The sequence below is a fragment of the Saimiri boliviensis genome, chromosome 2, assembly GCF_048565385.1.
Source record: "Saimiri boliviensis isolate mSaiBol1 chromosome 2, mSaiBol1.pri, whole genome shotgun sequence".
Lineage (NCBI taxonomy): Eukaryota > Metazoa > Chordata > Mammalia > Primates > Cebidae > Saimiri > Saimiri boliviensis.
This window is the reverse complement of record NC_133450.1, coordinates 95,071,658-95,215,836: the sequence shown is the minus strand read 5'-3', so window position 1 is coordinate 95,215,836 and position 144,179 is coordinate 95,071,658. Positions and strand designations below refer to the sequence as shown.

The following is a 144,179-nucleotide window of genomic DNA, read 5'->3' as shown; positions in this document are numbered from 1 at the left end:
TGATTTTGCCAAGTGCAGAAGTAACAAAGCAAACAGGCCAGAAAGAATGGCAGCATGAAACAAGATGTCTTAAGTGACCAAAAGAGTAGTGCTATTAAAAAGTAATAGGAAAAATTCAGTGCTGCAGAAGTGTGGAGTCAGAAGCAGAGGAATTAGCAGGAATCAAATCAGCATGGCTCTTAGCAATGAGGAAGTGTTGAAGGATTTTAAGAGGAAAATTGGCAGTGCTTTGCATTTCAGTAAAACCACTGTGGAGACAGTTAGGGGTGTGGATTCCAGATAAGAGACTGGGTCAAGGAAGAGAGGCTTGTTATGAGTTCCTCAAGGAACAAGAGGCCATGAGATTTAAACTAGTTAATCCATTCCCAAATGTAATAAGTATATTTCAAAGTACTCTACAGTGCTGACTTCAAGTCAACCGTGTGCTGAGTTGTGTACCAGCCAGGCAGTGTAAGGAAAGGCTGTCCCAAGTCCCCCATCCTTTCACAGAAAGGAAAGGTGGCAACAAAGACCAGGGAGAGGCCTGACTGTGGGATGGGGCTGAATCTACCACTGAGCCTAAGTCAACCTCCAACCCCTAGCTGGTGCTCCGAGGGAGGTCATTCAGTTCTTTCCCAACTGCTCAGGCTTCTTCATCTGACAGGGACTCCGAAGCCCAGAAGAGCCCTTACCAAGGTCACACAGTGACTAGCTAGGAATAGTCCTAGTGGTTCCTGGACCCAATTCCATGCCCTAAATACCAGATGACAAAACCAGCTGCATAAAAATAGTTCAATTAAAATCTAAAATAAAATAGTCACTTACTCTTGAAAAGAAAGCTAGCATAGTATTTCAGGAAAATGTCATGAACCTGAATGAAACTGTAATTTGGGAAGTTGTAAAAATATGGTTGCACAATTCCAAGGGCCAACGCCTATCACGTGACCCTGAACCACGGGCTCTGCCCTGCTGTTCCACCTTGCCTGGCTTGTGCAAGGCCGCGTGCAGAGGGAAACCAGAGTGGGAAGTCTGCTACCCAGGATGGTCCACTTAACAGCTGATCTGCTGGGACCAGTGCCTAAGAAGTTAATTTCTAGCTTTGAGATGGTTTCTGGTAATTGTAGGTAATTTAAAATATAATTGCAATTTAGTTAAAAAAAACAACTGTGTTTGCAGTGTGTATGCTCATCACTCTAATTTAAGGTCTACAATGTTGAGTGAACTGCACTTGAGTACACGCTCATTTCGCATTTGCCTGATTTTACCACCCGTGTTTATAAAAACAGCCTCAGCAAACTTGGTCTGCATTGCAAGACAGATGTTGCAAAGCTCATATATAAAGTTTCACATCGCTGGAAGGTTAAATATTAAGCATGTAATGATTATTGAAGAGATGAAGAAAACTACAAGGCTTCAAAATGCAAAAGCCTCTCAAAAATATCCAGCTTCCTCATGTTTATAAGAAAGCCACCTTTTGTTTTTTTGTTTTGTTTTGTTTTGTTTTTTCAAAGAAAGACTATGCTTGGTCTCAGTGTGATCTGCATATAGGCTTAATGGAGGCATAATCACACCAGGCTGCTTGTGAGTAGGCCAGTGGAGATTGCCTCTGGGGTGTATGTTACAAACTGCTCTGTGCTAAGCCAGGGCATCTGCAGCTTTGCAAGGTTCACAGAAATTTCTTACTACAGTGAGACCATGTGTTTTAAATGGAGAGAAATTCTAAGATCGCTTGTGTGTAGATTTATACAGAATTTTCTAAATGATCCAAAATGTGGGTAGGACAGCTACTTAATGGTGGGCATCTCAGCAATTATTTAGATTCCAAAGCACCATCATGGACCCAATCAGCCATCATTGCTGACTTAGACAAGTGAAGCTAAATGAGAAAACAGCTGAAATAAGCACTCAGTCTAATAACCTCACATATAGTCTCCTATCTCCCACCCTGCCAAACTTAATAGAATGGAGCTTATGGCTGAAGCAGTACTGCATTGCCACCGCAATCACACTATGTTAACACCGGCATTGGAAATCACATTCTGAATTTGAGAACTCAGGGTCAGTGGTCAGAATCTGCAGCCCTGGTATCAGAAGCCTGCCTTTAAACACATGCCCAAATTAAAGCTGATCACCAAATAATACTATTAAGATAGTAGAGATTGTCTACCTACAAAGTTTTTAAATGGAACTTGGAAGTTTAATGATTGAGAAAATAAAATGTGTTCCAAGTTAGTCTGGCTTTGCTGACATTGGCTCGGCAAAAAAAAAAAAAAAAAAGCCTTTTATTTTTAATGATTTATTATATGTACTTAAAAAATTCAAATATTACTAAAGTGAATATTAAATTTTTCTCCAGCCTCAAATCTCCGTCTTCTAATCTCCTTCTCTCAAGATAGTCCCTGTTATCAGTTTTCTAAGAATCTATACATATCTAAGTAAGTCTTATATGTGCCATATATACAGTGGTGGCTCCAGAATTTCTACATAGGAGAGACTTAGGGGCTACAATCTGATTGGATGTGGGTATGCTGCATAAAGCTTCATTTGCCTGGTATTTTACATAAATAAGAATATATAAATTTGAGCACTAAATGAAGTATGGTAAGAAATTATTAAGCATTGAAAAAATAGGAATTCACAAGTCCATACCAATAATAAATAGTAAATACTAAATAAGTGAGGAAACCCTGGATTGCAGTGAAATGTAACAGCTGTCTGATGAATGTGGAAAGAGTGCCAGCACTGAAAGAGCATTACTTCACAACCATGATAGCAAAGACTGGGTCAGACAAGACTCATCAATGAATGCTACACCTACCAGGACACTTTGATGAGAACCAGGATATTTACATCATTTTAAAGTGCTACCTCACAGACTGCTTATTAGGTCCATGAGTGGGGAGTTGGGGTGGAGGGGTGGGGGGGTGATAAAAGGCCCAGTTTTATAAAGTTGACAATTTGGACAATATCTTGGCTAAGGCATTGAAATTAACATTACCAGTGAGGAACAAACGTGATACCCTGAGAAGGACACATCACCTATGCAGTTCCCTGGCCTAGAATGTGTAACTTCAGTCTAATCACAAGGTAACGTAAGATACACCAAAACTAAGTCATGTTCTATTGAAAACAGTGGTGGAGGAGGGATGGTGATGGGGAGTGTACTCACTAAAAATGTCCATGTGATAAAAGACAAAGGCTGGGACAATGTTTCAGACTAAAAGGGGCTAAAGAGACATGATAACAAATGCAATGCTAGATCTTAGACTTGGTCTGGTTGAGGAAGAGAAAAAAGTATTCTAAACAATATTATTAGATCAATGGACAGAATTAAAATACAAACAGAAAATTAGATAAAAAAGCAATTGCAGGATTAATTCTGTCGCTTCTAACACACAACCACCCCACTGCCATAGCTGCCAAGCTCTGAGTGGCCATACTCTTCAGGAGTGTTTGAACTTCTGCCCACAAGTCTCCTTCTTTGCCCAGAGAACCAGGAGGTGGGAAAGCTGGTGCAGGGTAAGTTGTTTATGCTGCTGGAATTAAGCGCTGTTTTAAGTTTTGCTTCAGGACCTGGAAGTTTAGACTAAGTCAATGATACAGGCCAAAGAGTAAAGCTCTCATAGAAACTGCAATACAAATTCCTTTCTGGTCCCCTCTGACCAGCTTATGCTAATCTCACTGAAACCTTTATCTTACTCTCATTTTTTCTGTTCATTTTAAAGCCAAACTCCATTCAAGGAAGGAATAGTACATGGCAAATGTATGCAGGTGGCTAATAATGGCTTGGTAAATAAAGGAAATGAATGAATGAACAAATAAGGTAAATTTAGGTAATGCTCTGATATCAAAGACTACTAGCATGATTTAGAAGAAACAACGAAAAGAAAATTTTTTTCTACCTTAGTTCCTATTGAGCTGTGTTTATGAAATATAGTGATTTCCCTATATTTACTTCCAAATTAAAATATCTTTCTGTTTGAACTAGTATTAAGTCTAAGACTACAAAACAGAGTAAAAAGAAGAAAAAAAAGGAACACCTGGCAACACAACATTCTTGTCAGCTGGACTTTTCATCAGATAGATGAAAATGGGAATTTAAAGCTATAATACTAGGACACTACGAGAACTGTACACTCACATGGAACCTTGAGGTAAATATGCATATGAGAGTATGGAACAGAAACTGGGAATGGTTATGAAGAAAATAAAGGATTGGGAAAAGTGGAATCCATAATTCGGCTTGGTGGAGAAAAAGGAAAGTAAGTTAACACTCATTAGACCCTTGGGATTACCCTTCTGCCTGGGATGCAGGAGGAAGCCAATGTGGATGAAGCCGATGGTGCCAGGTGAATATCCACAGTTAGGCTCTTCAGCGCAGTGATTTGGGATACTTGGAAATGTGTTCCCAAAGGCAAGAAAAAATATAAGCAGAGAAGATAATGTTTCTGAAAAAAGAACAAGCATACTAATGTCTTTGGATCTAAGGGAAATGGTCTCGAAAGAGTAACTGGCCATTCTGAGCACCCAGCAACCATTCCCATTTTTCTACCAGCACTTCGATTTTATGGTAAAGAAATAATCCTTTCTCTACTGATTGCATTATGCTGTCAGTCAGGCTGTTTATTTCAGGTGCCTGGCATGTGCAGTAGAGATCAACAGATGTATTAGTCGAATGAATGAATGAATGAATGTGCCCAGCTTTCTTTTTGCCAGGCCAGTGACACAACTTTCTGCCTGACATTTGGCTCTTAAACATAATGTGGAGACTAAAAAAAGCCAAAAGCAGATTCATTCTAGTAGAGATGTACTAATGACAAACCACCATTCACTGTTGTTTCTTAGATCTAGGACTTCTCTGCCATGGTATCTGTCCTTTCCAAGTCAGATGACTAAGCTTTCTCTTTTATCCTAAGAAGGATTATATATCCTTGCAATAAACTCTCCCTCTGCTTAAGTTATCTAAAGTTCATTTCTGCTGCTTATGAACAAAGAACCATGACAGACATACATTTCCCAGGTTGCCCCTGTGGAATATGCAAATTATTATCTCAAAATACGGGCTTAGTATAATAGTAAGATGGTTAGTGGAAGTTTATGGGTTTTTTCTTCTTTTCTTTCTATGTGCTTCTGGGTGATCTCTTCAAATACACTCAAGGACAAAAACTTGAGGAGCTGAAATAAGAAACGTTAGTTCTTTGCATTTCCCTGCAAGAATCCCTTATTATTGTGTCTAAAAGTATCTATTGTTCAATAGATATTAGAGTTAAACATATTTATTTTCAAATGCCACTTATTTTTAGATTAATTTCAAAGGGTAGATTTTCAATTTACCAATTTCCAAAGCCCCACCTCAGCTACTGCAAATTTTCCCTACTCTTATGTCCAATCAACAATAGCTTGAAGCAACTTCTACTTCTGAAGTTTCAACTAGTTATGTAAAGAACAAATCTAAACAAGCCCTCACCCTATCGCTTTAAAAAAAAAAAAACTCTGGATTTTATTTAGCAACCTAGTTTCTTTTGATAGAAAAGCCTGTAGAAAATGATTATTTCTATTTTGTTTTCAACTGGTTATTTTTTAAGTAGTTAAAAAATATCCACTGGCACTTTTTAGTTTTGCCATAATTTTAGTGCCTAGGATAGTTCTGAGCACCTAACAGATGTTTAAAAAATAGTAATTAAATTCATGAACAAAGAAACATTTTGTTATTTATTGTGAGGCTATTTTGGCTGGATCATCACTAAGAGGTGGCTAAAGGGAATCTATTGCATACCCATTTTAAAGTTACAGGGCACACTTATCACAGCAAATTGCTATTTTTGATGTTTCCACAAACTTTCCACAACATTTTTAGAGTCCTAAAATGGTTTCACATTGAAGGAAAGCCTGAACTGCTGCCTCAGATGACCTTGTGGTGGGATTTAGATTCCAAAACTCCCCCTGCCTGGGGACCCCATCCTTAGGCTCAGCATTAAGTCTAGACTTTATCTGAAGCAATATTCTTTCTTGGCTCCTTCTCTTTCCAATCCTATTTCTTTTATTATCTTATAGGATTCTCTTGAAGAGCAGCCAAGACCCTATCTCAGGCTCTGCATCTAGTGAACCCAACCTAAGACAATAATGTGCTACTAATCTGAATAGAAATCTTATATAACAATACCTATGAACTTTGTTGCCTTTGAATCTAAAATTTTACCAAAGATGTTGATAACTGCAAAGGATATACCATCCTTGTACCCAATTAACACAATGACAACTATATTGAGGGCCTTTTATGAAGATTCTACCACCTTGAATTTTACTCACAATCTTCTTCAGTAGGCATTACCACTCATTCTTCCAAAATGAAAAAAATATTAACAGTCAACATATTAGATAACCTAGCCAAAGTCAGACAACAAGTACATGACAAGTGATTTGGACTGTTTCCTGAAAGATCTCACAGGTTGATCATAAATGTCCCAAAACACTGTGAAAGAAAATGACAACGTCAAATTTCCTGTTCTTCAGTACTTGTGGAATAAAGCATAAGTAGTAAATTCAAAAATGCCTGATTTGTTTTAAGGCTTACCCATGAGATTTAAAGCAGATTTCCTTTTTAAAAAAATCTTGTCTCAGTCATATTAACACCTCTGTTAATATTACCAAAAATGAACCAACATCTCCACAGTCAAAAAGATGGAGCGATGTTGTTAAAATAGTATTTTGGTTTTGGAAGAAACTGAAAATTAGACTAAGGTGAAGAGCATATATCCCACTCTCAAACAAAAATACATATAACCGGCCGGGCGTGGTGGCTCACGCCTGTAATCCCAGCACTTTGGGAGGCCGAGGCGGGTGGCTCACGAGGTCGAGAGATCGAGACCATCCTGGTCAACATGGTGAAACCCCGTCTCTACTAAAAGTACAAAAAATTAGCTGGGCATGGTGGCTCGTGCCTGTAATCCCAGCTACTCAGGAGGCTGAGGCAGGAGAATTGCCTGAACCCAGGAGGCGGAGGTTGCGGTGAGCCGAGATCGCGCCATTGCACTCCAGCCAGGGTAACAAGAGCGACACTCTATCTCAAAAAAAAAAAAAAAAAATACATATAACCTTGTTAGGAAATGGCATGGAGTAATTGTAAACAGCTTCACAGGCTGTCAGCCTCAGACATCCACCTTTCCTTGAAGACTCTGTGTGCTTTGCCATCAGGGAGTTATCTTAACCTTTCTTTCTTTTTTAACTTGTATTTTAAGTTCCGGGGTACATGCACAGGTTTGTTATAAAGGTAAATTTGGGTCATGGGGGTTTGTTGTACAGATTACTTCATCACCCAGGTGTTGAGCCTAGTTCCCATCCATGATTTTTCCTGATCCTCTCCCTCCTCCCACCCTCCACCCTTCGACAGGCCCAGTGTCTGTCGTTCTTTGTGTCCCTGAGTTCTCCCCACTTAGCTCCCACCTATAAGTGCAGTATTTATCTTTTTGTTCCTGCATTAGTTTGCTAAGGGTAATGGCCTTATCTCAACCTTTTCTAAGCCTATTTTTATGTTCAGGCTGCCCATCTCCTAGGATAATCATCTCCTAAGTTCCATGCCCTTCAAGAAGAGCAGCACCACACTAATACAGCCCTAATAAAGCCAAGATAAACGTTGTTCAGTCAGGTCGGATTTTAAAAAGGACAGTCTGAGGGGAAAACAAAATCTCAAAGAAATTCATGTGTGAAGTTTAACAAGCCAAACACAAAAGGACAAAAATATTGTATAAGTCCACTCATATGAGGTACCTAGAATAATGAAATTCAGACAGACAGAAGGTAAAATAATGGTTATGAGGGCTAGGAGGAGGGGGAATAGGACGTTAATGTGTAATAGGTAGAGTTTCAGTTTGGGAAGATGAAAAAGTTCTGGAGATGAATAGTTGTGATGGTTGCACAACAATGTGAATGTACTTAATGCCACTGAAATGCACACTTTAAGGAGGTTAAAATGATAAATTTTATGTTGTGTATATTTTACCAGACTAATTTTTCAAAAGAAATTCAATGCTTTTCTTGCATTTGTTGAGAGAAGCTAATGAGACTCTAATCCATTATATTCCTATCCTTGTCGCGTATTTTTAAAAACTCTCTTCCCATGTTCTCGAAGCACCATACCGACTAACATAATTCTCTTCCAAACCCACCCCCAAACTTCTTAATACTCTATTCCGGTCACTACGTTATATCTTCCCCTTCTCCTCCCTTTCCTCATAAGCCAACACCGTGTAAGCACTCAAGAGATAGAATCTCTATCCAGAGGCACAGAAAAGAAAAAATATGAGTAAGCAAGGTCCTCTGTAGCAAGCAGGAGAAGGAAAAAGGCTGAAAGTAGTCACCCATAATAATTTAATTTCATTGCACTCATTTTATTCTATACTTAATCTTTATCTAGCTTCAAGTGCTTCTAATCTGAGATTTGGTGAATAAATCTGTATTTCACCTTATCTATTGACATCTATGATTTCAGTCTTCATTCAGATCATGTCTTTGCCTCTCATTTATCACGTGTTCACACATTGATTAGAGGTTTCAGCAGTGGTTCTCAACTTCTGCGGTTCATTAGAATTACCTGGGGGAGCTTTTAAAAGTTCAGGCCTCAACCCACACCAACTAAACCAGTGAGATCCAGGGAACTGTATATTTTAAACTCCCAATGTGCAGCTAGGTTTGATAATCAGTGTTTTAGGGAAGGGCATCCCAAATTTTAAAATTTACATCAATTACACTTGTGCCCTGGGGACTGTAGCTGCACCTCAGTTGCAGGTGTTTTTTTTGTGATCATTCAGCTGTTCTTGCTCTGCTTCTAGGTTGGTCTAGGTGGGAGCCCCAAATCAGTCACTTCTAAATTCAGGATTTTTTTTTTTTTTGAGACGGAGTTTCGCTCTTGTTACCCAGGCTGGAGTGCAATGGCGTGATCTTGGCTCACCACAACCTCTGCCTCCTGGGTTCAGGCAGTTCTCCTGCCTCAGCCTCCTGAGTAGCTGGTATTACAGGCACGTGCCACCATGTCCAGCTAATTTTTTGTATTTTTAGTAGAGATGGGGTTTCACCATGTTGACCAGGATAGTTTCGATCTCTTGACCTCGTGATCCACCTGCCTCAGCCTCCCAAAGTGCTGGGATTACAGGCTTGAGCCACTGCACCTGGCCTTAAATTCAGGATCTTTAACAAGTTACTCAGTTCTCTAACCCTCAGTGTCCTTACATTTAAAATGGGGATAACAATGTCAACGATTTCACTGAGCTTTTGTGAGGATTAAGTGAGATACAGTACTTGTGTACAGCAATGGTATGAGGCTTTCCATTAAACGTGTCTGTCTTTATCTCTGCCCTGGCTGCCAATGAAGAACAACTTGCTAATTCTCTCTCCACTTCAAATGTCTGCTTAGGGATTCAGCTAATTGATGGCTTCACTCTGTGCACTTTTTATCTCTGTCCGCACTACCAACTGCTGATTGCTTCTAAGTCCAGGTTTGCATTCCTAAGGAGTAAAATTTAATTGGTTTAATCAGTTGCCATCCACTATAGGCTATCCCAGTAGGACTCTGTGTTTGCACAAAGCAACCTCTGTGGTAGAGCAGGTGAATTTATGGATTGGTTTCCTTTGGTTAGGATTTGACTTATACTAGGCTACAGTATAATTTATACATAAGAAACCTTCAGAAAGAAATGGACATAAGGCAGGCAATCTAAGGCTCCTTCGGAGAGGACTGTGGAAGCACCTTGCTCAACTTGCCTAGTATGCTCAGCAAATATTTACTGAACATCTCATATGGGCAAGGCATTCATTGTATCCCCATCCTTCAAAGTCTGGGTCCATCTGCGTTTCTTGGTTCTAGATAGGAAGAGTAAAACACCCAGAGTTCCATTCCTTTTTGTACAGATGGTAAAAGAAAATACCAAGATCTTTTCTCATTGAATACTGTTTTGGTTTATAATGAATTTTGTCCTCAGAACTGCTACTCCAAAAGGAACAAAGATAACCTCTCCAATTCTCAGAATTTGGTAAGGGATAATAGCTAACGTTGAGTGCTTACGCACCCAGTACTATTCTAAGTGCTTTATGTGGAGTAACTCATTTAATCCTCGTAACAATCCTCTGATGTAGGTATTATTTTCCCCATTTGGCAAACGGGGAAAGTGGGGTTAAAACGTGGCCAAGTCATACAGCTAGTAGGTGACAGTGCCAGGTTCCAGCTCCAGTGGCCTGCTCCAGAGCCTGCACTCTGCACTGCACTGTGCAGCGTCTCCGGCCCTCTCTAGAATCTGCTCAGATTGGTGGTGGCACAGCCTTTACATCAACATACACCCACCTTGTTTTTTGCAGAGATGTCTAACAAGTGGTGACATTCTCATGTATATATCATGGAAATATATATAATACTTGGGCTTCCGGCAAGGACTTAAAAGGACATTAAAAGATAAACTTGCAATTCCTACAGTTTATGTCAAAAAGCAAATCATTCATAAACTTCAGTATTATTACTATTATTATTAGGAACCAGTAACATTTAAAATTTGCTGCCTTCTCATACATATATGTCATAGGGACTTTTTGTTGTTGCCTGTTATTATCGGAAGCTTATTCCTGTTTTGGGGAAGAACCCACTTGTAACTTCCTAACCAGATTTTTGGTTTCTCTTTCCTCTTGTCAAACTCTCTAGGCCAGACACGTGACCTAGACTTTACCCAGTCAGACATTCCTCATTCCTGCCCAGAACTTGAATACCAAGAAATAAGACGAGCAGAAGATTCATCTTGAGGACAGAAGAGAAGGCAGCAAGACCAGTCACATCAGCATTAGCTGCGGCATCACATCTGCAGACTGTTGCTGAGCATGATGTTGGCTGAGGCCTGCTGCCTAGCTTCTCTTTGTATTAGTTTCCTAGGACTGCAAAAACAAAGAACAAGCATACCTTGGAGATGCTGTAAGTTCAGTTTCAGACCACTGCAATAAAGCAAAAATCATGATATAGCAAATTGCACATATTTTTTGGTTTTCTAGTACATGTAAAAGTTACATTTACATTGTACTGTAGTCTTTTAAGGGTGCAATAGCATTATGTCTTAAAAATGTGCATACCTTAATTTAAAATACTTTATTGCTAAAAATGCTAAAAATCATCTGAGCCTTCAGAGAGCCATAAACTTTTTGCTGGTGGAGGGTCCTGCCTCAATGTTGATGGCTGCTGACTGGTCAAGGTGGTAGTTGGTGAAGGTTGGGGTGGCTGTGGCACTTTCTGAAAATAGGGCAGAAATTGAGTATGTATATTAATTAACTCTTCCTTTCATGAAACCTTTCCCTGTAGCATGAGATGCTGTTTGATAGCATTTAGTCCACACAAAAATGCTTCTAAACATGGAGTCAAACCTCTCAAACACTGCTGCTGCTTTTCAAATAAGTTGGTGTAATATTCTAAGTCCTTTGTTGTCATTTCAACAATGTTCACAGCATCTTCAGGAGTAGATTTCATTTCAAGAAACCACGTTTTTTCCCCATTCATAAGAAGCAACTCCTCATCCATTCAAATGTTATGGGATTGTAGAAAACCAGTCATGTCTTTATGCTCAACTTCTAATTCTAGTTATCTTGCTATTTGTATCACATGTGGCTTCAGGGGAGGATGTCTTGAAATCCTCAGAGTTATACATGAGGGTTGAAATCAACTTATTCCAAACTCCTATTTGTTGATATTTTGGCATCCCCCTATGAATCACGAATGTTCTTAATAACATCTAGAATGGTAAATCCTTTCCAGGTTTCCAATTTACTTTGCCCAGATCCATCAGAGGCTATGGCCTTACAAAATGCATTTCTTAAATAATAAGACTTCAAAGTCAAAATTACTCCTTGATCCATGGGCCACAGAATGGATATTGTATTAGCAGGCATGAAAACAACATTCATCTTCTTATACATCTCCATGAGAGCTCTTGGGTGACCAGGTGTATTGTCACTGAGCAGTCTCATTTTGAAAGGAATCTTTTCTCTCTGAGCAGTAGGTCTCAACAGTTGGCTTAAAATACTCAGGAAACATGCTCACGAAACCGTACACGCGTTACCATCAAAGCTTTGTTGTTTTTTTTGACAGAATAGATTTAGCATAATTCCTAAGGGCCCTAGGATTTTCAGATTCATCAGTGAATACTGGCTTCAACTTCAAGTCACCAGCTGCATTAGACCCTAACAAGAGAGTCAGACTATACTTTGAAACTTCAAAGCCAAATATTGACTCCTCTCTGTGAAAGTCCTACATGGCATCTTCCAATAGAAGGCTATCTTTTGTACATTGAAAATCTGTGGTTTAGTGTAGCCACCATCATCAATAATCTTAGCTAGATCTTCTGGATAACTTGCAGCTTTTCCATCAGTGCTTGCTGCTTCACTTTGCACTTTTACGTTACGTAGATGGCTTCTTTCATTAAACCTCCTGAACCAACCTCTGCTAGTTTCCAACTCTTCTGCAGCTTCCTTACCTCTCATATCCTTCCAGAATTCAAGAGCATTAAGGCTTTGTTCTGGATTAGACTCTGACTTAAGGGAATGTTGCGGCTGGTTTGATCTTTTATCCAGACCATAAAGCTTTCTCCTCATCACCAATGAGGCTATTTTTCTTTTTTATTCATGTGTACACCAGAGTAGCATTTTTAACTTTCTTCAAGCACTTTTTCTTTGCATTCACAACTTGGCTGTTTGGTGGAAGAAGCTTTAAGCCCATCTCAGCTTTCAACATACCTTCCTCACTAAGTTTAATCATTTATAGCTTTTGATTTCAAGTGAGAAATGTGTGGCTCTTGCAACACTTGGAGACCACTGTGAGGTTACTAATTTGCCTCATTTCAGTATTATAGGGAAATGGCTGGTCAGTGTGGTCAGTGGGACAGTCAGAAAACACACGACATTTATTATGTTTGCCTTCTTACATGGGGGTGGCTCATGACACCCCAAAACAATTACAACAATAACACTGAAGATCACTGATTACAGATCATAACAGATACAACAACAAGAAAAAGTTTGAAATATTACAAGAATTAACACAAGCTTGAAATATTGTAAGAATTAACAAAATGTGACACCGAGACATGAAGTGAGCACATGCTGTTGGAAAAAATGGTGCCAACAGACTTGCTCAGTGCAGGGTTGTCACAGACCTTCAATTTGTAAGAAATGAAATATCTGCAAAGTCCAATAAGCAAAGTCCAATAAAATGAGGTATGCCTATACCACTAACTGGGTAGCTTAAAACTACAGAAACTTATTTTCTCACAGTTCTAGAGGCTAGAAATCTGAAATGAAGATACTGACAGGGCTAGCTCCAAAGACTCTAGGAAAAATCCATTTTTGTCTCTTCTAGCTTCTGGTCCTTGCTGGCAATCTTTGGCATTCCCTGGTTTGTGACAATAAAATTCCAATCTCTGCCTTCATCTTGACAGGCCTTCCTCCCTTCCTCATCTCTGTGCATAAATCTCCATTCTTTTCTCTTACAAAGATACCAGTCATTGGATTAGGAACCATTCTAATGTACTATGACCACACTTTAACTTGATTATATCTGCAAAGACTCTATTACCAAATAAAGTTACCCTGAGGTATCAGGAATAAGGAGTCTACCATATTTGGGGGTTGGGGTGGAACACAATTCAACCCATAACACCTATATCCCTGCCAAGTTTCTTGATCTAGATCTCTATGCATCACAGTGATCTTGTGGGTCATCCAGTATTTTCCTTATAAGGTGACCTTTAGCAACACAGGTTTGAACTGCACAGGTCCAGTTATATGTGAAATTTTTTCAATAAAATTGACCCCCAGTGTGCCTGCCTCTCCTGCCTCTCCTTTCACCTCCTCTACCTCTTCTGCCTCTGAGACAGCAAGACCAACTCGTCTGCCTCCTCCCTCTCAGCCTACACAACATGAAGACGATGAGGATAAAGACCCTTATGATCACCCACTTCCACCTAATGAAGAGTAAATATATTTTCTACTTAAAATTTTCTTAATAACATTTTCTTTTATCTAGCTTCCTTTTTGTAAGAATACAGGATATAATATGCAAAATATATGTTAATCGATAATTTATGTTATTGGTAAAGTTTTCAGTCAATAGTAGGCTTTTAGTAGTTACATTTTTGAGGACTCCAAAGTTATGTGTGTGTTTTCAACTGCATGGGGGTTGGCACCCCTAACCCTGCATTGTTTAAGGGTCAACTGTACACTCTTTTTCCACTTAAAATATGTGGCATTAGTTTTGCTGCTTGCAGCTATAAATCTTGACCTGTCTCATCTCTAATTCAGTTTCCTTGACCTCCCATCTGAGAGTCATCATCAAGATTCACTAGGGATGAGGAGAACAGTGACTTTCTGCCAGCAAAGACCCATTTGCTTTAAGACCAAGGTGAAGATTCCCATCCCACTGCCTGAATCAAGCAGACTGAGGAAGTGATGTCCTAGAGGTCCATGTTGAAGGACTTGCATTAACCAGTCCAAACCTCATTACTGAAATGCCAGCAGAATCTTTTGATTTCCTAAATTATGAGTTTGTTCTCAAGCTATATCTCATTCTGAATCAGAACACAACTAATTTTTGCCTTTGGGGACTATGGATGGTGTGAGGCCTGTTTCAGTGGAAAGGACCACACTGCTTGCATCAGATCTCAGAGATGTTGCCCCAGTCTATATAATTTTCGTCAAGTCATGACAGCAGCACCAAAGGGGCCAACCATCATTTCAATTGTGATTGTTCTAAAATTTCCAAAGCCTCATCAATGCTCTTAGGAACAATAACATTATGCCAGAAAGAGCTGCAGAGGAAACAAAACATTATGGGGTTCTAACAAACATGGTAATAAAAAACAGCTGAATTTTAAAAGAGAAAAGTCTATGTCATTGACTTCAAGGAAATAAAAACACATTTAAACTTTCTGAATAAGTCATCTGCACAAATGGCCATCAGGAGATGAGTGGTAATGTTACTTTTTGATTTGCCCTGCTATGCTGCTTTTTATGCCCTGCCCTGGCCAACTTCATGGAACTGTGGTAGGGCTAGGGACCACATAAGCTTGGAACTGCCTGAAACTATCTTTGCCATCATTTGTAGAAAGACTGAGAATGAAGCCAACCCGGGAAAGAAGAATCCAAGCGATATATACAAAGTTATTATTTCATTGAGTCCCTCAACCTAGCCATACCTAAAAATACCCATTAAACTTCGAAGATTTTTGAGCCAATAAATTGTGTCTATTTGTTTAAGCTGGTTTGAGTTTCAGCTCTAGCCTGACAAATGACAACATGCTATCAAGTGCCCATATCTACTTTGACCTAATTTCTTTGGACTGCTATTGGCAAGGGACTACTGTGTTGAATGAACTACAGATTTCAACTGGGATGGTGGTTTCCGAATTTCTGTCATCTGGCACACTATTGGAAACACGTGCACACAAAAATACACACATAAGCTAATGGAGAAGCACCTTTTTAAGGCAATCTTTTGACACATGAAAATTATTGAATTATGATTACACTTAAGGGCATGGCCAATAGGAAAGTAAATCAACTAACTAAAGGAGAAAAGTCTTATTCCACCCGACTCAAGCTCTGTACATCCTTGCCTTACCACATCAAACCAACAACATGGGAATTTATCTTCCTGAGCTCCGGCACTGTCTGTTTTTTTAGCGAAGCTGTGCTGTTAACATCTTGACTCAGCATATTCGCAGACAACATATGGATAATATGGCTCCCAGCTAGACCAATTCCTTATACCTCTCATCTACCTCTCCCAACCCAGTTTTTCCAAAACCCATGGGACTAGCCTGAACTTCCTCATTCATTCACATGTTTATACAATAAGTAAATATTTTGCACTTGCTATGTGCCACGGTCAGGTGTAGGCATTATGAACTCAGCAATGAACAGAATAGAGTAAGATCTTGCCTTTGTAAACTTTATACTCTTCTGGGAGAACATAGCCAACAAAGAAATTTTATGTAGATATATGTCAGATGGTGATAAATGCTAAGGAGAAAAAATTAAATGGGGTCAAAATGAGAGGAATGCCGAGTGAGTGGCTATTTCACACATGGTGAAATTGTGAGCCTTGTAGGTTCCTGTGGGAAGACTATGCCAAGCCAAGGGAACACCATGTACAAAGGCACTGAAATAAGAATATCTAGGAATCCAGTGTAGCTAAAGAGGAGATAATGAGAGGCAGTGTGCTAGGAGATGTGGTGAGAGGTGTTAGAGGAGAAAGGGTAGAGAATACTTGGAACATTTGTAGGCCATGGTAAGGACTCTCGGCTTGATTCTGTTATTAAAAAATAAAACCAAACCATGGAGTTTTGTAAGCAAAGGAGTCACATAACCTGACTTAAAGTTTTTAAAGACTGTTCTGTCTGCTGTGTTAAGACCATAACTGGTATTAAAGACAGAAGCAAGGACACCAAGGAGATCATGAAACTAGCAGTGCAGGGTAAGAAGTTAAATTTTGGATAAATTCTGAATGTAGAGACACCAACAAAATGGGATGTAAGCAAAAGTTTTCATAAATGTCTCCAAGAGTTTTGGCCTAAGCAACGAAAGAAATGTAATTGCAAATTACTGTGATGCATAGATTTAGAAATGGGGGAGGAATCAGCAGTGTAGTTACAACATAATAGTTTTGAGATACCTATCAGATGTGCATGTAGAATAGATAATTAACTAAATGAGCCTGAAATTAAGGGGAAATTTCTGGATTGGAGACATACTTGGGAGTCATCAAAATACAGATGAAATTAAAATCATGGACTGGATGAGATCACCTTAGAAGTGGGTTCACACAAAGGAGAAGAGAAGAAGCCTAAGGACCATATTGTTCAGCAGCCTGATGTTTGCAGGTGGAGGAGAAAGGAGGCACAGCAAAAGAAAATGAGAAGGAACAGCATGTAAGGCAGAATGAGAAACAAAAGGTTCCTGGAACCCAAGTTAAGGAAAAAAGAACCACAGCAACATTTCAGGAAAGAAAGAGTAGTTAATGGGATCAAATGCTGACACAGGTCAAATAAAATCAGGACTAACAATTAACTAATGGATTTGGTGACAAGAAAGTCATTGGAGTGGATTCAAAAACAACAAAAGGGAGTCAATTGGAAATAGGTCGTACAGACAACTCTTTTGAGGAGTTTGCTATATACAGCAATAGAGAAGTAGAGCAATAGCTGGAGAGAAATGTGGGGGAAAGACAGAATTTTCATGTAAGATATGCAGAATTTCAGCATGTTTGTATGCTATTGGGGACGGTCTATTAGAGAGGGTAAATGTTGACGATGCAATGGAGAGAGGAGACAAGTACTGCAACAATATTCTTTAGTACTCAAGAGGAGTAGAGTCTAGTGCACAAGTATAGGAGTTAGCCTTAGGTAGACATATAGATAATTTATCCACTGCAACAGGAGGAAAGGCAGAGTATAAAGGTAAAGATGCATGTAGTGGATAGCTGAGGCAACAGGATTATGTATAAATCCTCTTCTGACTGCTTCTATTTTCAAAGTAAAATAGGAAGTGGATTCATCAGCCGAGAGTGAGGATGAGAGGAAAGGCTACAAGGTTTGAAGAGAGATGACAAGAGTTGCCTAGGAAGTGGGAAAAGTCTGAAATAAGACAATGTGATAGAACCCCTGGGTGGCATGAAGGGCCTGCACGGGTCAGTGGTCATCTTCCTACTGTGGATTTTGGACACTATGGTGAAGGGGATGATGTCCATAGTTATTTGGAGTACAAGATGGAAGAGGGCAGGAGTAGTCAGTTACTTTTTAAAAAAATTAATTGTTTGTATGTTTGAGAGCTCTGTCACCCAGGCTGGAGTGCAGTGCTGCCATCATGGCTCACTGCAGGTTTGAACTCTTGAGTTCAAGCGATCCTCCTACCTCAGCTTCCCAAGTATCTGGGACTACAGACATGCCACCACACTTGGCTAATTTTTTTCTTTTTCTTTTTTAATTTGTGTGTGTGTAGAGATGGGCCTTTACTGTGTTGCCCAAGCTGGTCTGGAACTTCTGGCCTCAAGCCTCCCAAAGTGTCAGGATTACAGGTGTGAGCTACCATGCCCAGCTATGAGCAGCCATTCAAAAGTAAGCTACGTCATTAAGATTTAAGACACAGAAGCAAACACAGGTCTACAGTACAAATATGAAAAGTGCGTGAAATTTTAAAGACAAAATTAGATATAATTTGAGCATACTCTTCAAAATAAAATCAGGGAATTTTACAACTTAAAATGAAAAATGACCTTAGTGATTTTCTTATCTGAATTAACTTTATAACATTTGAAAATCAAGGGCCTATAAAATTAAATGACTTGTCCAAGACCATAAACTTAGGTAGCAGTAGATACAAGTATAGACATTAGTCCTCATTCTTCATCTACTAGTCTTTACTTTCTCATTTAGTGGCAAAGGATGATGAAATTTCAGACTGGTCCTTTTTTCTTTCTCATTGCACGTCCAGGCCTTCCTTTCTCTTAACTGTTCCATCAGTTATCTTCCATAACAAAGTTCCCTTGCTATCTCTCAGTCACCCAGCCTCCTCTCAGCACCTCAGCCAAGTGGGTACTTCATTGGAGCTTCAAATCTAGGGCATTAGGCTGAGTTGAGAGCCCAGTTTCAGAAAAGTATGAGTTGGGCTTCCCCTAGGAGCAGGAAAGGGGGGTGGTCTCACCAAAATTCTACAGCTGATTTCTCTAGACCTAACAGACAGCACCATGGTGACCAGGTGCCAGAGATAAAGGCATTACATTCTCTTAGCCCTACTTTTGTTCTGGACAAAGAGAAGTGCAAGAGATTTTTCAAGCCACAAGCCATATGCGCTCTTTGGACCAACAAACATCAAGCCTTTGCATTAAGAAGAAAATGAATCTGAACCAACAAGCTTGGGTATAGCCTGCAGCTTGTGTCCCATCTGAATACCATTTGAGCACAACTGGTTAAAGTTCTTCAAATGATGGCTTTTGTTATCTATAAAATTAAGACTAAACCAGAGATCAAGGAATTTCAACTGGAAGCTATATCCTGTCTCCAGTCTCCCATCTTGGTGTAATTTAAGTGAGTTACAGGCCCCTTTAAATCCACTTATTTAAAACAGATACTCATCCAAAGAGGCACTCTATAAACATTTGGCACATCTTGATGAGCACTTCAATTGTCCTTCAAAGGCAGTGGAAACAGCCTCGAAACCAATAACGTATGCTTTCCTCCAAGAAGTCCATTAATGTTGGAACGAGGGCCTGCCTCTGGCTGAGTGTGTCCTCTCCTCTCTTTCATGTTTAGCAGTTGTCCCTTCTGGGAAACAGTAGTGCAGTTTCAGGCAATCTTTTAAAATTTATAAATTAAATAGTATAGAGGTAAAGGATATTGATGTGAACTAGGCGTTAACATATGTAACAAAGTATAGGGTCTTACATCTGTCCTATTTTCTCCTGGTTTAAACAAACAATTTAAAAAATGAGAAGAAATGTACACACCTTGATATTTCCACATGCTGAAGTAAATATTGGGAGTAGAATCCCCTAAATAAAACAAACATTTTAAAAAAAGGTTTTATTATTATTTTTTAATTTTTGTGGGTACATATGTGTATATATTTACGGGGTACAGGAGATGTTTAAATACAGGCATGCAATGTGAAATAAACACATCATGGAGAATGGAGTAGCCATCCCCTCAAGCATTTACCCTTTGAGTTATAAACAATCCAGTTATACTCTTTAAGTTATTTAAAAAGGTACAATTATTATTGACTATAGTCACCCTACTGTGCTATCAAATAAATAGGAGGACTTATTCATTCGTTTTATTTTTTTTGTACCCATTAACCATTTCCCCCTCCCCTCTTCCTTCTACTGTCTAGTCCATGAATTTCATTGTTTTGATTTTTAGATCCCACAAATAAGTGAGTACATGCAATGTTTGCCTTTCCATGCCTGGCTTCTTTCACTTAACATAATCTCCAGTTCCATCCACATTGTTGCAAATGATTGGATTTCATTCTTTTTTGTGGCTGAATGGTACTCCGTTGTGTATATATATCACATTTTCTGTATCCATTCATCTGTTGATGGACACTTAAGTTTTGCTTCCAAATTTTAGCTGTTGTAAACAGTGCTGCAACAAACATAGAAATGCAGATATCTCTTCAATATACTGATTTCCTTTCTTTGGGATATATTCCCAGAAGTGGGACTGCTGGATCATGTGGTTGCTCTATTTTTAGTTTTTTGAGGAACCTACATATAGTGGTTGTCCTAATTTACATTCCCACCAACAGTGTACAAGGGTTCCCTTTTCCTCAAAACCATGCTAGCATTTGTTATTGCCTGTCTTTGGGTACAAGCCATTTTAACTGGAGTGAGATATCTCATTGTAGTTTTAATTTGCATTTCTCTGATGCTCAGTGATGCTGAACACCTTTTTATATACCTGTTTGCCATTTTTATGTCTTCTTTTGAGAAATATCTGTTTAAATCTTTTGCCCATTTTTCAGTTGGTTTATTAGATTTTTTCCTGTGGAGTTGTTTGAGCTCTTTATATATTCTGGTTGTTAATCCCTTGTCAGATGGGTAGTTTGCAAATATTTTTCTCCCATTCTGTGGGTCAAGTCTTCACTTTGTTGATTATATTCTTTGCTGTGCAGAAGCTTTTTAACTTGATGTGATTCCCATTTGTCCATTTTTGCTTTGGTTGCCTGCATTGTGGAGTATTTATCAAGAAATCTTTGCCCAGACCAGTATCCTGGAAATTTTCTCCAATGTTTTCTTGTAGTAGCTTCGTAATTTGAGTTCTTAGATTTAAGCATTTAATCCATTTTGATTTGATTTTTGTATATGTCAAGAAATACAGGTCTAGTTTCATTCTTCTGCATATGGATATCCAGTTTTCCCAGCATCATTTATTAAAGAAACTGTCTTTCCCAGTATATGTTCTTGGCACCTTTGTCAAATATGAGTTCACTGTAGGTGCGTGTGTTTCTGTCTGGGTTCTCCATTCTGTTCCATTGGTCTATGTGCCGGTTTTTTTTTATGCCAGTACCTTGCTGTTTTGGTTACTATAGCTCTGTAGTATTAATTGAAGTCAGGTGATGTGATTCCTCCAGTTTCGTTCTTTTTGCTTAGGATAGCTTTGGCTATTTTGGGTCTTTTGTGGTTTCGTATATATTTTTAAATTGTTTTTTCTGTTCTGTGAAGAATGTCATTGGTATTCTAATAGGAATTGCATTGATTCTATATATTGCTTTGGGTAGTATGGAAATTTTAATAATATTAATTATTCTAATCCATGAACAAAGAATATTTTTCATTTTTTTAGTGTCTTCTTCAATTTTCTTCATCTGTGTTTTATAGTTTTCATTATAAAGATAGTTTGCTTCTTTGGTTAAGTTAATGCCTACGTATTTAATTTTATATGTGGCTACTATAAATGGGGTTATCTTTTTCTTTTTCACATTGTTCACTGTTGGCATATAGAAATGCTACTGGTTTTTATGTGTTGATTTAGTATCATGCAACATTACTAAATTTGTTTATCAGTTTCAATAGTTTTCTTGTGGAGTCTTTAGGCTTTTCCAAATATAAAATCACATAATTTGCAAACAAGGGTAATTTGACTTGTTTCTTTCCAGTTTGGATGAGCTTTATATCTTCCTCTTGTTCCAGTACTCTGACTAGGACTTGCTGTACTATGTTGAATAAAAATGGTGACAGTGGGCATCCTTGTCATGTTCCAGATCTTAGAGAAAAAGACTTAGAGGTTTTCCCCATTCCGATGATATTAGTTGTGGGTCTGTCATATATGGCTTTTATTATGTTAAGGTATATTCCTTTTTTCCTGTTTTTTGAGGGTTTTTATCATAAGCAATATTGATTTTTATCATATGCTTTTTCAGTATCAATTAAAATGATCATATGGTTTTTACCCTTCATTCTGTTGATATGGTATATCACATTGATTGATTTGCATATCTTGAACCATCCTTGCATCCCAGGGATAAATCCCACTGGGTCATGTTAAATGATATTTCTCATGTATTGTTTGGTCTCCTTGTATTTTGTTGAAGATTTGTGCATCAATTGTCATCAGAGATATTGGCCTGTAGTTTGCTTTTTTTGATGTGTCTTCATCTGGTTTTGGTATCAGGGTAATACTGGCCTCGTAGAATCAGTTTGGAAGAATTCTCTCCTCCTCTATTTTTCAGAATAGTTTGAGTAGAACTGGTGATAATTCTTCTTTAAATGTCTGGTCCCAGGCTTGTTTTTATTGGGACACTCTTTATTATGGCTTTGATCTTGTTACTTGTTATTGGTCTGTTCAGGTTTTGGGTTTCTCCATGGTTCAATCTTGGTAGGTTGTATGCATCTAAGAATCTTTCCATTTCTTCTAGATTTTCCAAAATATTGGCCTATAGTTGTTCATAGCAGCCACTAGTGATCCTTTAAATTTCTGCAGTATCAGTTGTAATGTCTCCTTCATTTCTAATTTTATTTATTTGGATCTTCTCTCTTTTTTCTTAGTCTGGCTAAAAGTTTGTCAATTTTGTTTATTTTTTGTTTTAAAACAACTTTTTATTTTCCTGATATTTTGTTTTGTATTTTTCCATTTCAATTTCATTTATGTATACTCTGATCTTTATTATTTATTTTCTTCTCCTAATTTTGGGTTTGATTTGCTCTTGCTTTTCTAGTTCCCTTAAGATACATCATTAGACTGTTCATTTAAAGTTTTTCCTCTTTTTTGATTTATGCACATACATCTGTAAACTTCCCCCTTAGTACTGTTTGCTGTATCCCCTAGGTTTTGGTATGTTGTGTTTCTATTATCATTGTTCCAATAAATTTTTCAATTTCTTTCTTGATTTCTTCATTGACCTACTGGTAATTCAGGAGCATATTGTTTAATTTCCATGTATTTATATAGTTTCCAAAATTCCTTGTTATTAATTTATAGTTTTATTCCATTGTCATCAGAGAAGATGCTTGCTATTATTTCAATTTTTAAAATGTTTTAAGACTTCTTTTGTGCCCTAACATATGATCAGTCCTTGAGAATGATCCATGTGCTAAGAAAAAGAATGAATATTCTGCACTCCTTGGATAAAATGTTATGTAAATATCTGTTAGATCCATTTGACCAAAAGTACAAATTAAATCTGATGTTTTTTTTTTTTAATTTTCTGTTTGGAGGATTTGTCCAATGCTGAAAGTGGGGTGTTGAAATATCCAGCTATTATTATTACATAATAACTCTAATAATATTTCCTTTAGATAGCTGGGTGCTCTAGTGTTAGGTGCATATATATTTAAAATTGTTATATCCTCTTGCTGAATTGAACCCTTTATCATTATATAGTGACCTTCTTTGTCTCTTCTTATATTTTTTGTCTTGAAATCCATTTTGTGTGATGTAAGTACACCAGTCCTGATCTCTTTTTGGTTTCCATTGGTATGGAATATCTTTTCCCATCCCTTTATTTTCAGTCATGCATGTCTTTATAGTTAAATTGTGTTTCTGGTAGGCAACAGACCAACGGGTCTTGTTTTTCATTCATTCAGCCTATCTGTGTCTTTTCATTGGAGAGTTTAATCCATTTACATTCAATATTATTATTGATAAGTAAGGACTTAACTCTTGCCATTTTGTTATTTGTTTTCTGGTTGTTTTGTGGTCTTCTCTTCCTTCCTTCTTTCTTTCATGCTTGTGAAGGTGATTTTCTCTGGTATATGATATAGTTTCTTGCTTTCTATTTTTTGTGTGTTCATTTTCTAGTGAAGGTGATTTTCTCTGGTATATGATATAGTTTCTTGCTTTATATATTTTGTGTGTTCATTTTAAGATTTTTGATTTGAGGTTACCATAAGGCTTGCAAATACCACATTGTAATCCATTATTTTAACCTGGTAACAACTTAACACTATTTGCATAAACAAGGAAAAAGAAAACTATTAAAAACACTATGCTTTACCTTGATCCCCCTGCTTTTTAACTTTTTGTTGTTTTTCTTTTTATTTTTTTATTTTCATTTTTTCAGAGACAGAGTCTCACTCTGTTGCCTAGGCTCAAGTGCAGTGGCATGATCTTGGCTCACTGTGACCTCCACCTCCTGGATTCAAGCAATTCAATTCCTGCCTCACCTTCTTGAGTAACTGAGATTACAGGCACGCACCACCATGCACAGCTAATTTTTGTATTTTTTAGTATAGACAGTGTTTCACCATGTTGGCCAGGCTGGTCTTAAACTCCTGACCTCATGATCCACCCGCCTCAGCCTCCCAAAGTGCTGGGATTACAGGTATGAGCCACTGTGCTAGGCCTGTTGTTTCTCTTTATAGCTTATTGTACTATGTCTTGAAAAATTGTAGTTATTATTTTTGATTGGTTCATCACTTAGTTTTTCTACTTAGGATAAGAGTAGGTTGCATACCATAGTTTCACTGTTATAATAGTCTGTGTTTTTCAGTGTACTTACTATTCCAGTGAGTTCTGTACCCTCAGGAAATTATTTATTGCTCATTAATGTCCTCTTCTTTCTGACTGAAGTACTCCCTTTAGTATTTCATGTAGCATAAGTCTGGTATTGATCCCTCAGTTTTTGTTTGTCTGAGAAAGTTTTTATTTCTCTTTCAAGTTTGAAAGATATTTTCACTGGATATACTATTCCAGGGTGAAAGTTTTTTTCCTTTGGCACTTTAAATATGTCTTGCCACTCTATCCTGGCCTGTAAGGTTTCCACTGAAAAGTCTGCTGCCAGACATCCTGGGGCTGCATTGTATGTTATTTGTTTCTTTTTTCTTGCTGCTTTTTGAATCTTTTCTTTATCTTTGACCTTTGGGAGCTTGACTATTAAGTTTCCTTTGAAGACTACCTTTGAAATCTCCTTAAATCTGCTTGGTGTTCTAAGTACCTTCCTGTACTTGGATATTGTTATCTTGCTCTAGATTTGGGAATTTCTTTTTTACTATCCCTTTGAATAAACTTTCTACCCTTATCTCTTTCTTTACCTCCTCTTTAAGGCCAATAACTCAAATTTTCCCTTTTGAAGCTATTTTCTAGATCCTGTAGGCATGCTTCATTGCTTCTTATTCTTTTTTTTCTTTTGTCTCCTCTAACAATGTATTTTCAAATAGCCTGTCTTCAAGTTCACTAATTCTTACTTCTGCCATTAAAGGACTCTGATGCAATCTGCAATATGCCCATTGCATTTTCAGCTCCAGAATTTATGGTTGACTCTTTCTAATTATTTCAGTCTCTTTGTTAAATTTATATTATAGAATTCTAAATTCCTTTTCTGTGTTGTCTTGAATTTCGGTTTCCTCAACTCGGTCACTTTGAATTCTCTGTCCAAAAGGTCAAATGTCTGGTGTCTTATTTAGTTCAGTTGGTAAGGCCATGTTTTCCTGCATGGTGTTGATGCTAGCAGATGTTCTTCAGTGTGTGGGCATTGAACAGTTAGGCAGTCTCTACCGTTTGGGCTTATTTGCAGCCACCTGTCTTAGGAAGGTTTTCCAAATATTTGAAAGGACTTGGGTGTTGTTATCTAAGCTGTATCTGCTTTAGGGGGCATCCCAAGCCCAGTAACACTATGGTTCTTGCAGATTCATAGAGGTACCACTTTGATGGTCTTAGACAAGATCTGGAAAAATCCTCTGGATTATGAGGCAGAGACTCTTCTTCCTTTCCTTTACTTTCTCCCAAACATACATTCTCTCTCTCTCTCTCTCTCTCTCTCTCTCTCTCTCTCTCTCTTTCTGTTCTGAGCCATGGGGGTGGTGTGACACAATCACCTCTATGGCCCTCACCACTGTGAATGCACTGGGTCAGACCTGAAGCCAGCACAGCAATGGGTCTAGCCCAAGACCTGCTGTAACCACTCTCTGGCTACTGCCTGTGTTCACTCAAAGCCCTGGGACTCTACAATCAGGAGGTGGCAAAATGAGCCCTATGTCCTTCCCTTCCAGGTAGTGAGGTCTCCCAGGCCCTGGGTGGGTCTAGAAGTGCCATCTGGAGTCAGGGACTAAAGTAGAAAATAACTTAGAAGTCTATCTGGTATTCTACTGTATTGTAGCTGAGCTGGCACTCAAACCACAAGATACAGTCCTTCCCATTCTTTCCTCCTCTTTCCAAAGGCAGAGGAGCCTCACCCCATAGGAAGTATCACCCCAGGCCAAGAGGAGTACTAACAGACTACCACTGATGTTCCCTTATAGCTCGAGGTCTCTTAAGTCAGCTTGGCATGAATGCTGCCTGGCTTGGGACTCACGCTTCAGGGAAGTGGTCTCCCTCTGTCCCTCAGGGCAGGTCCAGAAATGCCATCCAAGAGTCAAGATCTGTAATCAGGAACCCCATGAACCCACTTGGCTTTCTACCCTACTGTGGCCATGCTGGTACTTAAGGTACAAGACAAAGTCCATTTCACTTTTCCCTCTGCTTTTCTCAAGCAGAGGGGCTTTTGCCCCATAGCCACCATAGCTGGTTATGTGCTGAGTCTCACCTGAGACCAGTAAGCCTCAGAGGCTCATCCTAGACCTTCCATGTAGTACCTGGGTATCACTGCTGGTTATTCAGGGCCCAAGGGCTCTTCATTTAGCAGGCGATGAATACTGCCAGGACTGGGTCCTTTCCTTCCAGGTAGCAGTTTCTCTTCTGGCCTAGGGTGTGTCTACAAATGTCATCTGGGAGCTAGGGCCAGAAACGGGGCCTCACAATTTTGACTAGTGCCCTTTCTTGCTATGGCTGAGCTGGTCTTCTAGATGCAAGACAGAGTCTTTCCCACTCTTCCCTCTCCTCTCTTCTCCTTAAGCAGAAGGAAGGGATCTTTTTTAGAGCCATGAGCTGTGCAGCCTGGGGCTAGGAGACGGGTGATGCCAGCACTGTCTTGGTTGTCCCAGCTGGTGTCTTAGTATATTGTATGCATCCACCCCCCCACCCCCCAGTCCACTGTCTCTGGGCCTAGTTCAGCACTAGAGCTCACCTATGAGTTACAGCCCTTACAGACTAGACTGCCTTTCAAGATTACCTGGAGACATGAAGGTTCTGGGGAGGGGCGGGGGGTGGCAACAGTGATCCAGGACTGTTTTGTTTTGTTTTTTCTATCTCTTCAGAGCTTGTTTCAGCAATATGAAGTTAAAACCCGGTACTGTAAGTGCTCACCTCATTTTTGGTTCTTATAAGGCATTTTTGCTATGTAGATCATTGTTAACAGGGTGTCCTTGTATGGGGACAATTGGTGCTTTCTATTCTGCCATCTTGTTCCCTAAAACCTTTGAAATGGAGCCTACATACTCTCTAAAAGATTAGAATAATTCATCGGTGGCAAAATCATCTTAGTGAACACATTACACACCAGTACAAGAGGGCTGAGAATTAAGACAATGCATATTTTAAAGAATGGGTCATGTAACCTATTTAGAGTATAGTTTTGATTTTATATATATCTATAAAACATATCTTTTGTCAACAATTCTACACTTACAAATAAATAAAACAGCCATGGATAGACAAAGATTTAGCTACAAAGATGACCATTACTGCATTAGTCATAATAGAGTAATGAAAAAATTAGAAACATAGTAAGATATTGGTACATCCATACATGAATTACGCAGCAACTAAAAGTGATGACACAGAAGAATGACATAAGATATTCTCACCGGGCGAGGTGGCTCATGCCTGTAATCCCAGCACTTTAGGAGACGGAGGTGGGTGGATTATGAGGTCAGGAGTTCGAGACCAGCCTGACTAGCATGGTAAAATCCCATCTCTACTAGAAATACAAAAATAGCTGGGCATGGTAGTAGGTGCCTGTAATCCCAGCTACTTGGAAGGCTGAGGAAGGAGAATCATTTCAACTCAGGAGGAGGAGGTTGTAGTGAGCTGAGATCATGCCACTGCACTCCAGCCTGGGTCACAGAGCATGACTCCATCTCAAAAAAAGATATATTCTCAATATATTAAGTTTTAAAAGTAAGGCATAAAAACAGTATTCATGGCAAAACCTTATACAGTACATATATATATATATACACACACACACACAAACATACATATACACACATACATAATATGAATATATATGTCTATATTCATAGAAAAGAATGTATATATTCATAGAAAAGAGACTGGAGGGAAATTCATTAAGGTTTTAAGAGATAGGTGATAGAACTATAGAAATTTTGTCTGTGTTTTCTTATCTTTCCTATGATCATCATTGTCAAAGATTGGGTATGCTTTGCAAATAGTTTCTCAGATGAAGATTTCCATATTCTCGTTAGCAACATCCATAAAAGACTGCTCACAGAAACAACACCTACACGAAGTTAGGAAAGTAGGGTCAGGCAGAACGGGAAGTTGAGCTGCAATTGCAATAGAGACCTCAACAGATCCCATAGGGAGTTCTGAAACTGGAATGGTCCTTCAGAGGCTAGAAAGGCATGCCTTATACCCCTATATTGCCAAGCCATTAAATATGAGCTACTCCAAAGAGGGGCATGACCTCGGAGAGGTAGTTCCCTTCAGCAGAGAGCAATGCCTGGTGAAGAACTCAGTTGTGATCTATTCGCAGGTAACATTACAGCAGCCAGGTGAAATGAGTGCCTAAATCTTTAACTGGATGTGGGGAATTGGGTGGCACACCACATCTGTCACAATATACCTTATGCTACACATATCTACTCATTTTCTCTATTAAATCTGCCCCATCTTTCTTTTTCTGGGGCAACTTACAAAATGAAGGCTAATCAGACAAACAACAGCCCTAACCGCTACAACTGGCCATTGAGCTACAACAGATATTCATCACCTTCCTCCTCAGTTTAAATTCTCCTCACTCTCAGCTAGCATCTCTGCTGATTTAGGTGGTTTACTTGGTGGGGAGGAGGGAAGGAACTACATCCTCAACCCTAGTCAACCCTGAAGACCTAATTACTATGTCCTTCCAGGCCATGACTGCTGAATTTGCCCAGCTACTAACAAAAGTGGGCCTGGGAGTACCAACAGACAACTCAGAGAATCCAAATTCTTCCCTGAACATACTCCACCTAGGCCTAATGACCAGGGTCGGTTAGCCCTGCCATTGGTGATACCTTTCTTTGACTGATGGTCTCTTTGTGCTATAAATCTATAGAGACAAAGCAACAATAATTTAAATTTAATAGTATTTTTTCTGTGTCCTTGGTTAGAAGCATTCTCCTTTGGTAACCATAACCTCTAGATAACAGAACTTAGAATTATGGGGACTGAAAATACAGATTCTCCAAGAGGCAGTAAATGGATGATATGTAGAAACACCCCTCTGTTCCTGAAGCCACATATTATACTTAGGAATACAGAACCACATGGCAGACCATGATTTGGGATAAAGGCCACATCCTTGAAGATGGCACCCCATCCCTGTATGGCGTCATCTCAAAGTGGACAACTCAGCTACACTTTCAAAAAGCTGTTTCATCCCACTATCTGACCAGCAGCTTCTGGGAGATGCAATATGTGACGGGACCAGGGATAATGCCATGCACCCCCACCTCTGCCATATTTCGTTTTCTATAAATTTGATACTTGGTCTAACATGCTGTTAGGCAGGATTCCCTGTCTGTGAATCAAACTCTCGGTAAGCCCTCAGATAGTGGGACTGGTTGAGGCCTGGGTGCAGGAAAGCCATATTTATACCTAAAATAAGTGTTGATTACAATCAAGATAAATGCTGTGTAGAAGGGGTTCAATATAACCAATTTGCATCAAATGACTGGTAGTTCTCCTTGAGCCAGACCCCAAGGCTGTTTCTCTATTGGTCCTTGTAGCTGTCATGTTGGATTTTTGGTAGCAGCAAAAGCTAGATCAATCTTAGTGAGTGAGAAAACATACTCTTAGGTTAATGCACAGTCTCTATTTCTGCCACCATAGCTATTCTGTTCATGTGCTGAAATGTGGTACAAATATCTTCACATTTAGTGCACACTTGCAAAGGCCATCCATATTTTTCTTCCCTGTATCTTCTTGCCCCCAACATTCTAACCACTCTCTTTCAGACCCCTGACCATTTAGTTAAGCCATTTGCAACTGTCCATGAGGCAGTATATATTTACTCCTTTGACCACTTCTTTTACCATACAAAGAGGAAGATGGGCTGCACTGCCCAAAGCTGTGTTCACTGAAAGGATTCCTCTTATATAACCACATAAAAAAAAACAGTATATCCATAACCAAGCTTGTTTTTTTTTTTTTTCAACTAATCGTATGAGACTCTGTATGTAGCCCTAGGTGTAAGATGAGGGAGTAGAAATGGTGCAAGAGTAGTGGATTGTATGGCAGTCTAAGCTACTTGCTCATGCAGCTTTCTTGTGCCCTCTGACCCTGCTCATGCTCAATCCCAGATGTGCCACTTCTATATGTAGATTGCTGTTGGATTGTAATTTATGACTTAGTAGGTCTGATAGAACTAAAGTAAGGTAGACAGTTCAGGCCGTATGTACACTCAAAGTTCCATGTTCAGGTGCTGTGTCTCTACCAGAAACCAGAAACACACAAGGATCTGATTTCCAATTAGTACATAATTCTCCACCATAGACAGTATGGCATTGCTTCAGAACCCTAGGAGTATACATTATCATGAACCCTGGAAGTATTATTGGTATGTCTCCTCCACCACCCCTTTCAAAGCATGGCTAGGATTACACACCATAGAGGCTGACCATTTTCTTGATGATATGAAGGCTTGGGAGCCTCTTTTAAGATGGTTTAATCTCAAACAACACACTGGTAGAACTGACTGTGTTTGGCAATCTAGATGTCACAAACGTCAAGCCAAATCACAAGTTGGTGGTGGAAATAGAAACATCCTGAGTATTTTCAGAAAGCATACAACACAATCAGTAATAATTAAACAATAAAACAGCCATAGTCATTAACTGAGCATGTGCTAAGCAATCACATTGTTTCATTATTTTATTTAATCCTCACAATAATCACATGTGTGAAGTAGGTGCCATTTTTCTCATTTTTGTAAATACAAAAGGTAAAGCATGTAAGCCACCATGCCCAGCCAAATTATTTAACATGCTTTTTAAATTATTTTTAAAAGCCTATTAAATTATTTAAAAGCATATTAAATAATTTGCCTGGACATGGTGGCTTACAACTATAATCCTAGCACTTTGGGAAGGTGAAGTGGGAGAATTGCTTGAGGCCAGGAGTTCAAGGCTGCAGTGACCCACGATCATACCACAGCACTTCAGCCTGGGCTACAGAGTGAGACCCTGTCTCAAAAATTTAATTAATTAATTTAAAAATAAATATGAAATAGTTTTTCCAAGTCACACAGTAGAAGTGGCATATCAGAGATTTAAACACAAATTCGTCTGACTCTAAACGCTAGGTTCCTTCCCACTATATTGTAACTACTTCTCAAATTATGAAATTCTCCCTGTAAGATAATCTTTCAATATTCCTATTGATTCTTGGTTATCTTCCAGGGAAAACAAGAGAATTTGGAAAGTTAACGTGAGTTAGATAGAATTTTTAACCTTTCTTTGTAGCATTTCCTAATCAGAATCTATTTTAGACAAACATTTCTTCTAGCCAATGTTATTTTGTAAACAATTCCTACCATGGCAAGACAATGTAGTGGATACCTTATGAAGCAATGTCACAATTTGACTATAAAATGTGTTTTATTGTGCATATATTGTGTAATGCCAGCTGGAAATTCGTCAGAATAAGCTAACTGCTAATAACAAATAATTCTTGAATCTCAGGGGCTTCATATAGTAAAAGTTAATTTTTTCCTACTCATGCAAATGTTTATAAGGATAGTCTTTGATGGGCATCCTTTCTGAGTAGCTTACCCCCAAGTGATGATTCAGGTATCCAGTCTCCATTAATCCCGTAAGATACAATCTTCATGCAGTCCCTCCAAGGTTGCCCTGAAAGGCAAGGAGAGTATGGTCAAGGCACACAGAATACTTAACCACCTTATCCAGGAAGTGACATGCATCACTTCCATTCATAGCCCATTGGCCAGAACTTGCCACATGGCCACACCAAAATTCAAAGAAGCTGGGAAATGGAGTCCCCAGTTGGGCAGTTGCAACACAGGTACAACTACATTATAGCAGGGTCCATGTCTCAGGTGGTTACTCAGCTGTTTCAGCCACAGCTAGTGTCAGCTGATTTGGATTTGCAAAAAGTTTTTTTTTTTTTTTGAGACGGAGTTTCACTCTTGTTACCCAGGCTGGGTTGCAATGGCACGATCTCGGCTCACCGCAATTCTCCTGCCTCAGCCTCCTGAGTAGCTGGGATTATAGGCACGCACCACCATGCCCAGCTAATTTTTTGTATTTTTAGTAGAGACAGGGTTTCACCATGTTGACCAGGTTGGTCTCGATCTCTCGACCTCGTGATCCACCCGCCTCGGCCTCCCAAAGTGCTGGGATTACAGGCTTGAGCCACCGCGCCCGGCCCAAAAAGTTTTTTAAAAGCAAGATTACTCAAATAGTTTTCTTTACTAGACACTGATGCTATAACTAGTTGTAATACAAATCAATATGTTGTCCCATGCATTTTGTTGGATGAATTAACCAGACTGCAGTGGGTTGAATGGTGGCCTCCCAAAAAAGATATGTCCACCTGGAACCTCTGCATATGACCAGGGTCTTTTCAGATAAAATTGAATTAAAGATCTTAAGATGAGATCATATTAGATTAACTGGGTAGACCCTAACCTTAATGATATTTGTCATAAAAAGAAAATGGAATAGAGAAGACAAGAAGGCTATGTGCTAATGTGGAGAGAGATTGGTGTGCTGCCACCACAAGTCAAGAAATGCCTAGAGCCACTACAAGCTAGATGAGGCTCCTCCAGAGATTTCAAAGGGAGCATGAATGGCCCTGATGACAACTTGATTTTGGACTTCTGGACTCCAGAACTGTGAGAAAACACACTGGTGTTGTTTTAAGTCCCCAAGTTTGGGGCACTTTGTTACAGCAGCCACAGGAAACTAATACACAGTCTAAAGAAGTATGTTATGAACAGAACTGTGTCCCTCCAAAATTCATGTGTTGTATCCCTAATATGGTATGACTTGTATCCTTATAAGAAGAAAAATATACACCAGGGGTGCGTGTGCACAGAGAAAAGGCCACGTGAGGTCACAGCAAGACAACAGCCATCTCTAAGCCAAGGAGAAGCCTCAGGAGAAACCATACCTATTGACATCTCCATCTTGGACTTTCAGCCTCCAGAACTGTGATAAGTACATTCCTGATGTTTAAGCCACCAGACGATGGCATTTTTGTTATGATGGCCCTAGCAGACTAGTACAAGATGTGCCAGAGAGACTTTCAAAACATTTAATGAAAGAATCAGAAGGGCCAGGATGTCCACATTTGAGAGAGTACTTCTAATTTAATAAGCAAATAAATATAATCATAAGCTAAGAGCATGTGTGATGTAGGCTTCTTACCTATGAGACGTGCTTAGCATAGTACCTAGTACAGAGTAAACACTATTTCATCAATCTTAACACAAGTATTTTATTTTTTTCATTTCTGAAACAAGTTATATATTTTTCCCCCTTAAAATCTACTTTTAAATAATTATTTTTCTTAAAATTGAGGTATCTTATAATCAAGGTAAGCACTTCACATGCTGTAGTGCCTTTAATACTCCCAACACCATAAGGTTTGGGTATTGTTAGTGAAGCAGTGGCAATGGCCTGCACCAGCTCAAGAGAGCTGATTGTGCTCATCTTTCCCCAACTTTGGTTGGCAACTTGAAATCAGCCACAGTTCAAGTATTTTTATACCATGGAAATCGCCATTTATCAATGTGTCACTAGACGAGACACTATTATTACTCCCGCCTTATAAATAAGGAAACAGAGAGGCTTACTAACTTGCCTTAGTTAAGGCTAAGCAGCAGATTTCAGATTTCAACACAGGTAGATGGGATTTCCAAAGCACAGGCTCTCAATGCCATTGCTAGGCTGCCATCCACTTGAATGGTATTTAACATAAAGCCATAGCTATAGTAGTAATTCTGGAACTTCCTAAATAGCAAAATAACAGCAAGCTCTTCTTTGTTCAATTAGTTAAGTTTTGAAGATTATATTGGTCTTCTACCACCTGGCACACATGACAAAAAGTAAAGCCATTACTAGGTAAAATGGAAATAAATTTGCCAAGTTATAAGGGCACCCAGTTGTCACATCATTAAAAACAGTACTTGTAATAAGATACTATTGAGACACCTATCAATAGTGCCATAGGTTTACCAACTATCAAAACTTAGTAATCCAACAATGTAAATTCCTTGTTCTTTAAATAATAACCTTGTTTAAAGTTATACAGTACCTATAGTACATAATCAACAGTAATGCATTCTTTAAATGAGATATTTATCATTGTCTTCCTACAAAGTTTGGATTATGGTTGTTATTCAGGAATGTATAAACTATGGACTGGGGAGGGAGTTATCTCGCTTTTTTCTGGTGGTGAGGGAGACAGGATGTAATCTAACTTTACTTCTACTTCCAAAGATCAGCAAGTTTACAACTGTAAGCAAGAAAGGAATTTGGTCCCACTTAAAATGCCTGCAACTACGGATTTTAACTAAAAGTTAGGAAAAAAACTACTTCGAGGGGATATAAAACTCCCCAAAAGCCCAGAAAATAGACTGCATTTATTTTTCTTGCAGCTAACAAATATTCATAGATTCAAGAGTACTTGACAAAGGACAAAAAAAAAAAAAAAAAAAAAAAAGAATACTAGACTCTTTTACCCTATTCTCTAAAGTCGATTAGATAAAGAGTTCCCAGCCACTGACTTTCATGAACCTAAGAAAATGCTGTTGTCTCTTTAAAAACAAGAGATTGAGAAAGGAAAGGCAAAATCTGGGATCCTATGACTGTTACCTCATGGAAGCCTACAGATTCTAGCTTGTTTCTAAATCTTTGGTTATGGAACAGAAGCAAAAAAGACCTTCCTTCCTTTCTTCCTTCCTTTTTTAATAACTTAGGGAAATTGATAAGAGGGACAGTAGGAAAAAAAAAATGCTTGTCACCACACAATGGACCATGAATAATGCTAAAAACAGGACAGAGAGGTTAAGGTCCTCAGCACTTCTTACTAATTACCCATCTTTTTTCCACTCTACATTCTTAAAGGTTTCTTGAAACGAAAACAAAGGAATCCAACCAAAACCAACATTTTGATGAGTAAAGTGTAAATGAATGAGAAACAGATGGGCTTGGTTTTCCCATGAGTCTATAAATGAAGGGCAAGGTACTTGGGGCAAAATGCACTGGGGCTTCACTGGCAAATTCTTTGCTCTGTTAACAAACCCAAAAAGCAGCCAAAGTTCATGCACCCACATCCCCACACATTGGCAGGACTCAGAATGAAGAATATGGATGCCAAAGAAGCAGGCTTTGGAGACCCCCAGGACATTGTTCGGCACCTCACAAATCATATTTTATAGGTGCCAAAGGCAGTTGCAAATCTCACATGTGCAGCCAGAAGTTTTCATTCAAGAACCCAGCAATTTTGGCTTTGATCAGAAACCACAGATTGGCGTAAACATTTCTCTTGCCACATTTTATGATATTTATGCTTTGCATGGATCCTCCTGGTCTTAGGATCACAAAGTGTTCTGCTGGCCTCTGCTGCCAAGTCATCTCCACCTTAGCCTTCAGGTGGAGAAACAAGGCATAAGGGTGTGATGTGCCAGAGGTCATTCCCTAAATCAGAGGGGAAGAGCTCTTCTTCTTGCATCCAGGCCAAAGATGAATGCCCCTCCTGTCTCTCCTTGGAATTACTATCTCCCTTCTGTCTTCAAATCATATATATATCAAGTTACAGCTCAGAAAGAATGCATTTTTGGGTTTTCATTTGGGGGTAAGTATAGGCCCCCAAACCACGGATAATTTGAAAGCCATCCAAACTGACTTTAAGATTTTTGAAAATAATTTATTTGGCAATCCTAAGACCCAGGATTGGCCATTTGGCCAAAGTAACATTCCCTTCAGTGCAAATACTACAATTAATGGGCCACATCGTCCTCTGCTCTAGAGCAACATAAGCGGCCAGCTGCTGGAGAACGCTGTGCGGTCTTCCAGTGTAAACGCCACTGATATCATCACCATCAGAAGGTCATAAAACTGATTGATTATAAACACAGCTCTCATTTGTTTACAGCTTACATTTTTGAGTTCGTGGTAATTAGCACATTAGCCGTCTCTCAGGGTGAGGGCTCACAGGTGCTGGGAGAGAGCCTTCCAAGGGAAACCAAGCCAGGAGGAGACCACAAAACCTTTCACAAAGTAATCACTGGCCTTTACCAGAAACAGACTGGGAAAACGCTGATTCTGCTGAATGCAGGATAGTTGGTGACACCTACATGGGGTCACCCATATGGGAGGGCATTTAATTCCCATAAGCAACTTCTTCTAACATAAGGTAAGGTTGGAAAAAATCCAAGACATTTTCGAAATGTGCGGGAGACGTCCTCTGTGAGGAGCCCGCAGCTGCTAGAGCCTTTTAAGATTCCTTCCCTTTCTCCCAGGTCAACAAAGACAGATAAAGATCACCCTTGCCAGTGGTAACTGGTACTTAGTTTCTTTTAGTTATAGTTAAAATAAACTCTTTTAGTCTTATAAAGATGTTGCTTGTCAGACACTCAGAGAAAGCGGCCGGCCCGGCTGTCTCCCCTGGATTTTTATTCTTGTCTCAGTTCCTGCCCCTTCCAGTTTTGCTCTGAGCTTTCCACCATCAAGACGTGTTTTATTTAGACAGCTGGGGCCACCAGATTGGTGCAGATTGTCTAATTAGTCAACCAAGCCTCTTGGGTAAGAGAGTTTTCCATATTAGCCTCTGTGAGAACTCTGGATACCCTAAAAAGCCTCCTAAATCATTAAAAGGATATCCTTTTAAAGGATATGTGCTCATGGTTTTGGTTGTTGGACAGAACAGAGAACTAGCTTTATAAAAACAAAAAAACAAAACAAAAACCTGTTTTACTCAATTCCTAAATCTTTCTGCCCAGCATGAAATTCTTTTCAGTATCTTGTGATGAACTGTTAACAAGTCAAGGGCTCTGGATATGAATATGGAACAATTAATATTTGTTCATCACGGGCCACATTCATGGTCAGCAATTTGAATTCCATTTTCCATTCATGATATTATTTTAACAATTAATATTCATATTGAGTTTTACAGTTTTCAAAGTTCCATTACCTATATTATCTCTTTTGATCTTCATAGCAATGCCATGAAGTTGGGCAAGCACCATGATATCGACATTTTATAGTTTAGCAAACACACTCAGAAAGATTAACTGACCTATGCCAGATGCCAAAAAGCAGTAAAATGCTAAATCTTCTCATTTGAAGTTCACTTTCTTTGACCTTCATCACATGATTTGTGGGTGTTTTAATATGAAGGATATTCCTTTGAAGCTCTTGTTTTGTCTGCTTTCCAAACTTCAGCCTCTAGAATAGGAGAGTTGGCAGCTAATTTCTTGGTATACAGAAGTAGCTACAAATAATAATCAGGTGATCTTTAGGTATTTCAAGTATCTGTAAATATCCAGTTGCAATGCTACAGACATATTATGAAAGAGCTCAAATAGGAGGATGTGCTTGCTTCATCGAGTTGCTGAAGTTCAATTTATGCTGTACTGTAGTGTTTCCAGTGGTACTGCATATTGATTATTTCCACAATTTTTAAAAGATATGCTCAATACTTTTCTCACATTTCACTGACTCTTGCTGTACTGATTACTTGAGAGTTCACACTAAAATTTTGGTATTCGTGAAACCTTAAGGGCAAGAAATAAAAATGTCAGATTAATCAATATTTCCAGATAAATCTGTTCTCATAAAGAAATTCTAATAATCAAAGAATAGGATTTGGGGCAATATCTCCCATTGGGATGATTTCCACTCCAAGCAACTGAAGTAAAGATGCGTTTTGATGAGTTCAATCATCCAACTTATTTTTTTTCAGCTTCTGTCACATATTAGGCACTGGGCTAGTTCTAGGGATGTCAGAGTCAGTAAGAAGAGATCATGTCCTGTTATCCTAGAAATTCCAGTCTAATAAGGAGCCTTCCTTGGGGAGCCTCTCCAGCTGCCAAGAAATGCCCTTCTTCTTTGCTCTCATAACACCATTTGCATATTACATTTCCTTATATTTGGCACACCAAATAATAACTGTTAACTTGATCTGTTGGCCACCTTTCTATCTTATTCATAATCATGTCCCTAGTTTCTGGGTCTCTGACTGGCATGTAGTAGGTTTAATAAACACTTCAATGAATAAATAAATCTTATTTTATACTGGATTAGAAACCCAAACCAAATGTCAAAAAACTACCTTATCTATATAGCCTAGTGCGATGCCTTTAGAAGACCCCCTTGTCAAAACTGAGTTTCAGAATTTGTTGTGACACATAAAAAGTACTTTGTAGCTGGGGAAAATGGCACTATTACAAATCATTGAATATGTATTTTTAAGGAATTCCTCTCTTCCCCATTTATCCTTCTCCTCTTCTTAATATCGCTCTACTTTTTCAGCTGTTTCTTTTCACCTGCTGCTACATAGCTAATGTTGTAGCTATACCTTTTGGCCTTCACATGTCCAATTATTCTCATCCCTTCATCATCCCTTTAACTTCTTTTCATATTTCACTCTAACTTATGAGAGTTTATTCTAAACAACTACTAGAGAAGAGATTATGAATAATCCCATTATATAATATTAGGCAGAACTTAAATAAGCCTTAGGTTTTCCTGGTGAGCTCTTTGATAAAAACACAATTTGAGTTCTTCAAGTAGAAAATCCCATGAAGAACACAAGGTGTGGCCACACACATGAGCCACACAGACAGATCAAGGAGAGATCTTGCTCCAGCTCTGAGTTAGCTGTGTAGACCAGACCAGTTTTGTCAGGATATCTGACATGATAGGATGTCTAGATGATGATAAGAGATGATAAGAACTAGGGAAGTCAACTCATCCTAACCAAGCAGAGAGAAGTGAAATGACAATTACTTCCTTTAAAATGAGACTTCCAACTTCTCAACAGATTAAATATTTATCTAATTAGTCCATTTTTGTTTGTTTCCACTTGTTTTTGTAGGCAGATATACATAAGAAGGTAAATCATAATCTACTTCCTTGTTCAGCACAGAATTAGAGCAAGGAGAATTGGCATTTATTCAAGAGGTATTTATTCACTTCCCTTAAAAATTCTGGAGATGAACTGAAAAGTGTTCAGAGCATACCTCTTTCATAGATGCAGTCACAGATCACCCATTTTCTGTCACCACAATCTTCTTCCATATGGGTATAATAATATTAATTTCTCTTCATCTAGGTTGATATACTTTACTAGATTAAGGCTTTATTTTAATATGCATACAACCACAGATACCTAATGAGTATTAACTAAGGGCCAGGTACCATGGGAGGATCTGGGGACACAAAAACAAATGAGATAAGACATAGGTCCTTGAATTTAGTAGAGGGAAACAGCCATATAAATAAATAGATGTCTAAAAAAGATGTATAGACACTTTGAAGGAAGTCCATGCCAGGTACAGAGTTCAATTCTAGCTGGCTAGTGTGGAGTGTAGCTAGTTAGAAAAAGTTTCTTAGTGGCAAATGACTTCAGTTGTACATATGCACCAGCTAAAGGGAGGGTGAAGAAGAACATTCCAGCCACAAGGAATACTATGGGCAAAGACTGCCATTAAATAGTTTTGTATATGTGAAGAATTTCTACTGGTTTGTAGAAATTCAGAAAAAAAAAGATGCGGGCTAAATATAGGAAGAAATAATGAGCTAAGTTGTATGCATATTAAGCTACAGGTGTCCATGGAAAACTCTGGCAGAAAGATCCATTAGGTAGCTAGATAATAGTTTGGAGATAGAGAAGAAAGTACAGCATGACATAGTGATTTGAAACTCATCAATACTCATGTCGAGTTGCAGTCTGGGTGGTGAATGCATTGGCCCCCAAGAGGGCATCCAGAATGAAAACTGGGAAACAATAGAAAATTATTTCAAAAAATGACAATTGGGAAACAATTTAAAAGGCGAACAGAAAAAGAGGTGGTCATGATTGAGGCTGAAAGGGATTCAAAGTAAGTGATCTGAAAACCAAGAAAGGAGAGAGCTCTAAGGAAAAGGATAAATGCATAGGAAGGACCTGTTGGATTCTGCTAAAATGGGGTCACTAGGGCCTTTGACAAAGTGGCTTAATATAGAGTACCTTAGACAGAAGCTCATGTTAGCAGACTAAAGAATGAACCACACAAGTAGGTAAAGAAATGTAGCTATTCTTTGATGAGCTCAGCTTTAAAGGAAAGAAAAGAAATATTAATAATTTTTTTTCACCAATTTTATTCAACATTTTACTGGCAGACCTATCCATTGGAATAAAGCTATAAAAAAAAATCTTGGAAGAAAGAAGTAAAGCTGTTCCTACTCAGATTTTTTTTTTTTTTTTGGTAGAAAATCTTAGAGAATCTACAAAACAACTATTAGAGTAATAAATGAGTCTAGCAAGGTCGCAGAATATAAAACTAATATGTAAGAATCAACTGAATTTTTATATACTAGCAATAACAATTTGGAAAACAAAATTTTTTAAGAATGCAATTTCAGTAATATGTGAAACAAAAAAAATACCCTGGAAATAAATCTAACAAAACATATATAATACTTCTACACTGAAAACTACAAAACATTGCTGAGAGATACCAGAAAAGTTCAAAATAAATGAAGAGATAAACTATGTTCATGGATTGAAAAAATAATTAAGTGGTACACAATTACCCAAAATAGAAGGAAGAAATGCTAGTCAGGCAATCAATCAAACAGAGAGATATCCCTGAGAAGCAATAAGCTTTCCATTTTTAAAAAGTCTACTGCACTTAGGGTTCTTAACACAGGTGAAATATGCTGTGTTCGGCAGCTCCAACTGGGATTAATTTGTGGTCTCGCCCTCCTTTCCCACAATAAAAGTCCTCATCCCAATTGCTGAACTGCCTTTAATATATTCATTTTTAATAAGAGTTTATTTGGTTTATCCATCTACCCCAAGGATCCAAATAGTATGTGATCCTTAAGTGCAAGAGCCCATCATATTAATTTTGTCAATAGTGCAGGGCACATATTAAGTGTTCAACACATGTTTGTTGAACCAGGAAAAGACAATAAAAAGAAACTGTAATTCAATATGTATTTCCTTACAATATTTTTAATTTACATATGCATGTAATAGGAATCTATTATTTTTATTTCCTACTGCTAGACTACAAAATGCCACCAGTTCGAACAATGCTTAAAAGGCATACATCTTAAGGAATAGTCAACTGCCTTTAACTCAAGGCAGTATGGTGCTCTTTGATGGATAGCTGGAGCTAATAGGTAACTTGGTCACTCAATCACTCAGGCATTCTTAGCCTTATTTTAAAGGCTGTTCTTTCCATAGGCTATTTTCCTTGAATTATAGTCATACAGCCATAGCTTACAGCAATTAAGTTATTGATAGAATTAAATGAAAGAAGCCCAAATACAGTACACTTTCAGGAATTATTCTCTATTTTAGTTAAAGTTATATGTTGTAAGCTATATGTAAGCAATATGTGTCCCTAAATCATGCATAATTATTCTTTCCTTGAATTTCCCTAAATCATGCATAATTATTCTTTCCTTGAAAAACACCCTAAAAAACAGGCTGTTTACCTTGAATTATAGTCAGCCACAGGGCTAAAAGCAGATGTTAGTCACTTCTTTTTTTTTTTTTTTTGAGACGGAGTTTCGCTCTTGTTACCCAGGCTGGGGTGCAATGGCGCGATCTCGGCTCACCGCAACCTCCGCCTCCTGGGTTCAGGCAATTCTCCTGCCTCAGCCTCCTGAGTAGCTGGGATTACAGGCACGTGCCACCATGCCCAGCTAATGTTTTGTATTTTTAGTAGAGACGGGGTTTCACCATGTTGACCAGGATGGTCTCGATCTCTCGACCTCGTGATCCACCCGCCTCGGCCTCCCAAAGTGCTGGGATTACAGGCTTGAGCCACCGCGCCTGGCCGTTAGTCACTTCTTTAAAAGTCTTCATCCTTAAGATCTCAGGTCCTACAGTTCTTGGTTTTTCCTAATCTAAGTCATCCTACTATTTTTCCAACCACTGTGTTAGCTTCCCTCTCTTCTTCAACAGACTCTAAGCTGTATGATTCTGTTTTATCTTCACTAAGCATAATTTCCTTATAATAATTTAATGTAATTCATTTGCTTATTTGTTATTCATTCAAAACCTAATGGAAACTTCTGTCAAGTTGCTTCTAATCTTGTTTTGTTTTGCCTTTGTCTGACTTGCCTACTAAACAGGAAGTTCCAAGTCTGTTTTCCTCACCACTGTATCTCTAGCTCCTATCATAGGATCAGACACATAATACACACTCAATAAAACTGGGTAAAGGTGTAAATAAAAGAAAGAATTAACATATACAATTTCCACTTCTGCATAAAAGTGCAAGGAGCTCCATGTAGCCACTCTCCAGTGAAACTGGTAAAAATTACAATTAGAAAAAAAAAAATGAACACTTAAAGGAAATGATCCTGAGGGCTTCTAAATGAAGAACTCAATAAAATCTACTAAAACCCAGTAGAACTGCAAGAATTTGTAAGATTTCAATGAAGAATCATACCTTCCCTCCTCCTAGCAATGAGACAGAAACTCCACTCCTGACTTGGTATAGCCAAAAATACAAGGCTTCCTCTCTCTCAAGCTCCCAGTCAGAGGCTATTCTCCCAGCAGGCAAAGGATGTCAGCAATTCTCATCCTGCCGTCAGCAACAGCCTCAACCTTTTGCTGAGGTTAAGTTATTGGAAAGTGCAACAGCCAGGCGGGAGCTCCTATTTTCTGCCAAACCCCCACTCATGGATAAAGAACATGGTGCCACTGAGAATACCAGGGCTCTAAATGTCCTAACTGCAGCTCATGGGGCACAGTTTCCACGCCAAGGGAGGAAAGCTGAATACACCAGGGTCTGCTGCCTCCATCCACTGAGCACTTAGCTCTGAAAGTGGGCCTGTCACTCAAAAGGAAGTAATTCATTGTCTCCACACCTCCCATCCCATTCCGAGCTCCCAAATCTCTTCCCCAAGGAATTTACTTCATTTGCAACAAAGTGTGGAGTTTAGTCCCAAGGGCACTCTTAGAAATAGTGGGAATCGTGGTGAGAGGAAATTGGGAAGAGATTGATAGATTCATTAGAGACTAAATTGAAGGGGGCTAGTTCACTGACAACAAATGGGAAGAGAGACAGCTGGGAAGAACAACCGGAGCCAGAACAAATCTCAAATACTGCCCTTTGCAACTTTATCTTCCAAGAAGCCTGAATTTAATTGAATTAGTTTATGAAGCAATTTATGCCCCAGGACATTGTTGAAAACAATAGAGCAGTCAGCTGGCAATTAGTACTGCTTAATAGCTGGGTGTAGTCAGAGAAAAAAGACTATCAAAGAAAGCACTGCCAAAACCACTTTCATCTTAGGGTGACTATAGGCATACCCAAGATTGTGTCCCCTGAGGAGCAACATCAGAGGCTTTACACTGCATAGGGGAAATAGACTCCACTAAAGTAATCCAGATACTCATTAAATAAGTACACAAACAAATAACAATAATAAACCCCACAGTGGGGAATCAGTACCCAGAGTTGCTACAATATATTATCTAATATGTTCAGTTTTTATTTTTAAAATGGGACATGCAAAGAAACAGGAAAGTATGATTCATTCACCAGAAAAAAGTAGGAAACAGAAACTGCCTGTGAGAGCAACCAGATGTTAAATTTAACAATGACTTCAAAGTAGCCATTATAAATGTGTTCAAAGAGCTAAAGGAAATCATAATTAAAGTGCTAAAGGAAGGTCTGATGACAATGTTGCATCAAATACACAATCTTTATAAAGAGATAGAAATTATAAGGAAAAAAAACAGTGGAAATTCTGGAGTTGAAAAGTACAATAACTGAAATTTAAAAATTCACTAGAGGAGCTCAACAGTATATTTGAAATGGCAGAACAAATAACTAGCAAACTTGAGATAGATTGATAGAGATTATACAATCTGAGGAACAGAGAGAAAAAAGAATGAAGAAAAACAAAGAGAGCCTTAGAAGATGTGAGATTCCATTAAGGATGTCAATATACTCATAATATGAGTATCAGAAAGAGAGGAGAAATATAAAGGGAAGAAAAACATTCAAAGAAATAATAGCTGAAAAGTTCCCAAGTTTATTGAAAAACATTAATCTATACATCTAGGAAGCCCAGAAAACTTCAAGTAAGATAAACAGAGATCCACAAATTGATATATTATAGTAAAAATGTTGAAAGCCAAAGACAACAAGGAAACCCTGAGAGCAGAAAGCAAAAATTAACTCATTCTCATACATGTGAACCCCAATAAGATGAACAGCTGACTTCTCATCAGGAACAATGGACTCCAGAAGTTAAAGGGAACTATATATTTAAAGTGCTCAGAGAAAAACAGCTGTCAGACAAGAATCTTCTATCCTACAAAACTATCCTTCAACAATGAAGGCAGAATAGATTCCCAGATAAACAAAAACTGAGAGAATTTGTTACCAGCAGACATGACTTACAAGAAATACTAAAGAAATCTCTTCAGGTTGAAAGCCCCAGAAAAGAATTCGAATCCACATACAAAAAAACAAAAAGCACGACATACGAAAAACAAAAAGTAAAGATAATGATGTAATTATAAAAGACAGTATAAATGCATATTTTTCTCCTTAACTGATTTAAAAAAAAAAAAAAGTTGTATAACAGTATGTTAAAAAAATGTATTGTTGGGCCAAAACGCATAGAAATGTAATATATTTGCCAATATCTGCACAAAGGAGGAGGGTGTAAGCAAAGCTCTATTGGACTAAAAAATGACTACAGATGACTCAGATCTATAGGAACAAATAAAGAAAATCAGAAATAATAAATGAGAAGATTAATATTAAAAAAGCTACAACTATATACTTGTTCCCCCATCTTCTTTCAGCTTCTTTAAAAGTCATAATATTATGTAAAATAAGTTATAATAATATATTTTAGGGTTTGTAACATTTATAGAAGTAACAGGTATAACAATAATATGCATAACAAATACAATAATATGTGTAACAAAAACCGGAAAAAAGAATAGAGCTATATAGAAATAATGTTTTTATATCACACTGAAATTAAGCTAGTATAAATCTAAAGTAGATTCAATATTAGATAAAAATCAACAAAACTAAAAGCTGGTTCTTTGACAAGATTAACAAAATTGACAAACCTCTAGCTAGACTGAGAAAAATATAGAGAAAACTCAAATTACTAGATTCAGAAATGAAAGAGTAGATATTACAACTGATCTTACAGAAATAGAAAATATTATACAGGAATACTTTGAAGAATTGTGTGCTAATAAATTAGACAACTTAGAGGAAATGAAAAAATTCCTAGAAAGACACAAACTATTGAAACAGACTCAAGAAGACATAGAAAATATGAATATACCTATAACACAAGTAAAGAGATTTAATTAGTACACAAAGAAAAGCCCAGGCCCAAATGGTCTCACTGGTGAATTCTACCAAACACTTCCTTAAAGAAAAATTGATACCAATCCTTCAAAAATTATTTCAAAAAAATACAAGAGGAGGTAACTCTTTCCAGCTTACTCTAACAGACCCAAACCCTCAATTACCCAGAAATTGAAACAAAAGACATCACAGAAAAGAAATCTACAGATCATTATCTATTATTAATATAGACACAAAAATCCTCAAAAAAAAAAGTAGCAAATGGAATTCAGCACCATATCAAAATAATTATAAACCATGACCAACTAGGATTTATCTCAGGATGCAAGGTTGGCTTAACAACTGAAAATCAATTAATGTAATACACCATATCAGCAGGATAAAAAACAAAAACCATATCATCATCTCAACAGACAAAAGCATTTGACAAAATCTAAAACCTTTTCATGATAAAAGCACTCAACAACCTAGAAATAGAAGAAAACTTTCTCAACTTGATAAAAGGCATCTACAAAACTCACAGCAAACATCATGCTTAATGGTAAAATACTGGATCCTTTTCCCTAAGCTCAAGAACAAGACAAGGATACCCATTTTTGCTACTTCCATTCTACATTGTACTAGAGGTTTAAACTAGGATAGTAAGGCATGAGGAAAAAAAAGGCATTTGTATTAGAAACAAAAAAAGTAAAATTATCTCTATTTGCAGATGGCATGATTTTGTATACTGAAGAGTCCTAAGGAATCCCTAAAAAAACTACTGGACTAAATAAATGACTTCAGCAAGGTCATAAGATACAGGATCAATATATAAAAATAAACTATATTTCTAAACATTTTTAATGAATAATACAAAAATGAAATTAAAAAACAATTCCATTTGAGAGCATAAAACAATAAAATATTTAGAAATAAATTTAACAAAGGAAGTGTAAAACTTATACTCTGAAACCTACAAGTCATTGTTAAAATAAAGAAGATGTAAATAAATAAAAACATGCTATCTTTATGTATCAGAAGATTTAGTGTTGTTAAGATGCTAATACTCTCCAAATTAATATGTACATTCAACACAATCCTCTTCAGAATTCCAAGTGGTTTCTTTGTAGAAATTCACAAGCTGATACTAAAATTCACATAGAATTCCAAGGGACCCAGAAGAGCCAAAACAATGTTGAAAAAGATGAACAAAATAGAGGACTCACAATTATCAATTTCAAAACTTATTTCAAAACAACAGTAATCAAGACAATGTGGTACTGGCATAAGGATAGACACAGATCAATGGAATAGATTGAGAGTCCTAAAACAAATCCATGTGTATATGGTCAACTAATTTTTGACAAGGGCATCAAGACCAATTCATGGAGAAAAAATAGTCTTTCAGTAAATGATGCTGGGTATCTTAGTACATTTGGGGCTGCTATAATACAATATCATAGATTGAGTATTTTATAAAGAACAGAAGAAACCCATTTCTCACAGTTCTGGAGGCTGAAAAGTTCAAGATCAAGTTGCCAGGACGTTTGGTTGTCTGACAAGGGTCCAGTCTCTGCTTCTAAGATGACGCCTTGAACAATGTGTCTTCCAAGGAGGAATGCTGTGTTCTCACACGGCAGAAAGTGGAAGGGCGAAAATGGATGAACGTCTTCCATTAAGTCCTTTTATAACGACATTAATCCATTCATGAGAATGGAACCCTTAGGACCTAAACATCTCTGAAAAGGCCCCATCTACTAACACTGTTGCATTGGTGATTAAGCTTCTAATACATAAATTTGGGGGGACATATTCAAACCCTGACACTGGGACTCCTGGGAAATAACATGAAAAAGAATAAAATTGGACACTAACCTCATAGCACATATAAAAAATAACTCAAAAGGATCAAAAATCTAAACTTAAGAGTGAAAACTATAAAATTCTTAGAAGTAAACATAGGTATAAATATGCATTACTTTGCATTTGACAATGGCTTTCTAAGTATGGCACCAAAAGCACAAACACCAAAAGAAAAACATAGGTTAATTGGACTTCATCAAAATTTAAAACTTCTAGGCTTTGAAGGGCACTATAAAGAAAGCAAAAAGATAACCTACCAAGGAGAAAATATTTATAAATCATTTATCTTTTCAGGGACTTGTATCTAGACAATATAGGGAACTTTAAAAATTCTATCATAAAAAGACAAGTAACTCAATTTTAAAAGAATTGCAAAGGATTTGAAGAGATATTTTTTCCAAAGAATGTGTACTAATGGCCAATAAGCATATGAAAAGATGCTTGACATTATTAGTCATCAGGGAATGCAACTTAAAACCACAATGAGATACTGTTTCACACACACTAGGATGGCTATAATTTTAAAAAGACAGATAAAAACAAGTATTGGCAAGGATGTGGAGAAACTGGAACCCTCATACTTGGCTGGTGGGAATGTAAAATTGTGAAGCCACTTTTGAGAGTAATCTGTCAGGACCTTAAACTCTTAAACACAGTTTTACCATGTGGCCCAGAAATTCTACTCCTAGGAATATACCAAAATAAATGAAAACACATCCATACAAAAACTTGCACATGAATGTTTATAGAAACATTATTCATAACAGCCAAAAGGTGGAAATAACCTAAATGTAAAAGGTAAACAAAATGTAAAAGGTAAAAGGATAAACAAAATGTGGTATATTCATACAATGGAATATTATTTAGCCACAAAAGGAAATAAGTACCAATACATGCTACACGGCTGGACCTTGAAAAGATTATGCTAAGTGAAGTCAGTCCGTCACAAAAGATTAAATCATGTATCACATATTACATGAAATGTCTACTTATATAAAATGTCCAGAACAGGCAAATTTGTAAAGATAGAAAGTAGAATAGTGGTTGCTTAGGGTTGGGAACAATAAAGGGTATGCGCTGATAGCTAAAGCATACAGGTTTTCTTTTTGAGAGGATGAAAATATTCTAAAATTTACCGTAGTGAGAGTTGTACATATCTCTAAACATACTAAAAAACACTAAATTGTACACTTAGATGAATTAATTGAATGGTATATGAATTATATCTCAAAAAAGCTGTAATAAAATCATACGCATATACTGTTTTAGGAAAAGGGGATAAAAGATTTTTAAATGTTTCTTTTTTACCTGTTTTTGTAAAGGGTCCATATGCTGAATCCTTATAAAAATTTTGAAATTCGAAGCGAAAATGAAACTTACCTTAAACAAATTTCAACAAGGGAGAACTTTTCGTTCTGAATACATTTTCTCAAATCTGCTGTTCTATCCTGATCATGAGGCTCCTCCTAAGGGAGGCCTCTCCAGAAGCTACTGGGTCACATGCTGCCATTCACACATCTTCATGATGGATTTTCACTACCTGAAATTGTCTTATTTATTATCTGTTTCCCTATATGAAAATAAAAACCCATGTTCCCTACTGATTATAACTCCAGGGTCTAGAACTGTGCTACTCAAACTGTGGCCCAAGGATGGTGCTGGTCTATGAGTGGTGCTATTAGTCCATGATCAACTAAGTGGAGAAACTGTAACAATTTGACAGTGGTTTTATATCTGCTGAATCTAATAATTTCTCATTTTTTTTTGAGACAGAGTCTCGCTCTGTCGCCAGGCTGGAGTGCAGTGGCATGATCTTGGCTCACTGCAACCTCCATCTCCGGGGTTCAAGCAATTCTCCTACCTCAGCCTCCCCAGTAGCTGGGACTACAGGTGCAAACCACCATGCCCAGCTAATTTTTTTTTTTTTTTGTATTTTTAGTAGAAACAGGGTTTCACCATGTTGGCCAGGATGGTCTTGATCTCTTTACCTTGTGATCCGCCTGCCTCAGCCTCCCAAAGTGCTGGGATTACAGGTGTGAGCCACTGCGCCTGACCTGAATCTAATAATTTCTAAAACTCGACGTGTATAACATATTGTTGGTTTATTTTTCTAGTAATTCATTTTTACAGAATTTTTTTCAATTATCAGGTTGTGACAAATTTAAACTTTCAAGAAACAGAACTGGTCCTTCACCACAGATAGTTTAAGAAGAACTGGTTTAGGTGAGCATCAAACATTTTGCTCCCCTTCCCTAATGAAGTGTTAATGCCGAGAAGTGTTCACAAAGCCAGGCGTTGTATTTCCCAGTGTCCTTGCATGGAGGTAAGAGAAAACAATTGTCCTCAGAAAGAGAATGTAAGCAAATGTGATGTTGTGTCCCTCCTGAAATGGTTAATAGGGGCTATACCCCTTAACTGATAATTTTATGTGTTCACTTGACAGGGTTAAGGAATGCCCAGATAGCTGGTAAAATATTATTTCTGCATGTGTCTATAAGACTATTTTAGGAAGAGACTGGCATTTCTACCAATAGACTGAGTAAAGATCTATCAGTATTCACAGGCATCATCCAACCCATTGAGGGTCTGCCTGAATAGTACAAAAAGGCAGAGGAGGATGAACACCTACTTTCTTCTTGAGCTGGGATATCTACCTTCACCTGACCTCAGATATTGAAGCTCCTCTGGTTCTCAGGCCTTCAGATCAACTTTCACCAGCAACCTCCCCAGGTTCACAGGCCTTCAGCCTCAGACTGAGAATTACACCATCCCCTCTCTGGGTGCTCTGCCTTCAGACTTAGGCTAAATTACCCCTGACTTTCCTGTTCTCTAACTTGCAGATGGCATATTGTGCGACTTCTCGGCCTCTGTAATCATGAGGCAATTCCCATAGTAAATCCCTCTTTCTTTCTCTCTCTCTCTCTCTCTCTCTCTCTCTCTCTCTCTCTCTCTTTCTCCCTCTACACACACACACACACACACACACACACACACACACACACACACTTAGTTCTGTTTCTTTTGAGAACTCTAATACACCCACCATTTCTTTTCCCATTGCTATCTAAATGAAGAGAACTCTTAGGACTTAGAAGAGAATGAAGCCATGAAGAAGACCTTTTCCTAAAGATAACACAGAAGGCTATCAGACCAGGACACCCACAGAGACTCTGACATGTCTGTCAAGTAAGTTTTCACTTTATTTTTAGACAGAGTCTTGCTCTGTCACCAAGCTGGAGTGCAGTGGCATGATCTCAGCTCAGTGCAACCTCCGCTTCCCGGGTTCAAGTGATTATCCTGCCTCTGCCTCCGAAGTAGCTGGGATTACAGACATGTGCCACCATGCCCAGCTAATCTTTGTATTTTTAGTAGAGACAGGGTTTCACCATGTTGGTCAGGATGGTCTTGATCTCTTGATCTTGTGATCTGCCCACCTCAGCCTCCGAAAGTGCTGGGATTACAAGTGTGAGTCACCACGTCCAGCCGAAATACATTTTTATTACCTTAAACAGGACTTATTTGTTATACTGCTAGGATTACCTTAATTAATAAGGTGCTTAATAAATGCTTGTGGAATGAGTGAAAGAACAAATGAATGCTCAAATGGTAAAATGCCACTGGAGCAGCACTACTACAAGTGTCAGGCAAAAAACTAGTTTTGCCAGTCAATGAGAATGCAGAGAGCTTGTGCCAAAAAAGAATCAAAAAACTCTTGCAAAAGAAAAATTTAGTAAATTGCTACTAGGAACAACTTATGGGCCAATATTGGTCCACAGACCACACTTAGAGTATACTGCATTACAGGACATTTTTAAAAAAGTATTGAAAGAATCTAAAATTATATTCAAAACCACACAAATAGTATCTATAAAATCCATTCAACCTAACCTCCTAGTTTAGGTTCACTTCTAAATTGCTTATTATCTGATAAAGATGATTGTTAATTAAATTATATATATTTAAAACAGATATATATGTATTTATGTATCTACCTATCCATCATCTATCTTTGCAAATTTTAAACAATCCTAAGGGGAGCATGGATCAAAGAACTAAATACATACCAGAGAGTAACCAACTATTTTATCTGAATAATACATACATATGTACAACATGCAAAAATATCTCAGTGCTTCAGAAAGTGCAAAACACTTTTTAAACACACTTTTAATATTTGTTATTTAATCTTCATTATAATCCCATGGGATAAAGTTACTATTATTCTCATATTACAAATTTTGAAACTGGGGAGACCTAGGCAAAATGATATTAGGAGATAATACAGGTAGTTATTGACAAGTTGAAATATAAATACTTACTATTAAAGAAAAAAATGGGGACCTAAATTATCCAGTTAATCTACCTTTACCTATCAAATTCTTTGAACAACGTCTTCACTTTGTTAATGATGACATAGTCATGGCACTGTGGCATGTAAGAAAAAACAAAAGGGTCTGATTTACATTGCTGTTATGTGTGGCTGTTATGTATAAAAAGTGATGGTTCACATTTGCCCATAATTTCTGCTTGTGAAAATAATTTGAGTAAACACAAGTTATTTTTTAAGAATCGACTATTGCCATGTATTAAGCCTTCTTTTGCAAACACACTGACCAAGATTGGGAATCTGTTGCAACATCTCAATCCTTTGAAGTACTTTTTTCTTTTAAATTATCTTTCATCTTTCAACCTATAAACTCACAATCTGCCAAAGTCTTGTAGCCAGGTTTCTAGAGTAAGCATGACAAAGGTCACCCTGCTCAGACAGTTCCTGAGCCACCTATACCACAGATTTGTCAGATTTGAGCCTCAAGTTTTCTGATACTTATATAATCTCCAGTTAAAATTTTTTTAAATACATGCTTTATTATGACAGGCCCACAGCTCTGCTCACTTTCCTCTCAGAAATTCCAAGTATCTGGGAGGATCCATTTATTCAGATAAGCCTCTAAGCACTTAGGTGGTCCTTGGAAACTGACCTGAACTCAGACATGCCAAGATCTCCTCACCACTAATCCACATCCTTAGACTCAGGCTGCCCTATAACTGGATGTACCAGAGATTTCTGCAGGACTTATTCTCCATGTTACACATTTTCAGTATGATTAGGAAGGGAAGGAATTAGCATTTACCTTTATTCTTTTGTTTACTCTTTCATCATCCAACATGTACAAGGCATGATGGAGAATACAAAGACATGATTTATACCTTCCAGACATTGCAACTCACTGACAGAGCTAATATAGGGACCTAAATCACTACAGAAAAGTCAGTTACAGGCCTTAAAAGTTAGCTCCAATCAAATATAGGAAGGCAAAGAAAGCTTCTGACTAAAGTGCCCTGAAAAGACTTTATGGAAGAAGGGAGATTTCTGACTTGGATTTTAGTATTATCAAGAAGAGATGAGAGTAACTGACAGCCCAGATGGAGAGAATGCTATAAGACAAACGTGAGAAAAAATGCAAGATGAAGTTAAGAAACGAAGGGGTAGATGGGTATCCTTTGGCTGGAGCCTTGAACGACATGATAAACTGCCGTAATCTTAGTCAGTAGTCAATGGGAGAGCCATGGAAAAAGTTAAGTAGAGAAGTGAAATGAGGCAAGCAATAATCCAAGATTGTCTAGTGGCAGCGTATAGAATGGCCTTTAATTTTGAAAGGCTGAAGGTCTGGGAATAAGTAAAGAATCTTTTACAACAGACCAACTTGAAGCAATAAGGTCTTAAAGTGAATTAGTGGCCAAGAGAGTGGAAATGAAGAGAAGGAATAACAAACAATTTGGTAGGGAAACGGGAAAAATGAAAAGATAACTCTCAGGTCTTGAGTCAGTGCCTGGAAAAATTTATGTTGTGAATGAAAATGTTTGGACTCAAATTTATACAAAGATCTAGAGATTTTAAGAATTTATTTCAAGACTGTCTGTGATGTTGCTTTTTTTTTTTTTTTTTTTTTTTTTTTCCGAAAAAGACCATCAATTCCCAGGATTACCCTGGACAGCTGGTTGCTCTCACCACATTCCTTCATAAGACTGCTTTTTCCATGGTATTAGCTTGTTTTGGAATATGGACTGGAGTGTTGGAAAGGGCCAAAATTCCTTATTATGATCAATTTGATGCCAGCCTCACTATCTTTCCTATTTGGACAGCCCCTAAGGATGCATATGGACCATGTCAATCTGCTCTCTGGTCTAGACAATCAGACATATCATTTATGGTGAGGGCAAAGAAACACATTCTTTTGAGAGCATCAGAGACCCATGGGTCTCTTGTAATGACACACTCTATGACAACACTGGGAAATTCTTCAATACATTTTGCTTCACAGTAATCAAGGTGCCCTCAGGGACAGCAGGTCCTTCAACTCAGGCAGCAGATTTCCTCAATGTCAGGGCATTGATGGTGACATTCCACATTAAGAAGCAGGTCTATGGGAAAAATCAGTGGAACCAGACTCTTTACCTGTAGTGGACAGGCCAAGAGAAACAAAACTGGCGTCATGTTCAGGGTTGGGAAATCTAACCTGGCCACACAAATAATTAACCTGAAAGGCCACTTCATGCTCCCCCAATAAACCCAGATGTTGCACTTCACTTTAGGTAAACGTTATTTTTAGAGACATAAGAATTCAGCATCCGAAATTTATCACCCATCTGAGTGGGAGACACAGAACACAGAACAGATTTATATGTTTAGGGGGTAGGAATGGGGTTTAAGCTCAATAAAATCTTAACTGCGCTTTACTTTTTAATTTAACTTTCAAACATTTCTTTCCTGTTTTGTGACTGAGAATCTCGTACATGTCACCCTTTCAGTGAAGTATCACAGGAAAGACATTTTTGTGGTGTTTAATGGAAATATTTTTTCTTGTGGTATTGCTGTGATACCCTGGGAAACTGGCTCTCAGAGATAAATTAGACTAAAAGCCATCTAGTGCTAATTTATTAAGCAGTCAATGGTTTAAAACAACTTTCCCTGTTTCAGTTCACTGGAGATCTGTTACTGGCTCTTGAGAAGACAACAAAGAGCCGAAGACTGATAAATTTCGTAGATTATCTTGAAACAGACACAGTGAAGTGTTGGTGCAGAAAAGCTTTGTAGCCAGGAAGGGGTAGTACGCACTGTGGGTATGTCTATGCATGTGTACCTTACACACCTCCAGCATTCAAACTTTAGTTTTCCACACTGGGCCTCCTGTAATGGTAGTTGAATATGCAGAAGAAATAAAAATTCTCTCCCAGGGACAAGTCTCTGTAATGAAAGATCTCCTAAACTTTCTCCTATTAGAGTGTACCACAGATCAGAAAAGTTCCATCTGTAAAGGAAAATATTCATGATCTTCACCTGGGTTCTAAAGACCTCACTTTCTACAGATACCCTATGACAATGGTTCTTGGCCTTGGTTTCACATTGCAATCACCAGGGAGCTGATGTCTGGGCCCTGCCCATCAGATGTTCTGATAACTTTAGTCTGGGATATGGCCTAAACATTGGCAGTTTTAAATCCAGGTGATTCTAATGCAGTAAAGCTCAAGAACCATAGCCCTGTAGGTTTTGTCAGAGATTCAGGTCTATCCCACACCTGTGACTACCAGGTGACTAAGCTGTTAGTATGTATCCTGTTTTTTTGCCTGAAAATTCAGATCATAGTCACTGACCAGCAACATTGACCAGTATCAGAAATAAAGTAAGGACCAGCAGTAAAATGTTTTGGTTACCTGCTCCACTCCAAATGCTATTCTGTGTGAGGGAGGCTGGATGATTAAACCTGTGGAGGAAAACACAGCTAGGAAAAAGTATTGATCAGAGGGAAAATGACTTGCTGTTTGTTGAAACTGAATTTTTTTTTTCAAAGGCAATATGCCACTGACCCTCTCTTCAAAGCTAGCGGAGCTTCTGAGCAGAAGACAATACTACCTTTTATGACCAGAGCTATTAATTACCCTCTACATCTTAAGATGCATAGAATCAACTGCAGAGCTCATTAAATATGCAACTGCCTTGTCCCCACCCCGGGGAGATCTTGACTCAGTAGGACTGGAGTGGGGCCCAGGAATCTGATGTTGTAAAAGCTCCCCAGGTGATTCTGATTGAGGTGAGCTATGCCCCACCTTTGAGAAACACTGAGTCATTCCATCTTCAGGCAACTTCCTGAATGATTCTTTGGCACAAACTGAATTGCCCTTCGTTGGTTAAATATATTATCAAAGTCAAGGAAAAACAGGGAATGCATCTTTAGTGAAATAGACTGCAAAGTATTTTTGAAAGGCATTTGACTAAAATTTATATTGAGAAATCTTTAGTCCTTTTTGGGTATTCAAGCGCCTCTGCATTTCCTCAGATTAACTACAGAGAAGAATGAAGATGAATTACGACAAACACAACTACAGCCACAAATGACAGCCAATATAGTTCTTGGAAGTAATGAGAGATTTTTCAAAATCAAAATCCCTTCATGTTTTGAGGGGTCACAAACGCTGATCAGGAAAATACAACCATGAAACAGGCACATACACACACTTTATTCAAGGAATTTAGGAAGAGGAATGTATATATTCCTCCAGGTCTAGAAGTTACTCCTTTTTCATGATTATGAAAAAGCTGTCCATATGTATGTGTGTCTTTAAAATTGACACATTTTCATCACGGCAGTTTTACCCACTTAGCATCAAAGATAATGGAAAGAAACAAAATGTCATGTCCAGTTTAGGATGGAAACGTAATAACTGGAACTTGCCCAATCTCTCCATCCAATTCAATGTGTATGTACTCTACATATTAGAGTAGAGCTGTACATCTGCAAGATGCAGCTATAATTATTTAGCACAAAACTTTTGAATCCATAGTTTGTAAACCTAAAATTAACTCAGAATTTACAATTCTACCTGTAAACTAGGGAAATGTGTGTGTGTGTGTGTGTGTGTGTGTGGTGTGTGTGTGTTTGTGTGTGAGAGAGACAGATGGGGTGGGGATGGATATTCTTCACTTCTTTGTGTTTTTCACTTAAAATTTCCCTGGTACTCTAAAGCTCTCCAGCCTTGACCATTGTTCCTGTGCTGTGCCCATGTTCCATTGGCACAGACACAGAATGGTATGCTTGGAATGTCTCCACCCTCCAAAATATTTTTGGATCAAGCTTATCCCTTTTCCCTGAAAAACCTTTGTTGTACAGCATTTGCTTCACTGACTTTTATATTTTCGTATATTTTTGAATGTGAACCAAATCATGAAAACTCCAGGGCCCCAGTCAACTGTTAAAAGTTCTGTTAACCTCTGACATCAATAGAATTCTCACTGAAGGAGAGCAAACTTGGAGTTCTCTGCTTGGAGTCCAGTCTCTGTTGTGTTGTATTTACCTACAGGCTCATTTCTAAATGCTCTGGAATTTGGACTTCAGCTCAGGTAATTCTCACCTAATTACCATCCAATTTATGTAAAAATAATAATGACTTTCTTTTGTAGTTTCTTCTAGATCAGGCGTCCCCAAACTGGCCGCGGGCGCATGCGGCCCCCTGAGGCCATTTATCCGGCCCCCTTGCTGCACTTCAGGAAGGGGCACCTCTTTCACTGGTGGTCAGTGAGAGGAGCACAGTATGTGGCAGCCCTCCAACGGTCTGAGGGACAGTGAACTGGCCTCCTGTGTAAAAAGTCTGGGGACGCCTGCTCTAGATGGACTTGTTTTTTTAGTGTCAACTGAATCCCAATCAAAGACTGGGGCCTCAGAGGAACTTTCAGAGGAGATTGCCCTTTCTCTAAGTCAAAATAGTGCCAGGGCACTTAGTGGGGAGATGTCAGCTTGTATCCCTGTGAAGTGAATCAATAATGTTTATAATAGTAATAACACTATTAAAGTGTCATTATTATGTGCCAGGTAGTGGGCTAAAATTGTCACATACAGTATCACACTTTCCACAGCAATCATAGAAGATGGCATCCCATTTTATCTTTTTGTTTTTATTTTTGAGACAGTTTCACTTTTGTTGTCCAAGCTGGAGTTCAATGGTGCAATCTTGGCTCACTGCAAACTCCATCTCCCAGGTTCAAGTGATTTTCCTGCCTCAGCCTCCCAAGTAGCTGGGATTACAGGCATGTGCCACCTCGCTCGGCTAATTTTATATTTTTAGTAGAGATGCAGTTTCACCATGTTGGTCAGGCTGGTCTCAAACTTCTGACTTCAGGTGATCCACCCGCCACAGCCTCTGAAAGTGCTGGGATTACAGGTGTGAGCCACTGCACCCAGCCAGTATCCCCATTTTAGTCATAGGAAAACTTGGATCACAAAGGTAGCATGAGGCATAGTCACAATTTTTTCAATTGCTATGGGTTTATAAAAAAAAAATAACAATGAAAAGATTTTACATATCCTCAAGAAAACTATGATTAAAATGAAGTTTCATTTCTAACATATTTGTGATAGCAACATATTTTGGGGTTGGTTAAGTTGGTATAGTGAAATACTTTGGAAAAAATTCCTTTTAAAATCTTGTTGGCATTTAAGTGACACTTTGGCAAAACACTATGAAAACATCTGGTCACATCTTCTCAACACTAATTTCTTCCCTAAATGTTGTTTTTAATATGTCACAGTTGTTAAATTTGTAACAAGTAATGCCCTTGAGACTAAACAAAAGTGCGTGGTATGTGAAAAATGAACAATGCATTTATAGCAGTAAAAACCAAAAGGAAATTTTAAATAAACGTTTAATTGAGTACAAATAGCCTGAAAGTTATTTTGGTGGAAATTGCCCAATCTGTGTGCTGACATTACCAGCAGGATGTTCTAAATAAACGCTGTTAAAACAAATGTTGTCTTCAGACATAACTGATCAGATTCAGTTCTTCTGAAGGATTATGGCTGGGAAAGAACACTTGCTAGTTGGAAGGGAACTCTCCATTCATAGTCTCAGAACAAATGCAGAACCACCAAAATGCCAGGGAGAATGGAGCTGGATATTTGGATATTGTACGGAAACTTCAAAGTAGGCAACAAAAAGTAGAAAAACAAACACCAACCACTGATGTTTGCATATCGGTTAGCCAAGGTCTATGGGCCTGATTCACTTCCTCTCTAACTCTAAAAGGATTTTTCCTTCTAGATAAAGCCCTGCATATTTGAATAGAATCCAACATATGTACTTGTCTCAGGCTATATTTTCCTCTTGCTGTGTTATAATTTTGTGCAATGGAAAGTCTTGTGAAGATCTACAATAACAAAAAAATCCAAAACACGGATCATATTCAGGCAATTAGTAATGCAACTGAGAAAGAGGGCTGTGTATGTCATCTAGCCAATTATTTGAAAATAATTATTTTTCAGTTTCATGTATTGACTCTTTCCACATATGGATAGGCAGATGCTATTGAGCAGAAATGTTTTTCCACTGATATGGAATCCTTGAAGAAACCATATCGGCTTTGATGTGATTCAGAGATTGTGTCATTCATCAAATGGTTTTAAAGAATGTGACTAACCTTAGGGTTCGTTCAACCTGAAAATAAACACAGATGGTTTTGGGGCGAACAAACTATTTTCCACAGCGGATTTAACCATACATGTAATGGAATATGCATCCTGTGTATTTAGTGCCACATCTGACTTAACATAAAAGCAATTAGAATGAACATGAGTCAAACTTTCTAATATAGTAAATCTGTAACTTAGACCCATCCCATTGAAAAAAATTTTTTATATTGAAATCTTTTAAAACATACAGAAGAGTTGTATATATAACAAAGAACTTTTTATTCTTGAATTTTTTTTTTTAGGTAGGATTTTTTTTTTTTTTTTTTTTTTTTTTTAGGTAGGATCTTGCTCTGTTACCCAGGCTGGAGTGCAGTGGCATGATCACAGCTCACTGCAGTCTTGACCTCGGGGGCGCAAGCAATCCTCCTGCCTCAGCCTCCTGAGTAGCTGGAACTATAGGCTCATACCACCACACCTGGCTAGTTTTTCTATTTTTAGTAGAGACAAGATCTCACCATGTTGCCCAAGCTCGTCTTGAACTCCTGAGCTCAGGTGATCCCTTCACCTTGGCCTCCCAAACTGTTGGGATTATAGGCATGAGCCAACTTGCCTGGCCAATTCTTGAGTCATGTAAAAGTAAGTGGTAAGCATAATTTTCTATTTCTCCTGAATAATTTAGTATGTACTTCCTATGATGACCTGAAAAGTAGGAAATTAACACTGATATATAATTACCACCTACTCCAGAGTTTCAACTATTGCCCCAGCAGTGCACTTTATCATAATAAATCTCAAACTTTAGTGTGCATCAAAATCAATGGGAAGTCTCAGTAAATACAGATTAGTGGGCCAAAATCTAGGGTTTCTGATTAAGTGGGTTTAACATGAGGTCCAAAATTTTATTTTTCTAAGCAAGTTCCTAGGTGGTGCTGAAGCTGCTAATCCTGGGACCACACTTTGAGAACCACTGCTTTATGGCAAAAAGTCCAATCCAAGATCACATGTTGTATTTAATAATTGTATCTGTTTAGTTTCCTTTAATATGAATACTATTTTTCAGCTATTCCTTGACTTATATTATCTTGTGATTCTGGAATAGTACAGTACTGCTAACTATACAGACTATGCTTTAAAATGGGTTTGTCTGATGTTTCTCAGTGACTAAATTCAGGTTATGATTTTTAGCAAGAATATATCACAAAAATGTTCATCTTACTGCATCGTCTTGGGTGGTACAGAATTTTAATTTGTCTCATTACTGGTGTTAACTTTGATCACTTGATTAAGACGGTCCTTGCCAGGCTTCTCTACTACAAAGCTATTCTTTTTCCTTTACATTTGTAATTTTAAAACGTATTGTGGGGAGATAGTTTGACACTTAAGTAAATATCTTGTCTCTCATCAAATTCTTATCCACTAATTCTAGCAGCCACTGTGTTTCCTGCCAAAACTGATGATTACTATGACAATTGCCAAATGCTGTTTTCTAACTCTGACTTCCCTTCTACATTTATTAGTTGCTATTCTACTGTTTTATTTCCCCCATTTATTTATTCAGTATTTATCAGCGTAGACTGATGAATTCCTACTTTATTTAATGGGTTACAATACATTATTTTGTATTTTACTTTGATGCCTAAATTGTCCCAGAGTTGGCCTGTGGGACCCCAGTCAAGCTGGCTTCTGTGTCCTTTCTTTATGTCCCAAGCATTCCTTCAACATTCCCCTGTTCTCTGACATCAAAAGATGTTCTGGCTCTTCTTTTATCTTTTCTACCCAGACCAAAAATCAATCATTTTCCCAAAGAGATCTGGTTGCTTTTAATGGGGAATGATATTTTAAGATCAAGATCTAGGTCCAATGTATCTTTTACTATTGGCATATTGCTGCTCCTAGTCTCTCTCAGTAGACAGGGCTAGCAGATACACGTATATGTATACACACTCACACTCATACACCAGAGTTATATCCAAATTTAGCTCTCTACTTATTGAAATGTGCATGTGTGTACACATAGACTTGCATCTATATATTTATATTTTAGTCTGTCTATTGATAATCATGAATTCATGCCTCCAATTCCAACCCAACATCACAGGATTAAATCTAGCTTTCCTCCTCTAACTCCATTATTCTCAATATTTTTACTTAGTTAATCCCCCATACATAATAATCTCCAAACTTAACCAGAATAAGAAGTTACTAATTATTAAAGGATACCTGAAGTTTCAGGAGGTTTTTGTATAGTCAAAGAAAACCAAGCTAGCAATTTTTTTGGTGGCTTATAGGTCATCTTACCACAATAGTATCATCCTAAGCAACTCAAAAAATTAACTCAGCTACAATACAGAAAGTCAAGTGCTTTGAACTGTGAGTTGCCTGTAGCTATCTCTACTTATACGCATCAGATCCACAGGTTTTCTATTCTCTTCAGGGTCAACTCATGGAGTTATGTGATCTCACAGCCTTACATGGTTTAAAGTTTCAGAGCTGACTCTTCCCTATACCCTACCCCGCAAGAGGAATGACTGCTGTCAAGCAGATCCTCCAGAGCTCCTGGGAGGGGATGTTGAGTTAAACATGACTGATTGAACACATATATTTATCTACTGTTCCACCTCAAATCTCACCTAAAAAGGGAGTGGAGAGAAATGAGATATTAAGCTCAAACAAAGAGAATGGGAGATCAGCAAAATACAAATCAAAACCATGGTGAGGTATCATTTCCACCCCACTTGGGATGGCTATCATCAAAAAGACAAAAAATAAATGCTGATAATGATATAGAGAAAAGGGAACTCTTACACACTGTTATTGAAAATGTAGCCTAGTATAACCACTATGGAGAACAGTATGGAGAGTCCTAAAAAAACAAAACAAAACTATAAATAGAAGTATAATATGATCCAGGAATCCCATTCTTAGGTATTTTTCCAAAAGAAAAGAAATTAGTACATGGAAAAGACATCTGCAACTCCATGTTTATTGTAACATATTCACAATAGCCAAGATATGGAATCAACCTAGCTGTCTATCAACAGATGAATGGATAAAGGAAATGTAGTATATGTACACAATGGAATACTATCCAGCCATAAAAAAAGAATGAAATCCTATCATTCCCAGCAACATGAACAGAACTGGAGGACATTATATTAAGTGAAAGTTAAATATCGCATATTCTCACTCATATGTGGTAGCTAAAAAAACAATGAGTGCATAGAAGTAAAAAGTAGAACAGAAAATACTAGAGGCTAGGAAAGGTAGAGTTCAGAAAGGGAGAGATTTGTTAAAGGATACAAAATTATAGCTAGATAGGAGAAATACATTCTAGTGTTCTATAGCACAATAGGATGACTACAGATACAGCTTCAAATAGCTAGAATGAGAATACTGAATGTTCACAACACAAAGAAATGATAAATGAGATGGATTTGCTAATTACCCTGATCTGATCACTATACATTATATGTATCAAAACATCACTATGTACCCCATAAATATGTACAATTATTGTTTCCATTTAAGACATTTAAAAGATGTGACTCTAAAAAAAATAAAAATTAAAAAAGCAAAAAATCCCACTGATATGGTTTGGATTTGTATTCCTATCCAAATCTCATGCTTAATTTTAATCCCCAAAGTTGGAGGAGGGACCTGGTAGGAGGTGACTGAATCATGGATTTCCTCCTTACTCTTCTCGTGATAGTGAGTGAATTCTCATGATATCTGGTTATTTAAAAGTATACTGTAGCACCTCCTGCTTTCCAGTCTTCCTCCTGCTCTGGCCATGTGAACATGTGCCTGCTTCTCCTTTGCTTTCTGCCATGACTGTAAGTTTCCCGAGGCCTCTCCAGCCATGCTTCCTGTGCAACCTGTGGAACTATGAGCCAATTAAACCTCTTTTCTTTATACATTACCCAGTCTCGGGTATTTCTTCACAGCAGTGCAAGAATAGACTAATACACCCATTAAAAAAAAAAGAGAGAATGGAAAAGAAAATAACAGCAACCAAACTTTAGAAAAAAACAAGAAATACCAGGATCTCCAAAATTGGGGATGGAAGGCAAATTTGAAAACAAGAGAATTCATTAAAAGTTGACACAGGGTCTGGGCATGGTGGCTCACACTTGTAATCCCAGAACTTTGGGAGGCCGAGCCGGGTGGATCACCTGAGGTCAGGAGTTTGAGACCAGTCTGGCCAACATGGTGAACCACCATCTCTACCAAAAATATAAAAATTAGTTGGGCATGGCAGCAGGACCTGTAATCCCAGCCATTTGGGAGGTTGAGGCAGGAGAACTGCTTGAACTTGGGAGAAGGAGGTTGCAGTGAGCTGAGATTGCACCACTGTACTTCAGCCTGAGAAACAAGAGCAAAATTCTACCTCAAAAAAAAAAAAAAAAAAAAAAGTTGCCATAGGAAGCTACATTTATAGATCCTCTTCCTCATTCTTTGTTGCAGGGTATACTCTCTTCCACATCTGAGCAAAAAACTTTCACCAAACTAGAAAAACAAAAAAACAAAAAAACAAAAAACAAGAAACCAGAGAGGCCAGATTCAGGATGATAGATAGAGCTGAGAAAAGGTTTCCATACTGAAATGAGAATTAAGTGAAAGTCAAATTACTGAATGGTGAAATCCCAGAACTTTGGGAGGCTGAGGCGGGTGGATCACCTGAGGTCAGGAGTTCGAGACCAGTCTGGCCAACATGGTGAAACACCATCTCTACCAAAAATACAAAAATTAGTTGGGCATGGCATCAGGGCCTGTAATCCCAGCCATTTGGGAGGTTAATTAACTATAAGTTCAGGGACTATAATATGAGAAACCATCTCCCTTGCTGTTTGAACAAAAGTTTCCCTTCCCAAGAGTTCCAGTTCTGCCCTCCCAACCCCACCTCAAGATATTTAACATATACCCTTCTCCCTACATGATTCCCAGGGCCTGATAGCCAGGCTTTTATAATTCAGCAAAATATTTAACATTTATTTGGGAAAATATACCAGCCTAAAAGAAAAGACTCAAAATTCTGACAGTTGGGGGTTTTCTAATAAAATGACTAAGCCAGATCATCCTACACCAAAATCCACCACTCAACAGCACATTGACTATCCTCATATCTCTGCCTTAACTATGAATGAGCTGGTAAAAGAAAACTTCAAATCTCATGGGAGTAAGGAAAAATTGTTTGTTTCAGAAAACCATTTGCAAAGTTTTATATGGTGCCTGAACTTCCCAAGAACTCTTTTCCCTCATGACAGATGACTAGAAAGTTCCTCCATTTGGCACTGGAGGAACTATAATGTCAAGAAAATGAAGAAAACTTTTATAGGTGCTCTGCTCTCTCAACATCTAAGTGATTCCCTGTTTTACCTTAGGTACCTTTGGAAGTCACATTAACCCTTCTACATAAAATGTAATTATTTACTTTGTAAATGTAAATAGTCCTGTAATTTTTTCAATTGGTAGGAACTCTAAAACTCTACTGTATAGATTAGCATCATTCTAACCCCTATAATTAGTCACTTAACCTATACTAATGCCAATTAACTATAAGTTCAGGGACTATAATATGAGAAACCATCTCCCTTGCTATTTGAACAAAAGTTTCCCTTCCCAAGAGTTTCAGTTCTACTGCCTACAATTGAGTACCACAAAATTCTTCTGAATTCTCACATCCTCTGTGAGTTTCGGCCCTCTAAGAAGGAGACATCAAGACAAAATTAAACATGTAGTAGATGTTTTGAGGGGAATACTCATGGAAGATAAAGGGAAGAGTGGGAAGCAGCAGGCAGGAAAAACCTTCATATCACAAAGGAAGGAAGTAGGATTGAGTAGGAAAAGCCTCAAACTACAATCAAGGTCTTAGATAGCAAGGACAGGCCAATGAGAAACCCCAGAGCAAAAACTGCCCATTAAAAGAGGCCCGCATTGGGCAGGAAGGGCCTAGCTCTTATACCCACAGCATGCTCAGCCATTGGCTGGGAGCAGCTTTGCGGGATCATTAACTTGGTGTAAGTGAGTGTTGCAGTGGATCCCAAAGGTGCGAGCTGGAGGCTGGTGTTCCTGGAGGGAAATCTGAGCAGGGCTCACTTCCACAGCTACCACACCTCCTTAATCTGAAACCTGGAAATGTTCCTTGCAATGAATGATCTCAAACAGCTTATGGTCAAAGGGAAGGCTGACTCCGGAACTCAAGCCTCCTCACTCAAAGGCCAGTAGTCTTTGTTTCTGGTGAGGGCCAGATGAATGAAGTATAAATAGTTTGTCCTATTTTATCAGTAGTTGCTACAAGGCAACATTTCTTGACTTTGGCAGCAAACGTTTAGCAAAGTTTATATATTTAATATTTAACATACATCAGTAACCTATGACCTAAGCTGATCACAGACTCAAATATAATGTACCTTGTGGATGAGATGGAGGAAAAAGAGTGTAAGCATTTCATCTATGCAGGGAAATAGATATGGATGTTCATGGAGGAATGAACAAAGGAAGAGGTTTGCAGGTGAATGTTGGCCATACTTGCTTGTCCTAGAAATGCCAATCACTGTCTCCCACTCCACTCTCTTCTAAAAGAATCTTGTTCCAATTTCAGCCCTAATGAGGAGGTGAGTGAATGAAACTATACTTGCACTGGGTTGTTCTTTTGTTCTTTCTAGGCTGGGTCAATTAATTCTCTCTTTCTGGGATTCTGAACTGAGATTCATAGAGAAACTGTTATCAAGGAGCCATGGATAGCTGGAGGTAATGCCCTATAAAATCCAGTTGGAGTCACAGGAGGTATTATAAGCTCATGCCATTTTTTAGTCAAACTTTTGGGGAGATAGTTCTTACGGCCTTTATCCCATCACCAAATTATCTAATCTGCATGAGCTTTGGATCCCAAAGATCTGGGTGCCAGTCCCAGGTCAGCCACTCACTAGCTTACCTCTCTGACCTCAGCTTCCTCATCAATAAAGCACACAAACTAAGACTTGCTTTTCAGGCCTTTCATAAGGAACAAAAATGATCATGTGTATCATATACATTTTGTTTTGTAGGCTTACTAAACAAAAGTTGGAAATGCAGAGGAAACAGATTAGGAGTTAAGAACTTTATATCAGCATTAAGTAAGAGTTGGTTTAAGTTAACATTGAGATTATTTTATTTCCTTGACGTTCTGCAGTTTTGTGGGACAAAATGCTTATCAACTGTCCTAACACCATCCTAGAAATTCTAAGACTCTCCATGACCTCTTCCATGGTCTTCCTAGTCAGAAACTCGACTGAAAACAAGTAAGAAGCATTTCTTGGGTTCATTCAGTTTTGAGGTAACAATAAACTCATTTTCAGATTGCCTGTGATCTTTTCCTAATGACATGAGAGATGTGAATAGGAATAGGACATATTTTAAAACTAGCTTATATAGAAAACCTCTTGTCCATTCACATTCCCATTTCCTAACACAACTTTTTTCCAAATCTTTCACAAACAGGAAATCAGAGTAAAGCCATCATTAGAGACAGGTGGACAGATTCCCTTTAAGGCAAATAATACTTTGCTATACATATGCAAAACAAAAACGGGCAATAAAGCAAGTCATAGGGTGATTCAGAAATTCTCACCTCATTACTCCCCCAGAAAACACTTCCTATGCTTAGAATATTTTAATGGAGTGCAAGTCACTTGTAGCCTGAATTATCCAGGCAAATGCTTTTTCTACTGTAGCTTGCATGTGCAGACACATATATGAGATTAAATCCAAACTAGCACAAGGTTACCCTAAACACATGTGCTTCCATTTCCTTGGATCTCAAAACTACTAAGTTATGCTAGAACAATGGTTCTCAAAGTGTGGTCTCTGCACAGGCAGCACGATATAACCTGGGAATTTGAGAAAACTGCTAATTATTGGAATCCACCCTACACCTACTAAATGAGAAACTTGAGGGTGTGGCCCAGCAATCTGTGGTTTCCAGAGCCTTTAGAGAAGCCAGTGAAAACCGGGCCTACCATCACCCATAATCATGCTTTTTCTTTCTAGCATGAATAATATTAATACTTGTGCTGGGCCTAATAGTTTTGTTCTTTAGCTTTGTTTTGTTTTTCCTGCTAAAGGAAGGATCTGAGTGAGGAAAGTCAATACTCTGGAAGACAGGTGACTTTCTGGGGGAGAGTGTTCAACCCTTCCATTCTGTCCTCTTTATTTAGCCCTTTTTATTCCAGTGGACGTTTCTACTCTTAACTGGGAAGTTAACTTGCTTTTTATTTTTTCATCCTAATTCATCTGCACTGGAGTTCCCAAAATATTATATTTACCTCCTCTCTATTGGACATGGTAAGTCTGCTGCTTTACTCACTCTTGAGTGAAGTTCTTTCTTTGAAAAAGCTATCTGTGTTTGAAATCTGTGTGATTCATCTTTTCTCTCTCCATTTTGAGGCCCCCCAGGGCAGTGGAAGAATTCTGACTCAGGCCCAGTTGAAGGGTACAAGCCAGTAAGTAATGTTGTTTCTTGACACCACTTTCCTATATTCTTTGGTAACATCATAGCCAGTGCTTCAAGTTGATTTGTGTCCCCCAGGAAGCAACACCAGGGACTGTTAGTAAAGGAACACCACTTGGAAAGACAATTTTGAAGGCTCTATTTAAAAGCAACAACTTAAATGACAAGAAAATTTTAAGCTGCTTTGTTTTGAAAGGTTTTTGTTTTCAAAAATTAAACATAAAGTTCTTCAAGAACTCTGTAGTTGGAAATATTTTCTCTCATTAAAAACGCAATGCCTTCTGGAGGAAATGATACTCTGAGCTTTGTAGCACAAATCAATGCCAAATGAAGGCCATAAACCATGTTTTGTTATGCATTTGGCACAGTCTCCAAATATCTTGAACAAACAACGGCACTGTGCTTCAGACCCAGGGACCCTTACTTCTGGGGAAATTTATGATTGTCCATTATAGGAAAGTAGAAATGCTGAGGATTAGCAAGTCTGGACTAGGATAGGAGGAGAAACAAAGACATTATTAAAAACATAAACAATTTGAATATTATGAGCACCTGTTTTCTGAAACCACTGCTTGGAAAAGCCATTCTTGCCAAGCCTATGTACTTGAAGGAAACTGGCTTTGTGTTTAGACAATCAATCTCAGCTCAGTGAAAGTACTCAGAGCTAGCCTAGGTTGAAATAGTGCGGGAAGGCAGAGGGGATAAGGCAGGTTGCTTCATACAAATCCCATTCGTGGGAAAAATCAGGAATTCCAAATCATCATTCCCATGCCTTTGTTAGAATACCTATCATTTTACAGTTTGACTGCCATTTCTAAATAAACACTAACTTCTATTTGTGGGGGTTGGTTGCTTTGTGGTCAAGGACTACAGCCATGGGTTCTGGTCCTGAAAAAATATGCAGACTACATATTTTGGGTGCTATTTCTGTGATCAGGGACTCACAGGAAATCAGGGGCTCCATATATCACCCATTTCCCAATCCAAGTCAAACCTAAAGTCACAGGCAGAAAAAGATGTTCACAATTGTTAAGAATCAAGAAGGCAACACTTGATATCATCAAACCACCTCAAAGAAAAAAAAAATCTGGCATGACTTATTTCTGATCTTGGCTCAAGGGAAATCTAATTCAAAAAAGCATATTTGAAAAATAAATATGTCAGTAATTACCAATGATAAAAATGAATAATAAAAAACTGATGTGAGAGCTTAATGATGCTACATCTGCTTTCTTTTGCATACAGTACATGTGGCTACATCTCTTTAAGGAATGTGCAAATTGAGGCATGGTTCATGACTCAACTGTCTGATCACTAATCATTGCTTAATACCACTCCTTCTGCCTGAACCTGAACCTGAATGTGAACCTGAGGGGGACACCAGGCATCCTAGGGCTACTGTTAAGAATTGGCATGGCACCAAAAGCTTGTGGTGGTGGTGTTCTGTGTGTGCCTATGTATGGTTTTGAGCTGGTTTGTCTCTCTTTTGAAAGAAAAAACTGTCTCTTATATAATATTTTTGCATTGTGGTTCTATATCCAGAAATATGTGATATGTTCTTACTAGTATGTTGCATTCCTGGAGGTCAGCCCATTTTACAAATCCCTGCCCCCAGCAAGTGGGCTGACACTTAAAATTACAATGACATTCATAATAAGAGTTATGACTAAAAGTGAGCAAAAGTCTTGGCCAAGGCTTATGGATTTCATTTGAGGCTTAATGTAGCACTTTGATTTTTCCTTCAACTTTTCTTTTAGGAATTACTTTGCTAAACATATCCAGGTTGTCTTTTGTGCTTAATAATATTACTATTTGTTACTTACTGCTACTGATAACTAATAGAAGTAACTGGCCTAAACTTTAAAAGTTACTGGAACTTGAAAGAAATGTTTTTCCTTGCCATTTATATATGTAGTGGTTTTATGAAGCTCCTTGCCTTCTAATAGCATCAACACATTCTCTGATTTGTTGACTTACTTTGTATTCACTCATTTAGTCATTCAGTAAATACAGAGGAAACATCTACTATTCAGAAACCCTTTCAAGGAATTATTCAAAAGCAGGATCCAGTTTTAAAATCTTGCTAAAAAGACAGTGTTTGCACTCTGAACAATGAAGTTCTCATCTAATAGAAAAAAAAAAAAAAGGTTTGAGTTCTCGAGTTTGTCTCAGCAGAGTTTCCATGAAGATTATATATCTGGAAGTAAATACTAGTAGTCTTTACCCTGCACTGTTTGATCAGTGTCCAGCTATCTTTATTTCCTATAGCCAGATTTTATAGATTGATTCTTACAATTATCATAGGTAGAGGTAGGCTAACTGCTCATTTCAAAAAAATGTTACTACATATGTCTCACAGTAAAGAGAATCTTTTGGACTGGCAAAAGTCTCTGTTGATTAGGTTTTCCTGGTAGTCTTGCAATGAATTCCCTGAAATATATACTAAAACCAATGTTGTTATCACATATATTCACTATGTAGGACTAAATCTATCAAACATCCATTAGTAACTAGCAATAAAAATGTTGTGGTGTTCTGAATCTGGAATTGCTTATACTTTTATAAAGCTTACTGATTCAGACACTATTTTAAATAAATATTAATAATAAATCTTAAGTTAATGAATATACGCCAGGGCCAGGCATCACACTAAGTCCTGGGGATATAATTCCAAACACAATGGACATTCTCTTTGTCTTCAAAGAACGTGGAATTCTGTGAGTTGTAAGCATAACTTTTTTTTTCAATTTTGCCCCCATGAAAATAACCACAGAATAATTTCCTTTTAAAGTCAGCCATCAGGCAACTCTGAGAGTCACCTACAACTCCTTTGCTTAGATATTCTTAAGTTTAGTTCTCCATAATGGGGACATTACTTACAGCTTTCTATATGAGGTTTTCATGACACTACACAGATGATCCATAAGGAGCACCCCTGGTTGTTCAAAGAGCAAAGCAAAGCAAAACACAGAAAATAAACAAAAAAACTTTTTCACATTCTCTTGCAGTCTAAAGGACATCATTTTGAAATTAAATTCTCCCTTACTCCTGACCTCTCTCTACTTCCCATTATGTTCCCTGGATAAATCATCCCTTTGAATGGTTTTTTTTTTCTTTTTTCTATCTTTCAATTGTCAGGAGCATTCCTGCTGTGTCCGGGCATAGATCTTTTCTTTGGTATTTGATTAATTTCATGCACTTGACCTAACTAAGAAGCTGGACTGTACTTCGGACATACTTCAGTTGGCAAAATTAAATAATACCCTAACCAGAGAAGCATAAGGATCATTAAAGACAAAGTTTCTCATTAGCACTGACAGAAATTCAGATTTTTCCCAAATAGGTAACAGAACAAAAAGTACTAAATTGTCAAAGGTAGAGACCACAGTGTAAAAGAATAAGGAGAAAAATCAGAGTGGATTAATACAGAGGCAGGCTGGGAAGGTTCACAGGATCTGATCAGGGTCCGTGGAGAATTCCAAAGGAAAAGCTTTTTATCATCCCTACTCCCTATTGCCCCTTTACAAGTTGGCATTATTATGCAGACCAGAGTACCTTTAAGTAAGGGGAATGAAAGGAATAAGTTCATTTCGTAACTAAAGATTAGAAATAGTTTTGCAATTATCTCCTAAGTCGCACATAAATCATTCAACTGCGAATCCAGATTGCTTTGTCAGGATTTAACTTAGTTCAAATGACCAAGCATAAACACCAATTGAGATGGAAAAAAACAATTTTCTTCTCATGAAAATCCACTTAGTTTGCTGGCCTAATTATCTGAATCTGTTGCTCCCTACAGACATTGAGAATTCGATTACAGCATGGCTCTCAATCTTAGTGCCCATAGAAGTGGAAGCTAACAAAGCATGATGAGGTAGACTCTATGTTCCTTGGCATCCTGCTCTCAGCTGGCAACTTGAATACATTGCCCAGCATTGTTGGTCCTTTCCTTCCCACAGGTGCACATCTGAGAAGTCCCAGGTTCCAAACTGGCTCTCTTCCCACAGCTCTGGGATAGGTACCGCTTTGCACTCCAAGATGAGTTTTGTGGTTGGCAATTTCCTCCCACTCTCTACAGATAAAGCATCTCTTAACTGATGAATAGAAGGGAGCTTCCGTTTCACTCTGTATTACTCTTTTAAAAGATCTGGCGACAGGGCTGAATTCCTGCTAATTCTCAGATGGACTGCCTGCTCTCTGCACAGTGCCAGTGGTCCCAAATGAGCTAGAAAGATAAATAGGTAGTGGTTCCCTCTTTCAAATATTCAGCATGACATGATACCACTGTGGGTAGCAGAGACTCTGGCTTCCTGGTCGACGGTGGAGATGTGTTCTGGGGATTTTGGAATGCTGGTACCCTAGCCAAGGAGCACAGCAATTCAGGAATGTGGTAGCTGTTTTTAGTGGCTCAAGCATTTAAGCATCAGGCCTGCTTGTCCCTATAAGAACTTTAAATCTGCTTTTGTTGCCTAAACTCTAAAAGTTAAAGATGTCTATGCATTTCTGTATGGATCAGATTATATTTAGTCTCTCTTTCAACCAGCAGATAAAACATTTATCCAAAACAAACCGCCAGTTTCTCACTTGTCTCATGGTTGAACTTCAGGGATTGAAGCTGTATTCATCAATCCCCTTCCTTATTCTACAAAGATTTATAAAACATCTTCTATGGCCTAAGTGCTATAGAATAGAGTGTGAAATCTAGAAATAGTTCCAATAAGTCACTTATTAAGAAGGGTCCAAAAGAGATGCTTGCTATTTAATATCTCTAAAAGAAACTTTACAAATTCTCCATCTCTGGAAAAACTGCTCTAAAAGTGAATCCCACCAAAGTTAAGAAATTACTTCTATGGCCCAAAATCATTCTTGATCCAAGTTCTGCCTCATTGCCTTGAGTGAAGATTGATAATAACAGCTTCAGCATAATTCATGGAATAATTCCGTATACTCATTGTTACTGAGTTAGCAATTCCTCTTCTCATCTAGCTAAAAGTCTATAGTGTTTTTATATTTGCTTGTGGTACTATTCTCTTACTCCTTTAATCAGATTAGCTGTTCTTATTCAACAAGTACTTACTGAGTGGGTCAGGGAGGGCTCCAGAGAAGATGACTAATTGAACAGCATCCTTAAAGGAGAGGTAAGATTCAGACAGAATGAAAGGACCAAGAATGGCATTCTAGTAGAGGAACTAGCATAAACAGAAGCACAGAAGTAGAACAAATCAACAAATTGAGTGAAGGTAGAGTGAGGTGCTGAATGGAAAGAAACAGACAGGCATGAGGACTCTGCAATAACCCAGTTCTTCCCTGGATGGGTATTAACTTTCTTCCAGGAAGACAGGATGAGAAGGAATTCTTCTCTGTGGAATTCTCTTGAGGGCTTTTTGGATTTGGTAGTTTCTTTTTGTCAAGGACAATTTTATTGTAGGCAATAGAAACCCACTCAAATTAGCTACAGAGAAAAGGAGACTTTAAGAATCAGGAGTATCACAGTGAACCTGAAGGCTGGAGGTCCAGTGGTCCTCATGAGAAACAGGACCAGAGGTGTCTCTCTCTCTCTCTCTTTCTCTCTCTCTCTCTCTCTCCCTCCCTCCTCCCTTTCTCTCTCTCTCTCTCTCTCTCTCTCTCACACACAAACACACACACACACACACACACACACAGTTTTGCTTCTCCTTACACGTCTGATTCATCTTTCTCTCTCAGTGTTCATCTGCTCCTCCAAGTACCTGTTTGCCTCCACAGCTCCTGACCATACAAGCCTCTAGTCCCAGAAGAGAGTATATGGGATCAACATAACCCAATTCCAATCATCAGGAAAGATAGCCCAATTACCCAGCTGGGGTCAGAGGTCCACTCTGCATCCACCAACCATGGCCCAAACAGGATTAAATAATGCAAAATGGCTCTGCATACCCAGTTGCAAATGAGTAGGCTCATTCTCATAGAATATGTGGTCGTGACCATAGATGCCAGACAGAACAGTCGTGTGAATACTCCTGAAGAATAGATTGAAGACAACTTACATTTTTTTCAATTAAATGTTTCATTTGCCTTGGTAATAAGACTAGGTGGGCAGAATGCCATGTGTGAGAGTCAATGAAGGATTCTTTACTGAGCCAGGGATGTGACGGGCCCCATACCATGAGGAATAGTGAAGGAACTGAAGCTGCCCTTCTAGAGAAACAAATACTTTAAGAAGATCTACTGCTGCTGCCTCTCTTCAAATGCTTGAAGGATCATCATTGTGAAAAACAGACGAGTCTCTAGGGGAAATAACTAGATCAGGAATAGAACAGCCTGGAAGTAGTGTGATGGCCTTGAGATTAGCGAATTTTCTGTCAAGGAATGGATTTTAAAGTTGTGGAAAAAATAATTTTATGTGATGTTTATAGAGATAATTCAGTTGTCCAATGGAGGTTTAATTAAATGACTTACAGTTAGATACAGACCTGTAATTAGATGGCCTTCTAATCCTCAAATTTAACAATTTTTCTAATCAGTCAAGACCCATCTTAGAATATACAAGAAAGAATTTTTCAACAACAGGCATTCAAGAAGAACTCTTAACATTGAGAGACAGGGAATCTGGGCAACACAGTCTAGTTCATTCTCAAACTGAGCTCCAGGGAATGTTAGCACCCATGGAATGTCTATAGGTATTCTACAAACACCAGGGTTGCCGTCAAATAAATGCTACTTAAATAAAGCAAACAGGCTTCTTTACTGCAGGGTATTTTAGAGCCTTTAAAAAGTTGATGTTTATCATGAATTTCCAATAGATGAAATATACTAAACAATATTTCCCAAGCTTATCTGACCACAATGAAAACTTAATGGCATCACCTACTACATTAATTTCCCTGAAACAAGAGTTTAGGAAATGCTGCTGTAGCTCTGTTGCCTGATTCTATTCCTTTTCTGGGTCACATAACCTTTTGAGAACCAGGCAAAAGCTACTGAATACCTTTCTACCCACACCAGTGAAAAATAAACATGCAAAAATGCACACCAAATTGTTCACATAACTTCAAGATGGGTCACAGACTCTAGTGATTCATCCATGGATTCTCAGGTTTTCCTGAACCTCAAGTAATAAATCCCTATCCTATACTATCTAAATTTTTAAATGATTTTCTCTACATTCATACATCCCCAAAGGGTCGTAAAGTAAAGGCACAAGTCTTCCTTATTGCATTGCTTGTACAAGTTGTACAAAATTTTCTCTGGATACACCTTAGTGCTGTCCAACAGTATGTACCACCTAAAGGAGGGCAGGACTCCTGCAGCCTCTGGGACACCTCCCAGTTTATCTTCTCTCAGTTGGACTCTCATGCAACTGAGTTTGGCTCTTTCCAAAACAAAACTCCTATTTAACTTCATAAATAAAGAGATGTTTGAAATATGTTTCACTTTTTTTTTTTTTTTTTTTTTAATGGAGATCAAGTTTCACTCTTGTTGCCCAGCCTGGAGTGCAATGGCACGACCTCAGGTCACTGCAACCTCTGCCTTCCTGGTTCATGTGATTCTCCTGCCTCACCCTCCTGAGTAGCTGGGATTACAGGTATGTGCCAACACACCCAGCTAATTTTTGTATTTTTAGTAGAGGCGGGGTTTCGCCACGTTGGCGAGGCTGCACATGTTCAAGATAAAGTGTTTTCTATCATATAAAAAAATCTGAAGTACTAAGTAAGTGTATTATTCTTATTCTACTATGCAGATCTTCAAGAAATGTCATTATTTATAAAAACATGATCTTGGAGGCAAAGAAGCCCCTGCTCATTTTTTTACAAAAGGGTACTTCATGGCCACAGTCCTGGATATCACCAGAACAATGAAGTATCTGGGAACAGGTATAAGGTGAACAAGTGAAATAGCACAGGGCAAACAGTTCAGATCAAATGAGTTATGTAAACCAGAAAAGGTTATAAAATAGGATAGGTTAAAAAAAAACAAGCTTATCATTTCAAAATTACTTCACTTGATCTTAGCCAAAAGGCCAAGAAGTGATTGTTTCAAAATTATTTCAGTCCTATAAAAAATGAAGAGTCTTAAAATGGGCATTAGAAGGCCTAACTCCAGTGCGTGCATGTGGAAACCAGATATGTTACTTCTTGTGCATCTGTCATTAATTTTATAATTGAAGCTTATGAATACCCCAGTTGAGAAACAAACGGTTTATATCAATGGAAATGATTTAGTTTTTATTTTTATCAAAGTTAGTGCATGTTAATAATTTTTTCTCAGAGTAATAGTTGTTTGCACATTATAAGCACATGTCTTATGCTTTCCTTATAAGGACATCCATTGAAAAATTTTTTTCTCTTTGACCTCCTTATAGTCAGCATATTTCCGTTTGTACGAGAAGAAAGTAGTCATTTGAAGTCTAAGGAGAAATGTCTGTTTGACTAACAGATGTCTATGCTGGAGTAAGCAGGAAGTCTTACAGTTCCTTCCCAACACAAAGGCCCACTCATGATAAAAGAAAAGACCAAACAGCTTGGGGATAAATAAGGCAGTTTCCATTCCAACAAACATCTGTTCTAAACCTGCCACTAAGGTAGAAGCAAGAAAATCCCTAGTATCTCATAATCAAGTGCAGTTTTCTTTCTTTTACCCCTTTCCTACCCTCTCAGTGACCATTCTCAATATTACTGAAAATCAGCCAAAATATTGTTTTATTTGTTCTACCACTGATACTTTAATCTGGAAATCTTAACAGCCAGCCTCTAGCTATAAGGAAGCAAGTCTGCTCAGAAAGTGATTAATCTCTATGGAGATTAATTTAAAATATAGTTAAGTCATTTCTTGAGCACCACTGTATGCCATTCACTATTGTGGCACCCTAGATACAAAGATGTGCATGGTGGGCATCCCTTATCAGGAAAGACAGCCAATCAAAGTGTACTCAAAGAAGCGAGCAAGTTACACAAAGTGGTAAAACAAAATAAGGTGATATTATAGCAAGTGACTGACAGAGGATAGAGAAGTGGCTAATCTCGAGTGGGTCATGCATGGAGGTGAATGTGTACGGGGACAAAAATGCCAGGAGCAGTCTGCCTTCTGCAGATCTAAGACAGAGTGTTCCAGAAACAGAAAACAAGAAGTACCAAGGACGTTTGGTGGAAACAAACTTGGTCTGTTCAAACAGAATGAATTCCCAAGTGGCTGAAAGCAAAGTCAACGAAGGGAAAGTGAGAGGAGATAAGTCAAGAGGAAGGCCAAATAGAAATTACAGCCCTAAAATCATAAGTAAAAAAGACAACTGTGGCCCTAAATACAGGCAAATGATATGCCATTTCCTCAGCTAACAAAATAATTACCCAGAAGGTGACATAAATCTCATTTTTTGTCACCTAGAAATAAGGCAAATCTATGATAGTGGGCTCTTAAACAAATGTTCCAGAAAGGGACTTTTTCATAATAAAGTACAGACTAGGTACTGTCTTCCTTTCTAGGGTAAGGGCTGTCCAGAAAGTAGTTTGCTCCATTTCTTTTCTCAGGTAGCAAACACCCATTCATTCATCACCTCCTTTGCACCCTGGAACCTGGGTGTTCCATATTACCAGAACGATAAGAAGATGCAAGCTCTGGCCTTGCAGGATTGTTCTGGAAGTTTGCCAGACCACGGGATTGTTTCCCAGTGCTCTGTAGAATGAGCACATTGTTTCTAGGTACAGTTAACATGGATTATTATCAGAGAGCTGGTTCATCCTAGATGAATTAATGAATTCTGACACCATACTTCAGATTACTGTCTTTTGCTAATCTTTTCGTAGCCTCTAAAAAAAATTGAAATGAGACAAAATCTAGTATCCCCTCCTCTAAATTAGGCCAGGTTTTATTCCACTCCAAGCAGCAATCACCAAAGGGAAGAAAAGGTACCAGGTAAGTAAAGAATGAAGAGGGAGATTTTCACCAAAGAAAAGCATATATATATTTATATATTACCTAAGTAAAAGGCAAGGAACCTGGGCAACATGGTCTAGTTCAACAGCCTAGAACAGTCTAGTTCAAATACACACACACACACACACACACACACACACACACACACACACAGAGGTATACCTCATTTTGTTACACTTTACTGTATTACACTGATATTACATTTTTTACAAATTGAAGGTTTGTGGCAACCTTGCACTGAGCAAGGCTACTGACACCATTTTTCCAACAGCATGTGCTCACTTCATGTCTCTGTGTTACATTTAGTGTTTGATGAGTTAAGGATGACAATTAATGATACCTGGATAGTAGCCACGAGAAAGATTAAACCACTAGCTGACAGTCTTCAAAAGACTTCCAGCTTTTGACTCACCAACTCTCTATATACTAGGTCTAGAACAGCTAACTTGCTATTGAAGGCCAGTATTGTTTCCTGAGATAATTAGATTCACAGCTAATTAGCCCTTCATTATCTTTAAACAAATGAATTTCCTAGTTACCAGATTTCCTTGCAGAATTACTTTCTAATGCCTTAAAACAAAGTTCTGTTAATACTTTTAATAAACTGTATATCAAAATCATTCTACAAAATGTAACCTCTTTAGACTTTTGCTCTGAACAAAAAATATGCAAGTAATAATAATTTAATCTGAATCAAGAAAAGCCAAAAACAAAAAATCCCTCTGACCATGAACAGAACTACCAAGGAGAAGTATATATGGGGAACACATTGCCTGTGTACATTAATGTTTCAGCTTCAGCTGACCCACATCTGTAAATCTAGACAGCTAGTTACCATGTGTCTTCCCAACTGAAAAAGGCAAAAGCTGGCTGCCATATGCTTTTTACAAAGAAATTGTAAACAGGTTACTCAGTATAGGCCACATATATAGGATTTACACATGAGTGCCCCAGGAATAAATTTGGCTCAGTCTCCTTCAGCTAAAAAGCTTCAGGCATCACAATATTTCCATATGTCCACTGTATAGTCAAATGAATAATAATTTTTACTCTGAAGGTTGTTTTGTACTAAGAATGAGATTGAGCAATGGGCAACTCAGGCAGCCATCCAAAGGAGTTCTTGTAGTTTATCCATGTGTTTGTATATTTAAAGATGTGTATTACATTCTTTGGAAGCCATAAATAATATACTAAAAATTCTAAAAGTACATTGTATCACTCTCCATGCCACAGTATACATACACACACACACACACACACACACACACACACACACACACACGGTCATAAAAGTCTAGAAATGCTCAAGGTTGGAACATTTGTTACAAACAACAGTGATAATTCTCTTCATAAAGACTTTTCTTACCTCCATGCTGGCTGAGGCTTACTAAGATGGAGATGAAAGGTACCTGATGTTTTGGGAAAAAAAGCTCTAGTGAGGAGCCAGAATAAGAAAGAGAAGGTGGGAAAGGATGAAAAGCTGCTTTCATCCTGTTCTGTCTTCAACATCAGAGCGGGGTGATAAAGAGAATTCTCGAGGTTTCTATCTTGTCTATCTTAGCTCAATAGAGTAAGAAAACTAAGAAAGATTTAGGAAAAAGCTTCAACTATGAATAAATAGCACCCATCTGCTTGGAGTAGCCTGTGTCTTACCTTCCCCAAAACTTCAAATAGGACAGCAGTTAGGAATTGAGAAAGATCTGGGGACACAGTTAACAGTGTTCCAATTCATACATGCATCCATTCACCCAATGTTAACTGAAGTCCTACTAGATGTAGGGTCTTATATTAAGAAGAGAGAAAGATAGTTTGGATGAGAATTTTGCCATCACATATAGAAATAAAGATGGATAAGTAATTACTAATATAAAATAATAATGATAAATGTCCAAAGAGGTACAAATAAAATGCAATACAAGTAGAGATGGCTTCTAGCTTAGGAAAAGGAAAGGAGTTAATAGTTTTTCCCAACCCTTAGAATCTAATTCCTTATTGAGACTTCATCTTTTTAAAATGCCCTCATTGTTCCTCCTTATGCTTATTTCAAGGATACAACTGTTGGAGGAGGGTGTTTCTGCAGTGTGTTTTACTTGATCTCATCCCCTAGGGACACCCTACCTTTTACTTAAAATCAGCTGTCTCTACCTCCTTGCAGCCAGACTGTTCTGTCTGCCAATAACTGATGCTCATTTTGAACTATGATTTTGCCCTCCAGAGTAAACTTTAGAATTCTGTTCCTCACTCATTAGCTCTTGAGCACCACACCACCTGACTCATGTTATAGGAGTGGTAGAAATCTCTCTCTCTCTTTTTTTTTTTTTCCTTTTTGAGACAGAGTTTTGCTCTTGTTTCCCAGGCTGGAGTGCAATGGTGCAATCTCAGCTCACCACAACCTCCGCCTCCCAAGGTTCAAGTGATTCTCCTGCCTCAGCCTCCCAAGTAGCTGGTATTACAGGCATGCACCACCACGCCTGGCTGATTTTTGTATTTTTAGTAGAGACGGGGTTTCTCCACATTGGTCAGGTTGGTCCCAAACTCCCAACCTCAGCTGATCTACCCACTTGGGCCTCCCAAAGTGCTGGGATTACAGGCATGAGCCACCACAACCGGCTGGAAATCCCTCTTTTACTACTACTCACATAGTTGCGAAAGTCCCTCTCTTACTAGTACTAGCAATCCATATGTTGATAAGCACCAGTGTCTTCTCAAAAAGGTAAACCTGTCTGGTCATTCAAGCTTCACTGAGCAGCAAATAAAACGAGCTTTTCATTCATCTGCCCGGCATTGGTTAATTAGTAACCAATTATTTTATTTTTGTTTATTATTTTGGGTGACAATGTTTTACTACTGCAATTTATTTTATCCTTTTTATGTTATGAGAGAGAAGAGAAAGAGAGAAAGAAATGTGAGAAAGAATAAAGCACATTCTGGGTACTGACAAAATGTTTGTGGAATAAATATTTCATCTGTGCTTTAAAACATTTGTTGTTTTACCCACATGGAAGGAAACACTTCACAGCAAGCATTACCAGTCTGGAAACTCACCATAAGTCTCTATATCATAGGGAGATGAAGGAAGAGAAAAACTGAAATAAGATGGTTCAAAATAATAAATAACATACCCTATGGGTATATCTAACCTCTACATGACTCAAAAGTGATAAGGAGAATATTGTCTGGGAAGCAGAATGCAGCAGACAACAAAGCTCCCAGACAATAAGAAATATGATAAATCATTACCCACTTCCACATGCTGTTTTTGGACCATACAGAATCTTTACGATGAAGATACCAGAAGAGAGTATGGCAGATTGAGATTTGGTACCTCTATTGACCGAAGTTCTAAAATTCAAGCCACAGTGTTATCTCCTCTCACACTACCTCTAGGCTAGGCAATGTGATGAGTTTTGTCTTCAGAGAATGCACCTTTTGAGCCCCTAACCACCATGCTGTGAGAAAACCCATGCAGCCATGTGGAGAGGTTCACATGGAGGAGACTTGAAACGCTGGCAAACAGCCCCAGTTGAGGTCCCAGCCAGAGGCAAGTATATAAACTGCCAGAGATGGAACTGAGGCCATTTTGAGCCATTCCAGCTGTACCCAGCGTCCCTGCTGACACCTTGTAAAACAGAACTGCCAGACAATAGATTCATGAGAGTATAACTCACTACTGGTTTAAGCCACTTAATATTATAGTAGTTTGCCATGCAGCAATAGATAACCAAAATACGTAGAGAGTGAAAATAAGAATCTACATATTATTAAATGAGCTCAAAACCAGCTTGGTACAGTTTTTACTCTCTTGAGTACCCTCACGTCCTGAGTTCTTGGTCCAGTGATTTTCAATCTGGCTGTCCACCAGAACCACCTTCAGAGCTTTTTCGAAGTACATGTAACTGGGCCCACCTCAGAAATCCTAATTCCAAAATATTCAGTAGAGCCTGTCAATTTCTTTGTAAAAAGCTCCACTGGTGTATACCCAGCATTAGAAATGCCAGCAAGAGTCTGTATTGACATGATCAGATGTTTTAAAGTGGACAATATCACATATAACCTCACATCCACCCTCAACACAGAGAATGGTGTCTTAACAACAATCTGTTGTAACCAGTTTCTTTTATGAAGCAATACTAGGCATAGGGGCTGTATAAGAAAAATAAAATAGTGTTGTGTTGGAATGTTTTCCAAACCTTTGTTGGGGAAAAAAAAAGTCGACTCTATATACTTTTACTCACTAAAATGTTCTCAAGGCTAAGCTGAGCACATAAATATCAAATAAGGAGTTGAAGGGAGGGGTTACCTAACAGGAACAGAGGAGAAAGGAAGCAGGGCAGCATGAGAGTGTGTCACTGCAACAATTGCTCCTTCTGTCCACCCCGACTTTGTTATGGTCAGAGGAAAGGGAGAGGTTGTGCAATTGTGTACATAATGCTGGGTGGGAATGAGGTGGGTTGAAGGAAGTAGGAGGTCAGGGTGGCCCATTTTCCTCATCTGCTCAACATAATCATGTGAGGAAACATGCTGACTCTTTTAATATCAGTGAAAGACAAACATCAGGGGAATGGGCATTGAAGTTATGAGGTCCAGCTGGTCTCTCGAACAAGGAGATCCTCCTGCCACTGCCAACCTTGCAGAACCTGGACATGTGTTTACGAAGAGAAGAGAACAGTTTGGGGCTTTTTAAATGTGTAATGGCAGCAGTAGGAAGAGCAAGAAATCACCAAGGGGAAGAGAAAATTCAGGGGTGAAGACCCCCTTCCAATGTGAAGATCTTCCTCCAGTGATAATTTTAGAGAATCTGGATTCGGCTTTATTAAGGGAGATAAAGGACTTCCCCAAAAAGTAAAATAGATTAATATGTCTGAAAACATGGGAAAAAGTAAAAGGATGCTTCATGTCTTCTCCCTGCTTGGACATATATTAATTAAAGGCTCTCTTTGTTGTAATTGAATGAAAACCACTCAAACTGCCTTCAGCATAAATGAGAAGTGGATTGGCTCATTCTTTAAAAAAATTATCTAAGAGTATTGTGGCCTCCATCATGGCTGAATCCAGGGGCTCAATTTTTCATGAAGCCTCTGTGTGTCATGATCAGTTTTTTTTCTTTCCAGGCTCTGTTCTCAGAAAGGCTCCCCATCCCCACCAGGGCAGTAGGGGTGGGGTATGGCAAGACGGAAGTGAGAAGCTCCAGGTCAGTTTCCACCCTGGCAACAACCTCCACAGAAAGAATCTCAAAGAATTGAGTCTTCTCTACTCTGATTGGGTCACATGTCCATCCCTGAGCCAATCACTATGTAGGAGAATGTAATTTCCTGGGTGGCTAGTCCTGAAGTATGAGGAGGAGTCAGCTCCACCCAACCTATGTGGTCTTACCATGGAGGAGGGGCAGTTTCCCATGAAAACTCAGGGGTTTGTTTTGTTTTAGCAGAACAGGGTGAATAGATGCTGTACAGGTAAATGCCCTGTCTGGCTTAAAGCAGAGAACTGGGCCTCTGGAATAACAACTTACACATTTTTGAAGACGGAGATCTATGTTTTGAAGTAGTGATTGTGTGTGCCCAGCTTGCTTGATGGCACCCACAGATGCCTGCCCTGTACCCTCCATGGTAAACAGTTCTTGATCCTTCTCCAGCATCCAGCAGTCACCCTGAAACTGGCTGGAGACATGGATGCTCGACCTCATCCTCAAAGGCCTAGAACAGAACAGCTCAATTGCCATTTATTTCTTCTGATGCAGTCAGTCAGTCAAAACTCGAGGATTTTTGTTCTCAGCTCCTCCCCTGGCTTGTTGCTTTGTGCCTGGAAAGTTCAACAACTGTTAAATCTTTCAGCTTTCTCTCAAGTAAAAACAAAATAGAAAGTCCAAGACTCTTCAAAAAGACATTCTACTGAAATGAAAAACATTTAAATATACTGTCATCACTCTTACAAGTCTTCTCACCTGAGCCAAGCAACAACTTGTGCCAGATGAATAAAAAAGAAGAATGCCAACTTTATAGATTTTACCACCTCATACTCTTTTTCAGGTCTGTGAAAAATGTTTAACGGGTGAGTAATTTTTTTATAATTCTCTACAAATCTGCTCTACATCAAAAACTGTTTTGGGGAGGGTGCTGCCCAGAGACAGAACAGAATACTTAAGCTAGGATAGTTTGATATTTACCATCCCTGGTATATTAAAAGTATTTGGTGATATAAAGAATAAAAGTCTCTAGATCCCCAGCTTGGAGGTCAAGGTATTTTATAATCAAGCCAGCATCTTGTTGGTCTCTCATCCTGTCTTAATATATGTACTTGAAGGAGTAAAAAGCTATCTCTTCTTCATTCTTCTTTTTCTATTCTTAGCCTCCGTCTTGGCCCAACTCTCATTCCCAATTTGAACCTAACCAAGTAAATATTAGATGATGTTATCATTTGTCAGTCTTGTCTCAAATGCATAAATATAAAGAATGTGTGACTGGGGCACAATAAAAAGAAGGTGCCATGAGAAACATACACCATGTCTACCTTACTGACAATCCTCTTGCCTCCACACTGAATAACACTAATAACATGGACAAGCACAGAGAGCAAAAAGAATGAAGGAGGACTTACCCCTTCACTCTCAGAAAGGCTTAGTGGGGTATTCTCTTTGGTACAAAGAAAAAAAATAACCTCATTCCAATTTTTGGTATTGGTGGAACAACCTAAAAATCCCCTGGTATAGAACTTTTAAAATTATGTTTCATGGATCCCCAAGATCCCACATGAAGAAGAAATTATTTCAATGTCTGTATGTTAAATTTGTGCCTGCCCTATCATTTCATGCCTCCCCTGACCTCTCTCTCCAGCCAACAGTCCACCAGCTAGGACTTAGATCCAAGCCACAGAAGACAATGCAAAAAGTTTCTACAGTCCTGGAAAGTCTGATGAACTGTGAGCTAGACCACAGAAAGAGTCATGGCCACATGAATCTAGTTTTTGTGCCCTCACTTTGATCCTCATTGCCAGTCTGGCTCTTTGTTTAGGTGACCCTTGGCCTCTGGAGTCAGTGTTTGTCTTCTAAACGGTATTTCAACACTAACATCTGGTGATGTCTCCCAGCCTGACATTTGTGAAGCAGATGCTTCCAGTGGCCTGGAGTGTGCCTTCTGGGTCACTGTTTTCAATAATGCCCTCTGGCATTGATCTCTGTGGTACCTCTCCCCAGGTAAGAAAAGAAATGCCACTAGGAAATGGCTGAGAGAGAATACTTCAGACCATCTGGAGGTAATCTTGGAATATAAAAACCCAGAAGTTCTTGTATAAAGAAATATCCAGAGGTAGGTAGTAGGGAAAAAAAAATCAAGTGTGTCGTATTTTTTTAAGTTGTATTTTAAATAGTACAGCAGTTCAAATCTGACAAATTTATACTTCATTTTAGGAATTTATTCACGTCTTTCTCTCTGTTCAGGGTACTCGCTGCTTAAATGCTGAAGTAACAAATGCTGAGAAAAGCAAGCCTTCTCTTCCTACTCAGTCCCACTCTCCCTCAATGCACACACACGGGCTCACACTTCACAGTGCTTAGAGGCTCCTCTCAATGTGGGCCTAGATAAAACTTCCAGGAACTAAAGCAAAAATACCACTAGCCTACATTTGGGCAATGATGTCTTTTTAAATTAAGGACTTTTCCTATGTGTCATGTTAAACTTTCAAAAGTAGAAAACCAGTCAATGAGAATTACTTATTTCAATTAAATGAAGATTTCTCATCTCCACCACTGAGTCTTGGGATCTGCTCTTACTTATCACCAGCAACACCTATAGAACTTCTCTATGGAAAAGGTCAGAATCTCCTGAATCTACTCAGAAGTTTAGTATAGGCAACGCACTCATGAGGCTACTTTGTAATATTCACCACACTGCTGTATGGTTTTTCTTTCCAAAGAGCTTAGCATCCATCATTGTCTCATTCCAACATCCTCTCATGTTCATAAAAATCCTGTTATCCAAGTGGTCAACAAGGGCAGGTCAGGGTAGGGGGGCAAGCACTACACAAACCAATTTGAAGTGGTAGAGTAGGCAGAATTTTAAGATGACCCCCAAAGGCTCACACCCTTGTATAACCACCTCTCTTGAGTACATGCAGAACTTGTGACTTGCTTCTAACCAATGGAATATGGCAAAAGTGATGAGATACCACTCCCATGATTATTACACTATGTTATATGGCACAGGTGAAGGAATTTTTGCAGATGTACTTAACCTCCCAAATCAGGTGACTTTCAGTTAAAAGAAAAAAAAGATTATCCAGAATAGAACTGGCCTAATCAGGTGCATCCTTTAAAAGAAGATCTAGAGGATGAACAGGCTCATGCCTGTAATTCTGCCACTTTGGGAGATAGAGGCAGAAGGATCACTTGAGCCCAGGAGTTCAGGACCAGCCTGGACAAAAGAGGGAGACCTTGTCTCCAGAAAAAAAAATTCTTTTAAAAATTAGCCAAGCATGGTGGCATGTGCTTGTAGTCCCAGCTACGTGGGAGGCTGAGGTGGGAGGATCACTTGAGCTCAGGAGGTAGAGGTTGCAGTGAGCTGAGATTGCACCATTGAACTCCAGCCTGGGTGACAGAGCAAGACCCTGTATGCATGGATGGATGGATGGATGGATGAATAAATGAATAAAGTAAAATAAATAAGGTCTAGAGTCAGAGAGCCCAAGCAAGAAAGATTCTCTTTCTGGGTTGAAAAAGTAAGCTCCCATGTAGTTGAGAGGATTCGTGAGAAGTCCACGTGGCAAGGATGTGAAGATGGCCTCTAGTTTCTGAGCTTGGTCCCTAGCCAACAGCTGGCAAGAAAACAAGGACCTCAACTATACAGCTGTGAGGAAACAAATAGTGCAAATAAACTGAATGAGCTTGGAAGTGCTCTATTCCCAAATCATGTCTCCAGATAAGTACACAGCCTGGCTGACATCTTGATTTTAGTCTTGTGAGACCCTGAGCAGAGAACCCAGTTAAATCATGCCTAGACTTCTGGTCTGTAGGAACTATGGGCTAATAAACTAATTATGTTTGAAACTGTAAACGTCTGTGGTAATTTGTTATGCAGCAATAGAATATTAGTACAAGTGGGTTGACTGGAAAGCAACTCAAACATACAATATCCCATGTCAGTTCACCAGCCACTGTGTACTTTGTGGAGGTTGGATACAGTTCTTTACTAAGAATGAGCAGTCACATGGGACAGAAGAGAATGTGACTCTGCTTCAAAATAGAGATGAATGGATGGATAAATAGCTACATAGAGATACACATATATATAAGAAGGACTTACTGTGTACCAGGATCTCTACTGAGTGTGTTAAACATTTTATCTTGTTTAAATTAGGGCTTAGAGTTAAAATGGTATAGGTACTTTTAATGCCAGAAATTTACTGAAGCTAATGGACTCAAAGGAAATTAAAACCAACAAAGCAAGGAAAAGGACACATAAATCCACCCCTTGTAAAATCACAGGTTAAGATGTATCTTCCAGTCCTTATAGCCCTCAAAGAAGGATATGAATGTTATGAAAAGCAAAGAGGACAAGATAGATGGCATAATCAATCTGTTCAGAAGAGTTTGATGAGAATGGACAAGAGTCACAGGAAATCAAATCTAAATGGTCAATAAATGTAATAAGAAAATTCTTGGAAACTGGAAAAAATGTCAGACAGGAGGCAGGACTAATTTGTAGCTCCCACTTGAATGGACAGAAAAGCATGTAGAGATTCACACCATGAACTTTTGCTCAAAGAACTACCATAGGAACATAACAGGAAAACTGAAAGAATTCAAAGACCTTTTGAAGAAAGCAGCTTTCTGCTACAAACTCTGTGAGACAGCCAAAAACTGTAAGTGCCCAAAGTGTGAGAGGGGGAAACTCTGCCTCCAAACACACATTCTCACTGGCGAACCTGAAAACCCAGATCATGGGAGAAAAATTTAACCTTACCTAGAGCTGAAATAAATTTAGAGAGCAGAGCAAAATATGAAAGTGTAAGAAGCGGCAGGAAGAGCCCTGAAGGCAGGGCTATCATCTTCCCAGTCTCCAGGGAAGCCATTTCTGACTTTATCTGACAGGGTTCCTTTGGGAGGGCTGCCAGTGGAATTGGGAAAGGACTACAAGGAGAAGAAAACTTCCAGAGGAACTCTGTAATAATTTCAACTGAGTTTGAATTTTCCTGGGCAGATTCAGTTGGGGGGAGGGTGCGGGGGGGGGGGGGGCAATGGTGATAAATGGGAAGTGCAGATACTGCCATAGCAGGCAGGGAGGGGCAGAGCCTGAAATCTCTGCTTGCTTTTTCAGCAGGGAGGCTTGAATCCTGGGGCAAGATCTCAGCTCTGCTCACTGGTTGCCTAGATATGAACTCAGTGCTGTTGACCGGGCATGGTGGGAGTGAAAATGGCCTTGCTGGCTATATGGAAGCTGGGTGAGGCCTGTCAATGCTGGCTTTTTCCCACTTCCCTGGAAACCTGTATAATGCAACAGAGGCAGCCATAATCTCCCTGGGAACATAACTCCATCAGCCTTAGAACCACATCCCTATCCCCCACAGCAGCCACAGCAAGCTCCACCCATGAAGAGTCTGAGCTTAGACATGCCTGCCCCTCCCCTCACCTGATGGTCTTCTACCTGCCCTGGTAGCCAAAGACAAAAGACATAATATCCTTGGAGTTCTATGGCCCTGCCCATCACCTAAGAAACCCAAATATTTATCCAGATGACCTTAGGGTAAGCTTGTATCCCCCCTATACCATCAAAACTGATGCTCTCTTGAAAGCACCACCTCCTGGCTGGAGGCCAACCAACTCAAGTCATTACAGCAACTCATAAAAGAACAACCCTGTTCAAAGAAAGGAGAAAGCATAGCTAATTTCACTCTCTGTAACATTTTGGCTAACCAGGGGTCCTAAGTCTGTCCACATGACAATTTCACTGCTAGTACAACCAGTGTATTAGTCCATTTTCACACTGCTATAAAGAAACATCCAAGACTGTGTAACTTATAAAAGAAAGAGGTTTAATTGACTCACAGTTCCACAAGACTAGGGAGGCCTCAGGAAACTTACGATCATGATGGAAGGTGAAGGGGAAGGAAGGAACTTCTTCATACAGCAGCAAGAGAGAGAAGTATAAGCAAGGGAAATGCCAGATGCCTATAAAACCATCAGATCTTGTGAGAACTCACTCACTATCATGAGAACAGGATAGGGTGAACCACCCCTATGATTCAAACACTTCCCACCAGTTTCCTTCATCGACACATGGGGATTATGGAGATTACAATTCAAGATAAGATTTGGGTAGGGACACAGCCAAACCATATCAATCAATATTCAAGAAAACAAGCACATTAAACATAACTATAACCAAGGACCCTTACAGAGTCCATTTAGCTCCCCTGCCACTTCTACCAGAACAGGTGCTGGCATCCACAGCTGAGAGACCTGAAGGCAAATGACATTGTAGGACTCTGAAGACCCTCCCCAGTACTGGCCCAGAGCCCAGTAGCTCCACTGGGTGTCTAGACCCAGAGGAGCAATAAAACTCACTGCAGTCTGGCTCTCAGGAAGCCCTATCCCTAGGGAAAGAGCAGCACATTAATGAATCAACCCATGGGACAAAAGAATCTGAACAGCAGCCCTTGAGCCCAGATATTTCCTCTGACATACTCTACCCAAATGAGAAAGAACCAGAAGAACAATTCTGGTAAATACAACAAAGCAAAGTTCTTTAACACCCCCAGAAGATCACACTAGCTCCCTAGAAATGGATCCAAACAAAGAAGAAATCTCTGAATTGCCAGAAAAAGAATTCATAAGGTCGATTATTAAGCTACTCAAGAAGGCACTAGAGAAAAGGTGAAAATCAACTTAAATAAATTTTTTAAAAAGGACAGGATATGAATGGAAACATCTCCAGAGAAATAGGTAGCATAAATAAAAAACAATCACAACTTTTGAAAATGAAAGACACAGTTAGAGAAATAAGGAATACATTGGAAAGTTTCAACAGGAGAATTAAACAACAGAAGAAAGAACTTCAGATCCCAAAGACAAGGTACTAAAATTTACCAAATCTGACAAAAAAAAAAAGGAAAAATGGATTGAAAAAATGAACAAAGCTTCCAAGAAGTTTGAGATTATGTTAAACAACCAAACCTAAGAATAATTGGTGTTCCCAAGGAAACGGAGAAATCTTAAAGATTGGAAAACTTATTTGAGGGAATAATCAAGGAAAAATTCACTGGCCTTGCTAGAGATTTAATATAAGCTGCTCAAAGAACATCCAGGAAATTCATTGCAAAAAGATCATCACCTAGGCACATAGTCATTGGGCTATCTAAAGTCAAGACAAAGAAAATAATCTTAAGAGCTGTAAGGCAAAAGCATCAGGTTATCTATAAAGGAAAACCTATCAGAATAACAGCAGATTTCTCAGCAGATACCCTACAATCTGGAAGGGAATGGGTCCTATTTTTGGCCTCCTTAAACAAAATAATTATCCGCTAAGAACTTTGATACCAGTGAAACTAAGCCTCCTAAATGAAGGAAACATAGTCTTTTTAAAACAAACAAATGCTGAAAAAATCCACCACTATCAAGCCAGCACCACAAGAACTGCTAAAAGGAGTTCTAAATCTTGAAACAAAACCTCAAAACATACCAAAATAGAACTTCTTTAAAGCCTAAATCTCACAGGGCCTATAAAACAATAGCACAATAAAATAAAATAAACATAAGGTATTCAGGCAACAATTAGCACAATGAATAGAAGAGTACCTCACACCTCAATACTAATGTTGAATGTAAATGGCCTAAATACTCCACTTAAAAGATACAGAATGGCAGAGTGGATAAGAATTCACCAACCAAGTATCTGCTGTCTTCAAGAGACTCAGGTAAACTTAAGGAAAAGGGGTGAAAAAAGATATTCCATGCAAATGGACAACAAAATTGAGCAGGAGTAGTTATTTTTATATCTTAGACAAAACAGATGTTACAGTAACAACAGTTAAAAAAAAACACAAAGAAGAACATTATATAATGATAAAAGGATTAGTCCAACAGGAAAATATCACAATCCTAAAAATACATGCACCTAAAACTGGAATTGCCAAATTTATAAAACAATTACTATTAGACTTAAGAAATGAGATAGATAGCATCAACACAATAGCAGTGGGGGACTTCAATATTCCACCAGCAGCACTAGATAGGCCATAAAAAAAGAAATTAACAAAGAAACAATGGACTTAAACTATACCCTAAAACAAAAGGACTTGATAGATATTTACAGAAGATTCTACCCAACAACTGCAGAATATGCATTCTATTCATCAGCACATGAAGCATTCTCCAAGATAGATCACATGACAGGACACAAAACAAGTCTCAGTAAATTTAAGAAAATCAAAATCATACCAAGTACTCTCTCAGACCACAGTGGAATAAAATTGGATGTCTATTCAAAAAGAAGCCCTGAAAACCATGCAACTACATGGAAATTAAAAAACCTATTCCTGAATTATCACTGGGTCAGCAATGAAATCAAGATGGAAATTTAAAAAATTCTTTGAACTGAATAATAGTGACACAACCTATGAAAACCTCTAGGATACAGAAAAAGCAGTGTTAAGAGAAAAGTTCACAGCATTAAATGCCTACATCAAAAAGTCTGAAAGAGCACAAATAGACAATCTAAGGTAACAACTCAAGGAACTAGAGAAGTGAGAACAAATGAAACCAAACCAAGCAGAAAAAAAGAAATAACAAAGATCACAGCAGAACTAAATGAAATTGAAACAAACAAACAAACAAAAAAACAACAGAAAAAGGAAAATAAATTAAAAAAAGATGGTTCTTTGAAAAAATAAACAAAATTGGTAGTACATTAGCAAGATTAACCGAGAAAAGAAGGGAGAAGATCCAGATAAGCTCAATTAGAAATGAAATGGGAGATGTTACAACTGATACCACAGAAACAAAAAGATCATTCAAGGCTACTATGAAGACCTTTATGTGCACAAGTGAGAAAACATACAGGAGATGGATAAATTCCTGGAAATATGCAGCCCTCCTTGATTAAAACAGGAAGAAATAGAAACTCTGAACAGACTGATAAAAAGCAGTGAGATTTAAATGGTTATTTTAAAAATTGCCAACCCAAAAAAGTCCAAGACCAGATGGATTCATAGCTGAATTATATCAGACATTCAAAGAAGAATTGGTACAAATACTATTGAAATTATTCCAAAAGACAGAGAAAGAGGAAATCCTCCCCAAATCATTCTATGGAGCCAGTATCACCCTAACACCAAAACCAGGAAAAGGCATTTAAAAAGAAAGCCTCAGGCCAATATCCCTTATGAATATAAATGCAAAAATCCTCAGCAAAATCCAATAGCATATCAGAAAGATAATCTGCCATGATCAAGTGGGTTTCTTATCAGGGATGGTTTAACATATGCAACTCAATAAATGTGATACACCACATAAACAGAATTAAAAACAAAAATCATATGATCATCTCAATAGACACAGAAAAATGTATCTGACAAAATTCAGCAACCTTTATGATTAAAACTCTCAGCAAAATTGGCATAGAAGGAACATATTTTGAGGTAATAAAAGCCATATATGACAAACCCACAACCAACATTATACTGATGGGGAAAAGTTGAAAGCAATCCCTCTGAGAACTGGAATAAGATAAGGATGTCCACTTTCACCACTTCTATTCAACATGGTACTGAAAGTCCTAGCCAGAGCAACTGGACAAGAGAAGGAAATAAAGGGCATCCAAATCAGTAAAGAAGAAGTCAAACCGTCACTGATCACTGATGATATGGCCATATACCTAGAAAACCCTAAAACTCATCCAGAAAGCTCCTAGATCTGATAAATGAATTCCGTAAAGTTTCAGGATATAAAATCAATGTCCACAATCAGTAGCACTGCTATACACCAACAGTGACCAAGCTGAGAAATCAAGAACTCAACCCCTTTTACAATAGCTGCAATAAATAAATAAATAAATAAATAAATAAATAAATAAATAAATAAAGTACTTAGGAATATACCTAACCAAAGAGAGGTGAAAGATCTCTACTAACACCACAAAACACTGCTGAAAGAAAGCACAGATGACACAAACAAATTGAAACACATTCCATGCTCATGGATGGGTAGAATCAATATCGTGAAAATGACTATACTGCCTAAAGCAATCTACAGATTGAGTACAAATCCCATCAAAATACCATCACATTCTTCACAGAACTAGAAAAAGACAATCCTAAAATTCAAATGGAACCAAAAAAGAGCCCACATCGCCAAAGCAAGACTAAGCAAAAAGAACAAATCTGGACGCAGCACATTACCCAACTATACTATAAGGCTATAGTCACCAAAACAGCACAGTACTGGTACAGTAACAGGCAGATAGACCAATTGAACAGAATAGAGAATCCAGAATAAAGCCAAATACTTACAGTCAACTGATTTTTGACAAAGCAAACAAAAACATAAAGTGGGAAAAGGATACCCTATTCAACAAATGGTGCTGAGATAACTGGCAAGCCCATGCAGGAGAATGAAACTGGATCCTCATCTCTCATCTTACGGAAAAATCAACTCAAGATGGATCAAAGAGTTAAATCTAAGACCTGAAATCATAAAAATTCTGGAAGATAACTTCGAAAAAATCCTTCTTGGACATTGGCTTAGGCAAAGACTTCATGACCAAGAACCTAACAGCAAATGCAACAAAAACAAAGATAAATAAATGGGACTTAATTAAACTAAAAAGCTTCTGCACAGCAAAAGTAGTAATCAGCAGAGTAAACAGACAACCCACAGAGTGGGAGAAAATCTTCACAAACTATACATCTGAATATTCAGAATCTACAAGGAATTCAAACATATCAGCAAGAAAAAAAATACTCCTATCAAAAAGTGGTCTAAGGACATGAATAGACAATTCTCAAAAGAAGACATACAAATGGCCAAAAAACATATGCAAAAATGCTTAACATCACTAATTATCAGAGAAGTGCAAATCAAAATCACAATGTGATACCACCTTACTCCTGCAAGAATGGCCATAATTTAAAAATCAAAAATAATAGAGGTTGGCATGGATGTGGTAAAAAGGGAACATTTTTATACTGCTGGTGAGAATGTAAGCAAGTACAACTACTATGGAAAACAGTATGAAGAGATTCCTTAAAGAATTAAAAGTATGGTTAGGCATGGTGTTGCATGCCTATAATCCTATACTTTGGGGGGCTGAGGTGGGCAGATCACCAGAGGCCAGGAGTTTGAGACCTCCTTGGGGCCAACATTGCAAAACCCTTTCTCTAACAAGAGTACAAAAATTAGCTGAGCATGGTGGTGCACGCCTGTAATCCCAGCTACTCAGGAGACTGAGGTACAAGAATCGCTTGAACCCAGGAGGTAGAGGTTGTGGAGAATTGAGCTGCAATCACGCCACTGCACTCTAGCCTGGGTGACAGAGTGAGAATCTGTCTCAAAAACAAACAAACAAAAAAGAACTAAAAGTAGATCTACCATTTGATAGAACAATCCCACTACTGGCTGTCTACTCAGAGGAATAGAAGTCATTACATAAAAAAGACACTGGCACATACATGTGTATAGCAGCACAATTACCCATTGCAAAAATATGGAACTAACTCAAATGCCCAACCATCAACAAGCATATAAAGAAAATGTGTTGTGTGTGTATATCTATCTATCTACCTATCTATCTATCTATATATACACATATATATGTGGTGTATATATAAATATATGCACACACCACATATATGTTATATATACACATATATATTGTATATATATACACACACCACATATATATCATATATATGTGTATATATAACACATATACATATATGATATATATATGTGGTGTGTGTATATATATCGTATATATATAACATATATATCACATATATCACATATATGTGATATATATGTGATATATATGTGTTATATATATATGTATGTGATATATATGATATATGTGTATATCCCAGTAGTGGGATTGAGTAGATAGCCAGTAGTGGGATATAACACATATATATGTGTTATATATACACGTATACATGATATATAAAAACATACACCACATATATGTATATCATATATTTATACACTACATCTGTGGTGTATAAAAAAAAAGCCAATCAAATGAAATCTCATTAGTAAAGATTAAATAAATTTATAATGCTTATGGATATCACCAATTAAATGTACCATGTGATTTTTATAAGGTATTCTGAGAGACACAAGACACAGAAAACGGAATATAACATTGTATTAGTCCATTTTCACACTGCTATAAAGATTCTACCAGAGACTAGGTAATTTACGAAGAAAAGACATTTAATTGACTCACAGTTCCACCTGGCCAGGAGGCCTTGGGAAACTTATAATCATGGCAGAAGGCGAAGGGAAAGCAAGACACATTTTACATGGTGGTGGGAGAGAGAGCAAGCACAGGATAAACTGACAGAAACTCACCAAACAACCAGATCTCATGAGAACTCTCTACCACAAGAACAGCATGGGGGAGACCACTCCCATGATCCAATCACCTTTCACTAGGTCCCTTTCTCAACATGTGGGGATTACAATTCAAATTATAATTCTAGATGAGATTTGGGTGGGGACACAGAGCCAAACCATATCAAATGTATTCCTAGTTGTGTTTTAAGATGACTAAACGTGGCTCGCACTTGTAATCCCAGCACTTTGGGAGGCCGAGACGGGTGGATCACGAGGTCAAGAGATCGAGACCATCCTGGTCAACATGGTGAAACCCCGTCTCTACTAAAAATATAAAAATTAGCTGGGCATGGTGGCGCACACCTGTAGTCCCAGCTACTCGGGAGGCTGAGGCAGGAGAATTGCCTGAACTCAGGAGGCGGAGGTTGTGCATGTATATTTTCTTTTTTAAAAAAATTTAGGTTCAGGGGTACATGTGCAGGTTTATTATATAGGTAATCTTGCATCATGGTGTTGTACAGATTATTTCATCACCCACCTACTAAGCCTAGTATCCATTAGTTATTTTTTTCTGATTCTCTCCCTCCTCCCACCCTCCACCTTCAAGTAGGCCCCAGTGTCTGTTGCTCCCTTTTGTGTCCATGAGTTCTCATCAGCTCCCACTTACAAGTGAGAACATGCAGCATTTGGTTTTCTGATTCCTGTGTTAGTTTTGCTAAGGATAATGGCTGCAGCTCCATCCATGTGACCATAAAGGACACGATCTCGTCCTTTGTTATGGTTTTCTTTTCTCTTTTCTTTTCTTGAGATGGAGTCTTGCTCTGTCACCCAGGCTGGAGTGCAGTGGTGCAATCTTGGCTCACTGCAACCTCCACCTCCTAGGTTCAAGCAATTCTCCTGCATCAGCATCTCAATTACAGGCACCCACCACCACGCCCCACTAATTTTTGTATTTTTAGTAGAGACGAGGTTTTGCCATGTTGGCCAGGTTGGTTTCAAACTTTTGACCTCAGGTGATTCACCCGCCTTGGCCTCCCAAAGTGCTAAGATTACAGGTATTAGCCACTGTACCTGGCTGTACATTTTCTTTATCCAGTCTACTATTGATGGGCATTTAGGCTGATTTCATGTCTTTGCTACTGTAAATAGTGCTGCAATGAACATTCATGTACATGTGTCTTTATGGTAGAAAAATTTATATTCCTTTAAGTATATACTCAGTAATGAGACTGCTTGAGTTGAATGATAGTTCTGTCTTTAGGTCTTTGAGAAATCACCACACTGTCTTCCATGATGAGTAAAATAATTTACACTTCCACCAACAGTGTACAAGCATTCCCTTTTCTCTAATACCTTGCTATCTGTTATTTTTTGGCTTTTTAATAATAGCCATTCTGACTAGTGTGAAATAGTATCTCACTACGGTTTTGATTTGCATTTCTCTAATGATCAGTGATGTTGAGCTTTTTTTCATATGCCTGTTGGCTGCATGCATGTCTTCTTTTGAAAGCTGTCTATTCATGTTATTTGCTACCCACCTGTTTTTTTTTTGTTTTTTTTTTTTTTTGTTTTTTTTTGTTTTTTTGAGACAGGGTTTTGCTCTGTCACCCATGCTGGAGCACAATGGCACAATCTCAGCTCACTGCAGCCTCTGCCCCTGGGCTCAAGTGATCCTCCTATCTCAGTCTCCCAAGGAGCTGAGACTACAGGCACACACCACCACACCCAGCTATTTTTTTGTTTGTTTGTTTAATTCTGAGTAGAGACAGGGTATCACCATGATGCCCAGGCTGGTCTCAAACTTCTGAGCTCAAGTGATCCACCTGCCTCAGCCTCCCAAAGTGCTAGTATTTCAGGTGTGAGCCACTGCATCCAGCCTCACTTATCCACTTCTTAATGTTTATTTTTTCCTTGTAAATTTATGTTCCTTATAGATGCTAGATATAAGACCTTTGTCAGAGGCATATTTTGCAAATGTTTTCTCCCATTCTGTAGGAGAAAACAGAATTTGTCTGTTTACTCTGTTAATAGTTTCTTTTGCTGTGTAGAAGCTCTTAAGTTTAATTAGATCCCATTTGTCAATTTTTGCTTTTGTTTCAATTGCTTTTGATGTCTTTGTCATGAATTCTTGTCCATTCCTATGTCCAGAGGGTATTGCCTAGGTTGTCTTCCAGGGTTTTTATAGTTTTGGGTTTTATATTTAAGTCTTTAATCCACCTTGAGTTGATTTTTGTATACGTAAGAAAGGGGTCCGGTTTCAATCTTCTGCATACGGCTAGCCAGTTATCCCAGAACCACTTACCGAATAGGCAGTCCTTTCCCCATTGCTTGGTTTTGTCAGCTTTGTTGAAGATCAGATGGCTGTAGGTGTGCAGACTTATTTCTTGCCTATTCTGTTCCAAGTTATGTATATGTATTTTCATTTGATTGCACAAGCATGCAGATAAAATATAAAAAATTATAAGCCAAGTTGCTACAATGAGTTACAGGGCAGAAATGATGCTCACGTTTATATACATATTTTAAATTGTATTTATGCATATAGATGTAATTTTCAACATAATTTTTTTTAATGCTGCAAAAATGCTAACTCCGTTAAGACATAGCTCTTAATGGCTAGAAAGGACAGACAGAAAATAAAACTCTCTGTGCCTGCGTGTTTAACAGAAGCACTTGTTTCTATCACCCCAAATCAGCTGTCTTTCGTCAATGTCATCTAAACCTGATCTTCTTTGACTTCTGAAATTATACATAGTAGCCCCAACCTTGTCTTAATTCTATCCCTTCACCAAAACGAACCCTTCACCTCTGCTCTAGAGACCACCCTCTCCTGCCCTTTCCAGCAACTATAATACATCTTCTCTCTTCCGTCTCTTCAGCCCCTTCCTCTAGCTATGGGCTCAAATATCTTCTCCCCAAGATTCTCTTCTACTTGACAACTCCTTTCACAGTCAGATTTCACAAGAGTAAAATGGTCTGTTTTAATCATCTACTGATGACTTTCAAATTTCAATCTTTTCTTTCTAGTCTGAGCTCCCTATATCCAATAGTCTACATGTCATCTCCACCAAGATATTTCAAGGCATTTCAGACTCAGCATGTCTGTTAGTCTGCTACAGTTGCCATAACAGAATGCCACAGCTTAGGTGGGTTAAATAGCAGAAATTTATTTCTCACCGTTCTAGAGACTGAATTTCAAGGTTAAGGTGTTGGCAGGGTTGGCTTCTCCTGAGGCCTCTCTCCTTGGGTTGCAGGTAATCAACTTCTCATGGTGTCCTCATAGAGCCTTTTCACGGTGCATGCATGCCTCTGGTGCCTCTTATTCCTCTAAAAAGGACCCTACTTATACTGGAATAGAACCCCACCCTAATAGATCTCCTCTTTAAAGACCCTATCTCTAAATAAAATCACATTCCAAGGTAATGGCAGTTTTAAGACTTTTCCTATCCATTTGTCACAAAAAAATGTATCAACCCAAACTCCAGAGTTAGAAACCTGAGAGTTATCTTTGGTTCCCCTTTTCTTTCCCGATGCTCCACCCCCTGGCAATTGTTCACCAAATGCAGACTCCACATCTCCATGACCACTGCCATGGCCAGAGATCATTATTACCCTCTTAGATTACAGCAGCAATGCTCAACCCCCGTTTTTTTTCCCCAGCAACCAGCCAGCCCCCACTCAATCTAGCCTCCACTCTGTTAGTAGAACAATCTACCCTCCTTCAATAATAAAATCTAGTAATGCCACACTCTGGTTAGAGACCTCCACTCTACTCTTCACAGGAAAAAATCCAAACTCTTTTTCTTGGCTTAAAGCTTTTCCCATTACCTGTCTTCAATCTAGGTTTTGTTTTTTTTTTTTTTTTGTTGTTGTTGTTGTTGTTGTTTTTATCTTCCAGCACTTTATCCATTTGTAACCTGAGTTCCAACAGCACCAAACAAATTTGTCACCAAATCCATCCTGCCCTCTTACCCCTGCTCTCCTCTTTCTGATCCCTAACCCGGGAATGCCATTCCTTCTCTTCTCCTTCAGGTAAGGTTCTAAGTGAAGTAATTATTCTACGTGATGTAATTCAGGAATGGACAACTAAATATCGTATGTTCTAACTTATAAGTGGGAGCTAAGCTATGAGGAAGCAAAGGCATAAGAATGATACAATGGACTTAGAGGACTCAGGCAGAGGGTTGGGAGAAGGGTGGGGAATAAAAGATTATACATTGGATACAGTGTCTGTTGTTTGGGTGATGGGTCCTCTTCAAGGACCAAATCAAAGTTCCTCTATATTATATACACTTATTCAATTATTATAATTTTATAGCTTTTTATTTTTCCCCCACCAGGCTATATATGTCTCAAAGATAATGGCATTACTTCTTTGGCACTCAGTAATGTTTTTCCTTTGAGTGACTGCAGAGCATTCAGACCGCGCTTTGTCCCATAGCTTTGCAAACTCAACAGTCCAAAATGGAACTCATAGTCTCCACTTTCATGTAGTTCCCCTCCCAATGTTCATGATCCTGCCATGGAACCCACTGTTTTTCTTGGACATATGAGCTTCAAATCTTGTACTCCTCTTGAATTTCATCTCTGCCTTCATTACCAAGATAAAATCATTTACCAAAGCATAGATGTTTGTTCTTCAAAAAGTCGCTGTTCCTACCAGAAACCAAGACCATACTACTTCTACCTGCACCTCTGCCCTATCCTGGAATCCCTGCTTTCAGCCTCTCTCAACCCAAATCTGCTAGTTGCCACTTCTGGACAGTTTTCCTTAATGATCACATTTAAAGTATTGTTTTAGAGGATCCCTACTGCCTAAGGAGTTTATTTCAAACTCCTCACTCTGGCATTCAGGGAAGTAAAATTGCTGATCTGCTCTCACTTACCACAGCTACCCCTCATAGACCCCAGATACATCACTCACATTCCCTGCCAACGTCCTCTCTCTTTCCATGCCCCGCCATTCATTCAATATCCTGCTCATTTATTCATTACATATTTGCTGGGAACTCTCCCTATGCCAGTCACTGTGGCAGGCTCTGGTGATAAAAAGGTAAGGTTCATGCCTCCTTATAAACCAGTTGTTCTCTAATTTTACTATGCCTGCCAAATAACTAAGGTGCTGTTAGAATGAAGATGCCTAAAGTACCCCCCTCCAAAGATTCATATTTGAACATGCAAAGTGGCACCCAGAAAAGTTAACGCTTACCAAATACCTCAGTGACTCCAATAGACCCCATTTAGAGGTACAGTGATATAAACTAACAATATCATACATGAATTAAATGTAGGAATTAATTAAATTAATTAAGTAAATTAATAAATTAAATTAATTAAATTAAATACATGAATATAGGAATCATACATGAATTAAATATAGGTTATTATGGGAACACACATGATACTACTTGAAAGTCGTATTAGTAAGGTAAAGAAGATGGGGATGGAGGCCGGGCGCGGAGGTTCAAGCCTATAATCCCAGCACTTTGGGAGGCCGAGGCGGGTGGATCACAAGGTCAAGAGATCGAGACCGCCAGGCGCGGTGGCTCAAGCCTGTAATCCCAGCACTTTGGGAGGCCGAGGCGGGTGGATCACAAGGTCAAGAGATCGAGACCATCTTGGTCAACAAGGTGAAACCCCGTCTCTACTAAAAATACAAAAAATTAGCTGGGCATGGTGGCACGTGCCTGTAATCCCTGCTACTCAGGAGGCTGAGACAGGAGAATTGCCTGAACCCAGGAGGTGGAGGTTGCGGTGAGCCGAGATCATGCCATTGCACTCCAGCCTGGGTAACAAAAGCGAAACTCCATCTCAAAAAAAAAAAAAAAAAAAGAGATCGAGACCATTCTGGTCAACATGGTAAAACCCCATCTCTACTAAAAATACAAAACATTAGCTGGGCGTGGTGGCACGTGCCTGTAATCCCAGCTACTCAGGAGGTTGAGGCAGGAGAATTGCCTCAACCCAGGAGGCAGAGGTTGCGGTGAGCCGAGATCCCGCCATTGCACTCCAGCCTGGGTAACATGAGCGAAACTCCGTCTCAAAAAAAAAAAAAAAAAAAAAAAGAAGAAGATGGGGACGGAGAGACTGCTGAGGGGAAGACCTTCCATGAAGAGTGAACACCTGTGCAAAGCAAAGTCTTAAAAGGCTGGGAACAATGATGTTGCTGAAAATAGCTCAATGAGGTTGAATCAGAGAGTCCAGTGGGAAGGCATGGGAAATGAGAACCAAGACTGACCATACAGTACAGACCTGTCTCAAAGACAATGGATCTAAAGCAGGGGAAATGACATGATTAGATTCATTTCACAAAGATCAATCTGAAGGATGGACTGTGGGAGGGCAAGTCTTAAATCCAAGAGAACATTTAGAGATAGCTGACACCATCTAGACAAAAAACGTGAAGAAACCTGGAGTGACAGATCTATCAGTCACTACTTCCGTAAGCTCTATTCAGTAACCATGGTCCTGGAATCACTGCCAGGATAGGGCCTCAAACCTCTCCCCACTGCTACACTTAACTGTACCCCACCTCTCCATTCCCCCTCCAGGGTCCTGGAGAAGGATGACAGAAGAAAAAAGAAGTTATGACAGTACTAGAAGATGACCACCAACAACTGGAATTGAGAATTTCATACTGTTCACTCCCCAAACGGCTGGTGAAAATCTCCACTCTATTTTGTGCCCTATTCTGCAGTAGTGACGCTCATGGGTAGGTGCCTCAGGCCTCTGGTTGCATCTCTGTCTTCCAGCTTAAGTGTTGGTATTTCAATCACAGGAAGTTTTTTGCTTGTTTGTTTATTATTCTTTACTTTTATTTTTTCAAACAATATGCACATGTTTTAAAAACCATGTTATAGCAATACTCTCCACTTCCTCCCTTCCTATCCCACCATCCTGCTCCCCACAGTCAAACCACTTTTAGCTGTTTTTATGGCTTCTTTTGTTACTTTAGTCCGGATTTTAAAAACTTTCCCTTTATCACAGATTTTACATATCTTGATCATGCTATGGCTTGGTGTAGTTTATTTTCATGCTTCTTGTGCTTGGGGTTTGTGGCACTTCTTAGATCTGTGGGTTTATAGTTTTCATTCAAATGATAAAATTTTTACCCATTATGTCTTCACATATTTTTCTCTCCCAATCCTCAGAGACAACAATTATGCCTATATGAGACTACTTGAAGTTGTCCCATAGCTCACAGATGCTCTCTGTTTTAAGTCTTTTTTTCTCTATGTTTATTTTGGATGGCTTTGATCATTATATCTTCAGTGACATATCTGTTAATCCATTTGGGTCCATTTTTCGTCTCAGATGTAGCAGTTTTCACCTACGGAAGCTCAGTTTGGATCTTTTTATATCTTCCATGTCTCTAAAATGCTGAATTTTCCTTCCACCTTCTTGAACATGAGCTCTTAATCATTCTCTCTAATCCTTCCTGATGATTCTTTTCCCAACCATGATTCATTTTCTCAACATGCAAATACTGATCAGCACCCAGCTAACTTGAGGGAACCACTGCAGATCTCTGTTGCTCTCCTTTGGTGAGCGTTCTTCCCTCTGGTACCCTTCCCTGTGAACTCCAGCCACCCTGGTCTCCCTCCCCAGCTCCATTTTCTCAACTCAAGAGTCCACCAGGATCTACCTGCATTCCTCTTCCCTGCACCATGATCTCAGATTTCTCTCAAGGCAGCAATCTGGGATAAATACAGGGCTTATCTCATTTGATACCTGTTTCTCAGAGTTAATTGTCCCTCTTTGCCTGAGTCTCAATATTTTGAAACATGCTTTTTTCATATATGGTGCCCAGGTTATTTTTATTGTTTTAACAGGAGGATACATGTGATCCCTGTTACCACACCTTGGCTGGAAGAAGAAGTTCAATACCACATTTCTAAATAAAGGGCTTATGCTGATATTTTTTTATTTGTGCCTTTTAGGCATTAACAATCATTTTCTTAAAGTGGTCAATGAGAATTTAGCCTGATTTTTATCTGCTCAATTTTCTTTGTACTTATTACTAATTTTGCTCAAATTGATCTGTCAATTTTTTTTTCCAAACTTCAGTTCTATGCCCCACCCCTTGCCTCTACCCAGAGTTCTTCTCTCCAGATTCATTTTGGTTCTCTTGTTCTCTTGGCTTACTTCATAGCAGTCATTCTAGATTTCTTTTACTAAAGAGCTCATTACCTCTCTCTCTCTCAGGTTTCTCTTTCTTAGTTACTCCCTTGTTTTGCTAAAGAACGGCCTCTAGTATCCTCCTATGAAGGCTCTTTCAGTGTAGAAATTTGTGACTTTCCATCCTATGACATCTTCTGTTATTTACGTAATAATCCCCTCTCATTTGTTTTTTCTGTTCTCTACAGAACTTAAGATGTTCTAGGTTTGACATCCTGAATTCAGCCTCAATTTTATCTTCTCTCTTCTATGTTCCATTTTTTTTGTATTTTTGTTCTGCTTTCTAAGAGATCTCAATTCTACCTACCAACCCTTCTATATCAATTTTACATTTTTTCATTTCCAAGACCCTTTTCTTAATAACTGATAACAGCACTAATAATAACTAATAATGGCACTTATAAGCCAGGCATTGTCTGATTGCTTTACATGTATTATTTCGTTTCATCTTCAAAAAAGGCAGGTACTATTATTATTCTATTTGGTAAGTGATTCACAGATGTTAGTAACTTGTCCAAGGTCTCACAGCTAGTAAGTGTCTTATTCGCACATTCTCTCTCTCTCTCTCTGTTACAATATTGTCTCATCTTTCTGGGGGTATTAAAGTTTACAGTTGAGGGGGTTTTCTGAAGTTGTATTTCGCTTCTTATTCTGATACTTCTTCTAGGTTCTCGTTTGTTTGTTTGGTCTCTCTCTCCCCAATCCCCCTTTCTCTCTCTCTGTCTGTCTGTCTGTCTCTCTCTCTCTCTCTCTCTCTCTCTCGTTGGCCTCTTTTCTCAAACATCTGGTGACTCTTGGCTGTCCATTCATGTTTAAGACTGAGGAACTAAAAAGCTGAGAAGGTGAATGGGGTTTGTCATTTGGTGGGTCTCATTTCACAATGGCCAAGAAGTGAGCCCATCTTTGTGTTTGGGAAGTCACCATGTAACAGCATTGGAAGATCTTACTCCTGGGGTTGTTACAGTTTCTCCATAGAAGAGTCTCTACACTCACCCTGAGGTTAGAAATCGTGGAAAGTGTCATTATAAGCTTAGCTTCAGATCTTCTGTGAGTAGAATAAAACATGAGGACTAAGGATCCCAAAATTCAGTATGTAGACTTCTCAATGTATTTAATGCCAGTTTTCAATCCCATACCTCACCCTCCAATGGCCTCAGTAACTGCATATCTAGAAACCTACCAGAATATTTTCTCCAGAGAACCCTGGGTCTCATGTTGTGAGAAGAAATAGAAGCCTAGCTAGCTACCTGTTCCCCTCAGCCTACACCTTCTTTTCCATTTACACCCTAACTGGGTGAACTGCAATTCAATTCTGACACATTTACCTGGAGTAACATTAGATTCTTAGTTCTCCACATGAAGCCCTATATCAGGTGCTAGCCACCAATAAAGTCCTTAGACCTCCCAAACCTCTGACCAGCCACAAATTTGGGGGTTCCTACAACGTCCCATGAGGTTTCGTAATCCACTAGAATGACTCACAGAACTCACTAAAACCACTAAACTTAACAATTATAGTTCTATTATAAAGGACGCATATAAGGTGAGGTCTGGGAGGGTCCCAGATGTGGTCTCTATGCCATCTCCACTTGGAGTCAGGGCATGTCACGATCCTGGCACATCAATGTGTTTAACAACAAGGAAGCTCCTCCAAACCTCAGTATGCCAAGTTTTTCAGGGTTTCATTAGGTAAGTATGGTTGATTGCATCATTGGCCATGTAGCTGAACTCAATCTCTAGCTCCTCTCCCCTCCCTGGAGATTGGGCCAGCAGAAAGTTCCAATCCTCTAATTCTTTGCTTGGTTTTTCTGATGATCACCCCACATCCTTAAGCTACCTAGGAACCCATAATGAGTCACCTCATTAATATAACATACCTATCAGGAAAATTCCAAGTATTTGTGAAGCTATGTGACAGGAGCTCAGGACAACAACCAGATTTATTATTTATTACAACATACGTTCTCTACTTATTTTTCCTTTTTTTCCTGTCTCCCAGGCAGAATATAGTAGTGCAATCATAGCTCACTACAACCTGGAACTCCTCAGCTCAAGTGATCCTCCAGCTTTAGCCTCCCAAGTAGTTAGTACTACAGGTACCAGCCACCATGCCCGGCTATTTTTTTAAAAATATTCTTGCAGAGACAGGGTTTCTCTATGTTGTCCAAGCTGGTCTCAAACCCCTAGCCTCTAGCAATTTGCCAACCTTGACATCCCAAAGTGCTGGGCTTATAGGTGTGAGCCACTACACCCAGCACTCTATCTTTTTTCTATATTTCCAGTGTTTCCCATTTGTTAATATCTCATTCACTGTATTATTTGTTCTTATGCTTAATATCTTTTTTTTTCTTTTAGTTCCCTTGGAACAAGACTGGAAAGAGTAGAAAAAGATAAAGATTACTCCTCTGTGTTTACTTAAAGTCTCCATCACAGCAGGCTCAAGTCCTTGCTTTTCCATTAATTTACTGGACGATCTTGGAAAAGTCACTTTATTGCTCCAGACTTTAGTTACCACAACAACAACAACAAAAACAAAAATAAGAGCATTTAATCAGAACTAAGAAGATCAGAGCATTATCACCAGTTCTATGATTCCTTCTGCCCATGCTTCTTGCAAATACCACTAATTGGTCATATAAGTCTTTCCCATTAAGCCCAGACCCAGCCTCTGAGTTATTCTTGAGAAAGCACTCTAGACAGCCAGTCTTGACCAAAGGCTCAGGACCAGCAAACAACTTGAACCATATTTGACATCCTAGGACTAGATGCTAAAGTGCCTTCCAGTTCTAAAATTCTGTGTGATTCTGGTTAGATAGAGAGGTCAAAAGATGAAGTAAAAATCCTTTGAGTTACTATAGTTAATTGGAAACAGTCAGTAAAAGTTTCCTTAAGGACAAAGTGACAACTGGTGATTAAATGAAGTTTTAGGAAAAAAAATCTGTGTGATCATTTAGTCTTTCAACTAATATTAGGAATACTAGAAGTTTCGAGAAGAGTTAGAGAAAAATATAAAAGATGTAGTTCATAGGATTTTTCACTTTCTACTCAATAATATAGGGAGAGAATGACAAAACCAGGAATCTATGGCCAGGGTCTTCATCCACAGAAAACACCATAGATCTGAGGGAGTGCATAGGCCGGGGGGCCACAGAATCTATAGTGAAAACCTAAAGTGGCCGGGCACGGTGGCTCAAGCCTGTAATCCCAGCACTTTGGGAGGCCGAGGCGGGTGGATCACGAGGTCGAGAGATCGAGACCATCCTGGTCAACATGGTGAAACCCCGTCTCTACTAAAAATACAAAGAATTAGCTGGGCATGGTGGCTCGTGCCTGTAATCCCAGCTACTCAGGAGGCTGAGGCAGGAGAATTGCCTGAACCCAGGAGGCGGAGGTTGCGGTGAGCCAAGATCGTGCCATTGCACTCCAGCCTGGGTAACAAGAGCGAAACTCTGTCTCAAAAAAAAAAAAAAAAGAAAACCTAAAGTGATTTCAACCTCAGGATTAAACAATGATCATATCATAAATTTTTCTAATCACATCAATGCTCATATATAATGCTCATTTAATTATTTGCAAAAAGAAAAAAGTAAACCTTCAAAGAATAATTAATTGGAAGAAAGAATCACTAAAAATGTCATATTATTTGATAAAATTAATTTGTCTAAATATGGGGAGAAAAAATCCTGGAGAATGCAAATTAGATTAAAAATTTTCCATATAAATGAAACTGGTATAACAATAACATCAATGAGCTCAGTGGATCAAACAACAAACCAGAAAAATAGAATTTCCCAACAATTCTTGCACTGCTGAGAGAAAAGTGCTGGCTCTATATGCTTCCCCCCTTTCCTGCCTAACTTCCTCAAGCTCCTCAAAGAGGGACCTATTCGTATCACAGGCATCATCGAGTCTCACTTTGGGGGCGAAGGAGTCAACAAATACCTCTCCCTCTGCCCCTTCTGTCTCCTCAGACAGGTCTGACATAACTGGTAGATGCTTGAGGAGGAAGCAACTGTTAGGGAGAGACTCTTGAACATCCTTGCTGTTCGCTCTCCTTTTAGAGGAAACAGCTGGAGGTCCTTGTATGTGGGGAGCTCAATTGCCTTTGTAAAATTAAATGGAATCAGGAATTCAGTAGTTGCCTTTTTGAGGCTAACTCAAGTGAGGACTTTAAAAGAATGACTAGAACAGTCCAAGCTATGTTTCCCAGCTAAGACTTCAAGGGATCTGCATGTGACAGGGAGCTGGGGCAGTAGCTCTCTTCGGGAATAAAGGGTATGCTAGAGTACACAAAGTGCCCAGAGAATCCCCAAAGGTGAAACCCTAGGGAGCCCCATCTCTGCATCAGGTTACTGGATCAAAAGGAAACTCCTCCTCCCCCAACAAAAATTACACAAGCCCCTACAGATGGAATTCGGGAGAAGAAAGAAGAAAGAAAAATTCTTTGTACACTTTTCACGTGGTCCCAATTCATTTGTATGCCTTGTTAAGGATTAAGATGATTCCTGCTCATGCTTGCTGACGTACATCCAAGATTATCCTGCTAAATCTCCAGAAATGCCAACTGGGAAACAAATGACGATTGTTCTCTTAAAAGATCTTTGTTTGACTGTGTGACTGTAATGGCCTCTTGGGCTCCTTCAAGTGCCAGCCTGAAGACAGCAATGTAAAAGGGAAGAAAGAAAACCTTTGCAGAGCAGCAGTCAAGGGCCACTGCAAATCCAGCTCCACAAACCCAGTGGCTGCCCTTTTAGCCAAGTGCTGAAGCAGAATGCCAGAACCAAGCGCAAGACAGACAGGCACCCACTCATGGAGCCAGAGTTAGTATAAGGCTTCAACACGGAACTGGGCAGAAGTTTCAGCAGTTGGGGTCAATTGTGCCCAGAGCTGGATTCAAGGCTGCCGAAGGAATCAGAACTCTTGGCACAGGAAACTGGAGGTAGCCTGGCCAGCAGGTCCTGAAGAAGACCCGTGGTTCACCCATGCACATCCAGCAGTGCATAAGGCCAAGGTCTGACTGTCTACAACGACTCAGCATCATCCAAGTTCCCTCTTCCATCCTGTTCCTGTACAACCTTTCCCTTGCAAGGCTGCCCTGAGAGCTCATTTCACTCCATTTCCTCTGAGAAAAATTTCTCAGAACTTCCTTGAGAGAGGAGACAAGGGAAAAAAGGAAAGATTTACCGGACAGTGCAATTTCTCTGTCTAGCATTTGCACCTCCTCAGCCTTTGCCTTAGGGGTGGTTCCACTTCAGCTGTAGAGAGGGTCTTGCCTCCCCTTCTAAGCTGCCATAGGAGGCCCTATCTGCCTCCAGAGCAACGTCCACACACAATGGAGGAACGCTCAGAGACCTACCCTTGCTCTCTTCCCATCTCTCATTGCTGTGATTGATGGAAGAAGCCTTAGCATCATGCCTAGGGTTTGCAGTAGCCAAGGATAGGGCCTTCCACTTGAGGCAACTCCAGTAGGTCCATCCACTCGGAAAGGATCAGCCATTAGAGAACACACTGAAGTATTTGTTAAATGAAATGTATTTTCACTGATATTTGGGCTCTCCAATTTTGTTCTACCAGGTTTTTCTTAACCCTCTTATTTTGTAATGGAATAGCTAAGATAACAAGGCAAGAGGAAAATATACTCTTCATTTCAACTACTGTTTATCCATTAAATCCTGTTTTAAAGCATTTGTTTTCATTGTTGTACAAAGCCAATTGACAGGAACACAAAGTTGGGAGCAAGAGCCAAAAGAAGCTTTAAGGTCTTATTTTAAATGCACAACCTTTCCCTCAGAGCTGGCCCAAGGATCTGAAGAGAGACAAGTGCCACAGGTCCACCGCAGTCCTAGGGTAACGTAAGACAAAGGTCTTGGGAAAATATGGAGCTAGGGAAAGTGTTTTTAATCGATATTCCGAGGACTAGGTCCTGAAGGAATCTGTTTTCCAAGAGCCCTCAAGGATCCTGCTAGTATTAGCTTGGTGAAGCTCAGTTATCAGGGGAAGTAATCCTGATGAAGGTCCAAAACAGGAAGGTAGAGGGTTCAGACCCCAGAGTTGGGTTCCAGAATTCAACTCCTTCCAGCTGTGAAATTGAGGGATGATATTCAACTCCTGTAAGTTTCTTTTATTTTTTTTCATTATACCTAATACTACCTTCTACATCTATAAAACAAAATATGTACATTTACCCTTTTGGCGACATAGCATTTTCCCAAGCAGAAAAGAGGAGCCTGAGAATGTGAGGAGGAGAAAGAGAGCTAGAAGATAGGCCCACAACTGTGAAAGAATGCCTGGCATGGGCCTTAAGGAAAAGAAATTCTGATTCCAAAACTAAAAAGAAAAATGTCAACTCCCTGACATCTACAGAGACCCAAACAATTGTCCTTAATGAGAAAGCATAGAAATTGCTCAGGTAGTCAATGAAATTTTTCCAGAAAGTTCTTCATGAACATGCCTAAATCTCAATTTTTAGAAGTTAAATATTTGCCCTTTGCTTGTGTCTCCTTTAACTGGACTCTTCACAGATGGGCTGCAGAACAGGACACATGTCTGTACCTTCAGGGATGGGAGCAGCACTTTGCTTCCTGCACCATCTGGTTCACTGTTTCTAGCTCTAGCATAGACCCCCACTACAACCGAGTAATCAGAAAAAGTCAGAAGAACACCTCAGGGAAAAGAATCTAGGACTAAGATTTAACTTCCTCTAAGGAGGATCAAACACTGAAGACTGTTCCTTTTCAAGTTTTATTAATCCTGGTTCATAATTTCCACCACATCATTAGTCATTTCCTATTTCTGAAGGGCTGGCAGCAGTTGCCGAAGCATCAGGCAGTAAATGGCAAGACAACTGTGCCACCTGTGCGCCGTATTTACAGTTACCCACAACCACATCTGGGTGAGAGGCTAAGGTGTTTTTTCTAAAAGGCAAGCCATTTAGAAGTGCAGCCCAGTTTTTGATCTCTTGCTAAATAATTTTATCCACATCATCTCCCCATTTGGGCCTGGAAGTCATCATGTGACCTATGGTACTTTGAAAAGAAAGCAGCAACAGCAACAACAGCAAATCTGCCATAACCTTGGAGCAGGGTGAGCTCTCAAACCCCTCCCCAAATAAAAGGATGGGAGTCTCCTTCTCACTGAGAAAACTCCAAGAGCTGAAATTTAAAGAATGGAAAGTGACAAGAATGATATCCCTTTTTAAAATACCCCTTTTAAAAAACAGACAGATAAAATATAACCTATAAAGCACTTGAAAACTGTCTAATAAGACTAATTCCATGAGGCCTTCACTCTGCTCATAAAGGCATATAAGGCTGCCACATGCCACGGGGCATGATACCTTGATTTCCTAAGGTCAGAGAGTCTCCCATGTGACATGGCTGGTCCCAGAAACCTCTGAGCTGCATTTCCTCTTTGGGCAACTTCCTATAACAAGGACTTTAAGGGAAACACAAATAAAGCTCATTTGGGGATATTTTAATTTTTAAAAAGTGAAACCCTAATACCTAGCCCTTAAATAGCATTTCCATCTGGATAATCCCAAGCACCCTGCCAACAGTTGGGTAATCACATCCCCACCTAGCAAAGAGGGAAATTCCCAGACTTATTACATCTCTCATGAAGGAATGAAAATTGAAGATAGCAAGTTAAGGGGATAGATAGCTTTTTCTCTATTACCATTCAAAACACAGAAATTTTCTTCAAGAACTGTAAGTTTGAGTGCCATGCTAGGTATTAAAACAGAGCCAGGACAAGCGTTCAGATACACAAGAGAGCCCCCATCCATCTCTAAACCTTCTAGCAATGGTAGTACCAGGAGGTCATAAAAGTGCAATTCCAGAGGGCAGAACCATAGGAACAAGGGTGGAAAAGTTGAAGAAATTAAATTTCTTGTTCTTTTTTTCTTATACTGGTCCTTGCGGTTACCTATCAGTCTCAAGGTACAAAAAGCATCAAAACACTCATCCCAACACATTTTAATAAGCCTGTTCTGTACATCTGACCTCTTTTGATCTTTCAGATGCTTTCTTGGGAAAGACTAAATATTCAAATTATAATCACGAATTGGAATTTTTCTTTTTGACTAATATGCACACATATACACATACATGCAAACACTTTCCCAGCGTTTGACCTTATTTTAAATTCTCCAATCCTACTCTGGTTTCCCCACTCTGGATTTTATGTAGTAGTCAACAGTCCATTTATTAATTGCTTGTCAAAGTATCAGGAAGGAGTAACCAACATTTCTTATTTTTGCCAATTACAATATTGCTCATCTTAGAATGTTATCCCTGGTTTTTCAATGAGGATAGTAAAAGGTTCATACAATAGGGCAGGTGTCCCCAGACTTTTTACACAGGGGGCCAGTTCACTGTCCCTCAGACCGTTGGAGGGCCGCCACATACTGTGTTCCTCTCACTGACCACCAATGAAAGAGGTGCCCCTTCCTGAAGTGAGGCGGGGGGCCGGATAAATGGCCTCAGGGGGCCGCATGCAGCCCGCGGGCCATAGTTTCGGGACGCCTGCAATAGGGCTTAGGCTTGTATAGCAGCCCAGTTGTCAGGATGGGCCCTTAATTTCCTTTCTACAATTTAACTCATTAAATTCTCATTAGCTCTGTAATTTCCCTGTTCATATTCCCTCCAGCAAACCAGATATTGATAGCCAACCCTCCTATTTTAACGTGAATCTGCCTCACTGATATACCCTTCTGAGGAGCTGAGGATTCCAGCTCCCTCAGTGAGCTTAATCATCATGAAGCCAGCACAAGAAAAGGAACTATCTCACAGTTCCTGCTATGCTTGGTGTTTGGTCACAAGACCTTTAAATAACCCTGCCAAAGTCACTAGGGCCTTCCGTTCCCTGATTCCAAACCTTTTCCAAAGGCCGCCCTACTCTCACTGCAATTGCCACGGTAGCTGAAACCAGTGCTGATTTTTATCTGCATGGCAACTTCATGCTCCCTCAGGATCCAAACTAATCAAGTGGCCTTCAAAAATGCCACCATTGCTTAAAAAGGCTGCGCTAAGCTCTGTACGCTCAAGACAGAAAACGATCCCTTATCATGTCGGAAGTACTACTTGTGGTTATCTAAAGCAATGGTAATCATATCATACACTTTATCTGTGAGTGGCGTTTTCCTTCCAGGGGTAGGAATAGAAACTTATCCTTCATAATGAGCACTATTGAAACTTCAGCAGGCAGACCTCTAGCTTTGGCGATATGCCATGCCCTAACATAAGCATGTAACCATCTCTAAAAATGCAGCATGGCGGAAAACAGGTCCAAGTATTTTCTGAAAATATTTTTTGTAAAGGTCTTCTTTTATAATAGGGATTGTTTGTGTTAGGGCCTTGGGGCACATATGGTTAACAAGAACTTGCAGTGCTGGTGCCGGCTTCCTAATCCCACAGGGTTTGTGTAGGAGTTTAGGGGATGGGGCCCAAGAAACAATACGAGCTTTTTCCTTCACAAGTACTGCTACATCTACATCGTGAGAGAAAAGTACTCTGCTATTTCATCTCTCATAGTTCCTTTTGACAGATACTATGGCTATCACTGCACCACATCAAAACATATGCTGTATCAGATTCTCAGCACCTAAGAAGTTTCTAAAAGAAAGTCATCAAACAGCACTATATGTTGGAACGGACAATTCAACCGAAGTCTCTTTGTGACTCCTCAGTCACGCAAACAAGCCAGAGACATCATAGGTCTAGCCCTCTGATGAAGGAACCACCACTGTCTACAAGAACACATTTTCAGGAGAGAAGTAAAATGACGGTTCCTTCTGCGAGAGGGAGACATTAATACCTTTGCTTGTTAGATTGGAAACCTGGAGCACAGTACCAGGTACCCTGTGAGTCTGGCAAATATTGACCCAGAGCGACTAAGGACGATAGATTCTGATTTTCCTCACATATTCCCCTCGGGGACCTGTCCCATTTGTTCCTCCCCAGTCCTGCAGACTTGCCTATCACTTCATTTTGTTCCTGGTCCCAGATGGTTATGCAACACTTACACAAGATGCTAGGAATAAAATGAGTCCATCTGCCTATAGATACAGTTTTATTACAGCGAATTAATGTCACTAAGAGAGAAACATGATTCTAATGCCTAGGACAGTTGTGGCCCTTTTTGTCTCTCTGTCATTGGGCTAGTGTCTTTGCCTTCCTGTAATATAAATATATTATAGAGCAATATTACATATAATGCAAAGATAATCCAAACTACTTGCTCTGCTTTAGAAATGAACTGTGAGGAACAAATTTGTACAAACGTGGCTCAAGCAAAAGTATACAGACTCTAATGAAACCTAGAAAATGTTTCTGGAATATTTTTGCTACAGAAACTTTTCTATTAGATTTTTATTCAATGGAAAGTAGTGTTGATCTTATTTAGGTGTTAATTATTAAATTATGTCAAGTTTAGATACCAGGTCACTGAGACATATAAAAAGTAGTTATTGAAAGCCAATCATAATAAGCTATTGTCAACTTCCACTGAATAAAGAAGCAAAACATTTTAAATCCATTGGAAAGTTATATAAAATGAAGGCCTTGTTGACAACGAAGACTGCTAAACACGAGTCTCTACAACAAATGTCTAAATTACTATTTCCAGGAAGCTCTAAAATTGGGCTGCCTTAGGTGGTTTAAAAATGTGGTCAGAGGCATGAGGGACTGTTTCTAGATTTCTTATTGAAGTCCCTTCAGATAATATGGGTCTTCAATCAACATATATACTTGCATGTGGGTGCCTGTTACGGAATTCACAGTCAGAAGCAAACCCTGGAAAATGAACTTGATAGTTCCAAGTTGCACATTCACAAACAAAATGTATGAACTTTTCTCTATATGATGAGATGGCTGCAATCACCACTCTCAGCAGAAAAGTGGTATAAGAAAGCCTGTCGAGAAGGCAAATTAATACCAAAAAGATCTCTGATGTATAGAGAAACAGAAAAGGCAAAGGGACTCCTGAAAATAAAAGTTACTTGTTCCTAAATCCTCCTTCTTTGCTTGGAGCTATTTCTTAAGAAAGAAGCTGCTTCCTTCCCTAACCATATAAAATGATCCCTGAAGTTATTTATAGTGTTCATGGCCTGAAGGCATCACTTGGTTCCCCCACCACAAGCCCAACCATGTGTTACTATATTAAAAAATGTGAAAAAGTAATTATGGGGTATGGGAGCCAGTGTCTGCAGACACAACCTGCCAAAGAGGAAGTGACAAGAAACTTATGCTCCTTGTTGTCGCTCAAGTACTGCCCAGGCTCCAGACTCAGAAGAAGGGAATCTGTTCCAAGAAACAGGAGAGGAGCCTACCCTGGTGAATCAGAAATATCCCTGTTTCTGAATATACAGTAACCTGGTTTCCATTCCAGGTCCCCTCAGTTGGTCAAACTTTCCAGTCACGTGGAGAGACCACTCACAGCATCCTCCCTCAGCAACTCAGCCAGATGCCTACCTCAGCTCCCACCAGACTGGGCAGGCTGCAACATTTAAGGTTCTGAACTTGGACAAGAGTCTGAGGTCACTATAACTGGACCCTAAGACTCCTGACTTGCCACTCTCAGATCCCAATTTCTGCCACCTTGTCCTACATCTAGCTTTGTTGTTCCTCTTCCCACTTCCACCTCAGTTCCTTGCCCTCAGGTAGGATGTGATAATCAATCCATTACTGATTTCTAGAACAGTCCTCCACATATTCACAACCTTCTCAGCTTTCCTCTGGAACAATGGACTCCACCCACATGTGGGCACAATTGTTTTGTACCCCTGGAGGCAGAGAGGAAAAGTAGTTTAAACATCTGCCCCCAGAGAGCATAAATTTGTCAGGGAGAGAAGTCCACATTTCTGCAGAAAGGCCAGTGTTCCCAAGAGGCCTTAGCTTAGGAAATGTTTATTGAGAGGAATTATATTTCCTTCTCGGGACCTGCCTCTGCCTCTGGTCTAAGCTACAAAAGACGTTTTCTTCTGATGGCTCAGGAAGAAAGAAACAAACACCAACCCTCACAAGAGAACTGTGGCAGTATGGACACTTCCTTCCATCTCAGGAAGATTTCACTTGGAAGTAAAGAATCGTTGCCATCTCTGAATTCAGTTTGATCACCTAGCTCACTACATGAGCTTCCAAAGAAGCAAAAATTTACCCCAAAAAGTGTGTTCTAAAAGTTGATTTACAGAAGTCTCTTTCAAATGAATTCTTAAAGAACAGAGAGTCATAGACAACAAAGAATGCAGAAACTAACAAAGTTCAGGAAAATGTCCTTACTATCTCTTTAATACAATAAATCAAATTAACCTGTTTCCTTAGTGAATAATATTCTCTAAGCATGAAATGTGATTTTTTATATTTTATATACACCAGGCTTGAGTTCCTATGTTACATGCTGTGGTTTTAGAACATGTGTAAATGTTTATTTCTAAGATTACCTAAAAATTTTCTGTTCAGGTTTGTTTTTCAACTCAGGGCAGTGGCATATATGTAGAATTTAAGCAGATACCAATTGTTATCACTGGAAAGACTTTAAAAATCAGAGAAATACTCTTGTAAGGCAAATCCATGGCAGCCTTCCACATTCAGAGACTGGTTTATAGCTTTCTAAGATGCCCTGTTAACCTCCCAAAGATCTGTAGACTAGCTTATATTATCTCATTATCCCAGTTCTTCCCCTTCATCTTTGCCTCTTATATCCCAGTTTCTTCACCACTGCAGTATACACAGTGCCACCTGCTGGTTGTACAAAGTATTTTCATGGCTCCAAGGTCTCCTTCCCGGATTTGTTTAATTAGTCCACTAATGACTGGTAGAAAAGCTACAGTTACAGTGGACAAATCCATGAAATGGCCACATTGTCAATTCATGAAGGGTTAACACAACCCAACGTACGCTGAGGCAAAGGTTTGGCTACTTTAAAGGCAAGTTAAAAGAAGTTAAACCTAACACATGCAAATTTGCCTCAGGCAGGTTGGCAATAGGGCTCTGTGTGAGAATACCAAAAAATGATTACCAAGACTAAATGCCTCAGAAAGTTTCCAAAATTCTTTATTTCCTCATACCTGTCAATCCTAGACTTCCACTTTTTTTTTTCTTTTCTTGACAAGTATTTTCAACTTTCCAAAGGTATGAAATTTGCCATCGTAATTGGTTAGACAGGAATAAAGCGTTAACTCAATCCCTTGACTTTGATTCATAGCAGCTCCTTCTTCACCAAAAGTTAGTCTCCCTTTCCCCAGCCTGAAGTCTGTGGACCAGCACAAAAACGATAGGCACCAGAGCATCTACAGGCATGTGGAAATGCAGTGCCCCTCTTCCCATACTTAACCTTTCAGATGGTTCAACTATTTTCCATGTGTCAGCAATCTGCCATTTGCATCTTAGGCCTCACCCAGGCAAAAGATAAGAGAGAATAACCTTTAGAACCCACAACCAGCCAGGCACGGCAGCCCATTTCTGTAATCCCAGAACTTTGGGAGGTGAGCTGATCACTTGAGGTCAGGAATTTGAGATCAGCCTGGCCAACATGGTGAAACCCTGTCTCTGCTGAAAAATACAAAAATCAGCCAGGTGTTGGGGTGCATGACAGTAATCCCAGCTGCTTGGGAGGCTGAGGCAGGAGAATCACTTGAGCCTGGGAAGGAGAGGTTGCAGTGAGCTGAGATGATGCCACTGCACTCTAGTCTGGGTGACAGAGCAAAAATCCGTCTAAAAAAAAGAAAGAAAAAAGAACCCACAACTAATGAATATGAAGTCGTTCCTGCAAGCTTCATCAAGATGTAATACAGTAAGGTACAGGGGAAACGCTTTGGCCGTAAGGCTCCTAACAAGGGTTAATCAACTTTTTTTTAACAATCCCCTGGAGTGCAGACTGGCAAAGGGTCATTACCCCTCTTTAGCAGGTAGGCAAAGTAAGATCCACAAAGTTTACCATTTCAACTTCAGTTCTGTTCAGAATATTATCAATTCACTGATATTCTCATGCAACATTGGAAAAAAGGTGTAGCAAGAAGCTTTTCAATAACTAATCTTAATGCAGAAAATACACCCAAGTCAGGAGGCACAAATACACTGGAAGAGTATTGACCCCACTGATATTTGGTAGTGACTTTATCGGAACAGATGATTTTAGAAATATGGATTCTCTACCTATGTATCTGCAAGATTTAGATTGTAACTAATAGTTTTTAAAAAATTATTGTGTTTATTGGTTTAGCATTTAGTTGAGGGGGGATGTTGAGATTCCTTTTTCTCTTCACTAACTCCCAATTAAAGGCTAAACATAGAACTGCAGATAGAGGACAGACATCACAAATGTCCACCTTTAGCTCTATCTGGTACATTCTCCCATTTTACTTGTCTTTGCATTTGTGTTCCCCTTTCTAAAAGTATAAACTGTACTCTGACATTTTCCTGCCTTCTGCCAAATCCGGGAACTCTCAAGTTTTCTTTTTCTTTTCTTTGGTCTATAAACTTCAAAATATTTTCTGTCAAGCTGGCAAAGCTCCAATCTGCCCTTCACCACTGCAATTAAAGTGATTTTCCATCTGAATATAATCCTGACATGGGGAAGAATTATAAGAGTTCTATATAAATCTATTGTGATAGATTAGTTCCTTCACTGAGCATGTTTTTGTACTCATCACAAGCATTTATACATCGTTACAATATCCAGATTTTTCTAAGAATTGTGAATCAGACTAATAGCAGTGGTTACTACTAAAAGGGAAAGTTGAATTTTGGGTCCCCCTTTTAAAAGAAGCAATAACCTAGAAAGCAAAAAAAAAAAAACAAAAAAACAAAAAAAAACCACACACAAAGAAACATTTTATTTCTTTTCACACGGACATAATGAAATAAGCTAAAATCATGGTAGAGCCAAATAAAGTCAAATCATACATACAACCTATAGGAGACGATGCAGCAGAGAATACTGTTATAAACCATTGTTCTTATGTCATCATAGCTTCCAGAAAATACCCAATGCTCCAATATTTGTCCACTTAATACAGGATTCACTTCTCGGCTGAGGAGGACCTTAGTAACAGTACACTTAGCACTCAGCAGTTATTTGACCTATTTTACTAATGTGTTTGGGAAGGAGGTTAATTAACAGTGTATGGCTATATCCTTAAGCTTAATTTTTCCAACAGTCCTGCTCATAAAAGGAAAAATTTAGTATGTATTGAAGGAAGCAACCAATTAAGTTGCACAAATAGTGAGCTCATTGAACTGCAGCTGACTTCTATCATGTCAAAGAACAACTAAACACAGAAGCAATAAAAAGATTGTTGCCACGACCACCACTGAGAACCGACTGGCAATAAAGATGAATAACTTCCTACTTGAAGATTACTGATTAAAGCTTTTTAGAAACCAAATGTTACACATAGGCATAAATGGAGCAAAATATTTTAATGCATGTTTGGCAGGTTCAGAAACACTTTATAGTCAATTTTAAATGAAGGTTTATACAACAGCAGTAAACTTCACTTAAAACAGCCTTTCCAATTGCTGCTCCTGCAAGAAAGCTGCAGTGTTCCTGAGGAAGGCTTGAGTCATAACTGTGGAATAAAAGTCCTATACCTAACAGTAAGGGGAGGGTCGATGGGGAGTGGAATTCCACAGGACCGAGTCCTCTGAAATCAAACCCAAGAGCAGAGCCAGAGAAGCCCATTCAGATGGCTGTGACCCTTGAAGGCACGTAAACAGACTCCCTATCACAATAACCAGGAAATCTCTCTTTCCCTGGCAGCCCTCTGCTCCTCTTCCCACCTCTCAAAGCTCCCAAAGGTCAAGTTTTAGCCCAACCTGCCCTTCAAGAAAGTGCATTCACATCTAGGAGTTCAACACAGGTTGGCATTGGAATCGGCTCCCAGGACTATCAGTGTCGGTGAGGTGGGATGGGCATGATTTGACAAGGAAAATGTGTCTGACAGAGGATTTGTCTCTCAACTTACAAGTGTCTATGGAAGTGTGCGGAGAATGGAGAAAAGTAGTTTCTTTGAGGGCTGGACCCTACCACTTAACCCGCTGCCTTTGGAAAGGATACTGCAGAGGGTTTTTTAAAAAAATCAAAAAAAGGATTTTTGCCTTTCAAGGTTGCTTTTAACCTAACATAAAATAAATAAGTTGTCTTTTGCACTGCATTGCCCTCAAACTCAATACTTTGAAGAACTGAAACCAGCCTATCGCAAATAAACTAGTTGGCCATCCCATATCTATCCTTCCCTCCTGCTATCGCCATCTTAGACTGTCTCTAAAATGGGAGGGTCTCTAAAGAGCTGAAAATATGCTTTTCTTCTGACCATTTCCCCCTCAACTTGGGCTTTAAGGGATCAGAGTCCAGCAATGAGATGATGATACATATTTTCCCTTTCCTGGGCTCCAAACCCTTTCCTCCTTCACTCAGATATATCTGCAGTGAGCTCCGAAGGGGCTTGTTTCTTTCTGTACCACACAGTACTATCAATGTGCTAGGTATTCTGTAGTTGTTTAATATATGCTTTTTAGCTACTATCAGTGGGAAAGGCTTATCATATTTCTGCCTCTTTTGAAGATGTGTTTTCTCTTAATCGTTGCTGCTGCAAACATCAAAGTAACTGGAACTGGAGAAATGATTCTGTGCCATAACATGAAGGGAAAAAAATTAAGAAGCACATGTAGTGTTCTCAATTTGCTTGGGTGGGAAAAGGGATGCAAAATGGTCTGAATAAATTGTTAATGCTCAGTCAGATAAAGCACATGGTGCCTTAAATTTACAGTCTAATTGGATCGATCTACCCAATGCACACTATTTTCCAGAGATTCACAGCTGAATTTGCAGATTGGGATTTGTATTCAATGTGGGGAATTCTAACTGCAAACAAATTCATACTGCAAACATCGGAATGGCTTTTATCAGATGAGAAGCAGATATCTGGAATTTTAATAACATTTCTCACCACCTTTCAAGAGGACTTGTCACTGAATACATGGTGTGCAAATCTGGTAAAGAAAAAAATAAGTTTGAACATCTTTACAAATTACATTTCATTTGCAGGAGGAAACCACAGTGGCACAATTCCTTCCTTCCATTTAGGTTTCTCTGCCTAGAAGTTTTACAGGGGCTTTCAACTCCAGGCTCTCCATTAAGACATGCTAACCCTATATACTAAACGTCTGGCGATAGAATGAATTGTACAGCACAGGAAGGGGGGTGGAAGAAGAAAGTAACAACAGTTCAGAGATGGGAACTGTCTGCTCTCTGGAAACCCCTCCAGCCTTAGATTCACTATTCAAACTCCAAAGGCCAAGACTCTTCAGTTCCCCTGTGTAAGAGAACAAGAAAAATGCCTAGGAAAGCCCACGGTTTCCTTCCTCATGAAGGAGAGGAAGCAGCAGCAGTAGCAGACGCCCATGTACAGCCATTACTTCCTCAGGGGCTGGTGTCCATTTCCACCCACTGGGATGGGGTCTGGCAGCTTCGTAACCGGGAAGAGATACGTGATCCAAGAATCCACTTTGGCTCCAATTTACCTTGACAAAGGCCAGTCTTGTCTAACTCTGAGAATCCTATAAGCTTTAGTGAGGATTTCTAATTGTCTCATCCTCAGGAGCATGGCCAGAGAAAGGGGAGTTAGGTCAAAGAGTCTACCTTGAGTAGGGCTCAAGATCTTCCTCACAGGCACATTGAGATTACAGTAAACAGGAATGTATTCAGAAGTAGTAGAGAGCAGATATAACTTTTCTTCCCCTCTTTTGAGGAATCAGAAAATGCCAGGATCCTACATTTAAAGCAAAATAGAGTATAATTCTAATAATGGAATCAAAAAAGAATGGCTGTAACAATCTAGTTCAAAAGAAGAAAGAAATGACATGTATTACAAACGTCACACATACTCACTGTTTTCTCCTTCAAACCTGCTTCCTCTCAGTTCATGGTTTCTTTATTTACTAACCACATGAGCTACAAACTTCAGAGTCATCTGTGAATATCTCCGAATCCCACCACATCCAGCTCTAGACTCAGAATGTCTCTCACTTCTGCTTTTATCAGCACTGTCCTACATCACTTCACCTATACCTGGATTACTATAATAGCCTGCCAATGGATCCCAGTCTCCACTTGCCTTCTCTCTACCCCAAGTTATCTTTAACACCCCGAATAGTTACCTTTCTAAAGGACAGTTATAATCATGGCGTGCCTTCTCATTCCAAACACTTTTACTAGCTTTCTGTTTTCTTTTGCTAATCAAGTCCAAATTTCTTAGCGTAATGTTCAATGTCCCTCAGGAACTGAAAATATTCTATTTTTTCAAACTCAGCTGCCATTTTCTCCTTATACAAACCTCACATACAGCTAACGCTCAAGTCGAAATAGACCTCTCTCCTTTCCTTGATTCTATTATGGGCTTTCACACTTCCGCAACTTAGCATGTTTTCTCCCGCTTCATCTATTCAAAATCTTGTTTCTCCTTTAAGGACTAATTTCAGATGTCACCAAGTCTAGTAACCCTTACCGGATTCCTAGGCAAAATAAATTCCTCTCTCCTCAGGACACATATGATACTTTCTTACCCCTTTTTATAGTGTTTATCCCAATCTGACTTATATTCATCACGGCAAAATTTTTCATCTCCTTCTAAAGGACAGAGACAGTAGTTAATCCCTCCAAAAATGATCCTGAGTACCCAGCAGGGTGTCTTAAACAGCACGGGAATTTCATAAACATTTATTATATTGAACCAGTACAGAAATTAGGAATTTTCACTAAAAGTTGACTGTGGATAAAAGACCAAGCTGAGAATCATAATCAAGGACAACTTGCAGTGAAGGAAAGAATTGGAATAAATGGTGTCCAAACAGAGGCCCATGAATAAATCTTTTATAAAAATAATACAGATGGTCTGATCCATTACTTATCAACATTTCTGTATTGTCACATACTTGTGAAGGGGTTGACTGTGATTGAGAACTGCCACCCTAACTAAACGGAGAAACTACCTCTTTTGCAGCAATAGGAAGTTAAACGCTATATTTGAAAGAACTCAATCAGGGATTGACAAAGAAACAATACAATAAAAAACTGCATATACAAAATATAAAAGTTATATATATCACATAGTTATAGGAATAAATATTTGTGTGTGTGTGTGTGTGTATATATATATATATATATATATATATATATATATATGTATTTTTTTTTTTGAGATGGGGTCTTGCTCTGTCACCTAGGTTGGAGTGCACTGGTGCAATGATAGTTCATTGCAGCCTCCAACACCTGGGCTCAGGCAATCCTCCCAATTCAGCCTCTCAAGTGTCTGAGGCTACAGGTGTGTGCTGCCATGTCTGCCTAAATGTTTTTTATTTTTTGTAGAGACAAGGTCTCATTATGTTGTCCAGGCTGATCTCAAATTCCTGGCCTCAAGTGATCCTCCCACCTCAGTCTCCCAAACAGCTGGGATTACAAGCGTGAACCATCACACCTGGCCAGATATCATTATATATCTGAGATACTATTTTATTTGAACATGTCTACACACAAAGATATAATGATATCTTAATAAATATTTACTTCACTTTTTTGCACTAATTCCAAAGGGGGGGAAAAATAAGCCAAAACCCAAAGCTCTTCTTTAGCCTTATTAGCATTAAGTAATCAAATTCCACTAGCCTGAACAACATAACAAGACCCTGCGTCTACAAACAATTTTTTAAAAATAGCGGGGCATGGTGGCACTTGTCTGTGGTCCCAGTTACTTGAGAGGCTGAGGTGGGAGAATCTTCTGAGCCCAGGAGGTCAAGGCAGCACTGAGCCATGGTCATAGCACCACACTCCAGCCTGGGTGACAGGGTGAGATCCTGTCTCAAAACAACTCCCTGTTACTCAGAAATCCAAGACAGACTCATTACAGCTCTCCTCATTCTTACCTGAAATAAAAAATGAACTCAGGCTTCCAGAAGAAAATCATAATTTTTCTAAATCTCCTCATGTAAGTCTTGCCTCTCCCCAAAAACTTTTCTGAGTCAACTCTTCCTGAGATGAATCACATTAAGAAACGAAATCTCTTAATTGTACCATATAAGCTAAACAGTAAGCCATGACCTCATCACCCTAGATGTAATAAAAGGGCAGAAACACTTTGGCATTTCAACAACATCTTAATTCCTGCACTGCTCTGGTTTATTATAAAGCAGGCCTGTGTGCAAGAAGGCATTTTTTAAAATGCTTTTATCTTCTTTTTGCGTGTTAGCAGATCTCATGGCCTCTTCTCTTTGCAGATAGAAGCCTGAAATATGCAAACGCTAGGCAGGCAGACCACTGCATTTATTTGAGAAATTTTAAAACCCAGTCATGAAAATGAAACATGGATTCAAGATGAGCTAGAAGCAGAAGGACCTTAAACTACACAATTACTCCCCACAGGCTCTAGCCAGAATCAAACGAAAAACAGAAATAACAAAACCTGGAGCTGAACAAATATCTGAATGCCACAGCCAGACTAAAGGAGAAACAATAAGAAACTGGTGTAACTGGGCTTGAAAAGAAGCAGGGTAGAAGCACAGTGCTACATCCCTTAGGTAGCCTATCATTTTCTGAGCCTTAATTTACCATGACATCCTTTGTGTGATGATTACTGGTAACATTCTCATTTTGCTAGAAGTTGCACTGGTAAGTCCAATCTATATGTGGATAGGAATGCTAATGTGAGAAACAGATTAAATATTCAAGGCCATAATAATAATAGGATATGAATAGTGCATCCCATAAGGGCACAAATCTTTATCAACTCTGTATCTGGTATTGATGAATAAGTGTCCCTAATATAATGGTCCAATGAATTCTTTGAATATTTTTCTGTAAAAGTCAATCTCTCTGTATGGAAAAGAAGGTAATTGTGTTACTTCTATGAGTAATGCTAAATATAGATATTTAAACAAGAGTTAACACTTTAGCCTGCTAAAATCACAAAATGCATTTAACGTGTTTAGTAAGATGGAAATTGTCTCCAACATACCAGAGAGGCAGCCATGAGCAAAATCAACAATATTAGCTAATTCTACAGGCTCAAAAACTGACCCAGAGTGAATATTCTTCCTTTGCATCAATTTCTAGCCACATAGGTATATTCATTCCTACTGGTTTTAGACAGTGCTATTGCTTGAAAACAGCTGTGAGCATGCTATTTTGCATTCTACTCTTTCTCACGTTCAAAGTCTCAATTAATGGGCCCTTCTGTCCTCAGTGTCCCAGTTAGAACTCCACCTTCAGACTAAGCTCACAGGAGAGTGTGGCAAAATAGAAAACTTACCTGGAAGCACATAGACCTGGGTTCGTAATTCATCCATAATATATTCCATAAAGCTGCATGGATCCGAAAATCTCAGTTTCACCACCTGTGAAAAGGGAATAATCATTTTTAATAGCAATCTGAGACTCAGTAACTAGGAAGTAGAGATTTAGAAACAGAGCTAATTCTACAGGCAGATACTTTGGTAAAGATTAAGCATATTTCTCATGAAAACTGTTCAGAAAGAGGGGACCAGATTGCCAGCAGTGACCAATTCTCATAAGATTCTATCTCATAATCAAAATGAAATCCCTTTCTGTAACTGTCAACGTCAAGCTACAGTTTCATGATTGATGTGGGCTTTAAGCTGCTAATATTTAAGAAGGCACTTTGTTGACTGTGGCATACACTTATATTTTCAGCAATCACATTTCTGTAAGAAAGATAGCACGGGGAGCAAAAAAGCCTACTGTAAAAATCTTTTGTACACATACCTTGCAAGAGCTAATTTCTAGGAACAGTCTGACACCTTTAGAAGATAAACAGTATTGTCTCAATCAATTACAAAAAATTTAAGAAAGACAATACTCCTAAACTCTATGCATTGGTGGAGTTATATTTATATATCATTTAAGAAAAGCACTGAACCAAATACAACATAAACACATGAAACCTTCCTTTCTTCCGTGTGTTCAACACTGAAAGGCAAAGAAAAGGAGAAAGGAGGTCACCAACTAATTTCCCAGGGTCCCCTTCCTGAAAAGAAATTTCCACTTTACAAAGTATGAATGAGGAAAAGCATGTGCATTTGCATAATTTCCAAGACATTTCTGAATTTCCTAAATAAAAAACAGTATATTCGGGATACTTTAAAAACAATCTTTTTATTTAATTTAACTACAACATTGATTGGGTTTTCTAAAGAAGTGGAAGGATGCTAATGTGAGAAACAGATTAAATATTCAAGGCTATAATAATAATATGTGAATTTAATGCTAGTCTAGGATTTTTTTCTATCCAATTTTAAGTGATCTGCATATAAGGATTCAGGGACTGAAATATTCTTGTTTCTGTTTTCACGATTTACACAATAACCTTGAGCAGCTTTATCTTTGCTGCTGTGTTTGCTGACTTGTCGGTGTTTAGATCAAGTTTTAGTATTTGCATCTTTAGCTCACCACACAAAGGCAGCTGGTCCAGAGAGGTGAGAAACAGTAAGAGAGGAGTTGCAGGGCTTATCAAGTCATCCAAAAGGCCTTGTGCTCATCCTTTGTAAACAAGACATGTCAGCATCCCTGGTTGCTGTCATTGCTGACAGTCCTCTGAAGACCAGTAAATGTTGAATTCTTTAAAGCTGGATTGTGCCCAGTGAGAGAAATGATAGTGTGAAATGAGGAGGACTTCGTGGATATCTGAGTACCTTGGGAAAAGAGAGGAATTAAGGCTTTTCACTCAGCAACCTAATGAAAACTAGACAAATAGTCTTGCATTTAATATATAGTTTTCACCAATTCATGCTTCTTTTGTTAGGAACAATTCTAGCCTGTACAGGAAAAGAGACCGATATAAGGAAATAATTTCTCCTTGACAAGGGGGCTTCAGGTAAAGCAATGCTTATGAAAGGACAAGAGACTAAGTTTACATTGGTAAATTTCCATTGCACAACCATTTCATTACTTTAACTTCATAGACCCCAAAACTTTATGTGCTTGAACAAGTAATCAAATGCAAAGGATAGAACTAAATAATCCATCTGGGATAGCAAGGACTGTATACAAAACACAAAGAATAAAATACGAGTCTTTAAGGAATATGAATAAGAAATTGTGGCACAGAAGGAAAAGACTTGAAAATAAGTTCCAGAAGCAGTATCTAGTGCTTTAAAGAATAACGAACTTTACATGTTCTGCTTTAAATTCCAAAAAGGTATATTTTTAACAAGAATATACTTGTATAAGTCAAGAGGGTCAATAAAAATCCTAATCCATGTGATTCTTCATTATATCTAACCTCAAATTTTAAAATGTGTAAAATGAACATCAAATTCTTTTCATGGAGACTGATAGCATATGTTAAATTAGAATAAATTTCCTCATTACAGTGTGAAACTTATAACAGCAACTGGTAATATGCTATATTGAAGACTTCCTTTGCTATAACATTTAAACTGTGTGTTTTGAGGTTAATAATGTTTCAGGGAAGTAAATTCTTTTCCAGTGTTGCCATTTTCTTCTTCTTAGGAGAATTTCCTAAAAGTATTTGCTCCATTAAGAGGTCTAAAATGTTTGAGAGGACAAAATGTCTTAGTTCTACTTGTAAAAGCTCCAAAACTTTGAAAAGGATTGTCCTTCCAATATCAAATCCATCCTTGAAATAAGGAACCTCTATCTCTAAAACAAGGCCAGGACTTAGCATTCCATTAATCTAGCAATATAGTATTTAGCTTGGATTTTTACTTGTTTTTATATCATAAACACTATTTGATGATACAGAATAGAATCATAGATTAATCTTCCCAAGTTGACTCTTTGTTTTTCTTTTTGTAATCCGCTTCAATCTTCTTGACTGAAACTACCAGACCATTATCTTATACAGCTATAAGTTAAGCACAGAGCCTGGAAGTCTGTCTGAACCACAGAACACAGAGAACAATTTGGAAAAAAAATTTGCAAATTTCTGGGAACTAAATAAAAAGTCACTCTTGTTTTCCTAATTTTCCTACGAGCAGAAAAGCAAAAGACCCATTGGCGTGACACAGGCAGATACTACCAAGCAGCTTTCCAAAGAGCAAATGGTAAAAATAAAATGAAAAAGATTTGCCTGTCATGGGAGTTGGTCAATAAAATGCAACAGTGTTTATTACAACATTTAAAGTCTGTGATTAAGAACACCAAAAGGCCTAAACTAGAAAGGTTTTCAGCCTGTAATTTCCCTGCAGTCCTGGCCTGTACTTCCTTATGAGTTAGCTCAGCGGGGCTTTTTTTCCATGTCCATCATCAGCTTGTAATTATTGCCATTCTCAAAGCTATGCCAGATGGGTCTTTAGAAGCAGGCATGCAGCTTGTTTATGAGAGAAAGAGCTGTAATATTACTCTACACAGAGACCTATCTGGTCCTACTCAAAGAGCCCTGCTCCTCCCTCCCCTCCTCCCCCAGATCTCCCCTTCTGCCATTCTCTCTGCCTTTCCTAGACAGCCTCTCAGTTTCAGCTCCCTGTCCCAGCTGAATGGCCTGGTGACGGGCTGGGACCATGGGGGCCAAGAGATAGCTATATCTTAAAGCATATGGCCTAATCACCACCTTTCACCATTCACATATGAAAATGAGGCGACACCCAGGGAAAAACAAACTATGGACTCTTTCCCCTACATAATGTTGTGCAGAGGCTTATTTAAAACACCACAGCTGTGCATCTACCTTTCAGAATACAGATTTGCAGCGAAGACAAAATGATTCCTTCCATTTCGCTTTTCTGAAAATTCCTCATTGGCTAGAAGTGAGACTCCCGGTAAGATTCTCCCTTTGCCTGGTAGGAAGGATAAACATTTGTAAGAAGGTTGAGGTCAAGGAGCTGTGCAAAGCAGCACAGGGAAAGGCAAGAGCTCCTAAGCCGGGTTCATCTGGTGATAGGCCTGGGGTGTTAGGTATCCCAGAGGGCCAAGCAGAGCTTCAATCAGCGGTTAATGAGGCAAGACCTGCAACAGATAGCCACTTTTAACTTACAAAAGCTTTTAGATGTCTCTGTTTACTTTGATCCATTTCAGTTAATTTGAGCCTGGTTAGGGTGCATTTTCCTTTTTTTTCCTTTTTTCCTAGATAAACCCCCTGCTCCCACCCCACCCCCATCCCCACCCTCAACCCCACCTCCACCTCCCAAACAATAGTATCATTTACCAACTTTATACTAAACAAGTTTTGAGATCTTCTGTCAAGGTCGGCAACAATTATATAAAATACAAGGAAAGGAGGACCTGTACCATAGTCTGACTATGGACGAAAATTTCAAAATCCCACCAGTGTTAAGATAAATGAAAAGGGTGGCGGGACAGGAAAGGCTTCATTTTCAAGAAAGATTTAGCGTTCTTTCTGATTAGGTGAAGTACACGTTCTTTTATCCCTTGTTATTTTACCCATGTGATGACCAGAGAGCTTTCTTTGTTAAAATGTTTCAGAGCGGATAAAACTAATTTACTGAAATGTGAAGTAATCCAGGAACAAACTACCTGATGGTCACAGGCGGAGAAGGCACTTTAATATAAACTGGCCGAAGTTTCCAGGTCCCGGGGCTGCGGCTGGGATTCCTGGTTTGGGAAGCAGAGAAGACTTCTGTGTTAATGGATTTGCACGTGGGTCAGCCTGTTAATGGGGATGGGCTGCTGTAATGAGCTTTTAATTATGTCAGCTAGATGCTTGACCCCACTGTACTGTGTGCCTGCGCCTCGGGGTACCTTCCTCACCCTCACCTTCCCAGCATGCCCCGGACAACCACGATCCCAGCATGCTCCGGGCAGCTGCCTTCCCAGCATGCTCCCCGCCCTCTCCTGCACCTTTAGTCTCATTAGCTGGATGTCGATAGCCTCTTGCCGGACACCCTTTTCTTGATTCCCTCTCCCTCCTTCCCTCCTGTGCTATGTTCTTCAAAAGCAGTTTTGCTTTGTAAAAAATACATAAATAAATATACGTATGTGTGCATGTATATATATAATACTTGAGACCAATTTGTATATTTATAAAGACCCTGGGTCATCTAGCTGGCAAAATTAATTTCACGAATACACATGGACAGGTTTGGTTTGACATATATATTCCTCAAAAATAAACTTTTTTCAAATGAACCGTATTCCTGTTCTCCACTCCCCACCCCTGTCCCATCTTCCACATTTCCAGGCAGTATTAGGAAGACACGTAAGTTAATAGAAGGAACAGAATGAAATCCTTCTGCACTTCTACTCTTAAATAAATTGGAACTACTTTAAAGTGTTCTCTTTGAAATCCCGTCTGCCGAAGACCCTGGGGAACCATCAAGGAACTAAGGTTAGGAAACCTAATTTCAGCTTTGGGTCCTTTTTCCCGGTAAAGGGAAAGACTAAGTAGCCGAAGGGTTCCAGACACTAAACCTGCCTTATCTGTAGCCCTCACATTAGGGTCTCTATAGTGACAGTTTACATTTATTTTGCTCTTTACCAAGTTTCCAAAATGAAAGTAAAGTTGGTTTATCACTGAAGAATATTAAATTCTTTGGTTAAAGGGCATTAAATTCAGAGAAAATCCAGATGTCTTCAACTATAACAATGATAGTAACAGGTAATATTATAGTAACAGTAACAGCTAATAATAAAAGTAACAGTTAATATTTATTCAATGCTTATTAAAGGATAACTGTGCTAAATACTTTAGGATTCTGCATAATTTGTAGAGTGTTTAACATACAAGCTTACTAAATTTTTCAGTTAATGATGGTGGCAGTTGCTAAGCTGTAGGCCAAGTTATTCCTTTCATTCACAGTCTAGGGAGAGATGACACAGGCATGCTGAGTCACTCAAAACAGGCTCAAACCACTCTAAGGAGTTTGCCTGATGAAAGGTTTTCCTTTCCTTCAAAGCCACTTCCTGTGTCACATGACCTATATCACTCCAAAGATAATAACACTTCATGTTTCCAGAACACTTTTATCCAAAGATCTCAAAGCATTTTCAAATGTTAATTAAACCTTCACCACCCTGGAAGATAACAATGCCAATCTCGCTGTTTAAATTTAAACTGTATTCCAGAACACAGGTTGTTCTAATCACTGAGAGAGAGGCCTCTCTAAGCAAATCCTTTATGCAAGCCACTACCCAAACACTTATGGCACCCAAAATTCTCCTGTGTTTCCTCGGAAACCAGCGCGGCATCTTGATTCTAAATTGTCCCCTACTCCAATTGATTGTTTCTGCTGAAAGAAACAAATGCAAGAAAAAAAGGGGGTTGGGCAGGAGGGAAAGAGAAAAACACTTGTGAATAGTTCCACCCTATTTGAAATGTAGGTAGAACAATATGCAATATAGTTCTGCAAATATATTTGTTCTCTCATCAAACAACTAAGCACCTTTGCTATATGCTTTTTCATTCATCATGAGGACTACATGGGAAAAAATAGCCAACTTTTCCCAAGACTTAGATGTGACTGTTCAGACTGCAGTTTTACCTATCCTCCTATTTAACAGGCATCAAGAACTTACTCTGAAATAGAGGGCAGTCAGATTTTAGTCAGTTTGTGTATCCTTTTAGTCTGGATAAAGAAAGATCATGTGGCCACAAAGGCCCTGAAGATCTGTCCCTGCCTTCTTTCAAGCTTCATCTCTCTCCTCTATGACACACTGGCTTTTTCTCCATTCTTTAAATGGATCAGGCATTTTTTTCTACCACAGGGTCTATGAACAGGGTTTTCCTTCTGCATGGAGTGCTTTATCCCTATTCTTAATGAAACTCCTACTCTTACTTCTCAGATCAAAGGTCACTTCTTCAGAGAGTCCTTACCTGATTCCCACATCAAAATAAGCTTCTTTCTATTATTTTCTCTCATGGCAGACTGCTTTGGTTCTTATCATTTATGAAATTTTCTTTTAACATCTCCCTTCTAGACTATAAGCTCCATGAGAACAAGGATTACATCTGTTCTGCTCCCACTGTATAACCTATATCTGGCACTTTGGATGCCCTCAAAACCAATTCATTGAATAAAGTAATGAGTGAATGAATCTTTTAACCTGGTTTCAAATCACATTTTTCTTTCAAAGTGATATTACAGAGTGAAGAGGACAAAAGAGAAATTGATATCAGAAGTTTGGTTGTAATCATTTAAGGTCTTAAATTATTTCTAGAATACTGAGAACAACAAACAGTCCTTGAATGACTTCAGTAACTATGATTTTAGCTAAATAGCCTGTGAACTAAGTGTTTTATCTACATTATCTTACTTATCCCTCACAACAACCTGAAGAGTTAGAAGCCACTACTGTCCCCATTTTGTGGTCATGAGGACTAAGTAATTTGCCCATGTTTCTGAGACTCCACTTTCGTTTATTTATTTATTTATCCCTCACTATTTGTCAGGCACTACAGTGGGTAGAGCAATGGAGAAGACAGGCACAACCTTCTTCTTGGACCTTTTGGCTTGAATCCTCCACAGCAATAGCACAGTGCATTCTGGCAAGTAGTTAGTGCTCATTAAATACTTAAAACAGTGTAAACCAAGTTAAAAAAAAAAAAAAAAAAGACTGAAGCACTGTGATTGAATCCCTTCAGAGTTTGAGTTTTTACAATACTGCTACAATACTCGTGTTTATTACATGACTTGCCTGGGGGGCTTACAGTTTGTCATTCATTCTGTAAAGGTATGACATGTAGAAGGAGTCATGAGTCACTCCAATATTATAATAAAAAATACAGTAATCACAATAACAAGCGTTTTCATTAATGGCACCACAGAGCAACCAAAATGATCCTTCTAAAACACAAATCAGATCATGTTTCTTCCATGATATACAACCTTAAAGGGTTTCCCATTGGCCTTACAATGAAGCCCAGATTCCCCATTTCCAAAACATGGATTACAAGAGCTGGATTCTCTTTCCGGAATCATGTCCCTCCCCCACTGACTTCAATCCCACATTCCAGACTTTGTAAAAATCCTTTCTCTCCTCAAACATCTCTAGGCCTTGAACATGCCCTTTCATCTTTTAGTAACATACCCCCTGCATCCTCACCATAATTATCATCCTTTTTTGAGGGGAGGGTTTGTGTGCAGGATTTGTGTTGGGCACTGCTCTTGGAAACAACATCTGTAAAGAAGAAGGGAAGTAGGCTTTGGCAGAGGGAAAAGTTAAACTGTCATGGAGGTGCAACTGAGGCCTCAGCTGAACCTCTCAGGAGGTTTGGAACTAGGATGACCCTTTAGAATTGTCCTAATTGTGGCAAGGAGTTGGCCCTTTTACCCTGCCTGTCGGTAGCAATGAGATCACCTTGAGCAAGGCAGCTTCCTTCAGCAGAAGGCAATTCCTGGATAGAACTTCAGCTAAGAGCCATCAAAGGCAAGACTACTGCCACCTGGGGGATAAGTGGCCCAGTCCTTTAAGAGGTATCTGGTGGTACACCACAACATCCGCTACAGTCTAGTTACCTCTAGTCATTTTTCAGGTCTCAATCTAGAGGTCCCTTCCTCGAGGAAGCTTCCCTTGACTCCCTAAGCCGAGGAGAGGAAGCTCCTCCGAAGTGCTCCCAAGTACCCACTGCTCCCCCATTGCGGCATGCTTCATTTTACATAATAATCATCTGTTTGTTTGATTTCCTCAGGAAATTACAAACTACATGATTAGCATTCTATCTACTAATACATGTGAACAACTTAAAGAATGAGTGAAAAATTAACAATATCTATTTTGATTTTTTAAAAATTATTCACAAACACCAAAAAAGTGTGGATGATCATTCACCAAAATATTGTTAATTCTTATCTCTTGGTAACAGGATTCTATTTGATTTTTACTTTCTTCATTATATCTTTTGGTACATCTAAATTTTTGCAAGCACATTTGATTTTTATAATGTAAAAAATGTATACAGTAATCATTTTGAAGAAAAAATAAATATAACTGTTACGAGAATAACTAGCATCAATAGTCACCATATTATCATTTTGTACTGTAATTTATAGTTCATCATGCAATTCATCAAAAACAATTTGACATAAATTATTTTGTTTAATCTTGACAAAATTTCAACAAGAAAGGCAGGCATGTTGTTCTGATGCCTACTGGATTGCAAAATAAAGCCAATCCTCTCAATCAGAGTGAGTTTGTATATTCCCACAGCCTAAGAATTCAGGGTAACATGGGCACTTCTCAAACATGTTCATTTTCGATGAAATCTTTCCAGGCTTTAAAGAAAATAGTAATAAAAGAAGAACTTATAGATGTTCTCCCATTCTGTCTACCCAGGGCTTGCTGGCCACATTCCCTGTCCTCACTTTTCCCAGTCTCCCCATTCTTATTAATAAAAGGGAGTATAATGCCTCTGCCTGTCTTTATTTTCATCATTTGTTTGCACAAGCCTAATCTACAAGGCCTGCTAGATTCGAAAGCCCTGTTTTCCCCTCACATTTCATGTCTCCCCTTCTTTCCTATGATGATAACATTTCACCTATGTTTAGCACTTTCCAGAAGGCTTCCCCATACCTCACCTCACTGCATCCTCCCAACTAAGCTTTGAGGTCTACACATCTGATAGTATTACTCCCATTTTAGAGATAAGGAAACCAAAACACAGAGAGGGTATAGTGACTTGCCAAAAATCACAGTTGGTTACTGATAAAGACAGATCTAGAATCTGGGGCCTGACAGAAAAGCTCAGAACCCTCCGCGTTTTAACTTTGATCTTACAGTCTAGGACAGAGCCCACTGATAGGGTCCTACAGGATCTAAAACTTGATTACAAACAAAACTGATGAAAGCAAGATTGTGGGTTCAGTCTCTGGGTAGGCCTGCTATCCTCTTTGCACTGGAGTGGGTTAACATATGCAGTAGACCTACAGATGCAAGGTCTAAGTTACAAAGGGACTAGCTGAGAGTGTGTAGATGATTCAGCTCAATTCCATCACCACGGTAAGTTAAATAATTTGGTTACCTAAACACATATGCATAAATATATAAAATAACAATTCCTCTAACTACACTGGGAGAATCTATATTTCTATAATTGTCACTTTCTGTATCTTTCAAGTTTTCCCAATGGCTTTTCCTTTCACTCTCAAAAATGTCCCAGTATGGAAGATAATTTATATGGTCATCCGTATACACACCTTAGAGAGAACAAACGAGCAATTTCTATAGACACTGAATAGTATCAGCTTTCAAAGTGGCATGCCCCAAATGTTGTAAGAAGGATTACTGTTATTGAAATACACTGTTGGAAAGATTCCCAGTGTTAAATGGCCTTTACTAAAGACATAGTAAGACACATATTCCTTTGTGTTATGTTGGGCTCACATTTTAAAACGTAGTGAAATTCTGGCTAGCTTCAATCCATTTACGAAATGGTTTTAGTTTTTCTGCACTTCATCCCCTCACCTGATATTACATCTTTGTCTCATTACTTATCAGAAGTGTTCCTTTCCACATTCTTTTTTTTTTTTTTTAATGAGAAGATACAAATTAGAATTCACATTGTTTCGGCTTAAAGTTATAGTGTCTACTACATTTCCCAAAGGAATCCTGCCAAGACCATGGCCTCAAACAATAGCTATATGCCAAGATTTTCATGGTAATCCCAACATATGCATTTTGATCTTGGGCAAGGCTTTATTCCTCCATCTATAATATGGGGAGAATATTTGCTCTTGAGTTGCTAAAAAAAAGAAAACCCATAAATGATGTAGTGACCTACCCAATTAATGAACTATTACATTTTTTACTCTGTAGAAGTCCCAGTACTGCTTCAACGTAAAGCTCTGATCCCTGTTAGAAGTTTATAACCTTGTTCCCAGAGGACATACAAGATAGGACATAATTAAATGTCAAGAGTGCGCATTCCAAAAACAGTATGTATTAGCATAAGGAGAAAGTAGTATAAGTTGTTGTATCAGAGAGTAGGTCAATATTAATATTTTCCCCAGGGAAACTCCCAAACTACCCCAAGAAAAGCATTTGACAGGTGTAAAGCCATGTTTCTAAAATCCCCAGCAATTCCTAAATGGTGTTCAGCCAGATTTTTCCAGATTTTGATGTAGACCCTAAGCGACTCTGTCAGACACTTCATGGAAGACCCCTGCTCTTTTTAAATCAATCCAATTCAATCTTCTGAGCAAGGAAAACGGAAAAATCCATCTTCTGTTGAGAGATTCTTTGATCCTTTTTACAAAGATCCATCTTATCCTATTATAGTAATAAAACCAGACTGCAGTTTTTCTGAAGAGTGTTTATGTATGTAGGTATATAATATGTAGGTACAACGGTAATGTCTAGAAGACGTAAGCAAACACATCTTCAATCCATATCCCAGTAGAAAACAGACAAAAAGAGACAGTAACCTCAGGTTCTTTGAAGCAAGAATTTAGCTATTCAGTGACAATGCATCTCCTTTACCATCATTAATTATCCCATATTTACTGAACACTGACTAGTTTCCTAGACTGAGCACTCCAATGAAGATCCTTGCTCTGCAGGAGTACCTGAATTGGAAAAGTGATGGCGATGGAGCATCTCTACAAAAGGAGAGAAGAGACTTAACACTTGCTGAAGACCCATTCTAGCCAGACACTGGATTAGGATCTTCATACATGCTAGTTCTTAGATGATCTCCCCAGTAAGCCCCATTTTACAGATGAAGAAACAAAAACTCAGAGAATATATTATGCCAAAGTTTGCCAAGTGGTAAAGTAGGATTCAAAGCAGAGTTTCAAGATTTCAAAGCCCCTGCTTTTTTTTTTTTTTTAACCATCCCACTTTTCCTTTGCTCTCATTTTAACTGAGTGTGCTGTTAGTTGGCACTGCTGAACAAAGGTATCTGATATCTGGATGTTTTTCCACTAGGATCCTTGCAGCAGAAGATGTCTTAACTTCAGTGCAACAAAACCCTAAGTGATAACATCAGATTTTCCTGGAATGGAGTTACATCTTGGCTGTCATACAAAAACCCAGGCCTCCAACAACAGTGAATACACTATCATGTCGCATTCCCTCAATAGCTCCAGGACAATGGAGGAAAACAGTGACAAGAATAATTTGAAATAATAGAGAATTTAAAAAAAATCTTTTGTATCTGGCCTTTGAATTAATTATGTAATTATTTGAGTTCTAAACCACATTTTTCAAACATTCAATTACAGTTTTTCTGCAGTTTCTGGGACAATGTTGGCTGGGTATTAGAGCAAGTCAGCCAAGGAAACAATGGACAGCTGAGCAGCTTAATTCAAAGCCCCACTCCCATGATGCCAATGTGCTGGTGACTTTAGACAATTCACCCACTTATCTGGTCCTCAGTTTCCTCAAGAATAAAATGATGGATTTGAACCATCACATTGATTTATTTATTGAATAAATTTGTATTATTAGGTATATATACACAGGCCTGGCCCTTGCAATATTTATAGTCTGGTGGAGGAGATAGCTAATACAACCAACAATTTCAGTGGAGTGTGACCAGTGCTATACAATAGTAAATAGGAGACGCCATGGAAGTCCCTAGTGGGAGCTTCTGATCCATTCTGAGGGGCACAGGAGGAGGGTGTACAGCAGTGGGAGTGACATCTAACGCACAGCCATGAAGAATCTATAGGAGTTACCATTCTCGGAGGGTAGTGTGAGGACGGGGAGCAGCACCCAAGGCCTGGAAGGTAGCTGTCATGGCCTCATGTAAAAACACAAGTATTTTAGTACATCTGGTTTCTAAAAGGGGATGGGGATAGAGGAAATGGAAAGGGAGATAGGGGCAAGACCCATCATCAGGGGCCTTAGATATCAGCAAAAGGACTTTGGACTTTGTTTATTCCCTCAGGAACCATTTGTTGACCTTACCATGTGCCGGGCATTTTTTTAGGCTCTGGAGTTACTAGAATAGTAAACAAGAGAAATAGGTTTTTGCTTTACAAAGCAAAATAAGAATCCATTCAAGGGTTGACGGCAGGGAGATGATATGATTGTCTTTGAGTTTAGAAAGACCATACTGGCTACAGTGTTGGAATGGCTAAGACAAGAATAAGTCTCTTTCAGCCATAAAACTGATTCAATAATTTAAAACTCAGGATACACCAAATTATAAAAGCCCCATGTTAATATTATTCATGATAAATAAATACATAATTGTATTCTTTTTCATATATAATATCTTTGGTTTACACATTTCTTTGCGAACAGTCTATAAATCAAGAGGGTCCTTTCATTTGTCACACATTGTATGTTTAGTCGCCAGAACATTATTTGATGGGGAAGGAAGGATGGCCAATATGTGTTGAACACAGAATATACTTGGGGGCAGGGGAAGTGTTAGAAATGAATAGTGTCCAGTTTAAAGATAGGAAATACTGAGCTCCAAATTCATTAACTCTGAATGTCACTCAGTGAGAACAGAGTAAAGCCAAGATTCAGATATGATTTCATGGTTTGTGTATTTATTTGTTGCACATCAAAGCCCATACTGTTTAATGTTTACAAAATATAATTATTACACAGTCACCATTTTTCTGAGCTCTTAGAAGACTAGTTTAAAAAAAAAAAACCCAATACAGAAGCAGAAGACTACAATACAATATGTTAAAAGATTAATAGGTATCAGCTAGTTGACTCAGACCAGTCCTTTCTCATGTAAGCAATTCCTATCTTCCATAAGTTGCAAAAGAAATTTGTAAAATTCCTAATGTTCCAAGACCATGCCAATTTCAAAATCCTGCTGAGAGTTTATAGAATGTAGAACTCAAACTTTGCTCACCAAATACATAGAGTAAGAGTTTCAGGTAGGGGGAAATAGCGTTTTCCTTGGAGTGGAAATGCACGGGCAGTGAGGAAAGAGTCATTTGAAAAATACTTAGTACTTCTTAGAAAGTTGTTTTTCAGTACAAAAAAAAAATGTCATTTTCAATTCCAAGAAATTCCCTGAACTTACTGAAAATAAACCAGAAATAAATAATAAAAACCACCTTAGACCTCAGAGCCCATTCCTGCTCTGCTCACTTAAGTGTTTCCTCTCCTCCCGGCAGGTTGACTTCCTTCTATCTCTTCCCTGAGGAATCCCAGCTCCAACTCAGTGAAGCTCAGGCTTCACAAAATCTCCAGGAGGCTAGCAGCCCTTACACACCTCCCAGTCCCTGACCAGACCTGGAAGGACCACCCTTAGTCCTTCCAGAGTACCCCAGTTCCCCAGAGGTGCGGCATTTTCTTCCAAAGTTCCTGAAGGTGAAAGGTTGTCAGTTCCTCTGTTTCTCTGCAAGTCAAGACAACTGCGGTACTTCGCTATAGTTGTTGAGTGCAGGAAAGACTAAATATTTTGTTCATTTCCTTGTTTTTGTTGGAAGCACAAGGATAAAGCCATAGCTGGTTATGCACAGGTGTACCCAACTTTGTTGATGACCCAGAATTTCTCTCCTTTTTTTTATATACTCGTAACTTTTATTTTAGATTCAGGGGGTACACATACAGATTTGTTACATGACTACATTGTGTGATGCTGAGGTGTGGGGGGATACCATCACCCAGGAAATGAGTATAATACCCAATGGTTTGTTTTTCAGTCCTTGCTCTTCTCCGTCCCCACTCTAGTAATCCCCAGTTTCTATTGTTGTCATCTTTATGTCCATGCGCAGACAATGTTTAGCTCCCACTTGTAAGTAAGAACATGCAGTATTTGCTTTTCTGTTCCTGCATTAATTTATTATACTTAGAATAACAGCTTCCAGTTGCATCTGTGTTTCTTCAAAGGACATGATTTCATGCTTTTTCATGGCTGCATAGTATTCCACAATGTGTATATATAACACATTTTATTTATCCAGTCCTCTGTTGATGGGACCTAGATTGATTCCATGTCTTTGCTATTGTGAATAGGGCTGTGAGGAACATACAAGAACATGTGTCTTCTTAGTAGAACAATTTATTTTCTTTTTAATATATGCCCAGTCATGGGATTGCTAAGTCAAATGGTAGCTCTGTTTTAGGTTTTCTGAGAAATCTCCAAACTGCTTTCCACAGTCTACACAGAATTCCTAACCCTGAATTTTCTCTGGGCAATCCATACACTATATATACGCTGTGCTTCATTACACTAGTCATGCTAATTCCATTCCCCTTGCTAGGAACTGGTTTTGCAATGAGCATTAGACGCAATTCTGACCAATGAGATTAGAGAAGTCTGCCGTGGGTTGGGGGAACAGTGAGGGAAATTCTGAGAAGGTTTCCTTGTTCATAGAGACATCTATGAGGAAGCATCCTCTTCTTTCTCTATGTCAGACAACAGTAAACATCATAATCCTCTTGAAACCTTGAAGGGAATTAGTCTAAGGATACAATTAAAAAGCTGAAGGTGGTAGAGAAAAAAATGAGAAGAACCAGGGTCTGTGACTTGCCAACTCTGGTTGGTAAGGCCACCCCATGTTAATGCATCACTATGCTATTTTCTCACTGTATGAACATCACAGAGTGTACACAAACCTAGACGGTGTAGCCTAGATGGTGTAGGCAACATGATATGGCCTTGCTGCCCGACTACAGGGCCATCTCTAATGAGAAATAAGACTTCTCACTGTTTAAGTCCTTTTGAATTAGGCTTTCCTTGTCCTTGGAAATCTCCAAGTATACTGGAGAACCAACGAGTAGGACAAATGGAACAGCTATCTTGTAATGCGAAATACCGAGAAGCCAGGTATAAAAAGATTTAATGAAATAGAAAGCTTTAGTTGGCGAGGCAACAGCAATCCTGGGTGCTATATAATGTCTGTCACTTGAATTTGTCTTCTGGTTGAGCCACCTACTGGATTTTGGAACCTGGATTAAATATTGAAAGAATGATTCATTCTTTAAATTCCTCAGCAGCACACCAACCCTTAAGGACTCCCTTTACTCCCTTGACAGAGTGAATTCTACAGGAGGATTCTTTCTCAGTCTAAAATCAGACATCTTGCAGCTTCAGCAGTTCTAGAGCTCCATTGCTTCTTCTGCAGTGAGTTACTAGTGCTCAGCAGATACCCCAACAGAGGGTGTTGAGGATGAGAGCAGCGGTGGCGTCCCAGGGCCTGCAGTGCCTGGCGGAGCAACGCAAGTCCTCCACCCCCATCCTGTGGCAGACACGGCTTCTAGCACTGCAGCACCACTGCCTACTAGTAACCACAGTGCTGAGTCTCACAGCACTGCCCAGCAAAATGGATGGGGCTGGACGTCAATCACGTGGGAGGCCCTCCCTAGGGATTCCCAGAGACACTTAGGGGAATATCTCTGGGAGACGGAAGCAAGACCCCTGCACCAAGAGGTGAGAGCAAAATCTTAGGGAATTTAAGTGACTGCTGTTTCTGTCACCTCATCCATCTCAAAGGTGGCTAAAAGAAAGTAACTGAGAAGAAAGCAAGCCTTGGTAGCCCATTAGGAAGGCATCTGGCACAAAACAGTCATGCATCGTTTGATGACAGGGGTATGTTCTGAGAAATGCATCACTGTTCTATTTTGTCACTGTATGAACACCACAGAGTGTACTTACACAAACCTAGATGGTGTAGCCTGGCTCCTAGGCTACAGACCCGGGCAGCACGTTACTGTACTGAATACCATAGGCAATTATAACACAATGGTAAGCACTTGTGTATCTAAACGTATCCAAACATAGAAAAGGTACAGTAAAAAATATGGAATATAAGATTAAAAAATGGTACCTCTGTATAGGGCACTTACCATGAGTAGAGCTTGTAGGAATGGAAGTCGCTCTAGGTGAGTCAGTGAGTGGTGAGTGAATGAGAAGGCCTAGGACATTACCATACACTGCCATAGACTATAAACACTGTGGACTTGGCTACACTAAATCTATTTAACATTTTCCTCTTTTCAATAATAAACTAACTCACTGTAACTTTTTAAATTTATAAACTTTTAAATTTAACTTTTTGACTTTTGTAGTAACACTTTGCTTAAAACATTGTACAGTTGTATAAAAATAATTTTTCTTTATATCCCTATTCTATAAGCTTTTTTCTATCAAATTTCTTTATTACTTGTAAAATTTGCTTGTTAAAAAATAAGACACAAACGTACATTAGCTTAGGCCTATACAAGATCAGGATTATCAGGATATCACTATGCAATAGGAAGTTTTCAGCTTCATTCAAATCTTTGGGACCACCATCACATGCAAGGTCCATCATTGACAGAAATGTCATTACGTGGCACATGGCTGTATTTTAATGGAAGTTCTTGCAGAGTCATAGGCCAGTAGTTTAGACAGAGTAGGCAAGTGCCCTTTTTGAGTAATTTTGCTTTGAGTCTATCCCAGGCAGGACTGTAAGTAACCAGGGAAGCAGATGAAGATAACTTGTTGGGAAGACAAGAGTCAATTAACCAGACCAGCCTTCAGATAATTCTGGTGATAGAAACCATCACCTGAAACTGTACTCAACATTTTAAATCAGATAAACTAAATAGGCAGGAATTACTAAGACTCAATCATGGAGGATGTGAAGTGTAGAAATTTAGGGCAATTGACCTGGACCTATTAAACTGGCAGAATGAAGCCTTCCCAGATTCACGTGGAATCCATGCTGAAACAATATTATGAGTGACTGGGTTCCCAAATCTGCTGTCATTTTTTGTTTTATTCAGGCAAAGTAGAGTGTGTGTGTGTGTGTGTGTGTGTGTGTGTGTGTGTGGTCAAAGACCCAAAGTCATGATTTGACTTGGCGTTGATGGACCAAAAGAGAAACTGGGAGATCCAAATCCATATGCCTAAACCTGGAACAGAGAGGGCTATTTTTACCCAGGCAGGAATCCAATGAACAGAAAAAAGAGGAAGCAATGTGAAGCCATCAAGATGATCTGAGATGACAAAAAAATTAGTGGCAGAATTGGGGGAACTGGCTAGGCGTGAGTTCCCAAAACTGGGAATCTAAGACAGATGGATTCCTTGTGGTCAGAATTTCAAAACCAGCCTGGCCAACATGGTGAAACCTCATCTCTACTAAAAATACAAAATTAGCTGGGCATGGTGGTGCATGCCTGTAATCCCAGCTACTGGCGAGGCTTAGGAGAAAGGGTCACTTGAACCCAGGAGGCGGAGGTTACAGGGAACTGATATGGTGCCACTGCACTCCAACCGGGGTGATAAAGCGAGACTCTATCTCATTTAAAAAAAAAAAAAAAAAAAAAAAAAGAATTAGGGAAACTTTTACCTTCTTAAATCTCTGAAATAAATAATTCAATCTATACTTTGGGGCAGCCAGAAAAGGGTTGACGTAAGTGAGAAATGGTTCCTTTCGCCATACTGACAATGCTCATTGTGAAAAGTGGAGCGTCGAGGCATTAATTATGACATGGTCTAGAGCAAGGTTCTATTTATATGTATAAATGAGGTTTTTAAAATGGGAGGAGGTTGCTTTAAATACATACAGTTATCTCCAAAAGAATGTTCTAGGTGGGGAGGGGTAAGGCTTACACCGGGGTTAGGTTCCAGAAGCTTAATCAGGCAGGACATTAGAGTCAAGGGGAGCAAGAAGCAGAGACTGAGTGAAAATACAGAACCACATTCAAGAGATCATGTGAGGATCAACCTGGAGAATCCACTCCAACCCAAGATTAAGGGGCTGGCTCTAAGCCAAGAACAGAAAAAGAAGCCAGGAGAGTGAAAGAAGAAAAGGAGGAAAGCCCAAAGTCAGAAAGTTAGAAAGCTTATTGTAGACAAGATTGGGTGCCCAAAGGGCTCTCATATTGGGCTCTAGTCACACAGGTTTGAATGGTCAACCTGGCTTAAAGGAACAGATAAGAGTGAAATTAAATGATCCAAGGGAAAATAATGCCAGAAAAACTCTATCTCCACTCTCAACTATCTTAACTATCAATCTCATTTCTCACACACCCAGGAACAAATTTGTTTATGAGATGCCAGTCCACATTTGGGAATCATTTGGGAATACTTTTTTTTTTAGAGGTAGCTCGCTGCAGCCTCAAACCCCTGGGCTCAAGGGATCCTTCCACCTCAGGCCCCCAAGTAGCTGGAACTACAGGCACACGCCACCATGTCTGACTAATTTTTTTTTTTTTTTTTTTTTTTTTTTGAGACAGAGTCTCACTCTGTTGCCAGGCTGGAGTGCAGTGGTATGATCTCGTCTCACTGCAACCTCTGCCTCCTGGGTTCAAACAATTCTCCTGCCTCAGCCTCCTGAGTAGCTGGGACTACAGGCATGCACCACCATGCTCAGCTAATTTTTGCATTTTTTCAGTAGAGACGAGGTTTCACCATGTTGGCCAGGATGGTCTCAATCTCTTGACCTTGTGACCTGCCCCCCTCGGCCTCCCAAAGTGCTGGGATTACAGGCGTGAGCCACCGTGCCCGGCCCATGTCTGACTAATTTTAAAATTTTTTGTAGAGACGGAGTCTCGCTGTGTTGCCCAGGCAGATCTGGAACTCCTAGGCTCAAGCAATCCTCCCACCTCAGTCTCCCAAAGTGCTGGGGTTGTAGCCATGAGCCATCATGCCGGACAACAAATAACTTTTTAAAATATAATTTCAGACAGAATTTCAAAGAAGTTGTAGGGGAGATCCAATACAAGAAAAAAATGATCACTTTCAGTAAGGATGAAAATATGCTAATATTTTGGTGATCCGCTATGTGCTATTCATTGAGTCTCACCACAGCCCTGAATATTTTTATCCCCAGTCTTTATAGGAAGAAACCAAAACTCCATCCCTAGGTAATAGAACAGAGACAAATTCAGACCCAGATATGACTCCAAAGCTTCCTCTTGGGAGAATTAGGGAAGTTTCAAGGTGGAAATAGCATGTGGTCTGAAGCTTGCAAGACGGCTAGGAAAAGCTTAAAGAGAGTTGCCAAAAGTGAGCAAATGAAGAAAGACAGAAAATGCAAACATTGTTTAAAAATGCAGAGTACTGGCCAGGCACAGTGGCTCACTCCTGTAATCCCACCACTTTGGGAGGCTGAGGCAGGCAGATCATGAGGTCAGGAGATGGAGACCATTCTGGCCAACACAGTGAAACCCTGTCTCTAACAAAAATACTAAAAAATTAGCCGGGCATGGTGGCACATACCTGTAATCCCAGATATTTAGGAGGCTGAGGTAGGAGAATTGCTTGAACCTGGGAGGCAGAGGTTGCAGTGAGCTGAGATCAAGCCACTGCACT

The 144,179-nt window shown here is 38.9% G+C and overlaps 1 long non-coding RNA gene and 1 pseudogene across 1 annotated transcript; both read right to left on the bottom strand.

The window, feature by feature from the left end:
- Window positions 1–31,706: 31,706 nt before the first annotated feature.
- LOC141582700 (uncharacterized) lies at window positions 31,707–128,696 on the bottom strand. The gene is made up of 5 exons (XR_012515598.1): window positions 128,543–128,696; window positions 127,737–127,845; window positions 125,498–125,739; window positions 124,341–124,425; window positions 31,707–31,939 (listed from the first exon to the last, which is right to left on the bottom strand). It is a non-coding gene; the product is annotated as an uncharacterized LOC141582700 (long non-coding RNA).
- On the bottom strand, window positions 75,352–75,430 carry LOC120364224 (U2 spliceosomal RNA; annotated as a pseudogene).
- Window positions 128,697–144,179: the final 15,483 nt, after the last annotated feature.